The sequence below is a fragment of the Neolamprologus multifasciatus genome, chromosome 2 (genome assembly GCF_963576455.1).
Source record: "Neolamprologus multifasciatus chromosome 2, fNeoMul1.2, whole genome shotgun sequence".
Taxonomy (NCBI): domain Eukaryota; kingdom Metazoa; phylum Chordata; class Actinopteri; order Cichliformes; family Cichlidae; genus Neolamprologus; species Neolamprologus multifasciatus.
This window is the reverse complement of record NC_140440.1, coordinates 9,806,343-9,941,353: the sequence shown is the minus strand read 5'-3', so window position 1 is coordinate 9,941,353 and position 135,011 is coordinate 9,806,343. Positions and strand designations below refer to the sequence as shown.

The following is a 135,011-nucleotide window of genomic DNA, read 5'->3' as shown; positions in this document are numbered from 1 at the left end:
AACCGGTATATCTGGCAGCATAATGATGATTGAGCTCTGCCCCAGAGGGAGGAGAAGGAGCTCAACCGACCCTGGCCCTCGACACAGAAGAGTAACAGACTTCAAGGACATCATAACCAGAAAACTATAACAGTAACTTTATCCATTCTGAAACCAGTTCAGATGTCTGTTTGGGATCATTGTCCTGTTGGACAATTGGACAAGATCCAATATCCAAGTTTCAATGGTCTAGCTCGTGGGCAATCTCAGTCCACGAGGGCCGGTGTCCCTGCAGGTTTTAGATGTGTCCTCAAACCAACACAGCTGATTTAAATGGCTAAATTAGCTCCTCAACATGTCCTGAAGTTCTCCAGAGGCCTGGTAACGAACTAATCATGTGATTCAGGTGTGTTTCCCCAAGGTGAGATCGAAAACCTGCACGGACACCGGCCCTCGTGGACTGAGATTGCCCACCCCTGGTCTAGCTATTGGTTTGAGTTGAATTTGAAAAATTTGGAGCTAGTTTTCTTTTTTCATTATTTCATTCACTTTGCACAATATACCAGAACAACCGGCAACAACCTGTATGTATAATTCTTTAAACTTTGTGGATAAAAAAAACCCTAAAATAAATTGAAACGTGTGCATCCATTTCTGATTTTTAACATTATTAAAGATGTATGGTGTACAATCATTGCCTGTGGTCAGAGTATATACATTTAAACTTACCTTGTGTTTCCAGTCTCATTTGGGCCCTTCACCTTCACTCTTGTCCCTCCTCTGCTATCAGCTGAGCTACAAGATAACAGATGTTAATGGTCAACAGGACCATTGAGCCTAAAACCACTATTTATACTATGGACTTCTCAGATATTCTCTCCGACTCTTAATTTATAGCCATAAATCACAAAAATAGCTATTTGCCTGATTGTAGTGCAATTATCATCTTATCATATTAGGACTCATTGGATATATTTGTTTAAAGAGATCAGACAACCACCGGCGATAATATTATATTAAGCTAATATTTCATTCAATCAGCTGAACAAAAAATCACACTTTGATGGTTTTTTTCATTTCATAATCGTGAATGAAAAAAGAAAACATCACGCTAAAATAATTTACAATTAATTATTTGTTTCTGTTTGCTAGTCTAATCTTCCATCAATTAACAGTCCAAAATCTACTAATTTATTAATGCATAATCCACAGATGAACTTTTAATACACAGTGCAGTTTGATTTATGTGTGCTCATGCATACATTCTCATTTCTTTGTTTTAAAAATACATTTTAAACATATGTGCTGCTATATGGATATGAGATGGCTACCGTATGTTGCCGTATTTAATTTACTTACCAATTCTGCAATTGAATTTAAAAAAAAAGATTCAAAAAATGATACATGATGCTTTATCATTCTGCTGGCAAAATATTCTTTTTTCTTCCACGCAATAGTTTTGACATGTCAGGATAGACAGGGGTCATTTAATCCTGGCTGTTACACTCATATAAATACAGCGTGTTTCTCATAAATTCTTTATTGGATGATTCTAATGTTTAATTGCGTGGGTAGAATCTGCTTCCAGTCATTTCTACAGTGTGATTCGGGTCTTATGTATAAATTATACATCTTAACTTCATAAGAAATTATTTATTTTATGTATCATAACCCTGAAATGTAATAACCACTTAATTAGACCTATGGGAAAAAACTGATCAGACTGTTTTTAACTGGTGATCACATCAAAGATCTCTTCAAAGATCCTCTGAACCAGAAAAGACCTTTTGGAGCCCCTGCACGTTGAAGATTTTGACTCTGCCTTCCACTCTTACTATATGTGGAGTGTTTTGTTTGTTGGAGTGTGGATACATTGTTCTGATTCAAGTAAACTCAACCGCCACATGGCTTTATGTGGGTGTGAGACTTAGAGCGTCCTATTGCAACGATGATATTGCCTGAAAATTGCAGTTGACCCCAAGAAATTGATGTCTGTGTGGCTCATTATAGAAAAATTGGTGTTTTCTCTTGCAGTAAACAATCTGTACCGTTATCTACACCAGATATAAGGATGTGATCGTTTTTGCTATAGAGACAGATTACCAGGTGCTGCTCAAATAAGAATCAAAAGTCTATATCTGTGACACTCTAAGAAGGGAGAGGGACCTCTAATAAACAATACTAAACCTGTGATTACTGTTATTTTCTGGATGGAACCCTCCGTTAGACAAGTTTTTATGCCTGAAGCAGACTGTCAGAACTTTTGCAGAGAAACTTATTTAAAGCTCTCTATCCCAGATTACACTGTGAAGGATGTTCATAAATTCATTGTGCATTACAGTGAGTAAAGGCATACATTGCTATAATAAAAGAACTGTTTTTCCCGCAAGATTCTTTTAAGCTCAAGCTTGTGAAAAGTGTAACCTTTTCACAAGCTTTTTAATCAAACTTTAACAGTGAGGTGCTTCATTCTAAGAGTGAGATGTCATTTCCTTTTACTCAGATTGTCTCTGTTTCATGTATATTATTATTTCTGAAAATAACATTTTCTGTCATTTTAACAGAAAATCACATGTAGGCAGTGTTGGGAAGGTTACTTTTAAAATGTATTCCACTACAGATTACAGAATACATGCCCCAAAATGTATTTTGTAATGTATTCCGTTACGTTACTCAATGAGAGTACTTTGGATTACTTAATATATTATCATGCTGTTTACAACTACGTGAATGTGATTTATTACTGTTACTGAAGGTCCGCGGCTCCGAACCGTAGTAAAGGGACCTCTGGCTAATACGTCAGGTTCCGTGTTAGGCTCGTAGCTGAAAAATAGCTTTACTTTGTTGTCTGGGTCAAGTTTGCTAGCGAGAGACAGAGAGAGGCTCTCTCCTTGCTCCAACAGAACTTATTGTTTCGGAGGAAAACATGAACACGGTGTACAGTCGAGCCTCAATAGCTTACTTACAACTGGGCTGGTCAGGCACTCTTCTTGGCTGCAGTGGTTATTATTATATTTACATGCTTCCAGCTCCCGTTTCTGCTCGATGACAACTCGTAGTTTTCCACTCTCCTTTTTCTCCCTCCTCACTCACAGACACATAACGGGTATAACTTTTCAGACCGGAATCTCACTGAACCTGAAAAGAGAGTATTAGCCAAAGGACTCAATTTTGCCATTTCTCCGCAACAGTTGCCCATAGTGGACCTTATCACAGCCACAGAAACCGCAGAGCAAATCAGGATGAAAGTCTCAGCCACCCTCTCCAGTGCCAAAGTCCCTCCGTCCAACCTCACAATACAAGAAAAGAAGGCCGTTGCTTCCCTGAGCAAAGACCACAACATCACTGTTTTACCAACTGATAAGGGAAGATGCACCGTGGTCCTAAACACTACAGATTACCACACAAAGATCACTACTCTCCTCAGTGACAACAATACCTACGAAGCCTTAAAGCGAGACCCCACAAGCAGCTAAAAAGAAAGTTATAACTTGCCTTCAAGACTTTGAAAAGGACAAAATCATTGACCGCCTTACATATCACCGCCTTTATCCAGGGGATGCCATACCCTGCATTTACGGATTTCCTAAAATCCACAAGGAAGATGTCCCACTCAGACCCATAGTCAGTAGCATAAACCATGCTATTATCCTTGCACCTCTTGTGGGGAACACCCCACACCACATCAAAAACTCCACCAACTTCACCGAAAAGGTCCAGAAACTTACCCTGGATCCAGATGAAACCATGGTGTCCTTTGATGTAGTCTCTCTCTTCACTTGCATACCCACCACGGAGGCAGCGGAGACTGTCAGGAAACGACTACAAGAACACAGCTCCTTGGAGGACAGGACCAACTTCACACCCAATCAGATCTGCACACTGTACCTCTGCCTTACCACAACATACTTCAAATACAACGAAGGTTTCTACAGACAAAAACATGGCTGTGCCATGGGCTCCCCCGTGTCACCTATTGTAGCCAACCTTTACATGGAGGAAGTGGAAAGGAAGGCTTGTTTCATGTGTGACAACTGCAAGGGTCCAGAGTGAGGACAGACTGAGGGACCCACTGCTGCACATCATCTGTGAGGCTTTGCACCCCTGATGATTCATCAGGACAAACTTAGCAGTGTGTGAGGAAGAGGAGGAAGAAGAGCCAGCAGCAGCTGACAGATGGAGAGAATAGACAGACTGTTCCCTGTTTGTGAAGGACTGCTAGGAAAGTGTAAAATAACTAATTATCTGTCCTGAATCAGTCTTATTAGGTAATGTTCAAATAATTTTATCATTCCAGTGTTTGCAGTGTGGGAGAAAGTACTCAGGGCCTTCAAGTTACACACTATGAAAGGCACCAACAAGTTTAATATTCAGAAACCTAAAGTATGTATCAGCAGCAGAATGGAGCTAAAAATAAATGTTTGTTTCAGTTCTATGAAGCTTTGAGTATTTTGGATTAGTAGCACTGCTGTGTTTGTTGCATCATATTGCTGTAATTGTTTATATGCTTTATATATTCTGAGCTAAGTTGATCTATAGTGTTACATCATATTCTATAAGGATGTTATGTGTTTGTATACTTTCCCAGTTTGACCCATTTAGCAGAAGTTAGCCTGTTTAAGGCTCTGATATCTATTCTGTATGACTTAAAGCAGTTATGACATGGTCTGATTTTCTCACCCAATAAAGGAATATTTGATATATCAGTCTACTCGTCATTTTATCAGACACAGTTATCACAGCTCGTGCATTTTCTTTTTATACATATATGTAAGCATTGAGCCAAATTTAGTAATGCCAACATATTAAAAGAACACTATTTGTCTCTTATGATACATCTACATATACACTGTCAAAGATACTTGTCTTTGAGTGAAGATTTAAGGTGATAGGAAATATAAATGACTGCAACTTGAATCTTTACTGAAGCTCAGTGTTAGACACAGAGTTCACTCACATGTGCTGTACCAGTGTACCTGCACATGTGATGTGACAATAGAAGTGATTTGATTTGAGAGTTCAAACTCACTGCTGTAATAACTAATAATGATTAATATAATACCTATAATAGGCCATCTCATATTTACACTGACTTTAGTCTCATGAACAACATTAACTAATTGTTATTTACTAGCTAATCTTAAATGACTGTTCAGTACATTTATGAAGCCCAACAATCATGTTTGACAGCCCTGTCGTCTCAGCCTCAGATACTTATTAAATCACACAAAGCTCGTGTTGAAACAAACAAACGAACAAAATATGTTCTCCTTCATTTCTGTCAACCACACGTTTCCAGCTATCATGGTTGCTAGGCAACCGAGGCTAGACCGTCCCATTTCACAAGCCTCGCACTTCCGGCCTTAGCGGTCTTTGAGTACGCGGCCCTCGAGGACCGTTGAGGCTGCGTAAGGCTGCAGACCCTGAATTGGGAAACAAAACCCAAACAGTCCTGACCCCGTTTCCAATATGAAACAGGAAAATACCGCCGTGTAATCCATTTATTTCAACAAAGTAACTGTATTCTAAATACCACCTTTTTAAAGTTACAGTTACTCATATTTTGTATTTTAAATACGTAACGGCGGTACATGTATTCCGTTACTCCCCAACACTGCATGTAGGCCATTGATTTTCCCTAATAAAACCACTTTGACATACAGCTTCAAAAAGAACATATTATTTGTTATAGAAACATGTGCAGGCTTGAGGTTTGAGGCAGGAGACTAATAGTTAAAGTGGTTGACTTTAACTCCTATTAAATCCCTGGGGAGTCGTTTTTGTCACCGCACAGGATGTTCATATGAAAAAAAAAATGATTAAAGGGTGAAATTTTAAAAAGTAGGATGGTGAAAAATAATAATTTTCTAAAGAAAGAATAAAAATAGTTCATATTTTGAACTTCTAGCAGTATAAAGATGAAATTATAAAATGAGAAAATTACTTTGAAGCAATATTTACATGTAATGGTTGGGAGCTGTTGGAGCCTCATGGAAGGTCACTAGCACAATTTTCTGTATTATATGAGTTAGTTCACATTTATAGATGTGCCAGTTCTCAGACTGTCAGCCTTCGTTTCAGAATTTAACTGGTGCATGCCTGAACTCTATTTCTCTATTATATACAGTTTGTGGCTTGGACTATGCACATTTCCAGTGTGCAGTGCTATAGCAAAGCCTGACTCTGAAATGATCATTTCTCCTCGAACAACCACCTACAAATATTTCATGCATGTCACATATTTTCCTGAAAGGATTCTTCAAGGAAGGGATTAGTAGCTGCATGCACAGCCGAGAGAAGCTTTTTGAGCTGCATCAATGGTCATAAATGTGATCAGCTGTGTCTTGCACTCTGCATTTTGACATATTGTTTGCTGGCTTTGCAAATCATTTGGCATATCAAATTCTCCTTTAAATGAGATCTTTAACTTACTTCGCCCCCTCTCATCTCCTCGAGCTTGTGTCATTTTGAAGCTTCTGAAAACATGCCACCTCATCTCTTGTTTTTGTTTTATTTATTTTTTTTATTAAAACTTTCAAATATAATTTTTAGTACATTTTACTGGTCTGCTGTATTCTTCTACAATGGCTCCTTTAAGAAGTTGTGAGTTCATGTCTGAGGTTCCTAATGTGTCCTCACTCCACTCCCTGGGCAGATGTATAGTCTCGATTTGTTTTTATGTTATAGTTTATGTTTTCTCTTACTGGTTGGCAGATTTCGGAAAACTAGCTATCAGACATTTCTGAGGGATTATGAGCTGTGGAAGGAACAATTTCCATAAATGTGCACATTTCATAGTTGGAATGATCATTTCAAACTCACATATTACATATTTCATATTATTTATTTATTTATTTTTCCAATGAAGGAGGGAAAATCTGGGTGGCTCCAGTGGCTGATCAGATGGGTGCTGTTCAGCTAGTTTTTACAGTATTACAGTTTCTTTGTAAGTATTTTCCAGATTTGGAATGGCTTTCCATTATATATGAATAATATCTCCCTGCTGAAATCAAAAGTGTCATTTGGCTTAGCCTCTTAATGTGTGTCTGTCTGTTCCCAGCTTGTGTTTCTCATTCTTGACTTAATGTATTCATCTTTGCTTTGTGCTTTCTTGTGTGCCTTCCCATCTGGTTTATAGAGTCCTGTCTATCCTGCATTTGTAGCTTTTATTGGCTTTCTTGTGGGAAAACAACATATTCAGGAACAACAAACTGATTTTCTAAGATGGTGAAAAATATTTGTGTGAATGACGCCTGCAACAAGAATAAAAATCTACAGCCTTGTCAACCGTGTCCCATTTATACTGGTCCCAGGAAACTGCGATGTTTCAGACCAGAAAGCAAAACTGTCCTGAACAAATGAAAAATCATGAAACATCCACACGGATGACAAAGTGAAGAAGAAAATCAATACAAAACATCCTTGTAATGGTTAGAAAAGTAGCTGCCAGATTTGTACAATGCTGTGCTGATACAGAAACTGCAATACATATATATATATAAAAAAAAAAAAAAACACCCAGCTCGCCCCTGTGGGTGGTTTATCCTTCAAGCTCGGGTCCTCTACCAGAGGCCTGGGAGCTTGAGGGTCCTGCGCAGTATCTTAGCTGTTCCCAGGACTGCGCTCTTCTGGACAGAGATCTCCGATGTTATTCCTGGGATCTGCTGGAGCCACTCGCCTAGCTTGGGAGTCACCGCACCTAGTGCTCCGAGTACCACGGGGACCACCGATACCTTCACCCTCCATTTCTCCAGCTTCTCTTGTTCCTTCTTCCTGATATTGCTGTCATTCGGAACCGCTACATCGATCACTACAGCTGTCTTTTATATATATATATATATATATATATATATATATATATATATATATATATATATTAGAGATGGCACGATACCACTTTTTTATGTCCGATACCGATACCGATATCATAAATTTGGATATCTGCCGATACCGATATGAATCCGATATAGTGTGTTTTTTAATCAGTAAAACTGTTTTTTTAATATCTTGCTGCTTTTTGTATAAGTTCATACTCAAGTTAAAAAACAACAACAACACTAAAGCTATTCTGTTATACCTGTATGTAAAAAAAACACACTGCACCCAAAATATTTCATAGATCAGCAACACTGATCAATCTAATAAAGTTAAACCTACCCCATCCTCCCTATTCTGGTATTTTAAAGAGTACTTAGCAGAAATATTAAGCAACCTAACTAATAGGGTTGCAAACTCCCAGCAAAAGCAAATAGGGAACCACCCTCTTCCTCATGATGCTTAATCAATGTAATCAACTTTAATTTGATGCAGGGTGAAAAAAATTCACAGAAATAAATTATTTTTCAAGAATAATTAAATAGATTCAACATCTTTCTTCAACAGAATTGCAGACTGCACAGATGGTACCTTCCCAAAGGAAAAAGTACTACTACTAAAAAGTACTAGGGTATATTAGACTTAACAGTTACTATATACAGTAATGGACTTCTATATATTTTACATCAGATTAAAACTTTGGGTGTAAGATTCAGATAATTATTAAATAATTAAAAGCTAGATATTTTAAATGAGAATAAGAAAGAAAAGTATGTCTTTGTGCCCCCTTTTGCCTGTTCATGCCCTATCGGCCCCCCTGGCTAAACTTTGCTAGATCCGCCCCTGCACAGTTACCAGCCGTCAGCTGCATAGAAAAGGATCCTGGTGTAGAAAGTAATATTAAATAAATTCTAACAACAGCTTATCAAGCTTAATAGTGCTGCTGTTGTTCAGCCGCTGGTTTCCTCTTTCTGGTGAGAAGTGGGCCAAAAACAAAGAAGAGAGACGGACTCTCGACAGAAAAGCCGATCAGCTGATCATTAAGCAGTTTCACGATTGAAGTAGCAGCAAGAAGAGAGAGAGAGAGAGAAAGACAGTTGCTCTATATATCGGTTGTTAAGCTTAACGCGGGAATGCTTTACAAACATTCAGAGATGAACTTACACACTTGCTTTACTTCTCTCTGAGATAACTTCCTCGGAGATTAAATGTTTGCTAGCAGGCTACAAATACGCACAGCCGCTCTATCACGTGACCACACTGCTCCGGCTCGCCATGTCGCCAAGTTTTGTGAGGTGCTTTTTTGATATTTAATGGATCGGATTACATTTTTTATTTCTCTCCGATATCCGATCCAGTAATTTAGGTCAGTATCGGACCGATACCGATACGTAATATCGGATCGGTCCATCTCTAATATATATATATATATATATATATATATATATATATATATATATATATTTTCTCATATTACACTGTTATTCAAATATATTGTCCTGTTTTTTAATATTAACCACTGCCATCATGCCACTAAAGCTCTCCTGTAAATACTGAACTGATGGCTATGCCATAGTCTAATTCTCTGCATTTATTACGTCTAGCAAACTGTTTAGATGCTTTATTCAACCATATATTCAAACTGGGCCTTTCACAAAGATGAGATGACCTACTTTGTGGCACTGCACAGCATTTTTATTCCTCAGTCTCATTAATAAAGATGATGTCCCACATTTTAATGGCCATTAGTTTACAAAAGCCCACAGTGGGAGAGATGCACTTTTTAAGGTCTTGCTTTATCCCATTAAACATATGAAAACAGAAAAAAATCACATGGTCCTTTGCAGGTGTTAAAATTAGGTAAATGCAGCCTCAAATCAACAAAATACATGCAATTGTTGGTGTTGGTCAATTAAAGAAGAGCTAATGTGATCATTAACCAAAAATTTGAAGCCATCATTCAACAGTGAGGAAGATTATTCACATGTATCGATCAATTGTCAAGCAAGTGGAGGGCTGATGATTTGGGCTTGTTTTGCAGCAGCAGAACCTGAACACCTTGCCGTCTGGGAGTAAGCCTTGAATTGCCAAAGTATTCTAGTCATTTTGATCATGAATGGATAAGAGAAAATTCAATTTTTTCAAATTCCTTTTTAACACATTAAGTTTTTGCTATAGTTACTTTTTTATTTACCACAAAGTAAAATATGGTGTCCTGTGATGTGACTCCTTGCACTACATTTAGTTTGCTGAGATCTGGTCACCCTACTTTTAATGGTTGTAGCAGATCTACAGGATTCTGTTCACTGTTTTGGTTCTTAAATAGTTGATTATCTACTGTACCAATAAATATAATTTTAAGCCAGTTAATGCAAAGATGTTGAATTTTTGACACGGCACTGTTTCCAAAAATGCTGAAGAATAACATAAACCTCTTGTTTGTTTTTATGACCTCTGTGTGTCTGTTTATGTCTGGCCTATTTCTTTTACAGAGAGCTTGGGGAGCTGCATGCTCCTGATGAAGTGGAAGTGTTACATTATGAATGGGGAGGTAGATAACTTACAATGCAATCACTCAACACAGTGCAAACCTGAGATGTTCTCACATATCCACATAACAAAGCACACATGTGTGATAGCTCTCTGAGCAAAGGGAAAAGGCATTCCATCTTACTTTGTGCTCTGAAACTTTTGAGTGACTCTGTTCTCCAACGATGCCTGTATGTCTGTTTTCTGTTAAAAAAAATAATGAAGATTAATGTAATATTTTTTGAACGTGTATATGATTCAATTTATAAATGAGTGTGAAAAAGATTAATTAATGGTTAAAAATATGCGACTTAACAAAAATATAGCAATAAATATTTATGATGTCACAAGGCTGATAAATCATCTGTCCATCAGAGTTTCTCAAAGTTAAGCTCAATGTGACTTTGTGGCACATTAACAGAAGATGCTGCCTCTGCTTATTCATTTGCATAAGCCGCACACGATAGGTTTTAGTTGCACCTTAATTTGCATATTGCTGAGCAGCGTCCCACTGTTTAACAGCTGGTTATATTGCCATCCCCAGCCCACCTCCCCCACATAGCTCTGCCTGGGAATGGGTGGGAGGGCATCTGGTGGAGCTCGGCACAGGTAACTGAGGTCACCTGTGGCCTCAGGTGATGTGGCACCCACACCGATGTACCGGGTAAAGTAATTGGATCTTGGCCTATAGTCTCCGATTCCATCTGGACCTAGTGAGTGGATAAAGCAGGTAAAAAAAACCAAAAAAAACTCAAACAAACTCAAAGCTTTTATTCACAGCTTTAATAAACTTAAGTACCATAAAAATGTAGTCTATATTCAACTTAAGGCGATTTAATAAATATTATTATATTATACACAAACACAGACAGGCACAAATAATCCGTTTGGTTCAGGTTACAGTGCCATCATGTGTCCAGTTGCAGCTATATTTGCTTGGACATGCACCATTTCCTTGAATATTTAATAATTGATCAACCATGGTGTGCAGTTTAAAGCACAATTACAGGAAACTGGGTTACAGTTATCTGGCAGCAAATACTTTCTTATTAATTCCAACACACTCACACTCATAAAGTATTATAGATATGGCAGTAGAGACATTGCTTCTGCTCTAATTTTAACTTTATAATTTGATCCCCCAGAACTTTAGTGAGTTAAAGAAACTAATAAAAGCATCTTCTCTGCATACATCGGCCTACCTGTAAAAATCATCCTCTGTCCATACTGTGGCTGTCCTGCAGTTGTTTCACTGCTTTGCATCATTTCTCTTCCTGTTATGTTTGGACTAGTTGCAGACTAGATACACCTAGATAATGACCACCCATGGGTGATAACATGAGCCCAGCAGTCTGCTCTGTCCTCAGGGCCATGGCTGGTTGTCATGGAATCATTACTTGTATCCTAGTTACAGCCTAAAAGCAGATTATACTTTAAGTGTTGAACTATGCCCATTCACTCCTTTATTTATATGAAGTATTTATGTATTTATTTATGTCAAGTCCTGTAAAATTAAGTAAAATATATCCTGTAACTGGTTATAAGTAAATTAATTGTTATTTATTAAGTACATTAAAAAGCAGCTTTCCATTTGATGCATAATAAAAACAAAACCTTGTTGATGAATCAATGAAATACAAAATGAAAAGAGAATAGTTATTAAGCACATAGCAACCACGCAAACAGCAGAGATAAACAAACTGCAAATAACAGAGTGAAAAGCCAATTACACAATGAAATGAAATGAATGAATGAATAAATAAATAAATGTATTAATTTATTCAGAAACTCAATGAAACTACCAACCATGAATGCAAAAATAACAGGGTATTAAGGGTGGACTTGAAAAAGTCTTTACAGTTTGATTTAATATGAAAAGAAAAACTGTTTCAGAATCTTTGTAAAGCAAATGAAAAAGTCCACTCCATGTGAGCGGGGAACTGAAAAAGAGCAGATAATAATCTAAGTTACACCAAGGCAGAAAAGTTTTGTAAAGCTTAAATGTTAATGGCTTACTAATCAAGCCAGAATCTTGAAAAAGCTTGACCCCATGTACAAGGAGTTACAGTAATCCAATTGTAAAGCATAAAAACCACTTTCCTCATCATCATCATCATCATCATCGTCATAATTTATTTATTTATATAGCACTTTAAAAACACACCTGGTAGACCAAAGTGCTGTACAATACTAACATGCACATAGTAATAAAACCAGACATAGCAATAAAATAAAATAAAAAAAGCAGACTGTTAACAGAGCGAAGGAACTCTTAAGGAAACTTTTCACAATTCATTGATCAAGGCAGCTAAACATCCTTGTTGGTGAACAAAGACAGTCTGCTGTAAATGAGAGGTAAAACTATGTTTCATCAGCATAACACTGATGACATATTATATTTTTCAAAGATGGATACAAAGGGGAGGAAAATGGAAAATATAAAAGTGGCCCCAACACAGACCCCTGGGGGATAACACATTTAATAGGGTAAGATGTCCCATCTGACACTGGAGTACAACCATAACCTGTAGATCAGCTTTGGCCTGAAATTGACAAAAAAAAAAAGAAGTTTTGTCTTCTGCATTTTGGTCTAAACAAGACTTTAATTTTGAAGGATGTTGGAGTGAATAACCTAGGTAGCAGCTCAGACTGTCTTCAGGGTGTGTGCTAGATTTCTTCAATAAGGGTGGCACAGCTGCTTGTTTAAAACAGGAAGGAAACACTGCATTGATTAAATAGCAATGAATTATACGCCAAGGTTCACGTTTTCGTATTTTCTCACAGCTGTAATCCCTCATTGAGTCACTTGGTGGAGCCAAAGCATAATTTTTGCCACATTACGCCCTCCGTTCCCTTTTTTGTTAAATGGACTCGCCCATGATTAGCCGCCTCCTTGTGACAATAATCTCTGTCAAGTGAAATACAACAACAGCCTGACAGGAAGTGCCACGGTGCTCCCTTCAAAACAGAACAGCATGATTTCTTAACCAAAGCGGACTTGTAGGGAAAATAATAACCTTGAATCAAAAACCTGCACGTTTACAGAAGAAACCAAAATATTTCTCTATAACAGCTTACTATATTGATATAGGTGGACTCGACTGATTGTCTTTCTTTAAAAACAGTCATAAACAAAGGTAATTTTTGCATTGAAGCCTTGCATAAAAGAGGGGAAAATGATGCAAAACACACCCAAGTGCATATTTATTTATGTATATTTCGCCTAAAATTTCCACAGCCTTCATTGTCTTTTTATTAGCATCATTTAGGGGTATTATTTTGAAAGGTTATAAGTAACGTCCACTGGTAACTCCGCTGGTCTTTATGCTCTCAGTATGTCAGTCACCATGGTGGCATACAACAGAGCAGAGCGGCGGCGGCTCTATCTTCACTTTTAGCTCCATCAAAATGCAAACATAGTAGATTTTCTCAGTGAGAGGACGGGAGTCTTCCTCTGATAATGGGCGTGAGCTGGTTGCTGACGGGTTAGCCGCTTGCTATTTCCTCACTTTTTTGTTTGCTGGATCCTTACATGGAATTTCTCCCCCGTCGCTAGCAGAGGAGAATGCTGAAGAGACAAGGAATGGCTTTAATGAACGCTGGCTTGAATAAAGGGACAACACTTTCTACGCTAAGAAAATAACTCTTAAGAGGGGGGGTTTGACCGGCGCTTTTAAAGGAAGTTTCCTCCCCGGTGGGGACCGGTGTTGGCAGCCGGATTCGGCACGGGCAGCAGAAAGACAGACACCCTGAGGAGACTGCTCGGCTGTCTGGCTCCAGTCGTGGCCTGGCTCAGGGCACTCCCAGCTTACCCGCTAGCATCTGAGCACAGGCGACGAGAATAAAGCAAGACAATAGGGGGACTTGTTTTGTATATATCCTGCCCCTGGATAGAGGTAATTTTAAGGATAAGGAATTCCACATCCTCTAGACGGCTTCTTCCAAAACAATGGCGTCTTACGTGGATAACAGCTTTCGGCAGGCTGTGATGAAGAATCCGGCTGAACGGACGCAACAGGTCAGAAGAAATTATTCATTGCATGTTGTTGCTAATTGGATTTTCATGGAAATTAGTAGCCTCCGCCGTTTTTTGTCACTTTGTTGCTACATTTTAGCATTGCAACATTTTAAAGTGTAACAGTTAAACAGTGTTTCTGAGTGCAACTGTTGCCATTCAGCTCGTCTCAGCGGCTACATCCCGCTAAGCCCTCTATCAGCAGAGATAATCAAGGCTACTTAATGTAACAGGAGCTGCGGCCATTGGTGGAACTCTAACCCGCCTGTGGCGTGTAGCATCGCTCTGTGTATTGTGGTTTTACATCTCCGCACGTCGCAAACATCGTCTCTTGCAAAACTGATTTTTTTGCATGCAACAAAATCCAAATAATAAGGGTGGCAGAGATATATGTAAGGGGTTTAAAAGAGAATAACACAAAGGAGACAAAGAAAAGGGCAAGGGAGCCCAGAGGAAATCAGTTTGATCAGAAATGAATAGGATGTAGAATATCTGTGATTGGGCGGAAAGTCAGGCTCGTGGACAGCACACTGCCCTGATGCAGATGGTCCACATGAAAAGTTTAAACAATGTTACAGTAGGGGAAGGAAGTATTCAGACTAAGAACATATGTAAAATGCATAATCCTGTACCGTAATATTACAAAGGTTTAGCCTTAAAATAGTAAATAAAACATGTTTGTGCTGAATCATATACACTTTTTAAATTGATGCATTAATGCGTAAATCACACTAACATTGCAGGTGGAGATGCAGCATTAGTGACTAGCATTACTGCTTGGAAGCTCTATAATAATAATTTAAAAAACACCAACATGGTATAGTAATAGATTTATTTTTTGAAATGAACGAAAAATGCATCCAAAATAACTTACAAATACTTAAGTGAGATGGAAGTACATTGAGGGCCAGTGCCGCCCCATGCCTACTCTCCAGGCACATCCCTGTATGAAAGTCAAGGACAAGAGGCTAATCCACAGATAGCGCGTGGACTATACTGGGCTGTAAATTTGGACATTACCCTGGTTTATGGTAGACGTTGACAGACTAATGCTTCTGATGACTATCCTACAGGTTACTTTTGATACCGCTTCACCGACTAGTAGTAGTGGTCCATTAATGTTTTGTCATACAGTTTCTGTGGTGGGAATGGACAGACATTGGTGCTTTTCTTGTCCTGCAGTTAAAATTGGGAGGAAAAAATCTCCCAAACAGTTCCCTGCTACTTGTGTCTAAAGCTCAGTACTGTTATTTCTTTGTCCTACCTCTGAGAAGTTTGTAGTGCAATCCATATCCTGCCTGAACATGCAAATCCTGTGGGCTGTGGCTGTGACCCTTTAAGCTGCACATGCTTGTACACACCCAGGCTGGTAAGGTATCAGATATAGGACATTATGCTTTGCATTTTTGCAGAGATCAAATATAAATCCAGTTTGGCTGTGAAGCTGAAATCATTTCATTTGAGCCGTCTCCACGGCTCCGGTGCCAAAAGCTTTACACATAATGGACAATCGATAGTCCATCACTTGAACCAGAGAGCTACAGTTAGTGGCACAGCCTCTGCCCATGTCTGTCTGACATTAAGGAAACAATTATGGTGTCATTGGTGTCACATTAACTGCCCTAGGCTCATGGTCTTTACAGCTTTATGCAAGTTGTAATTTGTATGGGTGACAGATGCCAACACAGTGATGGAAACTGGATAAAGAATTTGGCTTGTCTCACTAGCAGCTGTGCTCATCTAAGATTGGTTCGTTACCATTTAATGATAAGCATTTATTATTGATCAGTATATTTTGAAATAACCGTCTTGTCTTTAAAGAAATGCTTCACATTTTTGAGAAGCTTTAATTTAAAAATTTGTGTCAATCTATTTTTTTCTTCTGAAAAATTTCTCAGGAAACGAAAACAAAAACATTTTTCCTATATCTGGCATCCTCTCAAGATCTATGTCTAAAGCATAACCCGCCTCAACTTGCAACCCCACCTGTAAGAATTTACATCAGCGTAGCTTTATGGCCATCTCAAAGGGCTGTTTATGAGGCAGTCCTAACTTGCCAAGAGTATGTGAAAAGATATTAAGCACTTGGAATTTCTTGGCTTGAAAAGTGTCAGATTAAAATACTTCAATAAAATATGACCTTCTGGAAGACTCTGTAAAATGATAATAAAAAAGAAATCAGTGGTATGGCTCTGGTCCTTGATCACTTTGGAGCCACGGTATCAAATCATGCTGTGTAAGTATGCAAACATTTCATCCCAGAGGGCTTTACTGTAGGAAGTCTCTGCGCTTCTGAGTGAGTGAGTGACAGGTTGGAAGGAGGAAAATGCTTCCCAGATCCCATAGGTCATTGCAATGAAGAAAAATGAACAGCAAGGCCGACTAGGGCAATTTTAACAGCGACTGCAATTGAGAATGATGGTGTCATTTGGGACATTGTAACAGGATTTGAATGCATCCGTGTTGTTTTACAGTTACAGAAAAGTCCAAAGGAATAAAAGCTCCTGGAAAGCCTCTGCTTTTTCTGCAGAATCCACTATATGGAAATCATATGACTCTGCAGCTACATTGTCATTGTTTTTCTGTACCAGCACCTTTCCCAAGTGTTCCTTTCAAATGTCTCGGGACTGTGCTGGCTCACGCAGTTTATCCTAATGGTGTTGGCAGGACCTCTCTGTCAGGATTAGCCAACAGTTAGAGGGATCTGTCTTTATCGCTCAGGACTCGCCACACAGTAGGATTTGACCCATAGCATACGGCGGGTTAAATAGCTGACCACTTGACAGGTAGTGTTCTGGCCGGCATTGTTGCTCTCTGTCCTTTGCGCAATTTATTTATCTATTTTTTTGCACTGTAAAGGGAAGGAAGAGGCCTGAGTTTTTGACATTTAAGGTCAAAGAATAATCAAGAGGGAAGGAGATGGAGGACAAGGATGCATTTTTTTCTCTGAAGCACTGCTTTTTTTTTCCAGCAGTGACATAAATTAAGATAATATGACATGGATATGTGATCTGTGATATCTTTTTTTTTTTTTAAATCTGATATCGTTTATATACAAATTCAAACCTATGCTACACAGAGAATTACTTCCCTTCAGTTAAAGCACTGTTGAAACTCGTGTTGTTTTTCTGAGACTTGCTCCCAGTGGCACTGTTGTGTTGTTTCCGTTAGTTGTGTTTGTGTGACGATTTTACCAATTATCAGTTCATAACTTTTCTCCCAATCCAGGCATTTTGATTTAGTTCTGTTGTTGACGGATTTCCTTTACACACTATAAAATGCGGGTTTGTCTGTGGTTTTACTGCTTTAGTTCATGACTGTCTGTTATTTTTTGATCTCTGTACAAATGACAGCGAGCCAGCTTCAGGAGAGATACTGATGTGTAAGTCTTTGAGGACAAAGGCATACATGCTTGGCTAATTAGCTCAATTTTAATATTCCATTCATTATCATTGTGTTATTTAATTTTTTTGCCCAGTGTCACACATTCTAACAAATATGCACACCATCACTCAGTTATTGTAAGACTTTCAAACATTTTATTCTTTAGTTTTATTCCTAAATATTTTGACCTTTAAATAAGAAGCATGAGGTTTTCATTTGTTTATAAAGTTCTGTTATATTTTTGTTTAAAGTGAACAAAATCTTCAAGAGCAAACTTCATTTAAGTGGATTCAGTGTCTCTGTTTGGCCACTTAAAATGGGTTATAAATGCAGTGGAATTAGCTGGGTTGAAGATTTAAAAAGACAGCTTGCACAGACTGAAAATGAATTAATGAGTGATATCACTTCGTTTAGTTTTGCTGGAACCAAAATGTGTACATACTTGTCTTTCTGTGGTGCGCAGTTGTGGCTCTGGTTTATTTTCAGCAAGTAGATGGATGCAGGACGGACATCTCTCCTCTTGTTTAGCCAGGTGGCAAAGCTAAAGGCCACAAACAACAGTCCTCTGCTGTGGTGACCCCGTTTCGCAGTCACATAGCTGGAAGGACACGCTGCCTACTTTGCATTGTTTCCACATATTCTGGATCAGCATAAGAGATCAGAGAAGACCTGCAGTGACCTTCTAAGAGACACTAGGGGGAAGATGGGTGAATGTAATGGCCATTATTTAGCCTCGCAAATTGCAGTTAGTAAGGTAAAGAACCAGTCAATCCAGTCCAAATATCTTCAATGTTTCTGATTGTAAAATAGTCCAGTCACTAGTTTAGAATGTGTTATGATCTTGAATGTGTACATTTATGATTGATTGCTTTGCAAGTACAAACTGTAGTTTTAAAAGATTTTTTTTCTTTTTGATGCAGCAAAGCTTTTACCACTTTAACCAGTTTACCTATGGCTCATTATAAAAGCATTTGCCAGACTGCAAAATGACTAATATGGACAAACCCACCCTGGCGCTCAGCATCCTGCTTAGCGCAGTCAGGAAGAGGAAAGTCGTCAGGATACTTTTAGAGGAGGAAGAATGTCTGAGAACCCCAAAGCTTTGTTTTTATTTTTTTGAAGTGTGGTGTTGTTTTCTAGCTACCTTTCTATTTTTGTAACGATGTCAGAATCATGGAAACATCAATTTAAATCCCAATCACTGGTTGAAAAACAAGGATGAACTTCTGTAGTGTTTTTTTTCCCCTTCTGTTTCTTATATGCAGGAGTTGTAATGGTGCAATCTTCCTAGGCAGCACAAGGTTTCCTAATTCTCCAAACCTCCAGTCTGTCCTGTATATTTAGGTGCTGCTTGCCTTGGCGTTTGCAGGCATTCTGCAGCAGTAACCCTGTAGAAGTGATGTCACATGTTATTCTTGTGTTGAAAGCGGAGACAGCGTACAGACTGAAGTGGTTACACACACCGCGGTCTCAGTGACGTACATTTCCCAGTTTAAATACAGGGGATGATTTCAGGAAGGACGGGGGGGGGGACCTCCCAACATATGATGCATTCAAAGAAGACCGGCACAGTTTCTTACTCACTTATTTAAATCATACATGCACATCTCTTTTTTTTCTTTTTTTTTTTTCTTCCCTCATTCGTTTTTTTTATGATGTTGCGATGGCACTAAAGCATAGCATTGTCTGCTGGTAGGTAGACTCATAAAAGCTATTGAATATATCATAAAATACTTAAATCTCATGACTGTATAGGATGCTGCTGATGAAAAGTTTGATCTTATAACCCATTTTACTGCAAGAAGATGACATTTATAGATGTTATACAGGTCATCGGTCATATAAATGTCTGATATCGTAATTGAGTACAAGGCAGGCATGTTTTACATTCCTGAGGCGGTTTTACTTACTGGAATACACCAGGATGTTTGTATAGCCCTGCGTGCCAGTTACTCCCTAAAATCTAATAACGAAAATGGCAATCCAGAGTAGTTTGTTTAAATGCACCACAAAGGTTGAAGCAAATTAAGCACACAACAGCTTTCACTATTCTATAAAGCATCATGGCTAAAGCTCTTCAGCTTTTGGGTAATAGGGGTGTATTTCTACAATAATGTTATGCGAACATGTAAAATACTGTTAGGGATGTATAAATGAAACCTGTAAGAAATGCTTGACATTAATTAAGGATGATGATTGTATTCCAGCTGTGATAATATGTGAAGTAATTTAAATTTGTGTATTCTCAGCTGGTTTTACACTTGACTGATTTGGCGTTAGGTTTAGGTTTTGTTTTGATTTGTTTTATTTATATTTTGTCTGGATAGTTTTTCCAGCTGAGAAGAATTTGGGAGAAATGATGTACTTTGCTCAGTAGTTGTTTGGAAGTAGATCTGCAAAAATGTGAGTTGTGGCTGCATTGCATTCTGGTTCATTGAGGCTGCAGAGACATGCACATTTTATTTCATTTTGTTTTCTTTTTCTTTCTGTGCTTAAACGGCGATGGTGAATTTGGAGACGAGTTGGTGTTTTTTTTGTTTTTTTTTTTAAAAGAGATTTTGAAATGTTTTTAGGGAAAGTGGTGCATCAATTGTTCTCATTTTCTGGTTTAGCACTAATCATATCAAATATCATTTTAGGTGCTGTTGTGGTGGAGCTTGTTAGCAGCTCGACCCAGTTTTTTCTTTGACCCACGAAAACAAGTGTGGTGATGTAGACTTCATCTTCAGGGGAGGCACTTGAAAAAGTGTTTTATCTCACAGAAGTTGAAAGTATCCTTGATTTCCTTGAGCTAAACTGTGTTCCTTTTACAACAATGGAGTGTGAGAGAAAGTTAATGCAACACAATGGCTGAAATGTTTATCCAGACACCCCTGCTGGCTTCTGAGTTGCTTACTCTGCACTTTGTGGTTGCTAATTTCATTTTCTGCTCTTGGATGCTTTTGCATTGAGGGCTCACTCCAGGTTATCACAGTGGTTGCTTTGATCAGTTGACAGGTACATCTCTTTTTGAACTGCTTTGCAGTACTTACAGAAAAATGCATTGTCTCAAATCATTGCTATCTCACTCTTAGTGCTACTCTTAGTGTTAATTGGAAACTTCAATGATTGTGTGTAGTCCTGGGTTTCTCAGGTTTGCGCTATACATTTGTACCTTAGTGAAAAACCTTGTTTTAGTAATTTATGTGCTTCATTCCATGAGATATTTTTAAAGCAAAGCAATCCAGTCATGGAGTCGAGGCTCCAAGAATTCCATTGGCCTTTATAGCGGAAGGCAGTAGACCTCATGCCACTGAGTGACCACAGTCTTTACATAACTTAGCATGAGAACCACTTGACTGCGATATTTGCGTGACTGCTATTGAATTACACTACTTACTATAGCGCCCATTAAAACCTTCTTTTCTGGGGGAGACTTGGAGGGGAAAAAGTGACGCCTAAATTACAGAGATCATGAGCTGAGAAAAATTTAGTACTCTGAAAGTTTTGCAATTCCTCAAATCTTGGCTAACACAGTTAATCTGATCTTTGCCTTATTGTAACACCGAGTACTTTTGGATATAATCTAAAGCTCTAAATTATGCAACAATTACTTTGTCTGCGATGGTTGTACTATCCTTGTTGTAAACAAGTGCCAGACTACTTTGAGTGAATGTGCTGCTTAGCTTCAGTCACACACAGTACAGGCTCACTTTGCTGTATAATCTGCTGTATAATCCTTCCTCGTGGTGAACTGCTCAGACATGACGTGGATCAGATGGAGAGCTGATTAATTTGTGTGATTAGGGAACTCTAAATCCCACTATACTGGTTCGCCACGTAGCTAATACCTTACACTATTTGTAACAATGGCACAGGGCGGTTCCGGACAGTTCTTATTGCAGCAATGGGTAAAAATCAGGGAAATGTTCTTAGTGGAGCTGCATATGAACAAACCATAGTGCTGTATTTGTTTTTGAATGCTTTGATTTGGAGAGTTTTGTATCAGTTGTAGTGCAACACATGCACTCAGTGAATGTTTTCACCCCTTACGAAAATGCATCTAACTTGTCAGGCTCTATAATAGTATCGCTCAGTGTGTCTGTGTACTTTGTTTTATTAACACGTTGCCTCTGGTGATAGTTCACCTGCCTAAGCTGATGGTTTAAAATATTTATCAGTGAGACACTGCCAGCCTGCTTCACTGCACCAAAAAGCACCGTCGTAGCTGACGTAGAAATTGAGAAGGTGTCTTTGATTTATTTATAGATTTTTTGGTAATTAAAGCTCCTTTTTGTTTTTATGATATAGATTTGTTATTTCGCAGATTTGAGATGGCTTAATTAACATATAAGATTTTTAAAAGGAGTGAAATATACAGACCTCCCTACAGTAGTGACCCCTTTAAACAGGGGAACAGTCGACAGTGGTACCTTCAGTCATCAGAATCAAATGGCGCCTTTAAACCCCGCCAACCCAAGCACAAAAGTGTAAACACACACACTGCAAATTAAATGGAAGTGTGCTGTAATGACATGTTACAGTAGTGATAGTCTTATCACGCACACAATTACTGAGTTTGTGATGCCATGTGAAGTAACATCATGTAATGAGATTCCATAATAATTCTAAACCACTTAGAGCACATAAATGGGGGGAGAAGAAAAAGTGAAATCATCAGGGTTGGATGTTGGTCAGATTGTTGAATGACATAGACAATGCAAAGTAATGCATAGTGATAATGGGAAGTGGCTTGGTGTGAGAGTCATACGCACAAGGCTGTGTGACTGTGTAGTGAGCCTGATGCTGTAATGTTCAGCTGTAACACTTTTTGCTGGATGTGTCTTTGATCCTCATGTGGCCTGTCATGCCTCATGCAAACTGTGGTTTATCAACAGCTGTGCTGGTGGTCGGCAGGTGATTATTTGCCATGTGAGCTAAGAGAAGCGATTCATTACAACACTAGCGTGAGCAAAAACAGCTGTCTGGGTTAATGGATGCTGTTGTCAAAAGTGAAAACTGCTGCAGCAGCAGACCTTGAGTTCTGCCAGCAGGAAGGAGAACTGGACGACCTAAAAACGAAACCTTTTCCCCATTTTTAAATCGGCGATTAGTTATACTGTTGTTCCACTTCCTGTGTGCAGTGGTGGAAACCGGTGTACAATATATGTCTTGTTGCAACCTTATCTTTGTAATTGGTCCCCGAGGGTTTGACTAACCTGTGGTTGGTCACGTTTCCAACTCTGCAGCTCTCCATCCTTCCATTAACCATCAGGGAAAATGTCTGTTTATTACCAAGGCCTCAACGTAATCTGATTCTCACTGGAATGTTTGACAGTTTCTTGCTGCTTCCTGCTTTTGGAAAGAAGGGGCATAATTATCTTTGGCTTGCTTGATCTGAACCTTCAATTACATCCTCTTTCTAACGGCTCCGAGTGAAGATTGCTTGGGTGCCAGTCTGAGATTATCAGTATGCTCTCTCCTGGTCTTCAACTAGACAACTTGTGAGTGTGCTTTGAATTTTTAGGCTCTTTCCTTTGGGAGAAGTTTGTGTAAACACATTTACTGCTGTGATGCAACATTTCCCTTGCAGCGCTGTTGACATTGATTTCACTCTGACATTGTGGCGCCATTTTTTCCCCCCCTCTCCTCACTCTTATAGCAATACCCTCTTTAAATGTTGTGACGTCAGTTATAGCTGAGCATTACTTATTCAGTCATCAGCGTCTCAGACTTTGACCAGGCTAATTGACACTTGACTTGGTTCACCTCAAACGGCAATCCACTGCCAGCCGTTTTCCCATATGGCCCTATAGTTCCTTCACTCTTAAGCCACTCCTGTTGAGGGCAAACACTTTTCATTAATCATCCTTGCCACGATTAGTATGCAGATCTCCTTAGGTGTTGTGTTGCCTCAATGTAACAAAGGCCAAGTATCAAAAATAGGCTTACATAACACCGCACTAGCAGTTCCTTTGAGAGGCTAATGTGTGTGCAATCTTCTTAAAGTGGTATTTGCTTATTTGTGATTGAGTAATCTGGTTACCTCCAATGAGAAAGCAAACAAGGACTGTAAAGGGCCGTACATAACTCTCTAAGAAAGGGAATATTGTTGAGAAAGGGAATATTGTTGAGAAAAGGGGCGTTAGTCTGAACTGTACAGCACAACACAATGAGCACAAGCCAGTGACAGAAACATGATTCTGTCATTGTGACTAGCATGACAGAATCACGATGCTCCTGCTAGTTTATTCATTGTAAAAACCTCAGGCGAGTACATTTTCACTGGTGCTTCGTTTCATCCATACTGTTAATGTGATTCTGTGTCAAGAGTGAAAACTCAAGATAATGAGAAGTGATTCAACCCTAGCATGGGGAGTAGCGGTTGGTGTTAATGTATTTTACCCACTTGGTTAAAAAATGCACATATTTGGGGTGGGAAATAATTCAGACATAGCTGATGTATTGTGGCTTGGCTACAGGGTTTTTATTGCACAGAATAACTTTTGATGTCCCTTAAAGATTTTATGAGTTGTATAAGCAAGCTAGGCTAAACTCTAGGCAAGGACTGACAGATTTACGGAGTCTGCCGTTAGTGGAAATTCAGTTTTACCATCCTTCACCAGGCTATACTGGCCTCTCCAGGTGGTTTTAAATGGTATTTTTTAAATCTCAGTTTTACCACCACATGGAGACTGTTTGTCTTTTGCATTGGTAGAAGCCCCTCCTTCAGCGTCTTTAGAAGGTAGCTGCATAGTAGATGGTGTCCTGAACCTAGTTCACATTACCGCAATTCATTCTTATCCCTCTACAGGAAAAACATTTGTTTCTTATTATTTTATGCAGTAGGCCCAGTACGTGTCATTAACACAATATAAAGGCTTCTCTACAGGGCATTTCTGCAAGTTTTTGCGAGTGCTATGGATCTAAGACTCACTTTACCAATGAGATGCACAATATGTCAGATGTTTATAAGACAACTACTTGGTGAAAAGCACCCTTCAGTTAACCCTAAAGCGATCGTTATGTTAGGTCTCTGTGAGGAAACATTTGATAGATGCATGGGGTGCATGGGGTAGGGATTAATAAGTATGTTATACTTCTTCCTACTCCATTTCAGACCTAATAATTGTCATTTCATGTCATTTAGACTCTGTTTTATTTCATTTATTTTCTTTTTTTGTTTTATCTGAGCACATACGTGTATGTATTTACATATATATTTGTATTTGTAAATGCAAGTATGTGTACTTGTGTATATATTGTTTGTTTTTTTCTGTATATGTCTGAAATAAATAAAGATACAATACAATAGGTGAGGTGACATGATGTGATTCTTATCAACTGGAGGTGACTGGTTAGCATGTTTAAATGTTTTTCGTTAATATTTTTTGCTTTTTAGTAGATCGTGGCCTTGTTTATTTTCATTTACCATCTGTTTAAAGGTGATTTGTGCACTTGTTTAGATTGAATAATTTTATTTAATTTATTTTGTCAAATTCACCCACTTTTATTTTATGGCCATTGTCAGTTGTTGTCAGTCCCATAGATAAGAGCAGCAGGCACCTTCCTGTAACAGCATGTAGTGCAAAAGGTGTGTTATCCTCCATTCTAATTGGGGAAATAGCTGCATAGGTGATCTAGAGGATCTTCAGTGACTGTGTGAATAAAGTGCATGTGAAATCCTTGGAACTTCCTAACTTGTGATTCATGTGTGAAAGGGTTTGTGTGTGTTAACTGTAACCATGATGTAAAAGTAAACACGGAAATCCAAAAGCAAACAGCAGGTCAAAATGAAACTGAAGATGATGAGCCGCAAACACAAGTTTCATCCGGCTGAAGATTGTGTCAATAATGTTGTAATTTGCATCTTCCAGTCACTCCCAGTCTGAAGATCGATCTTAAATTGAGCAATTATGATATGCTTTAGAAGAGCTTTTTAAATGACTCGATACCCTATAAATACTTCTTATAGTTATTTTCCAATAGCCCTACCAGTGTCTAAGTGAAAATGAGTGTGTTTAAAGAGGCAAAAGTTGCAGTGATTTTAATTGATATCAGTGTGTTATTACTTGATGGTGAAAATCTTAATGGTGCTTAATTTTTTAAAGATGTGTTAATTGTACCTTCGGACTAAAGAGCTTGCTAGCCAGTTAAATACTACTTGTGCACAATGACGGGAAAACCCTTCAGCAGTTTTTGTTGTCTTTAGTTTCTATTTACATTGTAAGCTAATAGTTTCCTCACTGAGTCATTAATGGAATATTACAAAGTCTCATATGACTGTTAAGAAAATGGCGTTTGTTCAGTTAGCCAATTTGAGTAACTGTTATTAAAAATTTCACTTCAAAAAATGCTCTTATGTTGTACATAAAAATGTTGTTCATTTAAAATGTGCCACATTCCTGTGGTTTCTTTTACTACTGGTTGTATTGATGTAGAATGTTTGCAACTGTGTTTATACTTGACTAAATGAAAACTGTATGTAATTACATGTTGCATGCTCTGCTATAGGCTTCTGTGCTTTGACTCCACCAGATCCACAAGTATAGTGTAGACACAATGACTCCCTGTTGCAAGCAGCTTGTGCTTGTCAAAAGCGTTTAAAATCACACCAGTCATATTGTCACTACATTGGAAATAGCCACTTTAGTTAAACTGTACCAACTGCAGTTGTGCACATGCCAGGTAGACTGAAAAAAGGGCAATAGGGTTGCAATAAACTCATGGTTTAGGTTAATTTATACAAATAAGAATGTGTGAGCCAATAAAATAAAATAAATAAATATCTTCATTTTTTAAGTGCTACAAACGTGTATATAAGATTTACTTTAGAGATTGAAGCCGTCTTATAAATCCTAATATTGGAAAAAAGAACATCTATAGCCACACAACAAAAGCAATTAAAGCAAATACAGACTGCTATAAGCCAATGTTCCAAGAAGACTCAATGAATTGAAACTGTGAACTGGAAAAAACCAATTAACTGGAGTTTTCTATCCTTCAGCTTTGATTAACTTGAATATGGCAAAGAAAAAGGGTGAAATTCCATCTTGTGACTGAAGTCTTTAAAGATCACAATGGTTTGCCATGTTTCTTTTGTAAAACTTCCTCAGGATATAGCCTGAAATCCCCTTCCGTCTGGAGGGGAGGCCTATTTCAGTATGAAGTGAAAGGCCTTGGGTGGGATCATAAGTCAGTTCTGTAAACAGGAAATTTCCATTCAGGACTTAAGTGGGCTTGTCGTGAACCAATGTGGTGCGTATACCACACACAAGAAAATCGGTTGTTAAGTTGCAAAACATTTGCAAATCCTAAACTGGGCTTCAAGAACTGACACTAATGTACAGCTTAATTGTGAATGGATGCTGATGCCACTATCTTCACACAGGAGACATTGTTGGCTTTGAATGCTTAAGTGTCTCTCTGCTGTTGCTTTGTAGCTGTTGTGACCTAAAGTGGCACCTCAGCAGATACATCATCAGCTCTCATTGACTGAAGTGTTTTATTCCCTCCTGTAGCTTTTATTGGAATGGGGGAGGGGCAGCATTGTTTCTTTGTCTCCTTTGGATTCAGCACCATGGTCACAGCTTTTGAGATAAAAAAGATGAGAAATCACACCTAAAACAGGCAAGCGCTAGACCCTGCTCCATTGTGATGGCAGACGATGAAAGAGCATAGATGACAATGTTGTTAGCTACTAACAAAGGCAATGGCGCTGGCTCACTCCCAGCTCGGAGGGAACTTGCTGTTCATGTGCTGATAATCCTGCAGCCTGAAGACCCTCTGGAAAAGCTCCAAACATGAGAGCACTGACACAGCCAAGGTTGCATTTAAAATCAATTTAGGAATTGAAAGCAAGTGAAGCCAAGTGAAAAAGTAAGTCAATTAAGACATTGATTCTTTTTTATTCTCTTAAAATATCAAACGTGTGTTTCATGTCACCTTGAGTGCTACATGGTGTCAATTTTACTTTAAAGTGCTTCTATACTAAGAAGCACTTTAATAGCTTGGGTTCTTTTTTTTTTCCTGAAGGCTTTCAGTACTGTACTGGGGAGGGGAAGTGTGCGCTTTCTGTTGAGGTCACTATAGTATGCCTAAAAAATCAGGACTGTAAGACTGAAACATGTTTAGTCAGCTATTCTTTTGACAGTTTCTCTTTCTTTTATATGGGTGTGGGCTTTAAATGATATCCACTTAACAGCATCGAAATCCTTCGATGGGATTCTACATGAGATTTCAAACAAACAAACTCCATCATCCTTCTGGTGACTTTAGCGTGTTTGTGGCCTTGGAGAGCTAATATGCGAAATCTTTGTGAAAGCTGTTGTCTTAGAGATTTTCACTGGTTGTTCCCTAGCAACCAGCAGCTATAGTAGCGTTGCAATGTAGGAATTACTTTCTGCAGGAAGCCATAGGAGAAAGCAGCGGAGATAGAAAAGATTGATTATTGAATTCTTTCAAATGCACCAGGGGGGAGGATTGGGATTAATGCTTCTGCGGTTTAGGAATCAACAGCACAGTATTGAGTCCAGGCAGTTGGGGAACCAGTGTTATTCTGCTCCCATTGTCGAAGTCTGGGGGATTTTACTCTCCTCCTGCCTTGGGCTTCTATTTGTGTCAAGTTAATTGGACAGAAGAAGAGGGAAGCTGGAACTAAGTGTTTCTGGATCATTTAGGCCACCAAGCAAGCCATTTGGCTCGGAAAGATTAAAGCCCATCTACACCCTACTTTATCCACCCTATCCTTTTCTTTTCGTTTTTGCTTTGAGCCCTCGGATTGATCTTTATATGGTGTTGCGTAAGTATGTGATGATTGCACTGCACCTCTTTGAGGCCTTTGTTTGAGAGAAATGGGGCAGGTTTCATTTGGCTGGACAGTTGGCTTTGTTCCCGGGTACGGACCTGCTACGATGAGGTTCAGTGACAGAGCAGAGAGATCCCTTTGTATCAAGTATTGGTCAAAGACCCCCATTGAGTCCACACTAAACCATTGTTGTGCTTATTGCTAGCTAAAAGAAGTGTGATGTTTTCACCCAAGACGTTAGGATTATTAATACTGATTATAAATGGATATTTAGATATACTTGAGTTTTTTTGTAGTTGTAAAATAAACAAATGAATATTGTGGATCCTCCATAGTTCAAAGTTGGTTCATATTAATCGGGATAAATATGTCATTGATTAAATTAAGCATAATTTTGTGCCCAATATTATCTTTTATGAAACATATTATCACATTTAAAGACATGCAACGACTTATTTGGCATTTTTGCTCCAAAATGATGCGAGTAATTAGTAGTCAAAAAGTTTAAGGATTAATTGATCAACACTTGAAGTTCCAAATATAAGAAAATGCGCAAACTGCATGTATGTATAATATTATACAGAGACCTCCAGGAGAGCCAGCACGTGTCAGCGCTGTGTTTGGAGTTTGGTACAGTGGTTGCCTCTGAATAAGTCTGTGGTCAGTTACATCACTGTGGTAACAAACTGTGTCAGGAGACCACAGACTGGCTGTTGCTTGCTTATACAGTGTTTGATTCAGTGACGAAGATGGTCCTGATTTTTAAATCTGGCCCTGTGGGCAACCCAGATGGATATCAAGTTTGATATTCATCCAAAGTCATGCTAAGTGAATTGACGCAACTGGAGAAACGGGTTCGAACGTAACACTGTATTTATGAAGATAGAAGTGGATATGACGAGAAAAGAAGCGCAATATCTGAACTTTTCACCTCAGGGTTTAAAATTCTGCCAGTTTGTGACCACTTATACCAGAGCACGTGTTGAATTTTGTTTCAAAGCTTTTAATTGCATTCATTTGTAATCCCACATCCTTGAACTTATTCTTGTGATGCTGTTGATAGCTTTGACTTCCTGCCCTGTGTGGCAGTTCTCTAGTGTTACGGGGGTGCAACTGAGTCAGCAAATAACATTTGGTGCTAATTAGATAGCCCTGGGATCCTGTATCAGTGTGGCTTGTGTGGATAATATTAAGCACTAGCAGACTGCTGCAGGAAAGCGAATTCTCACATAAAGAAGAAATCATGTTGTTGATCACCTCAAGGACAGCAGTGCAGTCTTTTGTCCTTGCAGTGTTTACTGCAGCTTCTGAATAAGTAATCGCTGTGTGTGTGCAAAGCAAGAAATTACCCCTTTCTCACCTTGTGCAACTCTCATCTGATAAATCATACTCCTATTGGTTATTTCATAAGAAATTCTCTCCACTTGTGAACAATGCAGCTATTTCCCAAATGCTGACCATAAGAACTTCTAAAACTATTTGTATACATTATTTAAAGATGAGAAAAAATTTCACCTAGTTGGCACTCTTTAAAGAAAAAAGAAACGGGAAGTTTTTTTTGTGTTCTTTGTGACAACAATTGTGTTAATAATGCATGACTAAATATGTTTTGAATAGCGGTAGATGGTCATCTGTCAAGGATCGTGCACTTTTGTTGGCACGTGTTGTGAAAGGACTAAATCTCAGAATAAACAGTGGTTTGTGTTGTTATCTTTATATCTGCATTTGACTCCTCATGAAATGCTGCTTGTGTGACACCTTGGTAATGAGACACCTTTTTATAAGTTATCAACTGGGACTGAATCAGCTGACATTATTTTTCTTTAATCACTAGAGGTTTTTCTCAATGTGCTTTGAGCAAAAAACAATAAACTTCTTGTTCTTTCTATTTAAAAAAAACTCGGGTGGGTGAGGTATTTATTTTGCAGCATTGTGCTGTCTTGCAGCCATCAGATGAGATGGTGAGATATATTTTAACATGCTGCAGTGATACTCAAGCCCACTCTTTATATAACTTTATCTTTAGAATAGGTTGCTTGAGGTTTGGTGCACAATTCTGTTTGTGGAGGTGCTGGCCAGAATAAATTTGCACACATCCACTGCCAAAACGCGCATCCATGTAGGTAGGCTGTAGTATTGATCAAAGCAGGGTTGGAAAGGTCAGTTACCCTTCATCTGTTGTTTTGACATACTCACCGCTAACAAAGTTTTGCTAGAGTTCAGTGAAGTGGGCACACTTCCTATTTTTGACATCTTGCAACTCGTAACCAAACTTACAGATGTCCCGCTGCTTCTGCACTCCAGCTTGCATCTGATTTGCATGCATCAGGAGACTGAGAGTGTTTCACCTCTTCAGGGTTTTATGCTGGCAGGCAACTCAAGTAGGTGCTGTTAAGCTCATTCACATGCCTCCCTGAGTCCTGTTCCAACCAGTCACCGTGTCCACCAGCTGCCCTGACCACAGTGGGAAATAAACAGCAGCTCCCAAGTGCTTTTAAATTTTCCCTGTGACTGTTGAGTTGTTCTGCTCCACCGGGCCCTTCAACCTCCCACCATCATTCAGTGGTGTAATTCTATTCAATAAATTACATCAAGCTGGTGTAAAAGTGGAAGTGGAGGCCGTGTGGGTGTATTAGATGCCTTCCTGTTGACACAAAAAGACTCCTGTCTTCTTCTCAGGCACATCTGAACAGGTGGAAGTGTAGTTGTTTTGTGCAACACTTAAATCTGCATCAGAAGCAAAGAGGAAGAAGGTATGGACCATGTGCTCTGCTAGCTTAAGTTAACCCCAAGTGCTTAATGTTAGTAAGACTGCTAATTAGCTTTGTGTAACATGTGCCAACTTCATTCTGGTGGCACAAGGTTTTAATATAGTCTCAGTGGTACAACACTGGTAATCTGAGGATTTAGCTCCTCCTTTTGATTCAACGTTTAGCCTTTTGTACAAGCGACCATTTTTCATTAGTCGACAATGTGAAGAAGTACTTGCAAAATTACACTGAGTGCATCTTTCCAGCCTTATCTTCATCTTGATTGTTTTGGTTTTTTTTTCTTTTTTGTCCAAAGTTAGTAATGTAATATTTCTTCTATTCTACTTCTATTCTTACTCTTGCCACATGCAATGTCTTTCCATGAGGGAGGGGGGCAGGCACTCAATCTTTAGCATTTGGCCAAAGCAGTCAGCGATAACGGCATAACGTCACTCGTCACTGTGTGACCTTGTTGTAGCCCACAAAGCCTCCACCTGCTCTCTCACACAGGCTAATGGATAAAAATACCCAGCAGATCCCATACTCTCTGTCAATACAGATTCAAGGACAGCTGCTGACCACCCTGTTAACACAGGGAATGTACAAACAAAGACGAGAGAATACACACATGCACAAACTAACGCAAACAGCATCATACAGCAGCCCTGAGGAGTATGATGAATGTTGTGCACATTTTGGAATGAGCAGTTTTCATTGGTGTTTTGTCTGCCTGTCAGGGGCAGCTTTTCTCAGTCCCAGTTGCCACTGACACAAACGTTTGTGCTGAGCAGACAATATAATGCAATATATTGCCATTAGCAGATAGTGCATTGTAGGCAACATGACCCTCCAACCTTCAGCAGTGGCTGTCTGACTCCCAGTGGCCTCTTTACCTTGTTACACTACTCTAGGCAATTTACCACCTCATTCAGCTGGCCTGTCCACTGCATCATTCTCCAGCACTCAGTGAAAATTGTTATTGCATCTGCAATGCAGACGTATGCTCTTTATCTGACAGCCACACATCGATAAGACTAAGATTTAATTTCATACGACGCCATATTATTGTCCAAAAGAACTGATAAAAGGCACAACAGGATTTGTGCTGCTGTCTCTGTGCTTGTTTTTAATGAAAGTGACATTTAGCTGTTGAGCTTAATACTTTATTAAAATAAGACCTGAAAGACATGACACGGTTTTGAAAATTAGGGCTGTAAATAGAATATTATTTTGAGTTAAACACGTAATTAAAAATAGCAGAAAATAGTAAAAAGAAACTGGATTCCTTTTAAGATTTGGTGTTGTTTTCTGTCCCCTTTACCCAGTCGAATAATGTTATAATGTGATTTATATTGTTAAAATTATGGAGTTTTAATTATTACTCATTTGTTACTTATGGTAGCTTGTCTTTTTGTTATTTTCTTCTTTTTTAAAAGTTCAAGTCTTCTAAAGATTTTCAAAATAATATTTGATTTGCATGTTTTCATGGTTTCAAAAGCCAAAATTTAGCATTTTGTGTCATTTTTGTTTACAATTACACATATAGTAGTATTTAAACGTGAGAAAACTTATTAAGTCAGTTGGTTTGGAGTCATTTAACACATCTAACACGTACTGACATTGCAACTGTTCTGAGTAATCCATTAAATATTTTATTAAAATAAAACTAAACTAAAAATTCTTTAATTCTGCCTTCATGGATGGTTTATGGTTTTGAGTTAACCAGATGGTTCCTGTATGCCATATAGTACCTGCCATAGGTTAGTGAGGAGTAGGGGACGAGGGGCATGACTGAGATGGCCTCTTTGAACCTTGTGTGTGTCTGTGTGGCGTGGTCACTGAGATATCTAGCCAGCGCCATGTGAGGAATGCAAGCCTCACCCTGACCTGACACATAAGACGACCCCTGCAAAGTCTTGGTAACTGATTCTTCTCTCAATGTGGGGGGACACAGCGGGGCAAACCTGGAATGGGTCAAAACTTCCAAGGAATGCTGCGGATCATGATGTGGTATGCGGCTACACAGAACTGATACCTGACTGACTGAATAAGAGCAAGCTTTAGGAAAGATGCTATCTGGTTATATCTAAAATAAATAAAAAAGAAAAAGAAAAAAGTTGTATCACAGTTCGAACAGTTGCGAGTTGCATTCCTGCGTCATCATTATGGTATCCAACCCCGATGGGCTTTTTTTGCATACTAAATCTTTGTTGTCTGCCTCCAACCTTGAAGCGGTCGCAGTAAAGTTCACAGGGTGAAGGTATGGAGAGAGAAGCTCAGCCCATGGTGACAAATGAGCGATTGTTATAAAACTAGGTCGTCCTCTTTCCCAAGTCGTGGGGGATTAATTTGTGCTTTTTGCAGCTATTTTCTGAAACAGAGCAACAACAAATCCTCCCTGCGCAAAGTGCTGTGATTAGGACAGCCTTTGCTTCTCTGGCTGCCAGGGATCAAGATGGTAAGCATCTTAGACAGGGATAGCATAATGGGAGAGAACAGAGCTGCAGCTCGTCGCCTGCACATTTGAAACTGCAGTCTTGATGGTCTGAAGTTGCATTATTTAAAATCTCACATTCAGATTCTTCTGACATTTCACACACTTTGTCAGCACTTTCCAGGGAAAGTTTTCTTTCTTGGTAAGTGAAAAACACATTTACATCGGTTTAGCATATGACGCATCGACAATAAAATTCCACGTCGATGAATTTTTATGGTCGACATCATCGATTATGGTGACTAATCGCAACCGTAATTAAGATGTCGGTGTGCTCGTACAGCTCGATTTGTACTCGGAGCACGGGTTGCTCCTCGAAACCACCACCCAGGACAGAATGAAAGATCAGGATTTGCCAAATTCCACAGCTTGCCAGTGAGATGTTAGTCACTGTGAAAACTTATTCAGACATGTTCTTTACAAGTTGCCTGGCAGTGCTGACAAAAGTACATATGCTCCACAGCAGGTGGCCATTTCTCTCACACTCACTGCGCCTCTGTTTCTCTGTACATTGGCTTGATAACAAGAGCTAAGACGCTGGCTAAGAAGAAACTAAACAAAAACATACCTGTTTGGCATTTTCACAAGTTTGGAGACTAAATTAATAATCCATTAAAATGCTCGTTGATTATAAAGGTGCTTAATCAGTGTACTTTTACTTAAATTTAGGTAAGATGGTCGGTTAGTTTAATTACAGGGTTAGAAAATGACAAAAAATATTTTCAGATATGAGGATTTGTTTCCTTTCTGGTTGATATTGATTTACATTCAACTTGGCATCACAGAAAACACAATTCATGTGTCACGATTCGAGAACAGCTTGTGGTTTTATTTTGGATATTTGGCTTGGTAAAAGATTAACTGATTAATCAAAAAACGGTAATCCTCCGATACCAAATAATAAAAACGAATCAGAGTAGAATAGATGCTTGCTCCATCTGCTATTTGTGTAACAGGGGGAGGGATTAACACGGAAACAATGCTGAAAGTTGAGGAAGAAGGCATGTTCCTGACTGTCAGATATGCACTTTACAAGCAGGGTTTTGCCCCACAGGTAAATAGCAGAAATATGCTGTGGTACCTGAAAGCTATCCTCAGAATGCCAGGGTACATGAATTTTTTTTGTAGTCTGTATTGCTCCACATTTCAGTTTCAGAAATCTCAGTTCTCTCAACTTTTTTTGTATTTAAACAACATATCACAGAACAAAAGCATAAAAACAGAACAAACTGAGGATCAATGCAAAACATTTTTCTTGTCGGGCAGTGAAGACGAGTGCTTGCGGGCACTAAAAGCGACAGCTTGAAGATGTAAAGGTTAACAAAGGCGACTCTATTGATTTACTGTGCTGGGCGACTCAGCGAAGCACTGAACAAGCAATCGTGCGTCTGGTTTTATGGGTTTACAACATTTAATCGGTCATTTGTTTACAATATATCAACATAGTTTGCTATTTGCAAACACAGTTTGCTCACTCTGTTGACACACATAACCAGATTTTTTTTAATCCTGTTATAACGAATGCTTCTATCCATAGAGTTTGAAAGTTTGAATCATCTGCATGTGTTTATGTGTTTATAACCAAAACTCTGATATCATGCAGCTGTGTGAAATCCATTGCTTTGAGAGAAATGAGCTGCCCTTCTAAGCTTCATCTAGGGTGGTTAGATAGTCAGAAAAGTGTCACCTTAAAAGAAGTAACAAAGGGCAGCACCAAGTATAAGATAAGTAAGGATAAAACTGTCATCATAAAATCATGCAATGCTACTCAAGAATATGAATCTGGAAAGACTAGGTTCCCCTTTTAAGAAGGACACTTGGTGTTAACTTGAAAAAACGGGTTCTACATAAACATGAATCTGTTAAAAAAACTATCTGAACATCCATCAGGATACTCGGGCGTCAGAAATGTCCTTTGCTTCCCTACCAGAGCCTCTTTTGTTTACCTCTCCCGCAGTGTCTCGTTGTTTTTGAAATGTTTCAGCCCCTTTCTTTGATGTTTCTCTGCAGCGGGTGATAGATGAATGCAGAGGTCTGCTATCTGCACTCAGCCAGAGCCAGTTGAATAAATGGACTGGGCATTTTTGTCACAGTGAAAGGGCCTGACCAAAGGAGAGCTTCCTGTGTGCTGAACAGACACTGTGGTGTTAAGAGATAAGAAAGGTGGAGGTTTTCCCTAACTGTCGTTTAGGATGCAGAGCTGTTTGAGGCAATCCAAAAGATATTTAAATTGTAGTATTAATCACTTAATCACATTTGACAGCTTAGTCACTAAAATACCCGAGAACATCTTTCACCGAGGTCAATGTACTGATTTTTATTTATTTATTTATTTATTTTTATGGAGTTACCCAGATCCATGTTAAAATGTAATGGGTGCTTCTTTTGTCCATTCTGCACCAATCATATCATTTTAATGAATTGAAGCATCTTTGTTTTTGAGAACAAAAAGCACCAGTGACATGCCTGCTCTTTCAGTCTGACGGAGGAATGAGCTCATTCCTTCACGATGAGGTCATGAGACGGTACCTGATGTGGTAAAACCTGTCAGAAAGGAATTTGTTCTGTCAGACTTGCAAGCGCATAAATTAGTCCTTTAATTAACTTGTTGATTAACAAAAAATAAATAAATGGCGTCTCGACTGTTGTTGCCAAAGACACGAGGTCGATATCAAGGAAACGCTGCACGCACTACCGTCTCGTGCTATGCATAGTTTTCAAGAGTTTTAGGTCTAAAATAAATTGTGTTTTGCTTTCCCGTCACTCGTGTCATGTGTGTTATGCAGCAAAACAATTCTTTTACCCCTCAGGTCACCGATACTGCCGTTTCTCGGAATTATCTTTTTCCTAACGTATTGCATTTGTTTTTACTGCAACCTCCAGTTGTTTCAGGTTATGGGAAACCTCAGTGAAAATAAGGCAGGAAAAACATCACAACTTCCTTGACCTCCCTCTGCACACTGAATGCTTTGCCACTCAACAGGCTGGCAACAGGCCCGACAGTGCACCCTTTCCCTCTGGGGCCTTACATAAGGGGCGGAAAATGGAAGCTGCTTGGTGTGGGTGTGTGTTTGTGTGTGTGTGTGTGTGTTTGTGTGTGTGTGTGTGTGTGTGTGTTTGCAAGCCTAAAACTAGGAAGACAAGGCCTGCTATTGTTTAATTTGTATCCTGGAGAGGAAATGCCTCCACTCGTCTTACTGCATTGCACTGCTACCATCTGTCTTACAAATGACTCTGTAGAGTGATGACATATTGTGTTGCGTCAGGGATATAACTGAGGGACTTCACAAAGAGGTTCAGTGGCAGTATGTAAATAGTATGTGAGGAACGTCGTGGCTAGTTTTGCACAAACAGCTTTGAAGCATCCTCGGGGCTTTATAGAGCACAAACAGCATCTTGGTATGTTTTTCCTCCTGTGGGGGCCACCTGTGTTCTTGGAAGGATTAGTTTTGAAAAGGAAGGGGGAGGGATTAGATGGCGTCACTGGGTGCAGCCTGGGAGTTTGAGCTGCCAGAAGTTTTTGAGTTTGTTTTCTTTTCTTTTTTAAAAAAAAAATGAACAAGCTTTGTCTTTAGACAAACAATGAGGAGAATTTTTGGCTAGACGCAGCCTTCATCAGCATGTCCTAGTTTCTGCTGCCCACTGCTCTTTCCTTCCTGTCTCTGTTCGAGGAGAGAGTGGCTGAGACGAAGGATCAACAGAGCAGTAAAAGAGCATGAAGCAAGCATCACCTAAATGATGAAAGTTATATCAAAGGGCCTTCATTTTGATTTTGAATCTAGGAGAAAGAGTGATAATAAAATCAGCTTTTAAAAGTCTGTGCAAAGGCTTCAAATAGTGAAATAAAACAAATGAATTTTATTAAAAAGCACCGTTTGGTTTGAATTTGATGCCATGGTCCACGCTCTGAAACTTTCATTTATCGTTTTCCTGTGTACTTTGTGGTGATCGTGTTTGGCTCCGTGTAAATAGAGACCAGTATTAGAAAGAAAATCCAACCGGAAAATGTAAGGCTCGGGGAGTGGAAAAGATGGGGTCCATTACATTCTTTCCATACGGTCAATCTAAAATATTTGAGACTAAAGCCACAATTGATGGTTCTGCATATTTCTTTCTGCTAGGCTGTGTTTCAGTGGCGCTGTTTTATTCACGGTCATGTCACTGTGTAAAGGAGGTTTAAGAAAACCCTGCAACCCTGCCATCTAGTGGTGTCTTTTGGTTTGAATTCTGTGTCTATGCTTAAGTTAGAGCAGTTATTATTAGTATTTTATTTTTTATTAACCCAGTATATGCTAAATGTTCCCCAAACCAAGATAATAATGCAAACAATGCAACCAAGTTCCTGCTTGGAGGTATTTGTGGTTCCTCATGATGTTGCTGTTGCGGGGTTTGTGTTTTACCATTGCAAAGCCACCAACATGCATTATAAATATAATGACCTAATGTGTCAGAAGGTCATGCACACACCCAATGTTACAGAATTTGCAACAAAAGGCTGTATAAGAAAACTAGAGTTTTCTTTAACGTAATGTAAAGAAATGTCTTTAGTGTTGCTGCTTTTGTGGTGTGCAGGTAGCGCATAGGATGAGTTTGGCTGACAAGGATTTGCAGTTTGGGAAGATTTGAATTATTTTTTCATAAAAATTAGTTTTGGTTTAGGCCAAATTCAGAAAAGACTTTTATTATCTTCAGTAACTAAGTAAGTGCGGATTTGTGTTATTTGAATGAGGGTGTACCTTTGTGCCCTCGGTGAACCTGGTGAATCAAAGTTGTAGTTCTCCTTCCTGCCAGTAGGTGGCAGTAGACGTCTGATCATTACGCTGGTTGGACCATGACTCCTGTTCATTGTGTTTCTGACCGCAGACACAGTGAACATAAGGATTTGGTTAGTGGGGATATCACAGTGTGATGTAATAGGGCTAGGCAACCCTCGGGGTAAATCGAGTTTCTGTTTGTCTGTTTTATGAAGACCAAACCCACATTTTAAAAACCGTTTGGGGCTGACTTGATACATATGTGGTTTTTCATGAAAGCCTGAATATTTATTGACAGCCCTCGGGAATCACTCTAAGTAAAGATTGCAGGCTTAACCTCACTTTCTCTGAGCTGAGAGTTGGATCTTTCAACTTTTAGCTGCTTAACTTGAAACTTAATAAATGGATTAAAAAGCAAAACATTTTGGCTCATTTTGCTTTTTCTTTTTTAGAGTTTAATTACTCCTTTTCCCCCATTTCTTTTGCTTACCTATGTTTTGTTTTTGTTTTTTTGTGTGTTTTTTTTTTCCATGGCCCCATCCAAGCCCCTCCCATACGGCTGTGTTCCCCCAGAGAAGCTGGAGGAGAGGTGGCTAGGGATAGGGAGGTCTGGGCTTCTTTGCTTAGGCTGCTGGCCCCGGATAAACGGAAGAAGATGGATGGATGTTTTTTTTTTGTTTTTTTTTTATTCCTATACATTTTTTATTTTATTTCTAATTTTTTTTATTTTTGTAAATTTTTGCTCCAACTTAACTCTACCTAGTACCCCAGTTTTGGGCCAAACTACCCTAGTTTCTATATTTTGCTTATAGTTTTGATGATAAAAATGCTAAAATTACTCACTTGAAACAAAAAAAAAGTTTATACAAAGGCTTGTAACACTGAGGCTCCTCTGACACTCCCCTCCTCCTCTGCTGACACATTTTGTGACACCAATTCAGCACAAACTGTGTCATTCAGCATTTGTGACCAGCATTTCATAAAATTTTCAATAAGCTGATCGTTGTTGCTCTCAGAAACATAACCCAGACACAGGGTGTCCATTCTGTGTCGCTTCATGCGCGTGTTTGTGTGTCTGGCCGGGTCTTAACACAGGCTCTCTGTTACCCCGTCACTCTGCTGTCGGCATATCCACCTCCAGTTGCCGCCGACAAAGGCTTCCCAGTGGCTTCGACCAGCAATGCACCACAAACGCACACACAGTCCGTGCCCCAGTGTGTGCCAGTAGACAGTGGAGTAGCTGTGCAGCCTGCCAGCTCTCAGTGAGGGCCACTTTGTTTCACCTCTGGCTTGGACTCATGCCAGACAATCTGAGAGTCAGTCACTGGGTCAATTAATGAAGTAATTGAATTGGGAGTTTATAGTTATTCAGCGGAGCTCTTTTTATCATTTTTTTTTTCCTATGTGAGGTGCTTTATTGCTTTCTATTCCAGTGTTCGCTTATGCAAGTCAATGTCACCGCCCGTGTGAAATGTTGTCTGCCATTCAAGTACCCCGTTTGTCTGCTGTAGCATCAATGATCAGCATTTTAATAGGGTGTCTATGGGCTCTTAAAAAAAGTCTTAAAATGTCTCAAAGTATGCATTTACTAATAAAAGGCCTTAGAAAATTCAAATTCATTTTGGATGAGTCTCAAATGTCTTTAGTCTCACCACTGTGAGATTTTTCCAGCACACAATGCTGTTGTTTTGTCCCTCTGTACACATTTTAGATTGTGCACTGGGAGTGCATCATACAGATCAAAATCCCCTTTTCATGTTCTTTATATGTGTGCAAAAGCAGCTATGACGATTTGTCCTGTGGCCTGCCAGGCTTGTAATATACTGAGAGGAATCCTGTGAATGAGGATGACAAAGGAGGCTTCGCTAGCCTCACTAGCCAATTTACACAACAATAATGTTCTTAAACTTAACCAAACAATGCAATTTTTGTCTTACTTTCCTTAAAAAGGTCTGAATTTACCTTGAAATTTCAACTTGAAAGTGAATAATGGTGAATAATTTTGTTGTATCTAAATCTGTTTCAATTTTATTCTATTAAAAAAATAACTATTGTTGCGGTTGGTTGATTTGAATATTGAGTAAGGGCTTCTTTTTAAGCAACCAGTGTGGCCTGAGCTTTTAAAGCCTTTGTTAAAGAAGGAAATCAATAATTTACAGGTTCCATTGTTTCAATAATCTTTTGGTTTTCTGTGTTTTATACAGTAAAAGTTTCTTTGACTTCTGGATTATTTTCTTGATATAACAGACACAGTTTTGAGCATTTCTCATAATTTTGTAATATTTTACAGACAAAATGGAAAATAGGAAGGGGGGTGGGGTTAATTAAGAAAAGGATGGCTGAATGGACCGATGACAAAGATGAACGACCCTTTTGTGCCATCACTTTGAAGCTAGAGCTGCAACTACTGTTTTATTTTCACATTATTTCACATTTTCATGCATTTCACACTAAATTGTAATTAATCAACTTCCAGAGTGCAAAGAGACATTAAGTCATATTTTATCTGAGCGCTGGTCCAAACCCTGGTCAACTTAGAGTTGAAGTTAGTGGAACTATGAGTAGAAACTGTTTGTTTGGTGTGGCTACTGCCAGTTAATTTTCTATCGATCACTTCTCTGATCAATAAGCTAAAATATGTTTGTTCTTCTTTTTCAGGACCTGGAGATCGTCTACTCTTATCTCCATGGGATGGAGGCCTTATCCAACCTGCGAGAGCACCAGTTGAGGTGAGTCTCTGCACACCTCCCCTGTACTTGATTAACATTTCCTGAAGCTTGATATTCCCATTGCATGAATTTAAAATTCAAATGAATGCGTGGTGACAACTCCTCAGTGTATGCTGCATTGTTGTCAGGGGTGGAAAATTAACATTGAACCACTAGCTATGCTGTATGCTATTGAGCTACTTCTATTTTTTTGTAATCCAGGAGCCAGCGCACCGTCCAACAGCACACTTATTGGAATTTATTTTTTAGACTATAATTTACAATAAGCATCCAAGTGCAGTTATTACTATAATATATGGTCGGTCTCTAGCATCTTAAACCAGCATATTTATTATTCAGTCTTAAGTACTTCTGGACCTTTGAGTCTTTCTTCATAACACAGAAAAACACATGTTCATTCTTCATATATTAACTGGCTTTTTAACAAATGGACATAAATATCACTACATTTTAGTGAGCTTCTCATTTCAGTCAAGAATGTATTTTGTAATATTTCTTTAAAGTTGACCTGCTTTTCTTATTTTCAGTTTTTGACATACAGCTTATTTTATGATGGATCTCGATGGTTTGAGTTGGTGCACCAGCTGAAATGAGCCATTTTGGCTCCTCTGTCTTCTCAAGAGGACAAATAAAAGGACTTTTCTCCTCCAGATAAAAATAAACGATACCTGCCATCAGACTCTTAAATCTTGATTATTACCAGCCTCAATACCACTTATCCATTCCCAGCTTCTAAAGCTGCAGAAGTAATTTTTTCTCTTCCCAGTTGTATAAATCTCTGTTTGAAACTTTAGCCAGCATCTAAAATATCTGCTATGACTAAACTGTAAACTGACTAAAGGACTAAAGCGAAGTTGTTGTTGCATTTTCCCCCTAATAATCTGCACCTATACCCGACCGGGTCCCCGTGAGGCCGTACTCTCTGCTGAAACCTTGAAGTAATGAGCCCTCCCTGCTCTGCTATTCATGCGTCAGTTTGCCTTTGGCTCCTCCATCTTCTCTGCCTGGCACACACTTTCCAAACACTGCATGTCAGAAGTCTGTTCCCAGCATGCCTCGTGTGCATACATGTGGATTATACTAGCAAGGGAACAATGTGGCGGTGCATGACCCGCGAGCTAGAACATTCCACTGTGTGACCCCTCAGAGGCCTCCAGCACTAACCCCTCTCCCTCCTCCTTGTTTTGGATCGTACAGAAAAGGAATGTCCCCGTAGTCCCACAGACCAACCCCTTTTGCCAACTTCAGTTTCAGTAACTTTAAAAAAAAAAAGAAGAAGAAAAAAGCTCCCACCCAGACATCCCACTAACGATGGGATTATATTATACTTCTGTTGTCTGAACATTTTGGGAGGAATGTGTTGTTTTTCTTCTGTGATCCTTTTTCACAGTAACTTGTTTTTCTTGAGCTGGGATTGTTTTTAGGTCTTTGTGTAAAGAGGCTACAACATGCTGTCCACCCGCAGCTGTTTTTGAAAGCGTTTGTGTTTTGATCAGTTACTGTTTGCTACAGTTGTTTGCATGTAATGTTGAAGAGCGTTTGTCTTCTCTATACAGGCATCTGGGGAAAGCCTGACATGAATGGACTTAAAGTGAAAATGTTTCGATTCCAGAATTTAGAACATAAAAAAATGAAATATATATAAAGTTATAAAAGAACTTACTGCACAAAAAGAATACAAGAAGCTGTGAGGCTGGATTTTTAAGGGCAGAGTTATGTTTACAGATTATAATATTATCAAATATATTTTTTTGCCTCTGTACAGGCAACAAGAATGCCAGACTGTCTGTTCTTCCCAGGCCCAGAAGCTGGATATATCAGGAATTCCTTCAGGGAATTCCTTCATATTTGCTACAGACATCCACTTGGACTATAAATCGTGCATAAGACATGCAACCACAGATCATGTTTGACACTGTTAAAAAAAATTAATCAATAAATGTGTAAAAGTACAACTGGGTAAAAATCGAGAAAAAGACCATTTAACCAGTGGTGCAGTGGGACCACATAGTCAATGTGTGCTTTATTTTAGAGGACATATCAATACATACTCACTCTGCTTTTGTTAAGTAAGAAAGTAAATCACTGCATTGGCTTAGCTTAAACGTAGATGTGTAAAACTTACCTCTTTAGAAAGAAATCTTCCAGATGCAAATGCAAATATTTTACTGAATTAAGTTTAAAAGTAACAATTATGTAATTGGTGTTCAATACGTTAAAATACCATAAAGCATACCCAAATAAAAAAATGAGATTTTTAAAGCTTTAATTTTCAGCAAATTTAATGCCCTGACATAAACAAATGTTTCTCTGCAGTTTGAGGATAAAGCTCACCATATTTTATAAGGAACAAGGACTGTAGTCTTTATGTTGTAGATCTGCCTAGAAAAGAAGATTTGTCATACCAGTTATATACCAAGTGTAATTTAACCAAGAAAAATGAGAAAATAATGAGGCAAAAACAACTCACTTCACCTATCAGCAAAAGCCTCGATAGACCATAATGCACTGCAACAACCAGAACCATACGCTGTGAACCAGTTAACATGGACAACCTTGCAACTCTTTATAACTCCCAGCACTCTAAATTTTAATTATAATCAGCAGCAGGTTTTCTGACTGTCAGTGACTGTTGCTAAAGGTGACTCTAGGATATGCTGAAATTTTCTAGTTATAGATTTATAATAACATAACATTTGATAACATTTGATCATAAATTCACTCAAACACAAATATGAGGCCTAACTGTGATTCTTTCTTCCCTCTGTTTCTCCTCTCTCTCTCTGCAGGATCATGTGTGAGACGGTGCGTTATGAGAGACATGAGGCCAATGAAGTGCTATACTAGTAAGTACTGTCTCTGTCTGCTTGGGTATTCATAATATTTGTCCAGAGCCGCATGAACAAAGCAAAAAAAACGATGGGTAGACAATGTAACAGTATTTTCAGTTCTTTGTAATCAAAGCACCCTTTGCTTCAGGATACAAATCGGTGGGAAGAAACATGCCGACTGCATACAGAAGAGTGACCCCGGTGACTTAATAAAAATAAATGTCATTAAAGTGCAGAAGCAGTATGAGGCAGATCACTCTATAGCACAACTGAAGGATAGCGAACATAGACATGATATTCAGTCATATTTCAGTGCGATTCAATAAGTGACTGATCTAAATTGTCAACGAAAGCTGGAATAGCTCTTAAAAGCATTTTCTTCAGTTTGGAGAGAGCCAGCAAGGCACTAGTGGTGATGCTTACATGCTTCCTCCTGTGAGCTATCTGTTTGGAGGGTTAATGTGATCAGAGAGCTGCATTGACAGCTTTCAGAGCGCGTGTGTGTGTGTGTGTGTGTGTGTGTGTGTGTGTGTGTGTGTGTGTGTGTGTGTGTGTGTGTGTGTGTGTGTGTGTGTGTGTGTGTGTGTGTGTGTGTGTGTGTGTGTGTGTGTGTGTGTGTGTGTTGGATCCATTTTGAAAAAGCTGGCACAACTGTGGTAAGCACAAAACACACACAGTGTTTGACTGCTGTCACATATCTAAGTCTTCCAAACACCCAGAGTGAGAATTAAGATAGTTAATTAACTCTGTCAGTGTCTCGGGGGGATACAGAGGGGACAACATCCCTTTTCCTGCCTTCGTATCCCCCGTGTGTGTGTGTTTGTGTGTGTTGATGGATGGTGTGGAAGAGTCAACACCTCATTAGAAGCCCACTTGGCAGTGGGGGAGCTGATTAAACAATAGGAATGCAGACTAAATGGTGGCCACAGTACAGTCCAGCTTCAGCAAGATTCCTTTAGGTGCCCCACACCACTTACTGTACACACACTCAGAAACACTAAGGCTACGTCCACACGTACCCGGGTATTTTTGAAAACGCAGATTTTTCTATGCGTTTGCACCTTTCGTCCACATGTAAACGGCGTTTTTGGTCACTGAAAACGGAGATTTTTTAAAACTCCGGCCAGGGTGGATATTTTTGAAAACTCCGTTTTTGCATTTAAGTGTGGACGAGAAAAACGGAGAAAACGCAGAAAACGGAGCGTCAAAGGTGTGCACATTTTTTGACGTCACACTGTGCGCCACGTTATTGTTTCGGTGAAATGAATTTCTACAATACTGTTACTGTTAATTGTCTCTGCAGTGTTTAAATGCTTACATATACACACACAGTTACTGTCCCTCCACACATACGACTCGGTTCTGCTTCTATGCCCCATCTTTGTTTACTTTTTCCCACCGAGGCTTCTAGACTTCTGATTGGCCAACATTTCTGCACGGTTAGGAGTATATCGCCACCTGTTGCTTTGGCATGTTCCTAGCAGCGTTTTCCTTCATTTCTGCCTTTACGTGTGGACGGGATTATTTTTTAAAACTCCGTTTTCAAAAATACCCGTGTACGTGTGGACGTAACATAAGGCTACGTTCACACTAATGCGTTTTCTCTCAGTTTTGACCTCCCGTCCACACTGAGACGGCGCTTTCCTCAAGACAAAACGCAGCGTTTTAAAAACGCTCTCGAAAACGCATACATTTCAAAACGCAGCTGTCCCGTTGCAGTGTGGACACACGAAAACGCAGACTTTCAAAAAGGATGATGCATTTTAGTCATGTGATGCAGTCATGTGACCAATTAAACAAAGATAGCGGAGTGCATTTTACAGCAGTTGTTTTGTTTGCTCTCCATTTTGACTGCCCTATTAAAGATGAATATCAGTCCGTACATGCTCCTGATAGCTTTTCTTCAAATTCTTTAACTCTCAATCACTTTTGCAACTTTGTACTTTTGTGTTACTCGCAGCAACAACGCCACCTCATTGTTAGTCCATTTAAAAAAACTCTGCTTTTGCTTTTCCTCAAGATTTTGCCGCGACGTTTCAAAGAGCTGGAAAGTAAATAAATGGCAGACGGAAATGAGGCAGGTCAAATCGTCTTGCGTTTCACGCATGCGCATCACTGGAACGTTTTCGGCCGTTTCAATGTGGACGCACAACTCTGTGAAAACGACTGAAAACGATGAAAACGCAACTTTCATATTTATCCAGGCTAGTGTGGATGTAGCCTAAGTATAATATATGTAACTTGATATTGATATAAGCATTAGCTCGTTCACTTTTAATTTGTTAAAATGTATTTTTAATGTCATCATAGCCTCTTACAGTAACTGTTTGCAAAGTCATCATTAATAAATGTTAAACCTGACTGCTTTTTATTGCTTCAGAAAAACCAAATTATTATTATTACTACTAATGTGTGGTTAACACATTCTCTGACTGGACTGACAGTATAGAGGTTGCAGTAGTGCTAATGCTATTTAAATAGCAATAATGGTCTAAAATAGTTTGAAGTGTTGCTGAAAATGAAATGTCTGGTACATTTTGCTTCCTTACTTTTGTCTTTGTGTAGGCCTTTGCAGGTAACTGTACTGTTATGTGCTTTGTTGGTTGTGAGGCTATGTTAAAAACTGTTAACATAAAACTGTTAACATAACATAAATCTGCGGTTGAGTATGAGTAGGCACTTTAAGTGGTGGTGACATAAATGACAAAATTTGTGTCCTTATTTACTGAATGTGTTTACTTTCACTAGTGTGTTAGTACCAAGGCTACTTACCTACACTGGCAAAAGATCGAGGTTTTGTTTAAAGTTTGCTCTTTGATTGAATCAACCCTGAATATCCATACCTGGCAAATTAAAAATAAAGGTCCACAAATCAGACCTCCTTATTTGACGCTTGAAAGCTGTGGATGAGGAAACTTCTGACACAAACAACCAGCAAATAAACACTGTGAAAGGATTTTAAAGTCTACTGAATGTTGTCAGATAGGACCTTTAAAGTACATTAATACAGTGTTTTCTCACTGAACTGGGAAAGAAGCTCGAGCTGCTGTCTTTCTCTAGGGTTTCAGTGTTGTCAAACATCTTTAAATGATGAAAAAAAAAGTGGATAAAATTTCACATGAAACGGTCATTTTCAGCACTGGCTCCTTGGTGTGGTCACAAACAAAGCGGAGAGCATAACTGCAGGTAGCGTGCTAATTTACCCCTGAGCTAAAGCACAGAAGCGCAGCGTGCTATTTTGTTTTTGGGAAATTGCCTCATTTGATTTGCACAACTGTGCACGCTTACGCCAGTGTTTCTGGTTGTGTCTGTGTACAGCTGTGTGTTTGCATGTATTTGTATATGCGTGCCAAGCTGTATTAACCTATAAAAAAATGGTCAAGGCTCTCCCTTATAAGAGCTGCGTATTAAACAGCAGACGATCAGACTGAGCTTTCGCTGCAGGGTTTTAATCAGCCTGCTATACTGAAAACACAAGCTTTTACCAGTCTCTTCATCTCCTCATCTGTTTATAACAGTGGCAATAAAATGCTGCAAAATAAGGGCTCTAAAAGTTAATGGGGGAATTAAATTTCGATAGTATCAATATTAAGTTGTATCCCAGAAAACCACATATAGTGTAAAGCATTACAATACTAAAGAAATTAGTTTTTTAAAAAATGTAAACCACATTTAAAGTTGGTCTACAGTGACAATTAATCAAATGTCAGAATAATTTCCAAGACATTTAAGAGAGAAGATTTTATTTATTTATTTATTTATTTATTTATTTATTTATTTTCTTTTTTTAGTTGGAGCTAAAGTTGACTGCTTCAAAAGGACATTTTACATAGAACTGAATCCCAGCTGTCTATTTGTATATTTCTTTCTGTTCAGCAAACATGCAGTCCTGCTGAAGTGACCTTTGTAATGACTTCCACGCTTATAACTTTGCAGGTCCTGCATGGCTGTTGGCAGGCCTGCAGTAACGATTGGATGATAAGGGTGATAGTTTTAAAAAGTACTGCCTTGGGCTGCACACTCATAAAGACAGATTCGGTATCACATGAAAAAATCGCATTCTGCATCCTGCAAGTCTGAACCTCTCTGGATTTACCATCCGAAGATTAAAGTGCTAAACCCTCGATGGTGGCTGACCTGGCACATTGGCTGGTGAAGAGGGTTAGCATCATCTGGCTGGTCTTTAACCTCTTCCATGTCAGCTCTATAAATAAAACCCTTGACTTTTGACCCTCTGCTGAGTGAAAAATCCAACCGTATGCATTTGCAGGGCATTGTGCATTGCAGACCACAGGGAGCTATCTGCAGAGAGCGTTGGTTGCCTGATAGAGGCAGTGACTAAAGAGCAGCTGGTTTATGGGCTACTTTGGTTGTGCTGTTGTCGGTCCTTTAGCCACTGTGGAGAAGAGCAGAGTTATAACATGCAAAGAGCTGAAGTTCAGGTTTTTTCTGTGTGTGTGTGTGTGTGTGTGTGTGTGTGTGTGTGTGTGTGTGTGTGTGTGTGTGTGTGTGTGTGTGTGTGTGTGTGTGTGTGTGTGTGTGTGTGTGTGTGTGTGTGTGTGTGTGTGTGTGTGTGTGTGTGTGTGTGTGTGTGAGATACCTCTCCTGTTACAAGTCACCACTGCTGTCACTCCCTTCCCCGGTCTGACCCACTTGCCAACCAGGCAGCATTCGAGCGGTATAGTTGAGTTATGCGCTGGTAGGTTTTTTGGAGAACTACAATGGTGAACATAGTCTAGGTTGAAATCTCCCCTCTGTAGGCAATTACCTACACAAATTAACACAACTACAGTACCATTAAAAACAAGCATTATATATATATATATATATATATATATATATATATATATATATATATATATATATATATATATATATATATATATATATATATATATATATATATATATATATATATATATATATATATATATATATTTGAAGCCATTAACTTCTGATCCTGTGCAATTTCTGCGTTTTGTTTTGTTTTTGGTTGGACAAATTAAAATTGCCCTGGGACTTTGAATGGACAGTAATTGTAAAAGAGCAGATAATGTTTGTCATAATGAACTGAGGACAGACGACTGAAAATAATTGTTGGCTTTTTCTTTTTTTGTAAATCAATGAATTATTTTTTTGTTTTAATTAATGTTTTTAAAAATGATTTGCTGAAGCCACTCATTTCTGTCGAGGAGAAAACACATTTTATCCAATATATTCCGACAATATTAAAGAAGAACACTTAACAGACTGTGATATTTTAACCCCTGGCTAAGGTTCAGAGGGAGCAGCTGTCGGAAAGTTGCCCTCGCAGGCAGCTCCTGTTCCATGTGACAGCGTGAAGCTGCTTTCCTTCATAAACGGCGTCATGGGAAGGTGGATGAAGGAAAACTCTGGGAGAAAGAGCTGAAAAACTCATCACAGCGACCAGTCAGCTTATATAATTATTCATCCCAGTAAATTCTGTTCAGCTTGTGTGGCAGTGACATGGCGACGTTAGTCATTTGCTAAGTATCTGGTAGAGCTGCTTTTTAATGACAGGAAAATGACAGATGGACGTTTATTTTTAGAATAAGATTTTTTCTTTTTTTTTTTTTTTGTTATATTCTGTCATGAAAGGAAATATTTTGGAGTTATGCAAAAAAAAGGTAGTTTGGTCAGAAGTTTTAAGCGCTGGACATTAACCAGTAGACTCTGTCGTCTCCTGACCTTTTTTTCTTCTTCTTCTTTTTTTTTTTTTTAAATTTTGTGTTTGTTGGACAGTTGAAAACTTTGAATGCTTTATTTCAAAACATCAACACAACATTGTGAGACTGCCAGTCTCCTGAGTCCATGGTGAAAGTAGCAAGACAAGTTAAAATAGTCAGAGTTGCTTATATGTCCCTCAATGCGAGTGTAGAAACACTTCTAGTGTTTTGAAAGTCCTGATTGTTTGTTTGTGTGTGTGTTGTAATAATATGTGCAATAATATATATAGAAAATTGGCCTTTTTTATGTATTTATTTTACAATATTCTGTTGCATAGAAAGACTTGCATTCGCACCTAATTTAATGAAAGTCAAAAACTACACTTGCAGAAATGTAAAGACTCTTTTTGGGTTATAAAGACACAAATCTTGACAATGGCAATAATGACAATCCGTATTATATAACACTATATATGGTCTCTGACATCTAGACTTGTACCATACATGAAGCAGACTGTTGAAACTGTGACTGCTGTCTTAGTCTTAGAAGTCATTACTGAAATGTTGGTGTGGACTTTGGGCTTATTAACTCTTTTATAAAAAATCTGTAGCACAACAGGAAAACGGGAAACCCCCCAAACCATAACGTTCAGAACAGTTAAACTGTGAATTTTTAAGCCTGTAAAATATTTTTTCTAAGAGCCAACTATGATTCCCTTTACTATTTTCAAAAGGCAATTATTCTTGAATGAAACAGTTTGTAAAAGTCAAACCTAATTTTGTGAAAGTCTTTGTCATAAAATTGTCCCCATTTTCCCCCTGCTGCTGCCTCCATGGCGATCAACCAGATCCCCCACTGTTAAAGGTTTCCCTGTGAGGGTTTTGGTGGATGATGCTTAGCATTTGACTAGCGCTTCCAGTACTCATGACCCAGTTCAGTCAAGCTGTCGCTCCACATAAGAGTCTTCTATCTCCTACTTTTTTGGTCTTGTATCTTCTCCTCCTACTCCTCAGCCATGTGAGGTGCTTCCCTCGCTTCCCTCTCTACATGCCGGCAATTAATAATTGAACATTTCATTTCGTGTCGTATCCAAATCCAAAGAACCATATAAAGGACTGAACGAGTCTGCAGGGAACCAGATGGAGATCAGTGGAGAAAAGGGGGAAAAAGAGAAGGGATGATTGTGGAGGGAGAATTTGCTGTGTGTCAGTAGGGTGTGCTGTCTGCAGCCTCATTAGTTGTGCAAGGAAAATGTGGAGAGGAGGAAGGAGGGGGAAGACTTTGTTCCCTTTGATTAAAAGGGGAAAAAACTCAGTCAGCACAGTGTTGGTGGGTGTGGATATACGTTTCTGTGAAGAACAAGATGTATAATAAGGGCACCCATCTTTTACCTTTCTGTTAGTAAAAACCAGTCCCACCTTGCAGATGTGACTGGTTATTTCCATTATCTTGCCAATTAAAACGTCTTACTTGAACCAGGTTTATGCTCAGAAATAATAACTCAAGCTGATGTCTTATTAACACCAGAGAAACTTCAAGTACAAGATTTGATTTCTGCAGACGTTCAGCTTCTGTGAGACGGTGGAGGCAGGCGTCATATAGAGAAGCATTTATTTTAGCCTGCTGTTAAGATCATTTTGTGCATTCATAGCAAAGAGAATTAAGTTTTTTGCCTTTTGATGAAGCATAAACTCCAGTGTCACTTAAACTTGTGCTCATATGGGATTATTAGGTTTCTTAAAATGTTATTTGATAAACTGCACAAAATGCAAGAGGTAGATCTTAAACTCTACAGGCCACAGTTAATATGTTAAAGTTCATGACAACCCAGCTAGGAAAAAGACTGAACAAGTAGGGCTTCTAGCACAAGCAGCAATAAACCTATCAAGTTTATTGTAGTAAATTGGATGAAAAACTAGAACAACTCTGATGTCTACATTAAATGTGAAGCTGCTGCCAGCAGCCTGTGGGCTTTCTTTGCATAATTTCACCTGCTAAGAGCTGGAAAAATGTATCATATTTCGTATTTGTTCCAGTTTTGTTTCTAAGCAGATATAACACATTAACTGTACTTTAAATGCAGTGCTACACTACATGGCTTAACATGCAAAACCTTAACTAGTCATAAATAGTTGGAATTGCTTTTGGGGGGGGGTTCAACCAGCTTTAAATTGTGTAATTTTCAGCTCAATTTGGAAACATTAACTAACATCCATCCATCTTCTTCCGCTTTATCCGGGGCGCGGGGGCAGCAGCCTACGCAGAGAAGCCAGACCTCTCCCCAGCCATCTCCTCCAGCTTATCCGGGGCAACACTAAGGCGTTCCCAGGCCAGCCGAGAGATATTAACTTACAAAGTGACCATAACTGCTATGGTGACATTAAGTTATGGTAGCATAAATTACAGCAGTTTACAAGTACTGGGGCGATCGTGGCTCAAGAGTTGGGCGTTCGTCTTGTAATCGGAAGGTTGCCGGTTTGAGCCCCGGCTCCGACAGTCTCGGTCGTTGTGTCCTTGGACAAGACACTTCACCCGTTGCCTACTGGTGGTGGTCAGAGGGCCCGGTGGCGCCAGTGTCTGGCAGCCTCGCCTCTGTCAGTGCGCCCCAGGGTGGCTGTGGCTACAATGTAGCTTGCCATCACCAGTGTGTGAATGTGTGTGTGAATGGGTGGATGATTGTAGCGCTTTGGGGTCCTTAGGACCAAGTAAAGCGCTATACAAATACAGACCATTTACCATTTACTGGCATGTTTATTTTTGCCCATAACTGCTAGGACTTCATGATTCATGTCAGATTTCCCATACTGCTGAAGGTTGGTATCAGTGTTACATGTGACGGGAATATTTCCTTCTTCTTTACTGTCAGAGGTGCGTTTCCCAACACGTCTGATTGACAAGGCCGTCAGCGATGGCTTTTTTTTAGGACTCGCAAAGCAGTCGAAAATTTCACTGATCACTGTTGTAATTACCTGAGAAATGCAGCACAGTGTCTCCAGTATAATCTGTTTTGATATAAGCTTATACTTAACTAAATCCAGTAACACATAACTCACAATTTATGCTGGTACAGCAGCATTTTGCTTCCTTATACTTGATCTCATCAGCACAGCAGTTATATATGTTGACTCCACTTGAAGCGCTCTGCATTGAATTGATTGCGTATAGATGAAAGCAAGCATTATTATTATTTATCATTATTGTTCTTTCTTTCTTTGTTTACATTCTCATTAGGTTAATATGTATGTCTCTTTGATAATCCTGCATGTACCACTGATAGAGGTTCAGCCTTTTGAGATTATCTCAGCGCAATCCCTGCGGTATCTGTGAAGACCCAAGGATAAGCGAGATGATTACAGAGACAAAACTGATGAATTTTAAAATCTGAGGATAGCAGCATAGTTTATTAACACATACGTACCGAATGTGATTTCTGAAAATTATATTTAGTGAGTTGTTTATCTGTAGGCAAATTCTCCTCAGTGGAGTCTTCTGATGTTCCTTAATAAGGCCTGTGGTTCACATGAACTGCCACACAATCCTTAAAGCTGAAAAAAGAGCCCAGTCTTGATGTTTAGTGTTGTTGTTTTGTTTTTTTTTACCCGTCATTTTCGCTGGAAAATGACTTGACAACCAGCTGCATCATCCAGAGGTCAGTGTGAGTTTATTTCAGAGGCCCATTTTCCTGTTTGTGTGGGGACAGAATGAGTCTTCGGTTCATTCACAGTTCTCTCTCTCCCTTCCTTTCAGCTTTTTTACATGTTTTGTAATTTATTAATCATTTGGCGCAGCGAGCAGTCTTGCATCACTGATGCATTAAGCCACAGTACCTGCACAGAAAATGGTGATAAGTAAACTGACACAGCAAATAATCTCCATCATTATATTGATTTGTACATAAACATTTTCAATTTTCTGTTGTAGAGGGTAAAAGCAGGGAGTGTTCTGCCTTGTGGGCATTCACAAAGATAGCTGCAGACTCCACAGATGACTACTTGTTCTTATTATACTACTTTGTAGTCTACCTGGAGGATCTTTGTGCTTTTGGTGGCCTTGTAGTGTAGTTGTTGTGCATACAAGTCTGCAGAGAGCCTTGTACACCCACTGATGATGAAATCCATGCCCCACGGTGACCCTTTCATGTAGTGGCATAGATTAAGCGGGGACCCCTTTTGGGAATTTCTGTCAAGAATTGTTTTTTCTTTTTATTATCCACAGCAACAAATCAAATGAAATATTTGACCTTACTTGCAAATCTGTTTTTAATAGCCAGAATAGCTGTGATGCATTAGGATGCCTGGTGGTGTCTTACGATGCCAGTAGGATGTTGATTTGCTGACCCTTTGGATCCTGTTGGTTTTACGCATCCTGCAAATAACAGATTGAGACCCAGAGCACTTTGGGGTTTTTTTTGTTTTTTTTCATCAGTTATAGGCTCATCTATCCAAATCTATTTTGTTCATCATCCTTTATTATATTTTTGGCTGCTTCGTGTCATAATATCACCATTAATACATTCTGAACTACTGTATCTCTTTCTGTCTTTCAGCCCTGATGACATAGGAAGCTGCTGGTACATCCTGTTGTCTGGCTCAGTTTTCATCAAAGAATCCATGTTCCTGCCCAGAAGCAGGTAAGATCATCGGCCATTTTGAATGCTGTTTGAAGGCGTGATTTTTGGCAGTAACATGCAAGCATCCGCTTCCCTTCCAAGCCAGTTTAAAATGAAGAGACGAATGTCTCTCTCACCAAGATTTGTTTCCTGTCTTATCAGCTTCTTGTTAACTTTTATTAAAATTGGCTTGAAAAAATGTTGCACAGCAGCAAATGTTTGCATGCAGTTATGTGATTTCACTAAAGAAAATTGTAACTTTATCAGTTTCTTTGGTTTCAAAAACAGATTTTGTTTTTGGCATAACTGTTTAATTTTAATTTATATCTTTTTTTTAAATCAGTTATTTAATACAGATAGTCATTTTAACATTTACCTATGCAAATTGGTTAATTCTCATGTACAAGAATGTTGCTGGGATATCAACATGACTTCTCTGCAGTTCAAGAGAAATACATTAGGTCAGCGGTCCCCAACCTTTTTTGCGCCACAGACCGGTTTATGCCCGGCAATATTTTCACGGCCTTTAAGGTGTCGCGGATAAATACAACAAAATAAAACTAGTACCGGTACCGAAAAAAATAAGATTTATTCATAACACACGTGAAAAGACCCAGGAAAACCGAGTTAACGATAAAAACGATAACAAAATAACGCTGAAAACCGATAAAAACCCTGAAAACCATACATTTCACACCTGAGCCTCAACTCTCGCGGCCCGGTACCAAACGACTCACGGACCGGTACTGGTCCGGGGGTTGGGGACTGCTGCTTTAGGTGACTAAGTCGAGAATAAAATACATGTCGTCATTAAAAATTATAAACAGTTTTTATTAAAATACATTTTTACACTCTGAAATTCTCAAACTATATCACCAACACTGCAAAAAGGTGAATGTACATCTATCCATTCCTAATACACTTATCCAATTAAGGGTTACATAGAGGGAAGCGAGAGCCTATCCCAGCTGTCATAGGGTAAAAAGCGGGATACATAGGCATGGTTTGAAGCTGTGTAAAACCACATTATAGTAGCTGTAACACTTGTACTTTGCAAGTAGAGACACCTTGACTAAATTGTATGAATTCCTCATCATAATTAAAAGATTAGCATAAGTCATGTCCTTTTAAAGCTTTTGACCTGTATCACAGTAGGCTCAGTAACCTTGGGTAGAAAGCATTCTCGTCATCACCATTTTAGCATAGTTGAAAAGCTCAAGTAACACGAACCATTTCATTAGTCTATCTCTTGGATAATTCCTGCTTTTTCTGATTTAACCATATTGCATATTATTTTAGTTTTTGAGTGAGGCTTGAAAATAATTATTTATGGCACCTTCAGAGGACTTAAGACTCATGTTCCCCTCTCACAGCAGTGTTCACCACCTCTGAAGCCAAGACTCAAATGTTAAAAAGCTGCGATTTCACAAGTGGATCTGTTACATGAGATATCCCTGTAGGCGTCCTGAAAACAATGATCTTTTTATCCATTAGGCTTGCATAACACACCTACGGCCACTCTGATCTCGAGGCCGTCACTTTAGGCCGTGGAGCAGAACTGTTCCGGCTGTACAGCGGGAGTCCACTGAGGTCGTTCTTTGGGTTTGTACGAACGTGGGAGGCATTTAAAGCGGAAGAGCTGATCGGATATGTGCCAAAAAGCTAGCCCCCTCTTAAATATAACCTTTTCAGTTTTACGAAGGTGAAAGTGTGTGTGTGTGTGTGTGTGTGTGTGTGTGGGGGGGGGGGGGGGGGGGGAATGCCAAAGGGGGATCTGAAGGTACTGGCAGATTAAAGTTAATGCTTGACCACAGTCACAGGGGAGAAGAAGGCCCTGAAAGTGTTTACTAAGCATATGTTGCAAAGGAGCTTGTGGAGGGTGGATCCGCTGTGCTGTGTCAGACTGTATGGGGTTGATAATTAGCTCAGATGTTCAGAATAAAGCCAACTGCTTTATTCAGGACTGTCACATTTATGTTTTCTCTGCTAAATTATGCATATGAAGCACCAACTGCACGTTGAGCGGTTTTAGTTTCTGCGAGAACGTGCTTCAGTGCCACTAGCTGAGATTCATGTGAGCAACTAGATGAAAAGAAGGCAATCTGGCAATAGTCATATGGGAATATTACATTGTACAGAGCACGCAACATGCAGATGTTCATTCACCACAGCGCTGACTTTTGTAGACATGCTGGGTGTGTAGAATGCAAAAGTCTGAATTAGTTGGATCAAACTTGACGAGCTTTTTAGAACGAAGTCTTTGTGATGTCTGATTGAGCTTATGTAACAATAGAGCAGGTAAATGTCTGTGAGCTTCTTTTATCATTTTACCCTCCACACTCGTCCAAGTTTAATCCAAGGGTAACATTTCCATCGGTGAGAAAGCAGAATGATCCCTAGTGTTTTGTTGGTCAACAGCATATTAAACGTGGCAAAAGGTAGGCTCAGGCTACTTTAAACAAAAACTTTCAGATGCTGGTTTCTCTTTCCTCTATACAAATATGGATATCGTAAGGCCTCACTCACACGGTCCTAGAGACTGGCCAGCAATCTCCTAGCAAACACAGGTACCTAAGTTTCTACAGTTTGCCTGGATGATGTTGACTTGTTATCTAATAACAAAAAATACACTCCAACTATTCGCCAACTGACTGTAAAACTAAGAAATCACAAGCTGTGGTCATCAGCCTTCAAACTAAAAGTAGCTGCTTTTGAAACTGATATTTTGCAGGAGTAATGTGACGCTTTAATTCTGAAAGCAAACATTCTACTTTTCTGCTTTTTGCACTTTTTCCAAGTTTTGCTGTTGGAAGTCAATGTCTTCCATGTAACTGCAGCAATCCACTAACCCAGCGGTCTCCAACATTTTTTGCGCCACGGACCGGTTTATGCCCGACAATATTTTTCACGGACCGGCCTTTTAATGTGTTGCGGATAAATACAACAAAATAAAACCAGTACCGGTATCGAAAAAAAGAAGATTTATTCATAATACATGTGAAAAGATCCAGGAAAACAGAGTTAACGATAAAAACGATAACAAAATAACGCTGAAAACCGATAAAAACTCTGAAAACCATACATTTCACACCTGAGCCTCAACTCTCGCGGCCCGGTACCAAACGACTCATGGACCGGTACCGGTCCGAGGCCCGGGGGTTGTGGCCCGCTGCACTAACCAACAGAACGCTGACAAAGAGGTTTTTGATGCAGTATTCTCTTTGCAACAACAACAGCAACTTCACCAGCAACCACTCACCACTAGTCAGGAAATACATCTTTCGCTAATGACTGGTGGTTACCAGGAAGGCAGCAACCAATCTGTAGGCCTGACTGAGGCTTAATGTGTTTCTCTGGGACACAGTTCTGGATGCGGCACCCAATCAAAATAAAATGTTTAAAGGGATTGCAGCTGAGACCATTTGTTTCAGATAGTGGGCCTACATCAAGACCCAGAGTTAGACAAACATGAATTATATAAAGTTACCTACCTGACTAACACAGCTTTGTTAATCTTAGTGAAACGGCACATACACTGTGTTGAAAACAGTTATACAAAAGGAGCCAGTTCATGCCAACAATGAAGTAGAGAAAAATACGCATTGTTAAATTTACCATGGTAATTTACTATTGCACTGGCTGATTAGATTATAGCCAACTGTCATTGGTTGTTGTAGTTTTTTAATATTCATACACTAATTTCATTAATGAAATTGTTGTATTAGCCCCTTAGTATATTGTAAGCCACTTGGCTCTATTTAAAAAGAACAAAAAAAGGTGTTTTGGGGGAAATGAAGCAGAACCTATTTCCTCAGTGACAATCAGACATTTTCAAAATGACACATTCAATGGCACATTCTAAGTCAACGTTTCAAGGACTCCTGGGTCATGAAACTCACTCAGGTTTTGAATGACAGTCTGCATTTTCAGTTCAAGAATGAAAAGGAGAAGAATAAAACTTTTTCTTGACAGCGGCGTTGTGGCTGTATTCCTGTAACAGTGCTAGAGAAACTCTGTACAATCATTTAATGTGATGCAAAGCTGTAAACCTAACTGAAATCTTCCTGTTTTCCTGGTAGAAAGCGTGACTGTCATAGTTTCTGTATTAAAGCATTTGTTTGTCTTATCATCTTATTATGAACATTTCTGTTGTTTCTTTTCTTTTCTTTTCTTTTCTTTTCTTTTACATGGATTGTTCTTATTAACCGTTTCCTATAGGGGCAAAACGCTGGGTGGTAGGAAAAGACACACTGCCTCACCTAGTCTATAAAGAGGACAAATGGTGAAGGTAAAATGGCTTGGAGGGGAAATTGGTTGTGGCACGAGTAACTGAATGGAGTCCAGTGGGACTTCCTGAAGCTTTTAAAGATGTGGTGGAATTGGGTTTCAGACAGGCCCTACCCAGAAATGGCTGTTCATATCTACACTAGCAGCAAGGTTGAAAACCTGATACGTCTCCATCATTCTCTCAGTGCTTCTCTCGCTCTCTTACTGCCAGTAGCTGTAGTGACATCTGATCCAGGGGGGAGATGAATGGCTCAGTCATTAATTGTAGAAGCTGGAACTGTATGCCGTAAACCCAAAATCAAATATCACCTAAATAGATACATGTTTAGTCACGGTACGCTAAGGCTAACTTTAGCATACCGTGACCAAAGTGCACTACTGGTGATTTAGTCAGTTTTAAAAGTGACAGTCAGCTTTGTATAATTTGTTATGATTCTGCAGAGATTGTAACTCTTATTTCATAAAAAAAAAATGTATTGGCATTTATAGAGTACTTCTTGAGCCTTGGTGACCACACGGAGCTTTAAACTGAGTGCAGTTTGTGTTATGTTCAGTGTTTCTATCGTAGAAACTCGCATAATGCATTGAGGCAGTTTGGGATACAGTATCCTCCGGCCTAAGGAGGTTTTAGACCACCAACTTTCCAATTAATGGACATCCTCAAAAACAGGACAGAGGAAAAAGCAGCATTTATAATTCAAGCGTGTGCTCAGGGGGTGATCTGCTAAAACTTGGCTTGTATCTACCAATATAGTGTTTTTACATGATGTAAGACGGTTATACAAATAGCACTCATGTACAAAATGTTAGTATGTTATTGTGTTACTATTTTTAGCATCTTTTTACTAAATTCAGAACACAGAGTGGTCATTATAAGTTAACACCCAGGTAGACTGCTTCCTCCGACTTCAAGCAGGCTGAGTAGTGAGGACTGGTCTTGCTGAGATTAAATCTAGGGAATGCTTCCTTTTTAAAATTGCAGAGTAAGTCCTGACAAAGAGACAGGAAGGCGTTTCAGTTTAACTGACTGTTTACTTGTTTACTTTCATTTTTAGTTGCCACTTATTTCTTTTTTACACACCGTCTGTTTAAGTCAAGATACCAAAGCTACTTGGCTCGGGTTATAAGATAATGGTTTGATTAGAAATCTACACTTTCACGTTGTTAGCCACATGCAGGCTACCAGGGTGATGACTACATTGCAGATTTAAAATGTGCTTTCAGCGCATGACTGATGAGATCGGATGATAAGTGCCTACCGAGCATGTTAGCAGCCACAGGATGGTGCTTCCTAGTGAGATCTATGGAAGTGATTACAACTGATAATGACCATTTAATGGGATGAAAACATTTGGAACGGGTGATTTGTTGTGACAGTTGTCTACCACTATATCACTCTGCACAGAATAACACTTTTTTTTTTTTGTAGCTGCCATTTTTCAGATGTTACACATCTATTGGTCGGGCCATTATTGAGATGGTTGTGTTTTAAGCGAGTGTCTTTAAGAGCTTTTCGAGAGCTTTTCAACTACTGAGCTGTTAATGGTTTCAGGGATGAATTTTCCTTCAGAAGATTTTCCAGTGTAGGTGTGTTCCTTAAATTAGATGTGCCAAATCTGCAACTTTCAAATGTTAACAACAGGCTAAAGATGAGGATATGCACAATCATTATTTTCACATGTACTCTGCATTCAACACTAAACTATTTTTAGCCATAGTTTCTAGTAACTGCATGGAACTGTGGACTTCCACCCTGAAACACCCTTTAGTAAACCCAGACTGATTTTACTTCCCTTCCTCCACGGTGCTGTGTGCATTCATTTTCAACATACTGCTATCAAGCTTCTTTCGTTCATCCACTTCTAAACTGTTTTCTCATCATCAGTCACTCCTTACACTGGGTAAACCAAAACCACAACTCTTAACATAATCATCCCATATGGGAAAATTGCATTTTTTGGTAACGGAGGAATGTTTGCATCATCACATCTTGTGAACTGCTGGGAAAAAAAGGCCAGTACCGATAAGACTGTTTCGTGACAGGCAGACTCATCTGTGACTGTAGATGACAAAATAATCCAGTGATGATTTATTCTCTTGTTGCACAATACAGATGTTTCTCAACACCTCTGATGTTCATTTCCATTCTGTGGAACAGTTGTTGGCTGAACAGGAGATTTTTTTTGTTTGTTTTTTAATTTTAATTGAAATATTAGGTGCTCATCCATCTGGTACGATTTTAATGGTGGTTGTTGTTGACAACCGAGTAAGTCTTGTTTTCTCATTTTAGAGCAATAGTATGTTTAAAATAAACATTTCTAGGTCCTGCCAGCGACAGGCCACAGACTGTGAAACAGTACTGTTGGTTTGTTTTGACATGAAATTTTGACTTTGTGCTGAATATTTTTTGTACTCAGTTTTTTCTTTTCTTTTTCTCACGAGTTGTTCTTAGATACAACTCGCACAGTCATGTGAACAGGACTACTCCACAAAATAACACTTATCATATCATTGGGGTTATCTTGCCTTTGGCTTGGAGGTTTTATTTTTCATTATTTTATTTTATTTTTTTGTTCAAATTGAAAGTCTGCTCTGAATCCAGGGACATGTAGTCTGACTATTAACCTGGCATCAATCATGCAATAAATAAATAAAACCCCATCAAGCTGCACCATGGAAGGTTTAGATCTATAAATTGAAAACATCTCCTCATATCCTGGGTCCTCTTTTTCCTCAAATTTCTAAGCTGCATTTAAAAAAGAAAAAAAAAAGAAAAAAAAAAAGTTGGGTTGAGTAAACGTCATTTCCTGCTGGAAATGACGTTTACTCAACAACCCTCAGGTTAAACATTGATCACTTGCTATGAAGTCTGTTTGTGCTACCAGAATGTTTGTTATTATCTTGCTTGTGTGTGTGTGTGTGTGTGTGTGTGTGTGTGTGTGTGTGTGTGTGTGTGTGTGTGTGTGTGTGTGCGTGTGTGTGCGTGTGTGTGTGTATTTCTAGCATATTGATACTACAGAACACTCAAGGTTAGAGATGGGTATTGATAAGAATTAGAAATTCCAATTCCATTATCAATATCACTTAACAATTCAATTCCCTTATTGATTCACATTAGCTCCACTTTGAGAGTCACCACCATCTCTAAGCAGCATATGAAAGCCATTACATTCATGTAAATTCATTTCATGCTGAGTTGTCACATGTTTGTGCATGTTGGAGGTATTTCCCCTCTTTGTTGTGATCACCGTTGGGGTCATTACTGAAAAAAGTCATTATTACACATATTACAGAGAACACTTTTCTTAAAAGTAACGCAGTACGTTACTTAAATGTCTTTCTCCCGGGTGTAATTGTTACACTACTCGTTAAGTTACTTTGATGTTACGGTCTCATAATTACCAGTTAAGAATATAAACCTCCAGCCCCACACACCAACACAAATCCCTATTCTAATGAAGACACATGCGATCTATCTCTTAGTATTTATGTATGAAGACAAAGCCGACAACACAAATAAAAGATGGAAATCAGCACAAAGAGACTTTAAAGTGGTCGTCACGATGATTCTAATGTAGAAACATGAAAAGATAGAAACTCAGACGACAGCCTGACTGCTCATCAGTTTGATACCTGTTGAAGTTCAGCAGCGGCTTCACCGCAAATGACTGCTCACTTTATCACGGTACCGGGCTGGGGTCAGCATTTACTCAAATTCAACACCACTCTGGGCTCTTGGCTAGCTTAGCGTTAGCATTATGTCTGTGCAGGTGCTTGCAAAGAGCCTAAGTCGCGTTAACAGTATGATGCAGTTGTTTCGTCCTGGAGCAGTATCCATCGTGCTCCCAATCTTTGTGCAGTAAAATAAAAGTAATGTCCATATCCACGCTGTAAACTGCACCACTGTTTTTCTCCTCCGATCCAGCTGATCGTAGCGAGAGTGCATGAACTGATGAACGGGATCGATAGGCAGACTGACCAAGCAACTGGACTACTCTGAACTGGTTCTTCCCATCCCTAACCAGGGTTAATCCAGAATTCATCTGAATAAGATTAAATCTTTTTTTTATAGTAGTCTCAGGTCCTGTGATTTTAAACCAGGACCATATCATCAGACCTCCTCCTCCATGCTCAACAGTTGGTGTGAGTTGTTTGTCCTGCCACATTTAGTTTTTGCCATACATGGCGCTTTATATTATGACCAAACATCTCCGCTTTAGTCTCATCTATCCAGTCGACCAAACCTAAGCTCTGCTACTTTTTTAAGAGGGACAAATATTTCTCCTGCCCTTCCATATATACCATATAAGCCATCGTAATGTTTTTTTGTTGTGGTTGGTTGGTTGGTTTGGTTGGTTGGTTTGGTTTGTCATGTCATGGATTTTAACATGCTAACACAGAGCTGTAGTTTGAGATGTAATTCTTGGGTCTTTTGTGTATTCTCTGAGCATTGCATGGTCTTGCCTCGGGATGAGCTCTGGACTTATTGCAGGTTATATGTGAGCTAAGGAAAATTTAAATTGCATGACACTGAACATATTTCCAGTTCTTTGTTGGAAATGCCAGCTTTAGGTGTTTAAAATTTTAAATGCGATGATGCCACTTATCTGAAAATGCAGTAAAATGATCATTCCAGCTTAAAGCTGAGGAAAAATGTTAAAAATAATGTTTAGAAGCTAGCAATCAAGCTTTTGAACCACAGGACACAACTAGACATTGAGGCAACTTGTGAGTTGGTCTTATATTTTTCATGTCTAAAATAAATCTAACCACTGTAATTAGAATATTTGAGTTCAGTTGACTTACTTCATTGAGTAACTTCTACAAGCGGTGTACTTTGCGCTGTTTACACATGCACATGGGAACATACAGTCCAGCCTCTCACTCACTCGGGGAACAGGAAGTGAGTCGTACGCTGGAATGCGGCCGTATTCAGCTCACCACATTACACAGAGCGAGAGAGAGAGAGAGACAGAGAGAGAAAGGGGGCAGGGCCATTGGACAGAAGCTGATCTACACTTTGAGCCACACGCTCCCATTCTCATACACAAATCTCCGACAGCAGTGCCGGTTTGTGTACAGGACAATATGCCGCAGTTACACCGAAGTCTCGGGACTTGGAACATGTTTGCTTGGCTTACTCTGAACTAACAAGAAGGGATATTTCAGAAGGAGGGGTTCATCTTATCAGGTGGCTGTGTCACTCTAGGAGCAGATTGGCGTGTCGGGGGTGAGTCATCAAAGTACAGCTGCATGGAACTCTTACCTAGAAACACACGAGCGTACGGCTTACTGAAGTTCTGCCTAGAAACGCCTTTGTTTTTGGTTGTAATTTAAAAATCTGACTCGTCTCCAAGCCGGGAGCTGGTTGCAGTAAAACCTTCAAGTCTGGAATGTGAAGTATGACTTTGATGTTATTTTGGATTTGTCAGTGTGAGGAGTGTGCTGCCAGCAAAAGGGGTGTGTGCTCTTTTGGGGTATATAGAGGAGGGGGTTAGACACAACTTTTGGCAACTTTGAAACCAAAACAAAGATGGAGCCCCCGCTGTGGTGAGAACATGTTAGAAATGAGTGATAGATGCAGTGATGACTGATGAATGTGTTTGGAAAAGTTGCAAGCGGCTAGCGTAGTCGCTCTTTCTCTACACTCGTGTCTCCAGTGCCCTTTTCTCTTTGCCTTTTACAATGTCAGTGAAGCTGTATTTTGGGAAGCAAAAGTCACGAGTCAGTTAGACATTCTTGGATGCGTTGTCAGCGCCTATTTCAGATGTGCCGGGGCAAAGGTTTGGAATATGCATGTGGTGTGGACCACACTGTTACTCCAAGGAATTCTGTTTATCTTTGCTAGGTGAGGTTGGATCATCAAACTCGGCTCTGACAGGATGTTGGTAAAGGCTTCAAAGCCTGGATGCGGTTTTCATTCACTTTAGCAGTTGTAGCCAAAGATCCATCTGACCTCCCACTCCCTCCTTCACTGTGCTGGCTCAGAAGTCTTGCATATCTGAGGAGTTTAATCTTTGTCCTTCTCAAGGGTCTGGTGGGTTAAAAAAGCCAGTGTGCCCTCTTACCACTTACTCAGTTAAACAGCTTAAAAGAGGAGAGGAGACCCCCCCCCCCCCCCTCCATCCCTCACTCCCTTCAGCTCAGACCAGGGGTACAGATTAAGGGTTGCATTGGTTCACACAGGCAGCAGAGTGGATCCGAGGCTAAGGCGGTGGGCTGCCGGGCTGGTAGAATGAGAAGCTGGTGATGCATGTGGAATGACATTCCAGACGCCCAGGCTTGTTGTATAACGGAGGGGAATGCAAGGCTGCCGAGACAGGGGAGATGTCAGACAGTCGACTGAGAGCTTCAGGGTTTAATTTGAAGTTGAGATGTTGGCTGCCTGTCAAATGACAGCATAGAAGCAAAAATGGGGATGTTCTCTTCACCATCAATTTCTTTTTCTTTGTTTTGTTTTAGACTTCAGTTGTAGTAAAATTCTTGGCTGATGTGATTTTGAGATAACAATATTTGCTTTTGCTTGTATGGTTTTCATCATTCCTTCTTTTGGGCAATGATTTTTTAACTTGAACTTTACATGAACTTATCTCTCAGGTATTTTAAAACCCACCAAGGGTGTTTATTTTTTGTACTGGAAGGTTGACCGCGGATGGCTTCGGTATCACTCAGCTCTCCACACTCACTGTCTTCATTAAAAATAAATGACTAAACTATTTCGAAGTCTATTAGGAGGTAATCTCTTGCTTATTTAAGAAGCTTTATGCTTTGTGAGAATGTAAATGACTGAATTTCAATATGTGTTATTAATCTTATGTGTCACAAAATAGGACATCATTTGCTATAGATGCATTCTCACACTTATTTGCTATGAATTCACTGTGAGACACATTTGGACTGCACACAGACATTGTTCTAGGAAGTTGGTTTAAAGACCCCTTGATGTCTTATCCAATGGGCATTTGTTGGCTTCACCTCTGTTGGGTCTAAAGAAGTTGAGAACTGCAGTGCAGCATAAAGATGGGCCATGGTAAGCTCTGAAAAGACAGAACAGGTTCAGACCTTTGTTACATGAGATGGATGGAAGCAAATGAGAGCGATTGCTTTCATTTGAGCAGTAAGTGTATTTTTGCAGAGCTTGCCTGAGGATTAAAGTACTGTTAATGTGGCACTTGATTAAATATGTTTTTTTGTTTTTAATTTGAATGGCATACTTTGAGTGACATGAGTGGTTTGAAATTACTTTTTTCAAGTTAAAAACAAAATATGTAAGCTGCCAAATTAACAAAAAAAGGGGGAAACAGCAACATTTTCAACTGTTCAAAAACAAAATAAATGCATTGTCTTTATTTCACAGCTTAACTTGAATTTTTTCTTAAAGAAACAATAAATTCAAGCAAAATAAAAAGGTGACGGAAATATAAAAGGTTACAGATTTACACAGTAAGTGTAGCAATATTTTGGTACTTTTACCAGTGATCATCTTTTCTTTGTGCTGTGCTCTTGAATACTTGCTCAAGCATCTGGCACCTTTCCTATCTTTTTTCCTTCCCTTTTTTAATTCCTTTATCTGGTTTTGTAGGTTCATCAGCCAACACACACACACTGTAGTTCTCTTGATTGAAAAAAACAACCTCACGTTAACTTGTGACCCTGAATTCCTCGTTGATGAATAATTCATACCAAGTAGTGTTTGCCTAGACCTCTGCCTCTTTAGTTATAACTAATAAAAATTGAATATTTGCATGGGTAGGCTTTGCAGAGTGTGCTGTGTGGCAGTGTTGATTGCTGGAGAGTTGCTTACATCCCAGTCCACCTAAGCATTAGCTAAGACAATCAGTGTTTGCTCTGAATGCATTATTTGTTTTCTAATTTACATTACCCTCTTGGCAGGCCCTCTACTTAATATTTGCTCAGCACTAGTCATAGTGCACTGGAGGCTTTAATCCACAAACAAGACACTTTTGTTAGAAAACACACTCCTACCCCCACACACTCAACTTCTATAATCCCTTCTTTAATATTGCACACTGCCAGTGGCCCTCGCCTCCTGCAAAATGGAGGAATGGATTACTAAAGTCAGGAATGCAACGGAGGAACATGATTCAACATGTCATGTTCCCGTTTGTATTCTGGTGGCCTAACGTGTTTTGTGATGCTCATTGGGTGGATTCGCTATCTCTTTTCCACTGTAGCAGGAGGCTGAACAGGATCATAGCTGGCACCAACGCAAACGTCCCTAAAACCAGATCAAAAGCACTTGTTCGTTTCTCTGAAGCCGCTGCCCAGCTGACAAATCATCTTTGGTGGAAGGAAGTTCCAAAAAAAAAAAAATCACAGCATTTGTCTTGCGAGAACACGAGTGAAAATACTGAGTAAGCTGTCCTTACAGTGGCTCTGTTTGGCCCTGCGGTGGAATTCAGGCTTGTGTATTTCAGGGATACGAGCAGAGTTAGTAGGCATTAAACAGAAGCTCAGGCAAAGCAAACAGTGACAATCAGCATTAACCCCCTCGCTGCCTTTGCTCACCAAGCCTGTGCGGCCCAGCCAGTCACTCATGCTGCCTTTGATTTCAGTTTGTGCTTCTTAGCAAAACTTTACTGTGGACTTGTGTGAATTATAAAGTCGACAAATAGCTCAAGTAAAATTTGCAGCTCCGGCAGAGAAACAACAGAACGGCTGACAGGAGGAAAAAAACACAAAGAAAAGAGAAAAAAGTCAACAAAAGGAAGTAGAAAGAGAAAAGCAAAGCCAGCTAAATCAACTCGTAGAAAACAAAAGCATCACAAAAATCATTACTCGCTCTCTGCCAAACTGACAGGTAGAGGATCACCAGGTTTTTCTTGGCTGGTGTTTATTCCCGACTTGACCAAGCTACACCCACAACATGAAGCCACAAGACCAAAGCTCTAAAGCATTTAGGCCACGCTGCGCTGGAGGTCTGCACCTGTCGGGAATGATTGATGCAGGCTGGCACGTCCATAGGCTCACACTTCATCTGTGGGTGCTGAGGAGAACTCGAACACCTGGAATTACTCCGTTTGTGTCAGTCGCAGAGTGAGGTTTGAGTAGATAGCAGGTTGCCCGAACAGAGCAAGTCACATTGACTACCACTGTTATTAATTAACCTGCCCAGAGATTTCTTTTTTCTTTTTTCCAAGAAATAGTTTAGACATTGAAATATTAAGAACTTGTAAAAACTTCCCAGAGCCTAACAGTGGGCTTAAATTATTTAATCAACAGTCTGAAACCACATGCATTTGAATCACTGTCAGTTATAGAAGCAATAAGCAGCGTATCCTCATACACTTTATGATTAGCAAAATGACCTCAGATATTTGCAGGAGTTTGAAAATGGTGTAAAATGCCCAGTGTGTTGGGTTTAGGAGGTTTTCACATTTTTACAACAGCTGACTTATTGAAACCACTGAAATTGTAATTCCAATTTTTCTATCTGAATTTGTCCTGTAACGTGTATAAACATGCACACACCAAAGGTTTTGTGTTTTTATAAATCATTTGTCCTTAAAAAAAAAAACCCACTGTGGTCAGGTCGACAGCGCGCTGATTAGTTTTTCCTGATGTTTCTAAAGAAGGAAACTGAGAATTTGAGTTCATTCAATTCTCACGAGAAGGCAGCAGCAGGGAGAATTTCATGGTTTGATCCAGGAGCTGAAGATGTATCGCGGCTGCTTTTTTGCACATATTTCAGGATGTCAGTGGAGCAGAATGAGAACATCTGAGGAGACAGAATAATCATTTCAGAAACCGAATAACCCAGAGCAGCATTTGGCTGTTTGTCAGCGGGAAGATGGTGTTATTTTATATCACTGTGTATTCAGCGCTGAGGTGCGTTTTGAGCTTCAACGGCCAAATTTAGTGAAAAGATCAAACTTGGTTTGAAAAAACATAAATGCCGTAAGTTCGTCCAGCGTAATGATCTCGGTGCTCGGTGTGAACGGCTACAGCGTGAATCAGAAAAATATTTTTGAAGCACAGATTATTTTCATGGCTTTTGTGTCCAGTGTTTAAAGGCATTAAGAAAACAAAGTCACATGTAAGATTTGTTTAAAAAATAAAACAATGAATTGACAATTAGAACTTGTTTCGGATTGAATTTTCTATGGACTGTTTGCTCCATTTACCATTTCCAAACCTACCTAGAAATGCATTTCATGCTACAAAACCTCATCTCCTAAAGCTCAGCAGTGCAAAACAGGTCAAACCTGGCACATAAACTCAACGTGCAATCTTTTTATTTGGAGTCACTTGAGTTTATCTTAAAACACAGTGATGTGGATCACGTTCAGAACCAAGAGATGTTTAAAAATAACAAACAAGGGAGCCCTTGTCTCTACGTTGAGGTCTGATTCTGGACAAAGGCGGCATTCTTTCCCAAAGCCACAACTTGGATCTCTTCATGCTCAGTTTCCACTGCAGCTCGTCGTCTTCGAGACCTTTTAGTCTCTGCTGAACCCCCCCTCCTGTTCCCCCTCATTAGGAGGGAAGCATACTGTACAAATTGTGACGTAGCGAGAGTGGACTTTTCCAGAGGTGGGTGGTTCCCTTCTGATGGGTCACGGCTGAAAAGAAGTGTTCATTCATTGCTGCTCAATCCAACATTATATAGGGATATTCCATACTGCATATTTAAAATGCTGCACAAGGAGCTACCTGTAGGTTAGGACTTATATTTAAGAGTTTTCAGCTGCCTATGTGCAGCTTGAATAAGACTGAGTTCAGCTGGCTTTAGATAAAGATTTAATATTTCTCTTTCCCTCCTTTCTCTAGTTTTGGGAAGCGATCAGCTGGCAGCCTTCGACGTGGATGTGAGTGCATCGTCCTGGAACCATCAGAGATGATTGTGGTGAGTTTTATTTCTCAGACTTTTAGCACACTCGTGTCAAAAGCATTACTTGCATCCACACCAACACACCAGCTAGCAAGCACAAATTGGAAGTAGCAATTATGACTTTTTGTCTTTGTAAGAAATGCATAACAATGCATAGAAATTGAGAAAAATAACACATACCAACAGAGAGAACTGACAAATGATAATTTTGTATACTTAACAAGCTGAAACCAACATCCGACTTGTAGTTTTTTAAACCTACAAAATATTAAAATCGCCACCGTTTAGTTACTGCCTTTAAGGTCAGACTTTGGTCGTTTTCTAATCCATCCACTTGTCATTTCTGATGTAATGTAAGTTACTCAAACATCAATACAAAGGGGGAACAAACAGGTGGGGTTTTTCTTTAGTTCACCTTAATGTATAGGATACAAAAAGAAACATTATGATAATCATTGATTTTGTCTATTTTATCTGTGAAACAGCTGGACTCCATGTCGATCACCAAAAATCTACAGCAGAGTGTCGCTGATTTAGTTTATTTATTAATTTTTTATCGGGTTGTTTTAAGTGCCTTTTATTGACATTTCTCTACAGCTGTCTGTGACGGAGCTGTATATGCAGTATATTACGTGTGATTAGCATGTGGTGCTAATTTTCAAAACTGTTGCAAGGCTCCATGATTTGCCATTGCTGTAAAATATTTTTTTAAACAAACAAACAAACAAAAAAAGCCACATGCAACCTCAGACCCGTCTTACATCTTCAACTGGATTGATGCCAGGTCTCTCTTGGATATGAGATTTAAATCTCAATGAGATTTTTACCTAGATATATAAAAGATTAATACAAAAACTGAGCATGCTGCCTGTACTGTGGTTCAATGCGGGGCGTATTTAAGAGCACGTGTAATAAGGACATGGATATCAGTTATATGCTAGTTGTAGCCTTATGTTAAAGCAAAGGAAAAAATAGGTAGCATGACTATCTTCAACAGATAAGAACACCAGTGTGCTTTGCTTTCACAAAATTTGGAAATGACTGGTCCACATAATGCAGAGAAACAGAAAGTTTGTGACCTGCTTTAATAATCAAGTAAACACATTTTTTTCATTTGTTTTGAAAGAGGAACACGTGGGGAAAAGGAACGGAAGCTAGAGAAATAAATCAGAGGGCACATGTAAAACATGGTTAATGCTATCAAGATATTAGTCAAATTGAGTGTTGTGTTGAGGGGTAAGGAACAGTGCAGTGCAGCTAATTTGCCTGCCTGTGGCAATTCTAACATAATGTTCATCCACTAAAATGATTGGTTGCTTCATGGCACCGTTTGCCCCACCTTATAATAACACAGAAACACACCCTCAACTGCCATTTCTAGCAGCGCATATCCACCCTATTCTATCATCGCTGTAAAATAAAAAAAAAACACAACACACATAATAACAGCCGGTTTGCACTGCTGTAGTCACAGCACTGTTCATTCACTGTAATTGCCTCTTCTCTGTGAGTGTGCTGTGTAGATGGGTGGGTGGAGGGGGCTTGTGATAACTGAGCTTCTATCAGATAAACACACACTCCTTAATAATACCTCCCTCTGTTCTGCTCGCCGCAGACACTTTGTAGCCTTTTGCCTCTTATGCTGCTACAGTTGCTAGCTTGCCCTGTAATTACTGAACAGGGGCTCTTATGCTGCCGGGGAAGCGATGCACGCGGACGAACCTCGCTGCTACATGTTAAGAGTGCACGGAGATATGCAGGCGTGCCGTTATAAACATAAGCAAAGCTGCTCACGTGTTTGTGCCGTACACGCGTTCACGCCGAGATTTGCAATTAGACACACAATCACACTTACGCTCTCGCTCGCACACAGCTCCGTTGCCGTTGTCATGGCAGCAGTTGGTAAGGCAGAGAGAGATTTTAGTGGTGTAATCCCAAAGGCTGAGCGCTGTGAAATGTGAAGCCGCAGTGAAAGTAGCGAGCGAGAATGGGCCAAAAATGTAAAGTCAGATATGTCATTCCATCCTGGCACAAAGCCGTGTGGCACCAGAGCACAGTTTAAGTAGTCCAAAACCAAAAAAGCGTCACAAAATTGTACCGCTTGACTATAGCGATGGCTTAGTTAAAGTGCCATATTGTGCCAGTTTCCACATGGAAAATGTTTTTCTTCCTCCCAGTTCATTAAAAATGGAAACATGGATTTTTATCTTTTCTGAACTTGTAATTTCATTGTGGTTAATATGTCTAGCAGAGACGGAGAGAGTTGAGCATCTCTATTTCCACTCTGCCAGGCTCCATCTCTGTTTATCTCTACCTGTCAATCAGTTTACTCCCCATCGCTTTTCACTCCTTAGCTCACTCCTTCCATCCAGATTCCTCGCTCAGCCCTCTGTTTCTTTCTCTCCGTCTCTCCTTTTGTTTTGTGAGCACCCTTTTGACGTAGGTGTGCATCGTACAGCCCACACACGCTTCTATTTTTACGCAATGAGCGGGGCGGTAGGAAGGGAGGTGGGGGATTCGGGAGGGGGTGTGAATGAAGACGAAGACTGTCACTCCCCTCATCGCCATCTCCCTCCCTTTCTATCATTTCCAGGTGGACTATATGGATGAAAATGAGGAGTACTTTCAGCGACAAGCCTCGCACAGACAGTCCCGTCGGCGCTTTCGGAAGATCAACCAGAAAGGGGAGAGACAAACAATCATCGACACCGTGGATCCGTACCCTACAGGAAAGCCACCCATAGCCCGTGGGTACCACACGGTGAGTTGCATCCTGCGCTACAGTTTTGTTGTTGTTTACCCTCGCTGTGGCAGATCGCTGCTCGCTTCGGAGGTGGTATCAGCGTTGCTCTATCACTGTGTTCTGCTCTGTTTGTGTGTCGAGCTCCTTCTTCCAAACCTGTTGTGTTTCTGCTTCGGATACTAGCTGAAAATGAGTGTGTTCACTCTGTTTGGTGCCCTTTGCTGACCCTTGGTTGTAGCTGGGTGTACTGTGCTGTCTTATTTCCTGGAGAAGGTTGCTCTTGTCTTCATTGAGTGCACTTCAAGCTTGTTTTTTAGTCTCCCTCTACTCCTTGTAGAGTTCAATTATTTTAACCTTTCTTGGTAAAATAGAATAGAGTGGCTGCAATGTTTTGTGTGATGTTTACAGCTCTTGCTGGCTTTTCTGTTCCTCAGTCCTCTCTTGATAAACGCTTCTGTAGTTTGGTTTTTTTGAGCATCACAGTTTATCTGTGCTGTACCTGTCGTCTTCAGACTGTTTGCCTGTGCTGTCACACATCATATATTTTGTGCACATTGATAACTTATAAAAGGTTTGGTTTCCAGGTAAAATCCACATTTTACATCAATAATTTTAAGTTGTCATGTTTGCTGGTGAATCTAAGCATCGTTATAGTTTGTAAAGCATCATGAGCTGTTTTTGACCTTGTTGAAACAAGCTGAACAAAAAACACTGGAGATACTTTACTGAAGAGGGAACTAAATGAGTTTTACATTTTGAGGCTACAGTTTGGAATTTAAAAAATTTAAATTAGAGGTAAACTAGCAGTTCAAGGTTAACTGCTACAAGCATAAAACACCTGAATCTCAGAGCAAGCATTAGCGGTTGAGTCAGTGGCTATGCCTTTGTTACACTCTCACTATGGAAAAGAGTGGCTGGAGACTTTAAAACACCGATGTGATACAATGTTGTTTGCGAGATGGACACCAGGTCTGCTACTGCTCACAATTGGTGACCGTCCTCAAAGCGACTTTGGTCCATCAAGATACGGATAAGATCCCATCAGCCTGCTTGTCAGTCTATCAGTTTGTGATTGCAAAGGGTAAAGCTGGCAATTCCAGTCTGTTTATGATAATATGGCAATAAACTGTGTGACAAACTGGTAAAGATCACAAATCTGTTGCTTATTGCATAGACTATACAAGCAATAGTACTAGGCCGCCTACACAATATAGCCGCAGGAGCTGCTTTATCATGAAGACCGACTCCATGAAGCACACTGATGTTAATGCCAGAGAAGGTTTGAAGCTCTGCAGGTTAAGAGGTGCGGTCCAATACTTTTGTTAGGCAGTGTGCTGGGATATGTTTCTACCCTTCATCAATCAATTTTGCTTCCTGTGACCTGCATGAAGTTTCAAACGTTACCATTTAGCATTGTACTCGCCCTTTAATATTTTTCCACACAATATAAATTTCCCAGCACATTTGGTGGTGCACAGAACGGCTGTTCGTGATAAAAACATTGAGATCGTTTTCTTAGTTATTGCACTGCACATGGAGAGAAAATGGAAGGCTACATGCTAAACAGAAGGGCTTGTTTCAAACTACACATTTTCTTCCATTGCTAATTGCTTGAAGGAGAAATGTTGTTTGCAACGCTGACTTTTTGAAGAAGTCTGATCTAATTACTGTACCATATAGTATTGAATTTACCCATCTGAGGGGATTTGACAGCAGAGGACTAAGTTTGCCCATTGTGTTGCACCATGCCTTCTCCCCTTCATGCTTTCTTTCCCTGGGAATAGGAAGTGAAGCATTTTCACACTAATGATGCAAATACCCAGCATGCAGTTGCTGCACACAGTTTTTCCTGTTCTGCACAATTTCACTGCATTCCCTTCATTCCTGACACTCCCCCGGGCGTTCTGTCAGTGTACCAGTTTTGTTTTTGTTTTTTTTTTAACTTGTATTGCTGTGAAACAATCGAGCTCCAAATGGGAAAATGCGGCAAAGTAGTCTTCTTCCTGCCTCCATCCAGCCCCACCCAGTATCCTAAATATAGACGCGCAGTGTTTTTGATTCAAAAGACTGCACTGAACTTTCTCATGGCCCGACGTCTCCTGTCACATACCCAACTCTCCTCACTCTAGTACCGCTCCTGTGGGAAGGATGGACCGGGTGCTATGGCAACCAGCAGTCCCAGATGGGCTGTGCTCGAGTGCACTTAGAAGTACAGTAGGGAAGGGAGCTAAGTTAACAAGAGTGCAGCATGCTGCCGCCGCTGCTGCTGCTGACAGAGGGGTGGAGGGGTGTGGAGTGACAGAGAAGCTGAATCTGGGCGGATGCTAAGCTGACATAGCAAGCTAATCTCCAGAATTTAGAATGCCAGACACCGCTCAGATTTTCCTCTCTCCTTCCCCGAGGCGCTTTTAAGAGGTGAGAAATGCACTGAGGAAAAACTTGGGATTGAAGACAGGATATCGCTCCAGCAGGCAAGGCTTTTTTTTTTTTTTCTTCATTCAGCTTAGTCACTGCTATGAAGGCAAATATGGAACCATCAGAAGGTAAACTGCTTCTAGGAGAAGAATGAAAACTAATCTGTTGATTGCTGAGCTGATTCTGCTTATACTTGATAAGTTAACTGACTTATTTTTCTGTAGGTTTGTTCATAAATTGTAAAACTGAAGGTAGCCTAATGTGGCTTTAAACTACCCGTTTGTCTCACCACCAGTTCATAAACTAAGTTGTGAAACAGCCAAGTCGATTAGTCCTTTACATTTGAACATTGGTGATTAGCCATTTTTCACAGTATTTGACTTTGTAAACTCTTATCTTTAAAGCTTTAATGATTTGTCAAACAAGAAATGACCTTAATTGGGATGTTTTGATAACTCATGAGTCGCTTATTCTGTTCTTATGCAATGGTTCCAAACATTGTTAGTCATAGCTTTTCCAGTGTGAAGACGATGATTACGAGCTGCCCATCAGTCTACGCCTTCACAATTCACAAGAATCGCTCCTTGTCCTAGGGTATTGGTCAGATTTTAGTGAAACGAGATTAATACATGTTTGTATGAATGTTTGAGCCTCTCTGACTTCTCAGTGGATTTTAATTCTCATTAGTTTGTGCAATACAACCAACCAATAACAACAAAAATTATGACTTTCTTTCTGTTTTTCACACATTACAATTATATGTGAACAGTGATGGATCGTGGGCCAGATGAGCTGCTATGTCATTGATGTGCTGCATTTGTGGGGTTTTTGTTTTTTTGGAAGTACTTGAAAATGTCATCTTGAGAGTTGAGGAATTTTTAGTATTTGATAAAATAGTTTTGGTTCATTGGCAAAAAATGATCAGAAGGAACAAATTTAGAAGTCCGTTCACATTGCCCGTTCACTCTCCTCACATCATTTGTGTTTTGTAAACTTCATCATTAATCTTTATTTTCGTATTTCAACGTGCATGATGAGATGTCCTGTGCCAATCCCAGCCACTCTCCTTGGTGCTGCATTAGATCCTGGAATAGCTAATACTTTCCCAGTAGGATAAGTATCCTTCGTTATTAGTGACAGATTGGCTCGTTCCCAGTCTTTACACTGACAAATGAAGGTGTGTTCCCGCTGAAGTGTCAAATCATCTAGTCTATGAAAAATCAGGCATTCTGGCCCATGTTTGTACATTTTTCCCAATGTTGGACAGTGTTCGACAGAATGAAGTGGATTTCATAGTCCTGTTCAAGCCCAGAGGGAAAAGGATAACTATGGCAGGAGCAGCCGGTCCTAACATTCAGTTTCTATGAAATCTGGAGAATTTTTATTTTTAATTATCAACCCATTAAACCTTTGCTTAAGTTTTTTTTCTATGATCAAGGAAACGCCACATATGCTGCAAAGTGGTAACTGATTCCTGTATTTATGTTACATGAGCCCCTGCATCCTCTTGCTTCAGCCATTTACCTGGTAAATTGATTAAATCTGTGAGCGTTTAGTGCTCAGGCCTCAGAATGATGAGTAGGATCTGGCCACAGGTCACACAGCGTCTGCAGACAGAGTCTGTGTGAGCTTCTCTGACCCCTCTACAACAACCTGGACATTCCACTGTAAGTTGCTCTTCAGAGTGCCGGCTTCATAGCTAAAATATAAAAGTAATGCTAACCCTGTAGTGGAACTCCCAGTGGGAGAGCTGACACTTCCATGCAGACCCCACTCTCCCCCACAGTCTGAAGTAGAGCTGTCACCTGTATGAAGAGTAGATTATTTGATTTTCTGAGTTCAAAGAAAGTACAAATCCTTGATTAAGGAGATCTAGTTTCAGAACACTTTAAATTAATGGCTTCATTTGGACCTGTTTGGACCCCATTTATCATTTGGATGACTTATTTGGAATTGACATGCTGTGGAAGATATGCAACTGCTCCTTTAAATGATCTCATTACCTGGTTTGTTTGCTACACTTTATACAGTTCCACACAGCGTGCTTTGGAATTAAATGGAAATACAAAGCTGTACAGCATGCATTTAAAATAAAAAACAGAATTGTTTAATTTACTGTTGGGGAAGTGAACTTGTATGTCTTGTTTCAGAGAGCACAGATGACTAGAGCTGCTGTTTTAGTCTGTGCAAAGAATAAGTGTTAGACTAAAAGGGGTCAGTTTAAAATGAATCACTTAAATAGATGAATCATCAGAATAAGTGCCATCTTTTTTTCTCATCTGCATATATTTGCGACTCAGAAGCTGTTAAATGCTAGACATTAATCGGGGAAATATGTGCATTTAGGATTGGTCATATCTATAAGTTGATGTAAAGCAGCCCATATGATATTAATCTTGTGTTTTTGTGGCCAGATTTCACACATAATTGGCTTGGCTCTGGCAAAGGAAGATCTTAATTTGAAATCTGCCTGCACAGCTTTATTTGGCTCTATTATTTTTACAACCTGGAAAATTGTTTCTAATAATGCTTGATGGTGTAGGTGGAAAATACGCCACACTATTACAGAGCTTGTACAGCTGTGCTTGTTTTAATCTTAACAAGACAACAGTTTAAAAAAAAAAATGGCAACGTGAAAGCGAAATGTTTGCTTGGTTGAACTGCCAGCATCATGCATCGTTTGTTTGTTATCGTCCGCTGATGCCATAAAAGACGGCAGTCAGCAACAGACAATGAACGATGGAAGTCGTGATTAGTCGGGGCACTGTGTATTCTGCAGGCATGAACAGACGTGATTTCACGAGTCTCTAATTGCTTAATCTGACACAGTGATGTTCATAACAGGTATAAATATCTGTTATGAACATTTCTTGTGTAGTCTTGAGTCTGACATGAGAAGTTGTCGATGATATTTTTATGAGCACTACACCAAACACCTTTGGAGTTCTAAAACCACATTTCAAACTTGCATTGCTTCAATGCAGATGCCGTGTGTCGGCTGGCATTAGTAATTCATCTTCCTGCAGGTAGAGAAATGGACTGACCTTTGCAGTATTTCTATGGTGAAAGATGGCAGTTTGGGCTTCCTTTCTAAAGTACTGTTCTGATTTACTGTCAGACTTATTGACCACATTTTTTTCTTCTGCAGGGTACCTTTAAAAGCTTTTGATTAAAGGTATGATGTAAGGCTACATATCAAAACGGAGTCATGCTCTCATTCCTGTAGATTGGTACGGGAAATTTAAAGTTATATGCAGTCAGTGTTCTCATCTGAAAAGCTCCTCTGAAAATTCAAGTTTCCATCATTAGACACTCTGCAGACAGTTCTGTTATTTAAATCGATGGAGGCAGATATATAAAAACACATTTCTGCTTCTAGAGATGAATCGGGGCAGTGAAAGAGGGCCGTGTTTAGGATTCAACACATGCCTCCTGCGTGCTCAGAGCAGTGAGTTGACACTTGTGTGCCTTGTTCAGAATGAAAGCACACACACATATATATACACGCACACGCCTGATCTTTATATATTCTCTGTAGCAAATGCTCATAATCTCCATTTCTGTCGCTCTCCATTTTGCACTTAATCTCACACGCTCCATCTCTTCCGCTAATATCAACAGCCATTTTTGCTGTCGACCTGACGCACACACATACCGACATGCACACACAGATTGTGTCTCTGATCTCTCGCTCAAGCACTTGCTAGAGGTCTTTGTACAGATTCTGCCACTCACTCTGAAATGAAATGTCAATGTGGCTCCTGTTAAGGCTTTGTGTTTACCACGCTGCCGATTTTATCCATTACAGATTTTTAACATATTCCCATCTGTCCCCCCCCTTCCAATATAACTCCTCAGACCCCCTGTAGACACCCCAAACTCTCTGTGTGGATGAATAATATTCCTTCCTCTGGGTTTACTCGGTGTCCAGCAGGACATCCAAGGCCCCAAACAGATGTTCTATAATTACACAAGCAGCAGGAGGCAGGCAATCAATACTCCTTTTACTCCTTTCCTCCACCAAGGAGGCCTGGTGGCTAGCAAGGCCGCCCTATAATCAGAAGGTCGCAGGTTTAATCCCAAACAGCCGATGTGTCCATCAGCAATCATGTGCTCTGTTGGAGTGTCCTTGACAGTGACATTGCTCACTCATCCACTGACCGCTTTAAGATGTACAGTGAGGCCCAGGAATATTTAGGCAGTGACGCAGTTTTCACATTTTCCGCACCACAGCAGACGTGAAGTGAGAAATTCGCATTGCAGTTGAAGGGCAGACGGCTCTCAGCTTTAATTTAAGGTGTTGAACAAAAATATTGCATTACACACTGAGGAAGTTTGTGCGAGGATGTTATCAGTTTCTCTGAGATGTATTGATCTTCAGAAGCACTTCAGAAAATGATATATGGGCGATTCTACAGACGGCCCTTATATCATTGGTGCAATTTGTGGATGGCAGGTTTAAAAAAGAAACAATAAAAGCTTTTTTGATGTGACTTTATATTTTTTTTTCTTTCGAGGCTTCTTCATAGGTCATACTATTGTATTTTGGTGACTTTGGTGTACAGACTTGTGCCTCTACAATATTTAAGAGGCTGGACCAAGCTAGCAGTTAGCTTAGCTTAGCCTAGCTTAGCTTAGCCTAGCATAGTTTAGCGTAAACACTGGCAACAAGAGAAACTGCTAGCACTGTTCAAATGTAATAAGTCCTCCTACCACCACTTCTAAAGCTCATCCATTATTGCATCACATCTTGTTGTTTAATCCTTACAATAACCCAAGTGTGTGGACAACAATGTGTAGCTTTACTGCACCAGGTTACCCTTATCCTTGTTTCCGGTCTTTATACTAAAGCTGTTCTAAATCCAGGTAATCAGCTGGAGAGCTTGATATTATTGAACAAACATGAGTGTGTTATCAACCTCTCCTAACTCTGTGTGAGAGAGTGAAAGCCTGTATTGGTTTTTGAAAAATGTGGTCCTATTCCTGCCTGTGCTAAGCTTCACAGATAAGCTGCTGTACTGAGTGCTGAATGGTTAGCAAATGCAATTTTTAAAGAAAACCCAGTGAGTCTTATTGTCTGCTTAGAGATCCAAATTAGCCTGCAGTGGTAAGGAAAAAGCACAGCAGTTGGAAGTGATCTGTTCAGTAGTCTACAGGCATGCTGAGGTATGTGTGTGCAAGGCAGAATAATGATGCAAGTGAATGTGTGTTCTTTATAACAGTCCTTGTCTAAGAGTACAGAGAAAGTTATATTTTCACCTTGAAGATGAATTAGGCTGTCGAGTCCTAAGATTTTGAAAGATTTTGCCATGTAGGTCGATATCATCTTTGTTTTCAGAGGAGATACACTTTGGCTGAAGTTATCTGCCTTAACATGGGAACTCTTGTCATAATAGAATTTAATCATATAGAAAAACTGTCAAGTAACAGAACAATAGAAACTTGAAAATGGTTGATTTATAGATAGCCGTGGAGCTTTTACCGACTTTTTTCTCACTCGACTGGCAAGTGGCATGTTTGATAACTTTGATCTTTTCTCCTTTTTCCACGGCGCTCTCCTTAACCCGGCTTCCAGGAATGCAATAAACCCCAGGTACCGTATCTGTTAACAGTGTTATGTCTTGTTTTCCTAGTGTGGGTGTGTTTCTTCTTCTGTCTGTGTGTTGTAGATGTCTGTGTTTGTGCTTCTCCTGGTGGTTTTATCTGCGTCTCTTCCCTCATATCTGTAGGTAGTAGTAGACTTCCTTAATAAATACATCCACTTCCTGGCATGAAGGCTGATAAAGGGTGAAGTCTGCACCACACACACTCCAATTGAATTATCACAACATCAGCATGATCAAATTTTGGATTATTATTCCTGCTGTGTGGGTGTGGTTCTGGTTGGTCTTGCCATTGCTGCAGGATTGCTCGATCATGATGGCTTTGAAAAGTGTAAATCAGCTATTTCGAGACCTATCGAACCTCTAAAAGAGCAGTTTATGCAGCGCAAAGTGTACAAACATAGCATTACCAATAGGTGAGGAAGGGTATATATCATATCTCAGTATTTCATCACAGAGTCCTGCAGTGTTTAAGCAGAAATGGATTATGACAAAGAGGTTGAAAAGATCAGGGCTCAAAGTGTTGAGCAGTCAGACTTGCTGATAAATGCAGAGAGAACAAAACCTGCCACTTTCGGCCGCAGAAAAGCCGAGCTTCTATTTTTAGAGCTGTCCTTTGTGACAACCTGCTCCGCTTCAGCTGCGCAGGGACACAAAAGCCCCGGTGTCAAAATAGGCGTTGTATAGGCACTACACCAAGGAAGAGAGAAACGGTTTCCTACACTTTCTTATCTCCTGCCTGACTTAATTATGTTCTTTATCAATTATTGATTCATTCATCATTTGGGCCATAAAATATACAGATCAGTCATAATATTTAAATGGTGTTGTCAGATTTTAAAAAATGTAGACAGATAATGTTATGAGTTATATAATAAACTTGCTACACTAGCAAATAATTGTTTTAACCTGAAACAAATAATAAATCCTCGTTTCCAGTTTATTCTCTGAGCAGCTGATTAATCGGCACACCGCTTCAGCCCCAAAGGTTCTGCTTATTTTAAAGTAATTAAAATCTCAACAGTCTCTTGATTATGGTCATTGCTGAATGAAATGATCATCCCTTTTATTTTCTGTAGTGTTATATATGCATATATGTAATGTAATAAATATGCATTTTCATTTGCAGCTGCAGCTTAAGTTTCCTTTGTTTCTCTGAAATGAAACACCCACGCCTCTTTTCCCAGCATGGACTACAGAGACACAATCAGTGTTTGTAGTTATTAATAGCAAAATATCAAACATTATGCTTTGATGGAAATAGAGCAGATATTTTGGGAGAGTTCAGACCTGATAATACAGCTGAAACGCTGCCTCGTGCAAGCGAACAAAATCAGGTATTCATTTACAGGCTGCGCCTCATTTCTCAAGCAGTGTGCTAGAACACGCTTGCTGACATTTGATGTGCTTTTCATGTCAGTTTTGACATTCAAAGACCTTTTTTGAAAGTTGAGTATTTTCAAATGGCTTGACAGATGACATTTATTTCAATGGTAATGAGCCTGCACGGCGATGATAACATGGTGCTCTGGGCGTCTTTTTAATGGTGTTTATCACTTAAATTTGATCAAAATCTCTCCAAACAATTAGAAACAAATGTTAGATTTGTTTACTGTAGTGACCGGGTAAATAAGGGGTGAAATGACAACTATCTCACCAACTCATTTCTCAAAGTTCCCTAAAGCTGTCCAAAAGCTGAGAAAGTGGGAATGTGATGATTGTGGTTTAGTGTTATTTTTCTTGGCTCTGTTTGAAATGACAGACCTGCATACAGACATGAAATCAGCCTTTTATTAAACCTCCTCATATTGAAATGTCAGTGACACTGAATTGATACTGATGTGAACCATGATCCGTCAATAAAATTGAAGAATAGGACTTGCTTAAGGTAATATCTTCTTATGTAAATTTGTAAAAGGCAATGAAGTGTTGAAATCTAAAAGGTAATTCAGAAGGTGCATTAAATTCCATACGAACAATTAATCCATTTGTATCTGGCTCTGCACACTTTGAAGCAATTTAAAGTATGAAGCCGGTTTTAAATCCTGACATAATGACCATGTGTCTCATTAAGGTTCTATTAACTAGTCATTGTGCACTCTTCCCTCTAACTCAACAGATTGAAATTGTTAGAATAGTTTTCACAGTGAAGGTAATTGTACTAATGGGATTTGTATCATCTGCTATGGTTTGCAGGTCTACTGAAGATCTCACGGTAAATTCTCAGCCCAGTTAACGTCAGTGTCAGCCAGATTGTTTGTCCATCATATTGGTATAGACTGAAATATCTTAACTGCTCTTGGATGGATTGTTTTGGAAGAATGTGCAAACGTTGATGGTCTCCATAGAAGGAATATTGATAGTCTTTTTTTTTTATGACTAAATACTTCAGTAGCTAATCGGATTCCTGTCAGCTTCATCTTTGTTTGGCCAGTGCCAGTCACCACATTTTGCAGGGATGTTTGATAAGATAGTGGGAGTTTAACAGCCCCGTGCCAACACCTTGGTCTTGGTCATGTTGCTTCTACTCATTTCTAAACCGTGTTTGTGGTGTGGCAGAATTCAATGTCCCTCTGGGGAGAAACAAGTTTGACTTCATTGCCATCAGGGTGTGAGCTTGGTCTGCAAAGGCTTTATGATGTTATAGACTGTCAAGTTAATATCCACATGAAAGCCAGTCCATCCATCTGATCCATCCTATCCAGGTGAACACTGATTGATTTGAATATTTTTGCTAATTGGTACATAAAGACCCTATGAATATCTTGAATTTAGCTGATCCTAATAGCGTTGTATGCTACATTTGGGATTTTACTGATAATGAGTTGATAGTGTCCATCAGTTGTTAATTGTATAGTTTCAGCTTTTCAGGTACATTTGAACTTTTGTGTTAAAGATTTCCTTTCTTTCACTGATTAGAATGAGTCGACACATGCAGTTGTAACTGTGACACTAAAACCACATCAATCGGCTCGCTCCCACAGCATTCAGGCTACGACTTCAGTTCATACACTTCTACAGTCAGTCGTTAACTTGATCCGGAAACCTCTAGTCATGATCAACCTGTCACTTTGTTGCTTATTCTCTGAAAGCATGTCTTTTGATTCACTTTTCCTGTTTATGCACCTTGTAGCAGGTGCACGGGACAACAGATGTGATGCCCCGTGAACCTACAAGTGTAATCTTTCAGAGTGCCTGGTTGCCTGAGTTTCTGTCAAATTATTTCAGAGCACGTGGAGGTGATAACAGCTTGAAAAATGAAATGATCCCTCGGGCTGTAGCAAGTATGAAAATGGAGTCTCTTTATTAGATCATCTTTTGCGTTCTAACAAAGTTATTTAGAGCCAGCGTAATGGGACTGGCATCAAGGATTAATGCGCTGTGTTCTCTCTACACGTGGGGTTACAAATTCACCGAACAAGGTTAGAGACAGATCAATAAATCAAAGTATGTTGAGTTTGATCCTCTAATGGCCACTGTGTGTCTTCCACAAAGTGCTGATGTACAAGGTGGCTGATGGATCCTATGGAATTTTTTTTTTTAGTCATCTTATGAGCATAACAGCAAGTCGTTGTTTTTTTTGTTTGGTTTTTTTTTTTTGCTTTTTTAATTCAAATAAATCAATTAAGACAAAAAGACAAGTATACATTAACAGGTGTAGTACTTAAGTAAGATGTCTGTTTCAGATTTTTCTAGAGCTTCAAGGGTGTCCTAAAGACAATGCATCATACACACAGTCATCTGTTTTGAAGAAAAAAAAGAATATAACTCCTGTCATATTTATTGTTTTGATTTTCTTTTCTGATAAAAAAAATATAAGTTTGTTGTGCATTAAGGAGGTTAGTGGTCTGTGGTGACAACCTTCAATTCACTGTGTCAGTAAATCAGGTTAATAAAGTTTTGTTTTGTTTTTTTAAACGTCTTGGGTGGGCAACTCCTCCACAACTAGGATTTACTGTGGGATTAGCTGAGTGGACAGAAATGTCTGTGAAATCCTCCATTGCTCAGTCATCTGCAATACCAGTGATGTTGTTTTAACCACGTGTCTTCCAACAATCTGCTTTTAACTATCCCAAAAGAAAGATCATGAGGTGATGACATTAAAGTTTGAGTAACTACACCTCAGTCATGCAGTGTTGGTTGGTTTGATTTTGTGCATGTATGTCTGGGATTTGGCAAAGAAAGGCATTTTTCTCTTGCATAATTGTTTTCTTAAATGTTGCTGTAATACTGAACAATTGATTCTGCTTTGCTGGTGCCAAGAAAATGCTTGATTTCTGAGTGCCTTATGCTGTTATCGCCATTGAAATACTTGGCTGTGCATGTGTGTCATGTCTATGCAGGGGTGTTTGATCCAGCAGTGTAATGGGTTTTTTATTGCCCTAATGCCACATATCAGCAGGCACACCACAATCACATGGCCTTTCCCTATAAATGCATGGAACAATTGAAGCCTGACTGGGTTCACAGGCGGTTTACAAATGGCAGATGAGGCCCCTCACCCACACTCGTCGCATTTAGCACACACTGCAATTGAGATCAAGTTCATTACTGGTGTTTCAAGTAGCATTTTTCATGTCACTCTGACAATCTCACAAGATCGATGCTCACCTGCCTCTTTCCCTTTACCTTGAGCTTGTGATTAGTCACAAAAAAATGATTCATTGGCTTGTTTGTTCCTTTAAATGAGCTTGCTATGAAAGCTTTAAACAAGGGGGGCTGGGCAGGAGGGTCTGATATTCCCCAGACGCAACCACGTTGCCGAGGTGATGTAATGATGCCCTGGTCCTCCCCCCGCCGGCAATTGTTGGAGACATTAATGACTGGGCTGCACAGCCAAGCACCTGAGCTTTTTGGTTGTTTTGATACATTACATCATGGCTCCGGGGCAGGAGAGGTGATGTCATACCGGGTCTCCAGCTTCCCTCCCCCTCTCCGCCTCCCACTCACATCCCCATTGCTTTGACTGGAGCAGCTCCAAAACCAGCGTGTAGTACGCTGCTTTCTAAGCATTGTCTGAAGCGGGGCAGCTAGACTCTTTACTAAAAGGCTACAGCATCAGCTGTCTGCATACATGAAAAAATAATGTGTCAGTGGTTTTATTGGATTAGTTATTGTTTCATTTTCAAATGTTCATCAGTCTTTGTCAGAAATTAGGTTTATATTGCACGGGCTTTACAAATGGTTGTTTGCACCATTTAGATCCATCTTAAGTATGAGGCTCTAAAATCATATTGTGATTCCTGCTTATGGGTGTGAATTATATAGAGCTGCAGCAAAGCACTGCTTCATTTTTGATTCATTTGTGATGCTGTGAAATGCCAAAGATACTGCCTGTCACAGCTTCTGCTTCATACCTCCAGGTTATGTTTTGTGTTTTATCCACAGTCCAGAACCAAAAAAATACACATTATATTAAAGTGAAGTTAAAAAAAAAGCGCAAAAAAAGTTTAGTTTTAGTTAATGGCCTAAAATAAATTTTTAGTAATATTTCTCGTTTCATGTTGTGTAACAAAGTGATGCATTGATGCCGAAAGGGAACCGATTCATCCTCCTCCAGCAGTTTTGCAAATGCTAAAAAAACAGACAGCGGGTGACAAAATGACTGAGACCTGCAACAATGCAGGGAAATGATAACTGAACAATGACCAAAAGAATAAATGATAATAAATGGTATATCTACTATTCGAGATTCTGTGTGATTTTATAGTTTAATCTGCTGTTGAGTATAGATAACGTGTAAACAGACACGACTCTTCTTTTAATGTTTTGTGCTCTGCGTGTTGTTTCTAAGCTTAATTCCTGTTGTTTTGTGGAGAGTAGGTAAGGCTGCCCTGTTGTTTGTTGCCTTTGGTTTGCTGTCTAAATCCTCAATGTTCCCTGTGGTGCAGTTTCTGTCATTGTGTAGTCCTCCTCATATCTCAGTCTGTCAGCACACCTTTATATATATATATATATATATATATATAGAGAGAGAGAGAGAGAGCCTTCTATTTATCCAGTATCTAGAGTCTCCACAGGCATGGCCTCCCACCTGAACACACACATATAAGAAGTACTTTTCTTCCTCTCAGAAAGCAAAATGTAATGCTGTGTGTTTGATTGGTGATGCTGCTGCTCGCTGTAGTACAGCTGAGTGAAGTGAAGAGTCTATTGCCACTTTTCTATTTATGCACTCTCTCCCCTCCCTGCCTCCATTTCAGCATGTCTTGCTGCTCCGTCGCCACAGCAACTGAAGGCCCTAGAGGGTGTGTAGCGGGCTGGATGGGTAGATGAGTGGGTGGGTGCAGGGGGCTCGTGCTCCCCAGTTGCTATGGCTATTCCAGCTGAGTGACAGTGTGACATCATCGCTGCCAGTCTGTGTTCCTGCAGTGAGCCCCCCTGTGAATGCTTTCGCCTCTCCGGAGAAGCAATGCTACTGTTTCCTCTCTTTCCATATTTTACTCTCACACTCAGGAGGAAGTGCTGCCGTCTCTCCACCCAGGAAATGGCTTTCCTTTTTCCGTTCTATGCAACAAGCTCCAGCCATGGTCTGGTGCTGAAGTGGGATAATGGCATTATTCCACTGTGCTCTTCTCTACCAACCAATTCTTCATCCCTCTGTTTCCCTCTACCTCTTTTTACCTTTTGGATTTATCACCTTCCTCCCACTTCTCAGCTGTGTATCACCTTCTATCTCTCCTTTGACATTGCTTTTCATCCATCTTCCTCATTTTTATTTAATCATCCACCCTCTTCTATCTCTCTAGTCAGAGCTGGGTGTTGTAAGTCCTCAGATGAGCACAGCCATAGTGGCTGCTCTGACAGCATCACTCTCAGGCAGGAGGAGGTCCTTATCCCCCCCACCCCCGTCCTCTTCTTCCTCCACCACCGGGACCACTCCCTCCCCCTCCTCCACCACCACTGGACACACATACACACATCCCCCTGCTCCCGTTACAAACAAAACCAGGCTGGGTTTAAGTACAAGTACCTCGGCGGAGGCTGCAGGCGTCTCGGTCTTCAAATAATGCTAATGGTGCATAAAGGCGTGCGTGTGTGGTTTTCGCGTGTGTCGCTTTACTTTCGCGAGAGGGAGGGAGAAGGAGATAGAGAGGGAAGGAAAGCGAGGGAGCAAACGTGAGTGAAAGTGTTGTCAGCCATTTTCTCATCTTTTTCCCCTGTTTTCTGCTTTCTTATCGCGCGCCGCTGCTCTCCGGTTGGAGATGTGATTGGCAAGTGCGCGGAGAGAAGACGCTGGCTGTTTTTCTTCGCTTGGATAAAGGATGTTTTCCCCTGCGTCCTCCTCCTTCTTTTCGGTGATTTTAAGATATTTCTGTGGAAGAAGCGGGGTGGCTGAATAAACGCAGACAGGTGGTGTCGGTTTGGAGTGTCAAATCAGACCAAGGAACAGCGGATACTCCCAAAACTGACAAGCCGCCGCCGCCTCCTTCCAGGGAGACGGCGCAGCTGAGGGAGGGGAAAGGGCAGGTCGCTTTGGATGAAAATGAGGGTCTATGCTGTAGCATAGAGCAGGTCCGGGATGTTAGATTTTAGCCCGGTGAACATTTTTTCATTATGAAACCATTAGCAGCATCAGACAGCATGGAGTCCCGAGCCAGCAAGATAAACCCCGGTAAGTAGCCTATCGACTTGCAGCGTTTTTTCTCTCCATCTTTTTTTCTGTCTCTCGCCCTCATTTATGACCCCGTAGATATGATTACCGGCCGTATAATGGATGTGCATCAGATTTCTATCGAGCCTGCACAAGATGAATGAACGCAGGGCAGACCAAGGACGCATCAGAAACCCGAATCACAAGCTGATTATTGCCCCGTCGAGCCTCCGATGTGTGTCAGTGTGTTGTACTAGAAACGGCCGCCATGTGCTTGCTGTCACTGACGCGCGCAGACACGCGCACAACTGCGTGAATCTTACATTATCGATCTCCCAGGACATTAGAATAAAATATTCTAAAAATAAAAAATCAGAGCGAGGTCAGTAATGGTTCCGTGCCACGTTGCACCCACGAAGGCCCCTTGAACAGTAGCCCTTATTTTCCTGTGGTCAAACGCGAACACATCGTTGCAGATGTAGCCTGTGTCTGTGTTTTAATGACCGACACATCTTTCTCATCACGTTTAACGACGCAGTGAACGTGAAGAATAATCGTAAGTCGCTAAAGTGAAATGAGCTTTGCCAGGTATTATTTGCATCGGAGATGCAAGCAGTGAATCCTGAATCCCGGGTGTATTTTTTTCCTTTTCTGGGAGATGATGTCATGTGTTCAGAGAGCTCCCCTAAATTCAGTTAGCCCACCCTTTAGGCTCCAGGAGCTGTTAAAGCGGGGTCGCATTACAGAAACTGATGCACGATGAGTTATTTTAAAGCATAAAATGGTTAATTCAGCCCGAGAACACACAGAAAGGATGTTGGGTGTTTTTAATTGCCTCCCCCCGTCTCTCTCCCTCCCTTATTACCTCGCTAAAGTTGCTTCTAGTTTGAACCACCGGCTTCTTGCTGGTGGCGCTGTCCGTGGTGCTGGAAGCAGCCGGCAGCTCCAGCAGACACTGGAGGCCTGAGCAGATAGATCGACTGTCAGCGTCAGACTGGCATCACTCACACATCGCGACCACACACATCCATTCACACACATACATAGACAGGGCCGTAAATCACACTGATGGACGCTTTCCTGGTTTGCAGAGCACAGATGCTTAACGAAAAATCACCTTAATATTCCTATAATAGACATGGACATGTCACCATAGATGAGATGGCTCATCTTCTTCCCTCTCAGTTTATGCTGCTTCCCTCAGGGACGCCTGTAGGTGACCAAGGCCCTAACAATACTCATATGAAGTTGTTTATACAAATGTGGGCAAAATCGCGCCCCCCCCCCCCCCCCCAAAAAAAAATGTGGCATATTAAACATCTTCTTTTTTTTCCCCCAATTGCAACTATCCATCTGCAGATCTTTAAAGCTTATGTCATTTTGAAGTCTTACCTATAGCTACACTGTCATTTTAATAGGATATAAGCCATTGCAATGCATACACAGTATAGCACCTTATGGCTGCTGTGCCTTTTAGCACTTTTCCATATTTTAATGATTGGCCCATATATTTAGGCCTATACTCTTCTTTTTTTAAATCTCTCCAAATAAACATGTTCATTGTCACTTCAGTCATTGCATATAAATTAATTTTGAGAGAATAAATTGACTAATTTCCCAGAAATCTAGCAAACACCACAGAGCAGAAAAAGAGTGCTTTACACACTTATGATCTTAAATCATTTATTATAAGATTGCTGTAATCACTGTTAATGAGGAAGGGGCCAAACAGCTGTCAAGTAGCACATAATTCTAATTAAAGCGTCGTTGCTGGCAGGATAGAAGAATTTCAAGTGCCAAAACATGTTTAGAGTCTGGAGTGCATCGCACTTGTCTAACCGAAAAGTTAGACAAATTATACAGACAATTAAGTAAATTAACAAAAGGGCAAGAATGGTAAATTACAGAAAGTAGAATGCAGTAATCGTGATCATCTTCATCATCTATATCTTACTCTTTTTCTTCCAATTTTCAGACTAATTGTTGTTAATTTAATTGTATTCCTTTTCACAAGCTCTGTAAAGATCTTCAGCTTTGGTATCAAACTTGCCCTTATCTCTTCTTACTGTCTTACCCCCTTCATTTGACTTTTGTTTTCTTATGTTCTTAGCATACAAATGAAGGCTTGTGTAAATAGTCCCTTATCCCAGCAGGAAACCCACCATGGGTAGAGTCAATAAAAGCCACTAGATCTTATTACAGCACTATCATCACCATTGCTTATCTTTCCCGTGAAAACGTATGGTTTCATTTATCTTTATTGCAACAAGTTACTTGCTAACTAATAGTTCATGTTGAATTCTTGCGCTTTGAAGAGGCTTTATGACTGGATCTTTTGGTGATGGAAGAACAGCATTTCTCATTCACAAAATTTGAGAGAAAAAATTGATTTCCACAGATTGAAGAGCAATATCCAAACGTTTTGTCAGATAATACGTTGTGCCTTTATTCATCTTGAATGTCAATAAAAAAAAGCTTGGGGTCTTTTTTTTGTTTTTTACTTTTCGTAAAGAAAAACATTTTATTTTTTATTTATTTATTTTTTTTAGAAGTGTAATATTGCACTTCGGCAGAAAAACCTTTCAGTGTTTGACATTTGGTAAAAAAATGATTCCAATGACAATATAGTGGATTGCCTCATTGTAGGTAATATTTTCTCCCTATCTAACTGCTGACTTGTGTGTTACTGACTGGTGGAGCTGTATCTGGGGAAGGGAAAGCCCAGAGAGCATATCAAACCCATTTAATCGGACACCCTGCCCAAAGGATTTTAATCTCTTGATCCGCGAGGCTCAGGAAAGCGAGAAGCTGCCACTATGGTCAGGGAAAACTCTGGGATGTGCCTGTTGCCTCTTAGGCATCCAGGTTGTCTAATCTTCCATTTTGTAACAAGCAGAGAAAGTTTTAAACCCCATGTGAAATGTATAAAGGAGCAGCACAGCTTCAAGCTATTTCACCAGCAGAAAATCAGAAATGAATCTTAAAAAAAATCCCTCTGTTTTGTTTTTTTTGGTTTGTTTGGGTGTTTTTGTCCAAAATTTAAACCCAACCACTAAAATTTGTTTTCAGTGGAAGTTAAAAGCTGCATTTTCCATTGTGGCAGACTTGTGACCCTCTAGAACGGAAGTCTAGTGTAGCAGCAGAGATTCACTCCCAGCATATAAAGGCAGTAAAGAGATTGAGAGCCAGCCAGGGTTTCCACCCAGCAATCTAGGTCATTAGGTCTGCAGTGTAATTTAAGGAGCACCACATCTGCTCACATGTAGGCAGAGTTCGGTGTTGTGGCTCGAGCATTAGAGCGACGCTTAATCCTCCTGTGACAGCTGATTGTACGTATTTTCGGCTCGCGCTTCTGCAGAGTTCACTTCATTTGTTTGCCAGAGAACAGTGAATGTGGAGCACAGAAAGCCCTATATACACTAAGGTAGGAGAATAGAAACACATTCACACTGTGGCAGATGTTTATTGTCACCAATATACACCAATTTAATAAACTATGTTTTACTATGGATTGTGCATACCCGTTGGGGTTAACAACCCATGTATGTACAATACCGTATCATCATGCTGCTAATTGAAAATACTTAATGAGTCAGAGTCATTATTGTTGCTCTGTCATCCATCTTGGCCCAGTCTCGTGGATGCCATTGGGTCAAATAAGTCGATGGATAACATGCTTATGGACTGCATGGACCCTGGGTTATTGACTGACAGACGGCTGACCTAAATGAGTGTAGAGAAAGGATTAAGTGTTTATTATCCTTTCCCTTTATCCTGCTTTCTGGTCCTCCCTTTATCTCTGGGTCTTTCCAGGGGAGGGGCTTGTTGTGCTCCCCTTTTTAAAGTGTATTATTATTATTTATTTATTTATTTATTTTTAATTCTGTTATTATTTATTTTTGGAGGAGGAGGGGGGACTTTTTTGCCTGGTTGTGGAAATCAGTTGGGATAATATCGACAAATCTTACATGGTCATTTTTGTTTGTACTCGCAGAAATGACAATAATCACTTAACCTCTGTGCACTCTCCCTAACTATATGATAAAAATATTTCCAGTTGCAGATTTTTTGTTATCTTTTAATAATCTGTATTTGTAAAGAATAGGGTTTTTGATTTTTCTGTGTTTCCGTTACTGTAACAAAACCCAGAATGCATCAGAGCCCTTCCCACTAGTTTCTCATTTGTCTGTGGTGCTCAGCCCTAAGTTTTGTTTTGTTTTTTTCCTGCAAATTGTCTTTAGACATTTTAAAGCCTTTTTTTTGCCCTAAAAAAACTTGTTCATATTTCAGGGACTGTTTTCAGGTGCAGAGTTATCTGCATTTCAGTGCTCCCAGAAATCAACTCAAAATAAAATGCAGTGCTGCTTTGTTAATGATAATGGAGCATGCAAGAGCAACAATGTACCTCACTGGTGTGTATTTGAGGCCAAGCTTTCCTCGCTTCCAGCTTCGCTGTAATCCCAGAGTACAAATTTCCTTTGGGATAAACGTGACGTTGATGGCAGGCCTCAAGGCTACATCACTCTAGCGAAAAATGTCTAAGCTTAAATATAAATTGCTAAAGCTCCAATATAACCTTATTTCTGAAACTTGTATTGCAACGAGTCACGTATTACGCCATAAAAGTCATCAAAAGGAAATGTGAAGAGGCTTCATCATTACAGATACAAACAGACAAAAGAGATTCATCAGATAATATTTGTTCAGTAATATTGTGGAAGTCAGCTGGAGGCACTCAGGGTGAAGTCAACCAGATGAGGGAGTGAAAAAAAGCAGCCCGAGGCGGGATAGAGAGCGACTAGGCCCTCCGGTCGACCATTTTGGTTGGTGCAGCCAGCCAGATAATTAATCGTGATGGCAATCTTTGACACAGTGTAATCACATCACACCTCGGTGCCACAGGAGCAGCACTGTCTGGCTCTTGGTCTCTTGTCACTGACACATGAAGGCGCTTTGTGAATTGATATGTCTCAGGTTAAACTTTTTCACTCACAAAGGTCTCCAAATAACTTCCAAATCATTTCAGTGCTCCAACATATTCAAGCCCTTCAGTTTATTGTGACTCTGCCTCATGAATGTTAAGAAGTCTTTTAGTCAAAACTAGTTTCTTCTATCTATCACACAACGATCGTTCTGGCAGCAAAACACTTCCATTCTCAAAAACTATTTCATTAAGCCGTAATGCAGATGAGCACTTCAGGAGCTGTGACGATGGATGTTTTCATTGAGTACATTCAAGAGCAGCTGATGGCTCAGACCTATTTACTTGCAAATGAAGATCCCGAGATGCATTTCTATCCAATCTATTCCATTTGTCATCCAAGTGGGACTTCAAGGCTGGTTTCCAAAATAATCTGAGGCAGAGATGTTATTTGCATCCCAAATTGGTGGATGATGTTGATACCCAGACTTCTGAATTTCAGAGAAGAGTTAACCTTTCATAGCTTAGAAATGAAGAGCTGAAAGCGTTGCTGGTCACCTCTACGTCAGGATCTGTTAAAGGAAAGTTGTTGTTTTTTTTTTCTTTAAAATTTCAAAGTCTCACCCTAATTCATCACCATTTATCAAAGCTGAGTAAAAATGTTTTTACTGTCAAGTGAGGAAACATTTGGGGAAAAAATCACTGAACATAAAAAATAAAAAATCTTGTTTACTATCAAAGTTTAAAACTCCAAACCCAATCTCAAGATGTTTAGATTTGGCTGATTTCCTGAGTGGAGCAGACTAGTTAAATTGGCCCACTTTGACTTTTCAGTTTAAAAATCTAATATTAATGCTCTGCCACAGCAAGAAGTGGAACTGAAGCATGCCCCAGAGCTAACAGTCTCCCTGCAGAGTATCCGATGTATATTGGTAAATAAAACATTTAGCCATCAAATAGTCAAGTCTAGAGACACCATGAACCAATTTATGCTGTTTGATTAAATCCATAATTCACCACTCTGACATTCTAGTGTGTGCTTGACATCTACAGATGTCAAGCCACAAATGTTAGCTATGTTCTATGGGCTTCAGGTGGTCTATAATCAATGAGTATATCATACATTTTAACAACTGATCCATCAGGTTGGATTTTAAATGCATAGGACAGCAGTTGAACACTAATTATGTCAGTGTAATAATAATTTTCTGAGCTAATACCTGAATTATTTTATCTATAGAATTACAGAAACTTGCAGAAAAACTTTCAATAAATGGATCAAGATTCCAAAGTCCCAGGACATTAAATTGATAAGTTTAGGCCTTAAATCATTACCAATTATGGAAATTTGTGCTGCTGTGTTTGCTGTCGACTGTCTCCACTCTAACGCCACACATACAGAAACCATAGAGCATCTGCGGACTTCAAATAAACCTTTGAAGTTGTAGCAGTTGTTGTAGCAGTTCTAACTGCTTCTTATTTTTAATTCATCTTCCTCCTAAAACTTGAGCAGTGGGAGGATTTCTGATGTATTTTGCATTTTGGGGTCATTTCCATGGAGAAGCGGGTTGGCTCATTTACAATGTGGCTAATTACGGCTGGGCTTTCTAGCACTTTATACCGCATGAATTACTCAGAGGGGTTTCCCCCATTACTGCCCAGTATTCATTTAGTTTACTCAAGTTCGTAGTACCTTAATGAGGGTGTTTTCTTGATGTATGCAGGGCTTGTTTGTTTTTTGCTGGTCTCAGGAAAGAAGCTCCTTTGCTGTATTTAAAACAATGATTATCTTATTGTTTAATCCCGAGTTTCTACTCCCTTTCAGTTTTGTAACCCATTTTCTTACATGCGTTTGTCTAATAGCTGTAGTATTCTTCTAAAGTAAACCAAAGGATTTCGAAAATGAGACAAACTTTAAAACTAAATATTTTTGACACATTCTGTAAATGTTGGGTTATTTAATTAAAATCTTTTTGGCTCTGTATTGCTTTAATAATACAAAATGTATTATTAAAGCAAAGTTGAGCTCTTGTTGAGACCTCAAAGTTGAGACCTTGTTTAAGGTCTGATTAATATTTTTCTTGTGAAATAACTGCTTTGTTCCCATTAATGAATAAAAAGGGGTTTATCATCTTCTTCGTAGCAAATTGAATGTTTTTCAGACTGCCTTCCAATTAAAATTAAAGTGGATACGTTATTGTTTTACAGCAGAAAGTCTGTCTTTGCTTATTATCAAATGAAGTGAGGAAACATAATTAAAAAATGAAGAAATAGAATAAAAGCTAAACCGCCTATTTTTAGACACACATGCTGCTAAGTCTGCATCCAATGTTTGCCAGTCAGCACGAGTGCTGGTGTGAATGACCAATAGCGGTTGCTGGGCTGGCTGATACTGACCATCTGTGTGTATGTTGTGTGTGTATGTGCAGCTCCCCGCAGACTTCAGCAGACTTCACCTGGCCGACGGCTTACACCCACAGGTGACCCACGTCTCCTCAAGCCACTCAGGATGTAGTATCACCAGCGACTCTGGAAGCAGCAGCCTGTCAGACATTTACCAGGTAAGTCCTCCCATCCCTGGTGCTGGATCCCCAGCTTGGACTCCTTTGGATAGCTAAGCAGCTGCATGGTAGTTTAACTAGTTAATGCAGCCATAGCTGAGCAAGAGGAAATCATAAAGATGCTAAAACATTTATCAGTCTAGCTAGGGCCTTTTTGGAATTACTGACAAAAGTTAGATAAGAAGAGCAATACCACTCATGAGCATGCCATAAATATGAAGCTACAGCCAGTTAGCTTACCTGACTGCAGCCACATAGACTTAATAAATAAGATGGATGAAATTTCCATGTCTCAAAAGTGGACAAGTTTAATATTTGCCTTCTTTACAAAGATCAGCTGGGGGTGATGACTGTTGCAAAGAGAAATCTGATTATATAGAAGTCTTTTCACTTTATTTATGGCTTAGGTTAGCATTTTGTTAATCAGATAAAATTCTCAGTCTCCAGTTTCAAATCATATTTAATACAGTATCATGTTCATTTTGTGGATTACTTTACATCTAAAGTAAACAATAAATCAAGCTGGACATACCTGTGATTGGCAAACCACTACCGTAGAAACATGTCGTTTTATTGTGTGTGGTTTCTCAGTCACTGATGTGAACATAAATAGCAATGATCAAAATTTTCACTTTGAGACTTCACATCATCACAGTGGAAAGGTCCATCTTTTATATTCAGTCTGTGTGGTAATAATAAACCAAATGTATAATGCATCAACTGTTATTATTATTAAGCATTAAAAGCGTAGCTGTTCCCCTCTGATCGGGACTGAGTTTGTTTCCTCTCCTTTGCAGTGTTTGTATTAACCTGACTAGTTTTCTGTTCACCTCATTAGACGAGGCAGACTTATCGGGTGTTTTCCTGCAGTTTCCATTAACAAATACTCGTTGAGCTGGTTTGTTTCGACATAACCTTGTGATGAATTGTAAATAATGAGAAAAAACATTGATTTGCATGATTTGGGGTGTGTATATATATGCTTCAGTGATCTAACATGTAACATAGCATTTAAAATCTGTGATATAGAACAAACTTTGACCTCATCTGAGACCAAGTCTGTATGGAAAAGATGTTGAAAAAAACATGCTTTTTGTGAAATGATGACTATACCTCTGGGAATGTGCATTAGTCTAATTAAGGAGGACTAATTTTCTTTGGAAGAATTTAAAGCCTTTTATGCCAGACATGTTATAAGACACTAATGGGAGACTTTTGCTACGCAGCAGGGGATGAGCAGACAGGCTGGTGGCTGCAAGCAGGTGGTCCAGCCTACATCCTGACTCCAGCTCTGCCTTTCATCACCTCAGAGCAGAAGTACAGGACTCCCACAAAGCTGTGATATACAGTCTTGTGTAATGAGGGCACTTGATGAGCATTTTTGTGCTAAAATATTAGCACGTGTAGGCGTCACATAATTTGTTTTGTGGTGTTGAGATATGTATAACTGCTAAATTAAGCATTGGCCTTGATGAAGGATGGGCTGAGGGAGCCCATCCTTCATCAAGGCCAATGCTTAATTTAGCAGTTTATAAATAACGTTATCAAGATCTGCACCAAAAAAGTGATTGGTTTGCTTGCAATCCAACCCCCATCCACCCACCCTCACCAAGCCTTTTCAATTCTGCTGGTGCAGTTATGAAAACATAATCAAAGTTAAACATTTGAACCCTTAAAACCCAATTCAAGTATGTGCACTCAACTGATTGTGGACGTGCCCCAAACTCTGCAACTAATCCGCTTAGCATAGCACACCCACCCCACTGGCTCCTAATTCTGTCACCTGCTGTGTGTCTGTAAATGTGTGTTATGTTTGTAAGCAGGATTGTGGCTGTGCTGTTTGCTTCGACTGACTGTGGTTGGTGTGCATCAGGGCACTCATTCAGTATGCTGAATACAAACCGTCTAATTGCATATGAGGGGTGTGTTATTGTGGAGCTCTGTGTGTGTATGTGTATATGTTTTAACCATGCTGTGGCTGGCTGGGGCAGGTTGAACAGGCTCTACTGTCCCCAGTCTGTGATCCTGGTCTTAGCACCATCTGCTAGCAGCTCTTTGGCGGCCTCTTGATTTTTTTTTTTCCCTCTCCGTCTCTTTCTCCTCTCACTGAATCACAGACACTCTTCTGTTTTCTCTTGTTTTGTTTTTTATTCAGCCTCTATAATGTTTGGTTTAACTTCTACTCTGCTGTTTGTAACTTTGGCTCAGAATACTGTATTTAAATTCCTTAGCTTCGATGACAAACCTCTTATATGCTTCATATGTGCTTCCTCTGTTTTAACCGTTTCAACAATCAAAATGCTTCAGATACCTTCGAGTCAAAGTTTGGCTCTATTCTGTATTTCACTGTTATATTTGGACTGTTAGTTGGACACATCGGGCTATTTAAACCTGTCTCTTTTGGCTTAAGAAACTTGTATTTTCTGGCACTTTACAGGCAGAAGGTTTAATCAATCAATCAGTCAATCAAGAGGATAATCATGAGATTACTCACTTCTGAATTTCTGGGATGTCTGTCAATCAGGCTTGAACAGTCACATTCTATGGATGCTCCATCAGATTGTGATTTGGGAAGCTGTGGTTTGGAAGCTCTTTTGAAGCTTTTGGATTTTTCTTTTTGTCTGCTTCTGTTGAAGTTCTTGAGGACTCTATGCTCTCTATCTTCTCCTAATCATTTCCAGGCTTAAGTGGAAATTGTTATATAAAGCAGGTGTTGGGCTTTTTTTTGCTATCCAGTCTACAAGATTCTCCTCATTTTTATCACAAACCTTTAGAAAATTAACACCATGCAGACATGCCTTTAATGTGGACAGAAAACATTGAAATTCTAACCATGAGTGCAGAGCATGATTCCTAAGACTGTTGGTTTATGCAACATTGCTTTTTTATTGTTAGATAAAGTTACACCCTGCATGTTTCAGAATAAAAAAAAAAAAAACATTTTAAATGTGCAGAACATCAGAAACGAGGAATGTTTGCAGTGCTCGCTGGGGCTGGTGTTGAATAAACGGATCAGAGGATCTTCATAATTTACACTTGAGATCATGTGAAGTTGATGTTGGTGAAATATGCTTGTGTTAAACATTATTTTTACTGTACACATTTTTGCTGAGCATACCGGAGTCTAGATTGTGGATGGAGCACTGAATAGTCGAACCACCAGGCTATTCCACTGCTATCGCCACGTAATTCCCACGTCACTGCCGACATGGCGCACTGTTTGTATCTGAATAAATCATGAAATTGGTCCTTCAGAAGGACTTTGAAAAGCATTGATCCAAGAATAGCCCTAATGAAATATTAACAACACCTGACTTGCCCACTGATTCTGAATGCTTTCTGCACATCTATGGATTTCTGATACATGCATGGCATGAAAAAAGGGCCGTGCATGAGCACAGAGGAAGCCGGGCCCTCTGTATTTAAATGCAATATGAAAGCATACAAACATGTTTGACAGCTGGCTATGAACTGATTGTTGTATATAACCTTGACTTTCTAATGCTGTATTATGTGGGTTGTTAAGTGTTGTTAACCAGTCTAGTGTTTTTAAAGTAGACTGGTCACATGATCCTCTGTAGTTTTATGCAAGACGTTTCATTGTCAGTTACGAGTTTACATTCATTTTATTTAGGTTTTTTTTCCTCTATACTGTGTTCTGCTCCATACCTAATCTGTGACTCTTCACTTTCATCGTGTTTGCAGGCTCCACCCACCAGGGTGTGGACCGGTGATGCCCAAACGGCCATTCAGACACTGAATCATTAAAGAGCCCTTTGCACATGGCGTTTGAGGAGAAATGACATAGGGTTTGTGAGAGAGACCAAGCACAGGGAGACTGAGCGTTAAAAAATTAGAAGCAGACAGTCTGGGAGATGAAGATGCGTCTATCGCTGGGATTTTGCGGACAGTTTGCAAAGGCAACCTATTCTTCTCTTTCTGTTAAGAGGTTTGAGATTGAGAACCGTATTTGGGTAAGAGGGTTCACTGTTGCGAGGTAGCAGAGCCGATGTTGTGTTGCCTTTTTTGCGACTGCTTTGACTTGCTCTTTAAATGGTTTTCATGTTGTGTGAGTGTGAACCAGGCAATCTGGCCCCTCTGTCATTTCTAGAAATACTTTCTTTGATGATAGCAGAAGAACTCCGCTGGTATCGCTCAGGCACAAGTAATTGCATTACGCCTGCTTCTCATCTTAGTTCATTTTCACGGCTTCGCACATATTTCATCTTGCGCTTTCAAAGAACAGGATCTGGCTGCGAGGCAGGCTGTGGCGTTTGCTGTGGGGGAGAAAAGAGGGGAGGAAAGTTGAGAGTTAATTAGCTTGTTACTATGCATAGCAGACTGTTTTGTATGCAGTGTTGACGCCTGTCTTTCTCCTACTGTACTGATTACCTCTTATCGGTTTCAAGAAATGGGTCAAATGTGCACAAAGGAATTTGTTTTTTGTGTCACAGCTGATTTTTTTTTTCTTACTGTAAAATGACTTGCAATGTGTGTTTGTTGAATGCGCTGCTTAAAATGAAAAAATATTTCACTGGCAATATGTTTACTCTGTCCCAGTTTGGACAGCTGACATGGGTGGGGATTTATTTTTCAAGCTTTTATCTGATAATTCAAAGCTTTCCCTGTAACGAGCACGGAGGTTGGTCCTTCAGTGTCTCGCTAGTAGACTAAACTCGAACAAGGAGCTGGATAGATGAACGCGTTTGGCCTCGTGGTGGCGGGATTGCTGACGTTGCACCGAGCCGCAGAGTCCCTGCTCGTGTTTATCATCGACTCATGGCTTACCTGTTGTTTCTTTCTAGGCCACAGAAAACGAACCAGGTGACATGGACCTGAGTGGCCTGCCAGAGACCGCTGTGGACTCTGAGGAGGACGACGATGAAGAGGACATCGAGCGAGCGTCCGACCCCCTCATGAGCCGGGACATTGTGCGGGACTGTCTGGAGAAGGACCCCATGGACAGGACCGACGACGACATAGGTGAGCACCCAACTAGGGATTGAATTTACTTGGCTCTTCATGACTGTTCTGATCAATAGCACTAGTGTAAATATTCAACCGTGCAGTGTTTATTGTGGAAAAAATATCCTGCCTATTCTTGTGCATGCCTGAGAGTTCTATATTTGAAGACGTCTTTAGAGAACGGTGTGAAAAATACCAATTTAAACAGAAGCCCCATTGTCCCAATTTTAGATTAATTTATGCTTTATAAAAAGCCACTCCCTGCTTTCTTATTTAAATCGTCGCCATAAATTTACATTTATCTCAAGTCTGCTTCTCTCGTGATCGAGGCTTTCGAGTAATTCTCAAAGCCTCATCAGGCTCGCAGTATCATAACTCTTAAGGCTACGATTCATCTCAAATGAAAATGATAGGCATTGTTTAAAAAAAAAGTGTGCACACTCAGCTTAGCGGCAGATGTGGACTTGGGGAGGATGATACATTGGTGGACTGCGAGAGAGTAAGAACAAGTGCCAGCCCCTCCCCCACTTCACTTATCTCCCTGCTGTACCCCCTCCCCTTGCCAGCAGGCTTTTCTAGGTCACGCTGGCACATCCTCTCGCCTCACCTCTCCCTGCGCATTAAACTTTTAGTGCTTCCGCAGCTTCTCACACGACGCTGTTGCCATGCCAAGCCCAGGTCAACCAGTACACCACACTGCTGCTGGTTGGTAGATGGCGTATAGAGGGGTGTTTTCTTTCTGTGAGCATCAATGTAGGCGTGCTGCAGAAAGTCCTGCACCTTGTATTAAACCTAGCATGGGCATCTAGCACTTGCATCCAATCACATATTCAATAATGAGAAACTATACATTTGCACCAAATTCAGAATTCATTGTTTTCATCATAAAATGTAGAGTTTTTTGGTCTACAGTAGTGAGAAACATTTTCAAAGGTCTGTATAGAGTCCAGGAAAAAAAGGTGTAATTAGCAGCCAGGTGCTGCTAATCAGAGGCACTTGATTGACTGATCATCAGCAAGTGTGAGCACCTCTGGAAAAGCAGAAATTTGGGTCGTTTGGTGGTCTGGAGGACACCGACCAACACAATTTTCCAAGGAATGAACGTCTCTGCAAATTCACCCGAAGGTCAGAATGTGCTAAGTGAAACTTTGAAGAATTATAAATGAATCCCAAGCACTGCATCTCAGACTATACAGGCCACAGTTAACATAAGAAAACTTGTGATAAGGAAAATACAAAAAGACTTAACAAGTTTGGTTTGTTTGTTACGAGGGGAAAACCTCTCGTTGCAACAAAAGCATGGCAGCACATCTTAGGTTAGGCTACAAGAGCGGTGCATAAACAGAAGCCAACAAACCTCGATGAACTAAAGAAATAGTGTAAAGAAGAGTGGGCCAAAATTCCTCCACAATGTCTTGAGAGACTGGTAGTCATGCAGAAAAGGATGACTTCAAGTTACTGCTGCTGAAAGCACTTCTACAAGCTACTGACTCATGGGGTGTGCTTAGTTTTTCACAGGCCTGCATGGAGTCATGGGAAAATGGTTTGTTTTTGTTTTTCTCCCACATGATTCTATATCACATCCTCTTTCATCTGTTGTTTCATAATGCCAGTCATACTAGCCGTCATATGACATTTGGAACCTGTTTTTGTTTATGCATATAGATGTGGGAGGGGGGTTTCTGCCCGGTTATATTGTAAGAACCACAAAACTAAGTTAATTAAAACCTTTGCAAATGTTAAGGTTGAAAACATTGAATATTAGAAGACAAATTTAATTGATTACTTTATGCTAACAATAAAATATTCACATAAAGATCTGTTAAAAGCACATTGTGAAGGATGTACATCTCTGTCATGGCTGGATGGAGATGTGTGAGGACATTTGGCTGTAAGCCTGATCCTCCCTGACAGCACACCCACTATGATTTCACTTCTGGTTCATTGTCTCCAGTAACTCCCTTAAGTCGCACAGAGGTCATTGAGTGAACTGTCAGCAGTTTTCCTTGCTTGCCTTAAAGTTTTTATCAATAGAATTGATATTTGGCTTTGTCTTGTCCACGTAATGATTTCTCCGTTGGCTTGATATAATTGTGGTGATGATCCATTTTGATGCTGGATTGAGGGCAGTGCAGACCTGCCAGGTGCACGCTACGCTGCCCGCCCTCTTTCTCTCCTCCAAGTGTCTCTTTGATGCCTTTCCTAAACTCCTCTGCTGTCTCTCCTTTGTTCCTCTCGCAGAGCAATTACTGGAGTTCATGCATCAACTGCCAGCATTTGCCAACATGACCATGTCAGTGAGGAGGGAACTCTGCGCTGTCATGGTTTTCGCTGTGGTCGAACGCGCCGGCACCATCGTTCTCAATGATGGAGAAGAGGTGTGTGTTGGTGCATACTCGTGCACACGTAAATCCTGTCTTGTGATTGTTAAATTTAATTCATATATGTGTGCGTGCGTGCGTGTGTGTGGGTACTGAACCTTAGTCTCACCTCTTCACACCAATGAATCTTTCTTCGTCCATTTGATATTGTTTTCTGCTCTATTAAACTTGAATAGTGGGCATTGCTTATCGGCGGGTCTTTCTAGGATCCTTTAGGCGCCCAAAGCAGGCCTCAGTTATTTCATCTCTCTGTTCAGGACGCTGTTTCAGTGGCAGTTTGCTCTTTTCGCCGTAATACATCCATACAATAGGATGCCTTTAAGGCCTAGCCACATTAGTAAATGTCCAGTCATAAATAATTCAAGGTTCATTGAGTGCATTGTTGCTGTCAGGGTTAAGGAAACCACAATGGCAGCTTTTCAGAAAATCCTGAAAATCTTCTTCTTGTTATTGTTATTAAACCTAAATGTGGCCCTACTAATAATACTTTGAAACTCCTTTTTTCTTAAGTCTTGTTTTTTTCCTGGGCAGCACCAACAGCCTCTTGCTTTTGCTGTATTCCTCTGAGGAAAATAAGAAACCATCTGTTAGTGCAACAGTCCCCTTGTAGTCGCTACATATGGTTCTTTTTGATAAATAACTTTGACTCATTAAAGGACACCAGCTGTTGGGAATGTTACTATACTGAAGTTAATCTGATGTGTGAAGCTGTTAGTGTATTAGTTTTGTTTTCTTTCTTTTTCTTTATTTATTTTTGGTCTGACCTCTGTGATTGTGTTTTATGGCTCCAGCTGGACTCATGGTCGGTGATCCTGAACGGTTCGGTGGAGGTGACGTACCCGGACAGCCGGACAGAAATCCTGTGCATGGGAAATAGTTTTGGGGTGTCACCAACCATGGAGAAAGAATACATGAAAGGTGTAATGAAGACCAAAGTAGACGACTGCCAGGTAAGAGCCTCGCTTTAAGTACTCCTGCTCGAGGTGTTGGTCCAATGTATTGCCTGGGTTTACAGGTCAGTTTCTTCTGCATCATTTCCATGTGACAAACATGGGTACAAACCCTGCCATGTTCAGTTTTTAAATCCCACTGTGACCCACTTGTGCTGAAAGTGTTTGCACTCGTGACACCTAAAGTTGCTGCAGGCAATAGCATCCTTTTAAACGTGTGGAGCAGCTATTATGAAAGAAAATAGGCCAGCTCATGAAAAGAGGAAGATCATAAGGTTTTCTTCTAACTCTGAGCTAAAGTCGGTGGCTGGGGTGTAAAAAATTGTTCCCATTATCTTATTTTTATGTATTCATTTGGTTGCTATGTGTTCAGATGTTATAGGTTATATTACTTTAACACTTTATCTTCCAGTTATTGCGTTTGAATACTATTAAGCACATATTCAGTTCAGTTCATTTTCATTTCAAACATGTGCCTTCACAATCATTACAAAATACCATTCAATTATTTGTTTGAAAAGGAGTAGGCAGAAGTATTTACTTATTTGTCCCTACCCCCTCAAGTTTTACCTCTCATTCATTTAATTTTTTTTAGTCTTAAATTAAACAAACAACATATGAAATAAAAGCAAAACAAAACAAAACATACATAAACCAAAAACAAGAAATTAGCAAGCCCCACCACAGTATAGTTTCTTTCATATGAAAAATACAGAAGGTGTATATTTGCAGATACACAAGTTATGGAAAAACAAACAAACCAAAACAAAAACCCCCAAAAAAGAACCACAACCCCATTACCAGCCACATTACCGTCCTGGGTTAACCCCGTTTTCTTAATTCTTATACTTATTTAAAATTAGGTTTTTATATTTTACTTTAAACTGTTTTATGTTTCTACTGTCTTTTATTTCTTCTGTTAGACTGTTCCATAATTTAACTCCTTCAATTGAGATAGACATAGTTCTTAAAGTTGTTCTAGCACTTTGTATATAATTAATGTAAATTTACAAGTTTCTTTCAGTCACCCACTAATTTGAGTTTCTCTGTTGTGTCCAGTTTGTGTGTATAGCCCAGCAGGACTACTGCTGCATCCTCAACCAGGTGGAGAAGAACATGCAGAAGGTTGAGGAGGAAGGAGAAATTGTTATGGTGAAGGAACACCGTGAACTCGACCGCACCGGCACCAGGAAAGGGCACATTGTCATCAAGGTAACCTTTAAAAATCAATTAATCTACGCTTCTTTAAACCCCATAATCTCAAAAAAAGAAGTCCATTAGAAGATGGCCTTATTTCACACTTGATTTATGACCTGAGTAAACACAGCGAGCCGTATGTACTTGATGCTAGTTTTAAGGCTTTTTAATAAAGCAGGAGTTCCATCTAGTACATGGTTCCATGTAGAGTAAAGCAGGCTAGCATTTCAGTTGCAGTTGCAGTCATCTTAAGGATCTGCCACTCACTTGTAATGTCTTTCTGTTAAACATCAGGGCACACCGGAGCGTCTCACCATGCACCTCGTAGAGGAGCACTCAGTGGTGGACCCTACATACATCGAGGACTTCCTGTTGACCTACAGGACCTTCCTCTCAAGCCCCATGGTCGTGGGCAAGAAGCTCCTGGAGTGGTTCCACGACCCAAGTCTCAGGGACAAGGTATGATCAGCAGGACTCTGGTATATCTGTTCAGATACACTTTAGGCAGCCAGACTTTGTCCATTTACTCAGACGTGGTGTAAATTCATCTTGTTTCACAGAATTCTGAAAGACTTGAATGTTCTTCAGACATGTTGGATTCACATACATAAAATCCTCAGACATACTTGACTTTTGAACTTGTATGTAATTAGTTGTCAGTAGGTTTAGAGTATAAACAGTTCTACACTCATTCCTCATGAAATCTTTGGACATGACTGAGTGTGTGCATGTCGATCATGTGATCTCTCCAGGTTACACGGGTAGTCTTGCTGTGGGTAAACAATCACTTCAATGACTTTGAAGGTGACCCTGCCATGACTCGCTTTCTGGAAGAGTTTGAAAACAATCTGGAAAAAGAAGTAAGTGTGAAATATAAAGAAATGTGGAAAAACTGTTTAATTCAGATTTCTAATTCATTTTCCTCATTGTGTCTCTTTAAGAAAATGTGTGGGCACCTAAGACTGTTAAACATAGCATGTGCTGCTAAAGCCAAGCCACGGCTGGTGACACTAACCAAGCCGTCCAGGGACTCTCCACTGGCATTCAGCCTTCTCGGAGGTCAGGAGAAAGGTTTCCGCATCTTCATCGATGCTGTGGAGCCTGGAAGCAAAGCGGCAGAAGCTGGCCTTAAGCGTGGAGATCAAGTGAGTTGGTTCTCTCCCTCTTCTAACGTCACCAACATCATACACTTTAAATTTTGAGCAGAATGTTTCCTGGTGGTGCCGTTTTTATTCAAAGCTCATTTAGCTGCAGAACACTTTTTCTCTGTAGGCTACAGCTGTGCAGACTAACACTTCAATTTTCCTGTTGAAGTAAATTTTTGTTGTGAAATTGGTTTTACATTTTGCTCTAACTAGCATTAAAAGGCCTCTTTTGAAAGTCTCAAATTGAACTTGCCAGTAGCTGTGGGCACCCTGTGTTGGCTTTTTTTCCTCACAACTTGACTGCTCAACTATTTTCACACTCTGCAGTCCTTAGGGCATTAAGCAAAGTCCCTTAATCCTTGAAACCATCTTGAGAGCGTCTGGATGTGAGTTAAGCCCTCTTGACTCCAAACATCCCCTGCAGCTGTTTCCTCAAAAGGAAGCAGAGAAACTGACATCCATAAGGAAACATTCTCTCTCTCTCATATTCTTCATACTTTCTTTTTTTATACAGCTGTAGTTAATGTCATCATTCACCCAGTACCTGCTCTTTCAGAGCTTTAGTATTAATCTCATTGGTTTTTATCATCTTCTCAGTAGTGAACTCGCTAATCACTCCTGATCCTAAAAGAGTAGTTTGACTAAAGTAAGCATTTACTGGCCTCACAAAAGCAGATAATGGCCTGTATGCCCATTACGGTTAAAGGTGACTTCCTCTTCTGCCAAAGAGGAAGTGGCAGCTCAGTTAGATGATCGCATTTAAATGCAAATATCCGGCACCTGTACAATGGTCAGGTTATGAAGACAAAGACAGGGCTCTTTGGAAATGAAAAGGAAGAGTCCTGTTAATGTCAAAACCATATGTTGATGATATTTATATCCTGTAGAACATGCATGAGCTTGGGAGTTTAGGGCCTCTTTATTATCTAGTTAAACTGCATAGTTCAGAGATTAATATTTGCAGTGATAAAACGCGACCTGCAGATTGGCCTGATGTGGTGATAACAGATGAGTTTTAGTACTTCCTGTGCTGGAGTTCTGCCAGAATTTAAAAGGCACTCTGTGGTCAAATGATGTTCTTGTGTTTTAAATCCATGGTCCAGATATGATCATCAAACACACCAGGAGGTTGCATTTTTAATAATTATGCATAAGGTGCTAATTTAGACATGATTCTTTTTCTAACAAGGAGCTGGCAGCGTTGTCTTCTTGTTGTTAACAAAAGAATGCAAAATGTCAAGGTCCCAGTTTTGGAGCCACAATGTAATTTTTGTGTTTCTTTATGGGTTAGAAAAACAGGACGCTACTGACATCATCAGCTCTATTGTTTTTCCTCAGTCTGTTCTCGATAAGATGTGTAACCCTTTAGTACAGTAAGTTGCTTAAAATTGTGCTGATGGCTTTCTCTGTCTTCCCTGCAGATCTTGGAGGTCAATGGACAGAATTTTGAGAATGTCCAGCTCAGCAAAGCCAATGAGATTCTGAAGAACAACACCCATTTGTCCATAACTGTGAAGACAAACCTTTTAGGTAAAGCTTATTATAAGTTATGATAACTTGTCAACATCCACCAAATCACTGGTGATCCTATGACGGTTAGAGAGAGTTATAGTTATGTCAACAGCAATCACTTTTTTTTTGTTGACTTGTCCAAATGTTAAAGCTTATTACTGAACAAAAAGCATGTGGATAAACGAATAAAAAGGTTAAGATCTGAGAGTAGATGTAGGAATACTACAGTGTCTTTAATGACTCTTCTTCTTTTACATTACACACCTGTCTAGTGTTTAAAGAGCTGCTAACAAGGCCAGAACACGACCATGATTTGGAGTGTGAGGAGGAACATGATCGAAAGAACGGGGCGCCCCACCTTCCAAAGATTGGGGACATTAAGAAGGCCAGTCGCTACTCGATCCCCGACCTGGCGGTGGATGTGGAGCAGGTGATGAGTCTGGAAAAGGTCAGCAAGAAAGCAAAGACCAACACAGTGGGAGGACGCAACAAGCTGAAGAAAATCTTCGATAAGACGCTCACCAGCATCCTGCCCCCTAAACCATACAAGTAAGACCTCATTACTTTTAACTGTCACGACTTAATTACCAATAAAAGCAGCTTTGCATGTCTAGATTTCAGTGAGAAATAAATATTTAGTGCAGCATTTATATTCAGTAGACTCTGAACTCTGTGATTTTAATATCAATAGGAAATCAAAGCCTCCTGATTGGAGCTGATTAGATGCAGAAACTTCGTTTCTGATTTTTCCTGACACTTTGACATGTTGCTCTGAACGATTATGCAACTTGCACCTGTATTTTTATCAGTCTGCCAATCAAATGCAAGGCTGAATCAGAATTACTTTGAAATGCCGCAGATAAACTGGGAGTAAACGCTGCAGGGGAAAGAAAAGGTATTTGTTCATATAAATTTAGTTCCTAATGAGAGCAGATGTCCATTTCCCACAGGGTACCATTGAAAACGTCTTTTAGCTGAGTCATATATAACCTTTGCTTTCACTGCTGTGAAACTCCAGGATAATTAACATGGAATACATCATATGGACTGCACAAATGTGTTTCCATCCTCCTTCTCTTCCAAACACAAATATCGCCCTCTGCCTGTTATTGACAGAACTGCTATCTATAACAACTCCCCTCTGCTCGCCCTCTCGTTTCCATAGCGACGTTTGCGTGGGCCAATCACAGGATGACAGCATAGTGGGAATGAAGCAGTCCAAACAGATCCCACCAGCTCTGCCAGTCAGCGGAAACCTCTCGTCGTCAAACCCAGACCTCCTGCAGTCACACCACCGCATCCTCGACTTCAACAACCAGCCTGGTGTGTATTTAACCGCTACATGCAGCTCGGGAAGTTTGTGGCATCAACACATTTAGAATGTTTAACAATACTCTGCCATTATGTCATTTGTGGGGAACAAACAAAGAACCGCTCACTCAAATAGCGTCAGATGACTAAACATAATAAAATAGCTACCTAAACAGTTGTTCCTCCACTGCTCACCCATAGCACAAAATAAACAAGAAAAGTACAGTAAGATGGTCTTTATATTAACTTCTGTCCATTATGTTGTTTATATCCTTTCAGTCCCATTGATAATGAGTAAGTATCGTCTCTCCTTGTGATTCTGCTTCTCCTGGAAAAAGCATATCTTTGGCAGTGCTTTCAACCTTTATGTCAGACTTATAGACATTAATCTGTTAGAGTGCAGTCGCTTAATCTGGAGTCATAGTAGTAAAAAGCTAATTCAGTAAAACAGCAGTGCAATTTTATATTTCCTCTGGGCTCATATGTTTTCATGGAGATTTATCTGATCTGCAAGATGCTGGTGTGGCTTTTGCGGGCGTGGGATTGGTGATAAGCTCTTGATAAAGCTTGACAGTCAATCAGTTAATCAATCACTGTTTCTTAATCGGATTCAAGCTGTTTCAGGAGAATGATGGTAACATACCATTGTTTGTCTCTCCCAGATATGTCAGACCAGGTGTTGCGAGTCTTCAAGGCGGACCAGCAGTCTCGGTATATTATGATCGGCAAGGACACAACCGCTAAAGAAGTGGTGGCCCAGGCTATCAGGGAGTTCGCCCTGACTGCTGCACCGGAGGCTTATTCGCTGTGCGAGGTGTCTGTCACACCTGAGGGCGTCATCAAGCAGAGACGGTTACCGGATCAGCTTTCTAAGCTAGCCGACAGGATTCAGCTGAGCGGCAGGTGATGACTTCTTTATCTTGATGTTCAAACTGCAACATTAAAAGTACATAAAGAGTAGGAATAAAGACGGGTTTGAAAAGGCCAGTTCCACCATTCCTTGCTTGTCTCCTTTACATGGATGGTGATGTGCAGTATAGTTTTTATTGCCGTTTAAGTAGGACAAAACATCTTAAATCCAAGAAACCATCCTTATTAACCCTTTAAAACCGGTCGGAGCGGGCACGCTCCGTTTTGCGTAACTATTTTTAAATCCCTGTAGCTCTGCAACCACATAAGCTAGCGCAATAATTTTTTTTTGCACATGAAACCGGAGGAGTTGTACTTACATCTTATGCCATCAGCTTGTCCTCGGTCACAGTTTCCTTCCACATATAGCTTTGCAAAAACTGCATAAAAAGCGCTTGCAGGAACAAAAACATAATATTCCAGAAACACGCTTTGCCGATCCGATCAGCTGTTTGTAACACTTCCTACGTCCATCAGCACGAACTATCGCATGTCCTCCATGACCTGCCCGAAACCGGAAGTGACATAATTTTGCGGAAATGTAGTTTTTTACCATCAGGGCCTTATGAGCCTATACTGGTGTTTTTAAAAGTTATGTTTGACTTTATGACTTTCTGTGTCGTTTCTGGGATGTTTAGGACTCATATTGCACTGCTAGAAATAGTTTATTTTGATCCATATGCTGTTTTTTTTGCAAATTTGCATTATAATATTTATTTTCGTTTTTCCTGCAGTATATAAAAATTGGTGTATTTCAAAAATAAAACTATGAAGACACTCAAAATAAATTTCCTGTGGTGGGAAACTATTTTGTGCAACTTTTTTGTATTTACAGTTTTGAGGGATAAGCCTCTTAAATTTCTCTAACTAGAAATATATGTTAAAAAAACAAAAACGATTTTCAATTTTTTTGTAGTTTATTGCACTTTTTTGCAATTTATGTAATTACTATGCACTTAATGCAGACATATTATTAAAATTTAGGCTGTAATGGTTGTATTGATGTATAGCAACTTGAAATGCTCCCAAAAATGGCTCCACAGCATGTAAAAATATAATATAAGCTCTGGCGAACTTGGTTCTATGGTAGGTCTTAAAGGGTTAAAGAAAGGATAAATAAGAATGAATTGGGATGGAGTGATTGACCTCAGTTCATCTTTTCAAGATCCCAGTGGATTAAAACTCATTGTTTTATCAACAGCATTAAAAAAATCCTAAGCTTTTTACAGTCCTAGCAGAAAATTCTCATAGATACAGAGAGAAGAAATGGCAAATGTTTAACCAGTATTTTGCAATCCATCTTCCTCCATCAGATACTACTTAAAGAGCAACATGGAGACAGAGACGTTATGTTCCGATGAGGATGCCCAGGACCTCCTTCGAGAAGGACAGATTTCTTTGTTACAGCTCAGCACCGTGGAGGTGGCCACGCAACTCTCCATGCGGGCCTTTGAACTTTTCTGCGCCATCGAGCCCACCGAATACATCGATGACCTTTTCAAGCTGCGCTCAAAGACCGGCTCCGTCAGCCTCAAGCGCTTCGAGGAGGCAATTAACCACGAGACCTTCTGGGTGGCCACTGAGGTTACGCGGGAACCGAACCAGCTAAAACGCATGAAGATCATCAAGCACTTCATCAAGATAGCCCTGCACTGTCGCGAGTGCAAGAACTTTAGCTCCATGTTCGCAATCATCAGGTGAGACAATGAATGTGCAATAAACTGACTTCTTTTACGTCATATTTTTAAGTCAAATTAATATAGAGAAGTTCTGTGTTGTGATGTCGGTACAAATTGTTGTACTGATTATATATTCACTGCCACGGCTTTCCCTATAGTGGTCTGAACCTGGCTCCAGTCTCCAGACTAAGAGGCACATGGGAGAAGTTGCCAAGCAAATATGAGAAACTGTTCGGGGACCTGCAGGACCTCTTCGACCCTTCAAGAAACATGGCCAAGTACAGGAATGTCCTCAGCAATCAAAACCTCCAGCCACCAATCATCCCCCTGTTCCCTGTCATCAAGAAGGACCTCACCTTTCTACATGAAGGTAAAACAAAATGAAACGACAGACTTTATAAAATAATTATGGATTCCCTCAAAAGTTCTTGTGTGGCAGATTTACTCTAGTGTTTTTACATGATTTTATATCCGTTTAGCTCAGATCTTTCACTCTGTAAACATTACTATGTTAGACACTACACAACACACACAGCTGCAGATTCTGCACAATTTTTCTGAGAGGAGTCAGTGTTGCCAGATACTGCTGATCGTTTCCAGCTCAAAATCTATTCAAAAACTGCCAATATGCACACAGGCCCACAGAGTTTAATCACCACTGCATTGCATCAGATTCAAGAGCAGTGCACACTAACGCTCAATCATACACAAAACAAAAAACTGTTCTTACTATCAGTTTGCAGGCAAACACTTTTGCATTATCACCTGTCATTTAAAAGCAACCTAAATAACAATCCATTTTGCAAAGTCGAACACCCAGGCATGCACACACACACATATAACCCATTTATACACTATATATATTTCTAATCTTAAAAAGTGTGTATTGTTATTGAAATACAGGACAACTGGCTGTTTTTCATGTAAGCTTTTCTCAATGTGAAAGCCAACTATAAGTAGGTAACTGCTTCTTGGTTTCAGTCTGGATCTTTTAATTTTGCAGTTAGCTTTCCTATCATCTGCTATACATGGAATTATCCATAACTTTAAGTTTACCTCTCTGACCAACTTCTTTATGTACAGAGAACCAGTAACCTCAAAACAAATTGTGTTGATTTGCTGTATAAATGCAGTAACCACAAACAGAAAGGGGTAAAAATGCTTCACGGTTAGCCATATTTATCTCCGTAGTCCTCTGTCTCTTGCTGTAGTTTTTAAACTCTCTAATTGATCTTTTTTTTCTTTGGCTTTTTCAGGCAATGACTCTAAAGTGGACGGCCTGGTGAACTTTGAAAAGCTGCGGATGATTGCCAAAGAAATTCGCCATGTTGGTCGCATGGCGTCTGTCAACATGGACCCAGCCCTTATGTTCCGAACAAGGTAAGATATTTAGGAAACGAAGTCAGATCTTTAGATTCTTAAGGACCCTTCACTGTCCCTGTAGGACCAGCCGGCACTACGCTGACTAACCAGCTCTGTGGGGTTAGCCGGTTCACGTAGATCGAGTCCAATTCCTGCCTCACGCTTTTCCTTTAAGCAGCTGTTCTCTTTGGCAACTGCTTCGTCTAGCAACTGTTTCCTTGTACACATTGTTGGCATAAGATGTGCTCAGTGCTTCTGTGAAAGTCTCTTTGTCTAATGATGTCTCCTCTTAGTCGAGTGTTACCATTTGATTTCCTTTCTGCTGACTTTCATGTGGGTCTGTTGGTGAAATTGCTTCTCTTTGGTGATCTTGGTGGTCTTTCCTGTCCTAAGCTTTGTCTCCTCTCTCTCTTTCAACTCATCCACCCTTTGCCCTCCATGCTTCTCTGCTCATGGCACACACCCTCTAGGAAGAAGAAATGGAGAAGTTTAGGGTAAGTTTGGTGACCCTACAACCTTTGCCCTCTCTGCACCATGCACCCTTTTTTTTCCTGCAGATTTGCGTGCTTCCCCTCTGAAACCTTGCTTTCATTAACCGCTTTGAGTTAAATCCTTCTAACTCTGCTTGACGCTAACCTATGGATATTCAGTGGAACAAAGGTCACATATGCCAACATGAGGTTATATGAATTATTTGAGAATCAGTAAATAATGGGAATAATTGGAATACTGTTTACGACATGAGATAAACACATGCGTGACAAATAAAGGGATTATATCCAGCTTCCAAGTAGCAAATGCGACCTTTTTCTGATATGTTGTTTCCCAACATAATGCATGCAGCTTCTGTTTCAAAGGTTTGCCTGTCTTTGATGGTCGATCTGCTTCTCAAAGCTCCAAACAGCCAGAGATTCTGGAACTGAAATACTCTGCAACATGCTTTACATTCTTGTGGTCAAATGGGACACCATTGTGCACAGCCAACATTTAATGGGAAACATGCAGATTTACATTTCATTCACTCAAAAACAAAAGAAAGCAATTTGACATCTGCAGCTCACGATTAGCACCTTAATCTCGTAAATGCAACATCCATGCCTTGCAGCTGTGAGATTGTTGTCTCGTAATAATATCTCTGAAATGTGGTTCGTTGTTGTTATAAGGTACTACTTGAAAATGTTTTATTGAAACGTGATAAATTTAAATCCACCATCGAGAACAAATGTGGCTTCTCATTGACTAACACCACAGGCGACTGCCAGGGTGCTGTTTGGCTGAGACCATGTGCAAAACAAACATGCTTTTACTACTACTACTACTACTACTACTACTACTACTACCAGCTCTGACTCAAACCACAGAAATGTAAACTATGACTGCACTACACTAGCCCCTCTTTCTACTGCCCTGTTGTTTGACTGCAGCCGTCATCGCTCAACCTCTCCCTCTGCCGTCTGGAATGTCTGGAATGTTTTGGAGTTGGGAGAAATGACTAAAGCTGGTCTCTGCATGTTCGAGTTTTAAATACCACGCTCCCTATGTAGCCTTATAGTGTCAAATATACAGTTTTACTTCAAAATCGAGTCATTTACAGTCTGAAGCCACACCTTTTTTTTGTCTTCTTCTTTGTGCGTCTGTTCCTCTCTATGTTCATGTGCACAAGCAGGTCGCTAAGTCAGGGTAGCGCCAACGCCGCCGTGCTTGACGTCACACAGACAGGTGGGCACAAGAAGCGGGTGCGACGCAGTTCCTTCCTAAACGCCAAAAAGCTTTACGAGGACGCCCAGATGGCTAGGAAGGTCAAACAGTACCTGTCCAACCTCAGCCTGGAAACGAATGAGGAGAGTCTTCAGACACTGTCCCTACAGTGTGAACCCTCCATTAGCACATGTGAGTTTGTTGCAGTTTGTCTTCTTTCTTTCAGTTTTTGGGGTTTAATAGGGAAAAATATGAAGTTATAAAAGATCGAAGCTTGAGCGCAGTTCTCCTGAGACATACTCATACCCTCACACATACTTCACTGCTCAGAAGCAGCTCCTCAAGGACTCACTGGCATGAAATAAAAATCTGAGTTACTTAGCCAGTTTCCTCATTGTTGATGCCAAACCTCCTTTGTTGTCATTGCACTGGGGAGTAGTGGTCAGAGAGACTCTGTGAGGCGTGCAGCTCAGTTTTGATCAATACAAAAGTCTTAAGAGCAAATTTCTTCTAAGCCCTTTTTAACACATTTAGCTATTAAATGTAACTTGAAGTGTATCTATACAGAATACTTACTTATTTCCCACTACTCAGTGCCCAAAAATGCAGGTGGGAAACGACCAGACACTTCTCCAGTTGTGCCCAGAGCTGCGAGTCAACAAAGGGGTCAGCTGGCCAAAGGAAACCAGGCTCTCCAGGTCCCCGCTGTGGCCCTTTACCCATCTCGAAAGAAAGTGCAAGTCAAGGATCTGCCACCATTCGGTAAGATGAAGATTACACATAACCGTCAGTATTCAAGTATCATTTGAGTTTAATGGTATTTTCGCCTCCCATCATTGAGAGAATAGGATACGTGTTATTCTAGAATAAAGCTTTATGATTGAGAACATTCATTGGATAGTTATGAAGGTAAAATTCTTGGGATTTGAATCTTTTTATTTTTTAATTGGTTTAGCTTTCCATACAGGTGGATACAGTAACGCTGCATGATTGCATGAACAGCATTCTGTATAGATCTCCTGTTCCCTTGTCCTTGTACATGCTCCTATTACCTTGTCCTCCTCATCTTTTTATTTGCAGACAACGGCTGATTCAGCTTCTTTGTGACAGTGCTGCCACCAAGAGGCTGGCTGGCAATAAGCAAATGCAAAAAAAAAATCCCAGACAATGCTGCTTAGCGTCCCAGCACCCTTGGGGACTGGCAGTGTTCCTCATGTTAATTCTGCTCATCTTTTTGCAAATGTCCACAGGCACCAGTTCCCCGCAGTCTCTGAAGAAGATCCTCGCTCTTTCAGAGGAGGGGAACGAAAGACACCGGAGGCAGCCAGAGGACACCATGTCCAATGCCTCCTCCCAGCTCTCCTCCCCTCCCACCTCCCCCCAGAGCTCGCCCAAGAAGGGTAAGCCAATAATCCTCCCTCCCTCTGACACCACTCTCCAGACTGCAGTCATGGTGAGCTACAATTGCCACCTAGTGGCTACTGCTATGTACTGCATGATGGCTCTCATTGTTCAGAGTGTGAGAGACCAATATGATATTAAAGTTGACAGATGATACGTGAATAAGAGTTGATTTATGCTATAAAACAGATCCTGTATGGATTTAATTTAGTCAGCCAGGTTTAAGTTGTGTAAAAACAGAGATAAGCACTTAGAGTTTGAATGCTTTTCTCATAATCACGCGCTACTTTTACCAATGACTATGAATTAAAAACTGTAAATTCTGATCTACTGCGAGTGCATAAATGTATCGTCTTCCACTTCTTCCTCGCTCCTCCAGGTTACAACAGGATGGGAGACACCTACTCAGACTCTGGTCACAGTGAGATCTCCTCTCGCTCCAGTCTCGTTAGTAACTCCTCTTTCGACATGGCCCAGGAGGAGAGGAGACTTCGTCACTCCGGAGTAGTCGGGGATTCTCACATTGGAGGATCAAGGGTGGAACGAAGAGCCACAACTGACCCCGATCAGTACAGTCTTGGGTAGGATTACTGAGAACTTGATAAGTGAATCATTGTTTTGTTTCCTTCTGAGGTGAAGCGTCGTCATCTTTTATTCTTCTTTTAAACATCATATCCTAGGTCATATTCATCAATGCAGGACTGTCGGGGCATTTATGCTGGCGGCCATACAGTACTCTCCTCACCCAGTTCAGAGGAACTGACTCAGGATCAAGGAGACCGTGTTTCCCTTGATGCTGCAGACAGCGGCCGCGGCTCTTGGACGTCCTGTTCCTCTGGCTCCCACGACAATATCCAGACGATGCAGCAAGGACGTAGTTGGGAAACTTTGGCCTTTGGCGGCGGTGGAAGTGGAGGCGGCATTGGAGGGCTCCCTCCCGGCGGGCCAGATGCCATATTAGGGGGATCAGCTGCACTGTGGGCGGCGCAGGCAAGGGGGAGCTGGGCATCTGCCAGCTCCTCCTCGTCCTCAGCAGCATACTGGGGGGAGGACTCCGAGGGGGATACCGGCACCATAAAGAGGAGAGGAGGAAAGGACGTCAGCACCGACCCAGAAACAAGTAGCATCACATCCACCGGGTCAGAGGAGGCAAAGCAGCTCGGCCGACCATCTCCATCACCCATCACTGTCGGAAATAAAGGCGGCCTTTGTGAGTAACTGCTAAGTTTTTTTGTTTGTTTTTTTTATGCACCATTACGACTCGGACTGTTTACTGACTTGATTGCAGTGACTTTCTAAAGTCTTTGTTACCTCACAGTCATGAGTTTGTGCACCTCACAAAGAAACCTACACGTACCTGCTATATAACACATTTTAGACCTAAAATAAAGTACAGATTCCAGTCGTGCTGAATTTTTTCCGGGCGTGTCCTAATATAAATATTAAACATTCATCCTGCAGCAGCTCAGTGTCTCATTATTGCGGCCTGCCCCACAGTTTGAGAAACATTGGATTAAACAAACAAATGTCTTTGTGGCTTTAGTTTGTAATCCAGCTGCTTTTAACCAGTGATGTTTGGGCAGGCTGTGGTTGTCCCTGCAAAGACCAAGAGGGAAATGTATCTGGAAACCATCAGCTAGCATTTTGCTTTTCACACTTTTGTTGTTCATTCCTGAACAGTGACTCGGGTCCAGAATTTTGGCCGCGATGTCCACTGGCTGCGCCGAATGGGGCCCAAATATCAGTCAACCCACAGGCCAAATCATTATGGATAGCTGTTGGGTTCCCAGATTGCTTCTCATTAAACTCTTGGCAAAAAAAAAAAGAATGAAATGGGCATAGATCCAAAATCCTATGGAAGGATTGTTTTTCTTCTGTGCAGCAGAGCAGTCCAGATTTGAGATGGTAACATTTAATGACAGCGTCTTTAAATGTTGCATGTCATCCTCTTTTTCCCTTCATTTTTGATTTCTGTCATCTTCTGCTGTCGCTGCCAAAAAAGCTTCATAAAACACATCGTCACGAGTCTCTCTTTTGTATCCCCTCAGCCCGAAAAGAGGGCCGTTACCGCGAGCCTCCCCCGACTCCCCCCGGCTACACTGCCTTGACCATCTCCGACCTCGCTGAGGGACAGCACTCAGCCCAGTCTGTTCCCATGTCCACAGCGACCTACTCAGGCCGGCGGCCACCAGACTACACTACGGCTCTGCAGCGCTCGCGCATGGTCACCCAGTCGCCCGACTCCCACCAGGCCCACCAGGGGGCCAAGCACCGGGCAGGCGGCCTCCACCGCACTCGCTCACCCGCCGAGGAGCAAGAGCCTGAAGAGGAAGAGGAGGGTGAGTCCTTGTCTTCCAAACTAGTCGCTCTGAGGAAGCCAGTGGCACAGCATACACCAGAGACTCCCAGACCATGACAGTGTGTGTACGGGGGTTAACAGGCAGGGCCCGACTCCCCAAGGCAGGTAAAAACTAATTTATCAGGTTGCCCCCTCCACACCAGTGAACCTGCATGTCAGCAGAGATGCATACAACCCCCACAGCACTAGTAGCACCGGTCCCACTCCAAATTCCAAAAGTCAGTGGAAATTAAATTTGATCTGGAAAGTCTTGATTTGGAGTGGGACCCTCACCTCTTACCCGCAATATGTCATCATGCATGAGTCATACTTACTGGATTAGACTCACTACTTCTCTGCCACCACGCATTCTGCTCTTCTTCTCTCACTTTCTCACACACCGTGTCCAAACAGCATTCATCAGCAGACACGGTGTTAGGATCCTCTCACCCATGCAGTCAGTGCCTGAAAACATGCACCTCCATTCACCTGCACCAGCACACCCCTGACTCGCCTGCAGTGACTCTGAATATACTGTGTGTCGTTGTAGTGGTCTGGTGTAGCGAAGAAAGATCAAAATGTGGATAGATGTGCACTTGTTAAGTAATAAATGTATAGACTAACATGAAAGGCTAGTTTAAAGAAAGGCTGATGTGCAAGCTTGAAAAAAGGTTTTAGTTTAGGTAGTTCAGTATGCCTGCCTAATAAACAGCTGTTTGTTTACACACTAAAAGCAGCCACAAAAAGAAATTTGACATGCAACATGAAAATATTTTACCAAAATTGACATTTTAGAACCTTTTTCCACCCACAAGCTGCCTGTCCTTGATTTCATCCATGATTTGATGCTAACTGAAACAGACCAGAACTACAAACATTTTTCCGACTTTTTGAGAGTGATGACTCGAAGAAGAGGAGGGGCAGCACGGTAGCACGGTGGTTAGCACTGTTGCCGCACAGCAAGAAGGTCCTGAGTTCAATTCCAACATCAGGCCGGGGTCTTTCTGTGTGGAGTTTGCATGTTCTCCCCGTGTTTGCGTGGGTTCTCTCCGGGTACTCCGGCTTCCTCCCACCGTCCAAAGACATGCAGCTTGTGGGGATAGGTTAATTGGAAAATCCAAATTGCCATTAGGTGTGACTGTGCGAGTGAATGTGAGTGCGAATGGTTGTCTGTCCCTGTGTGTTGGCCCTGCGACAGACTGGCGACCTGTCCAGGGTGTACCCCGCCTCTCGCCCTATGACAGCTGGGATAGGCTCCAGCGCCCCCCGCGACCCTGAAAAGGATAAGTGGAAGCGAATGGATGGATGGATGGATGGACTCAAAGAAGGCCATTGGAAGGAAAACAGTGAGAGAAACAGTAAAAAAAATTTCCTGCCGCTAATATACACAAAAAATCCCGATGTCAACAAATCATCTCAAACCTGTTAAAAATACATACTGCAGTGCATTTCCAGTGGAGGACATTTCCAACTGGAAGCTTAAATAAAGCACATGGTTCAAGCTGTTTTTTGGCTTCGTATGTCAGAGGTTTCAGGAAGACAGCAAAGTGAAGTGTTGGAGTAGTGAACGTATCTGTGACATCTGCCATGCAATCTAACATGGCTCCATGGCAGAGTTGGCATCAACAAGTTGTTAATTATCTGGGCAGTATCTCAGGCAAAACTATCCGAGCCATGCCAAATGCGCTTGGAGAAAATGCTTTGAAAATCCTTTATTGCTTTATATTTCGAAAACGCCACAGTCTGCCTTCAGATGACTGAGCAGCACTGTTGTACTGCGGTGTTTGTGTCCAATCAAACAAGTTTAGTCAAGCTTTAAAACTTCCCTCGAAAACTTCAGCTTGATGTGAGTTAAAGCTGATCAGAAAAATGATGGAATTCTTTGGTAATATTGTTGGCATTACATTAAGTAAAAGCTTCCTGAGCGGTGTCTCAGGCAGGTTTTCATTCTACACATTGCCACTGCTGACCTCATTAACTCTTCAACTTTATTACATTCTAGCTCATGCATTCATTCGAGGTAACCGATGCCCATCTTTGCTTCTCTCTCCACAGAGGATGAACAGGTGTCAGCGGTTTGAGGGACAACAGTGGACATCTTTTTGCAGTAACTTGAAGTGCCCCTTGTTCAGGGTGGGCAGGATTAAAGAGACAGGCAAACAGACTCATCCGTGACATAACGTGCCTGCCTCCTCCACTTGATTCTCCCTCCTTATTGGTGGATTCCTCTGCTCATCTCCCTCCTCCGCCTTAAAGCATCATGGAGGGTTGAATGACCCTGCATGCAAAAAAGAAAAAAAAAAAGATAAAAATACTGTGAAGAAGAGATGGAGAGAAGGTCAAAGACGATTTTAAAAAATGCCTGGCACTTTGGAAAAAAATGAGACTGCAGAACCCTGACTGGCACTGGGTTTTGGGGGGGCTTCACCCTAGCCACAGACACACAAAACCACATAAATATTACTGTTACAAACAGGACTGACTTCTTAAGACTGCCCACCACCACCACCACCGCCGCCGCTGCCACCAATAACAAAATCCCAGACCTTGCTGTTGACACCACAGCATCATGACGTGTTGAGCTTCATCTGCACTTTCTCATTTTCTACTTTCTAAAAAAAAAACAAAAAAAAAAACAGCAAAAAAAAAAACCAACCCAAGAACAAATAAAACTACAAAACAGACTAATGCTGAAGACAGAGAGAAACGACGGTTGACTTGACTCTTAATTTTCAACTTCCCGCTAGATTTTTTTTTTGTTTGTTTGAGTTTTGTTTCTTTGATTTAACTCTGGGGGACCGAAAAGAGAAATCAAGTCAGCCCATAATTTCTCTGCCTGGACTGAAATGACCCATCTGTTGCTGAGGGTTTGAACTCTGAATCCAGTATTATCTCATGTCACATATGAAAGCTAATCACTTGTTGGTTTAAATCAAAGAGCTAGGAGGAGGACTCAGGTGGGAGAACCAACGTGCACACATACACAAACAGACAGAGACACACACACACAATACATTTTGCATAAACAAAATCACAGTTTAATTCAAAAGCTAGCACTTTCAGCACAATATCAGATTTTACCAGATGCTTGCTGCCACCCCCCTACACCCCCGGATACCAGGGTATGAGTGAAGCATATCAGCAGAGTGTGTCTGGTTATATCTCAGTCTTTGTATCATCTAGTTGCTTTGTTTTACACTGAGACTTTTGATGGCGATTATAGGAAAAAGCACAGAGATGACCCACTGGGAATCACATGAGGCTTAACGGTGTTGGTCTCTACGGTGCATCAGAGGCACACAAGCGAGCTAAATCGAGAAATCTAAGAATCATAGTACAAACTGTGAGCAGCAATCGAGCACTAATATTAGAAAAGTTGCCTTTCATTCCGTTATTTTTACTGATGAAAGGATCACAGACCAGCAGCAGGGCTGATTTTGTTTCAAACGCTGCCAGTGTGAATCTACCTTTGCAACATGATCTTGTAATAGTCTTAATATACACCCATTTTCCCTTCCAAATGAAAATATCCACTAATTCAGATTTGGCTTCTTCCCGACACAAACACACGCCACATCTCATGAATGTCCAAGCGCCTTATGATGCCATGATTGCAAACATTTCATTCGGCGGTTGTCCCCAATGTGAATCACCTTGTTTCAAGAGCAAGCCTTGAATCAAGCAATAGTGGAATGAAATGCCTTATTCAAGATACTTCCCCTGGCTTTTTTTGTTGTTGTTGTTTTATTTTGTGTGTGTGTGTTTTGTTTTGTTTTTTAATATATATATATATACATATATATAAGGACTCAGTAGGACCAGGAAGTCGGGCATTTTTTTTTGGTTTTGTTTGTGGCTTCAGGTGGTTTTACCAGACCGTGTTACAGTATAGTAGATCTTTTTGTCTCGGCATAGAGCGACCCTGCCTCCCTCCCTCTGTTGTCGTGCTACCAGATACATCCTCAGAAACTCTCCTCATCTGTTACAGACATCAGCTCAGTGGATGCTGTGTGTATATCGCTAATGCCTGCGTCCAGTTTTACATCATATCTCGGCATCAATGGAAGCGACTGAAAGTTTTGATCTTTTTTTTTTCTTTGACTCCGGTGAGGTAGTTGACAAATGAAGTACTTTTTTTTTTTTGTTTTTAATCCAAGGCTGCCAATTTAAACGATTAAGAATCCACTTGTGAAACGTAAACTTTTTGTTGTTCTTCAGAGTGGCACTGATCACATTGATCAGTCTTTGAATGAGTGCAGTGTTTTCCACTGTGTTCTGTGACTTCGCTCTAATCATTTTTTTTTCCTAGGGTTTCTTTTGTTATTGTATTTTTTTTTCTTTTTTTTGTAATGGTTGCAGATGGATTGTTAATAATTTGTTTGTAATACAGTGGTGACATGCATCATTCACTTTCATTCGACTCTGAAGATAATGTGCATATTAGCGGGCCGAGTCCTAGTTCGAAAAACAAAGCGTTGCACAACAATGTACAAGCGTAAAGATAAGTGTAGTAGGTAGAACTGCTACTCCGTTTGATGTGTGATGTCAGTGAGAAATGTACATTTAGCTGGTGATGATCTTCTTTTCTTCATTCTTTCTTGTACTACTTTGACCTGTATGTCTTTTAAAAAGACAATTGGTGGAGTACGTATCGGTTGTTTTTTGTATTTTTAATACAATAATTGTAAATATTGGTTATATTTTTGTTCAAATGTACTATGTTTATGCCTCAACATCCAGTTTATATGAAGCTGGGAATCAATAAAACTGCATAAAGAATCAACACCTAGGTTTAAATTCACTTATTCATTTCTTCTGCATTTAGATGTCTTTCTTTTCATTTTTCTTTCTAAGGATTTTTGTCCCTTTTTGTCTCCAGATGCCGTCTAGTGTTTGCACAAGTCATGGAAGCAACTTGAAAAGTGTAACGCTCATCCTTTTCTATCTGACCACAGAGTGTCAGAGTTAATAAAAGAGATATTGAAGTCTCCTCTTGCTTTTATGTACTTGTTTTCTGTTATCTTGATACTCTGAGAATAGTGCAAGTCCCCACTCTAATTTTCCTCTCGGTGTTCTAATTTACTTGATTCCTCGTTCGTTTCTTCAATTAGCCGTTTCATTTTCTAATAAAGTTCTACAGTTCCCATAATAAGAGAAGTAAATTGATGCCAATACATCTGACCAGTGTTGTGGAAATGATGCGTTGTTTTTTTTTTTTTTATTTCTCTTGAAACTAAGACATTTAATTCATCCCTTCGTTGTTCGTGATAACTGCTGAGATTTATATTTTTCCTGATTTGGGAAAAATGGAAAGATGAAATGCATGCAGCAACACAACAATGGCAGGCAGCGTTATATAAAATGAGTTATTTTCCAAGGGGACTGGAAGGGACTCTGGTGGTTCAGAAGTTTGAAAATGTTAGCTGTGCGTCCTGTTTTATCTTCAGTCTTATTTTTGTTGTTTTCAGTTTAGTTTGAAAGAGTGACTTTGTTCATTCCTTATGCATTCTTCAGTGATATTAAGTTACTTTTAAGTTTAGTTTTCATGAAATGATGGCAAGATAAGAATTAGAAATATGGATAGGATTGTCAGAATTTACACTCAGAGGCTATATACACACTTTATTAGCTACAGCTGTTCAACTGCGCACATTTAATCAGCCACATGGCAGCAACTCATTTAGGCATCTCTGGTAAGTGGCAGTTCTGAGTAAAAATATTGATGCAATGCAAGAGAGCAGAGGAGAATTGCCAGATTGTTTTGACCCGATAGGAATGCAACTGTGACTAAAATAACTTTGTAACAACCAAGCTGTGAAGAAGAGCATCTGTGAGTGCCAGACACATTGAACTTTAAAGGAGACTGGCTATAGTGGTGGAGGACCACACTGTGTGCCACTCCAGGGATCAATAAATCTGGACAATAGAAAATTGGAAAAACATTGCCTGTTCCGATGAGGCTTGATTTCTGTTGTGACATTTGAATGGTAAGATCAGCATGAAGGCATGGATCCATCCAGCTGTGTCATGCATCAGAAGATGGGTTTTGGTGGTGTTTTTTGTTTTTTAACAAAACACTACTCAAATGAGTCACCAGACCTCAACCCAAAAGAGAACATTTTGCATGTGGTGGAATGGGAGATCAAACCTGCAGCAACTGTGCGATGCTATCGTGACACTAAATCTAAGAAATGTTTCCAGCACCTTGTTTAATCTGAGCCACAAAAAATTAAAATAGTTCTGAAGGCCAAAGCGGATCCAACCGAGTAATAGCAATGTACCTAATGGCCACAAGAGGGCACTCTAACAGTTAAGATCTGAACTCTGCAGTTTGCTCAGACGTTAAAGTGAGTGTTGTAATGCATAGAAAATATGTTTAATTGATTGTAATTGCTCAGATTTTGAAATGAAGAATGATTTTATTAGAAACCCAGTTTAAAAGAAAGCCCTTTTGTTGTGGGGAAAATCAAACTTAAATGTAACCAACACGTGTCGTCATAGCCAATAGCGTCTTTTTTTCTTTCTTTTTCTTCCCCCCCCCAGAGCTTGGGTTCAGGTGGGGAGACTCCCTGTGCTCATGCAGTCTGAGATTATTCCGGCTGTTGCGGTGCTAGTCGGCACCATATCACAGCTCGACATTTCCAGTCCTCATGAATAATGCAAGCTCAATGGTCCTGGTTCCTGCTATCATGGAGCCGAGGGCCCCAATTTGTCACACTATCCAAAATATGATGCACATCCCCAACACGAGAGTCGAGAAGCTGCCTTCACATCCACACACATGTACAGACTGGTAAATAAAGGTATATTTATCTGTTTCCCTGCTCCAGTTCTGTGTCTATTCTCAGCCTCTCATAGATAAAGAGAAACAAGAGGATAGGGGAGATGCAACTTTTTTCTTTTTTCTTTTTTTTTGCCAAATTCCAATACTGAGCTATTTTCAAATTGGTTCAAATTAAACGGTCAAAATGGCTACAAAGATGCTTAAGTTGCCTGTGGTATTTTGGTTAGTTACCATATTTCTCAAGGGTATCAAAGGCTCTGTGGCAGCGTTTAGCTGACAGTACTGAAAGAAGTTAATACACAGGTTTTATTAACTGCTGCCGATTTCTGTTATCTCGTGTGTTATAGAACCAGTTAGTGACAGAAAGCACTGGTCTCTTCCCAGCAGAAAAAAATGCATTAAAGCCATGGCCTTGATGCATGTCTGTTTGACTCTCCGAGGAAAGAGATGTGGACCAGAGGACTCGAGTACGATAGACTGCATGGCGTTGAGCTCTCGTTATTCATGAGGTGTGGTGTCACATAACAACTGCAGTGTAAGCGACACAAAAAGTGCCTATATGTATATATTTTTTCCTAATTGCCATCATACAGAGGCACAGCTCTAATGCTGACAAGTCATGTTTTCATTGTGATAAAATGAAGTTAAAATATTCTCACTGCAGTCGCCTGCATTGGAAAGATAACTGTGACTGACACGGGAATCGATGTGGAACCACACATACCCAAAAAGAAAAAAAAACAAAAAACAAGCACTGCTGCTGCATGAAATTACAGAAGAAACGCTGCTGTAATCTGTGTCCGACAGTACCACCACCCCCGAATACTGTTAAAGGCCATATGTTTACTACTGGCTTGGCTCTGGAAGTGTGCAGCATGCTCAGAGGCACCAGGGGGCACTATTTCCTGTAAAATGCCGCCAGATAGACGTGTCCACTCTTTCCCTGGGCAATGGGCCTTATCATTGGGTAGCAGGCAGCCATTGGTCCTCTGTAGATAGCCGGGCTGGTTATGTGTGTAAAGCCTGGGCCCAGAGTGTCGACCGTGTTCAATCGAGGCAGCCGTGGGTCATATTATGGGACTGTCTGGATTCCTTTCATGGTAAATTGGATGAAGGCTACAGCACTAGAGCTGAAGGGAGTGGAGATGTCACAGTGTTCAGCAGGCTATGTCTGGACTCCACAAGGCTACATAGGCCTGAGCAAACTATTCACTTAAAAGCTGTCGGAGTCAAAGAATTGAGAAAAAGAAAGATTAATAAAAGCTGTATACGCTCCTCTGCCCAGGTGCTTTCCTCTGCAATTTGCCGTGGTAAAATCCAGTGAAGGTTGTGGGTCTGAAGGGAGGGGTTGAAGAGCACTTTAAAGCGCATTCATTCTTTTTTTGTTTTGATTGAGAAGAATGTTCTCATCGCACACGGTTCATAAAGGGACTCGTGCTGTTCCCTTCACTCCCAGAGCCTCTTGTAGAGAGCCGGTAATTCAATATCAGCGTGAGGTTCTTTAATTACTGTCGGTGCATGTACCTGGGCTTATTACATTTTGTGATTTTCTCAGATATTTCATACATAATTGGAAACAATAAGTGTTATATCACAGTTATCTCTGAAAGATGTCTAACGGTGATATGGGGTTAGATATAAACCCACCATTTCTCTATTAAAAAAATAGATAGTGTACATTCCCTAGCGGTTTCAGCTTTTCAAACTTCACTCCAAGAGGCAATTGCCACTGTCAAAACCGTACATTTTGAGGTGCATCAATACATTTTGATATTTTATGATGAAAAAATGTCAATACAACAAATCAGAACAACAGAAACCGTGTTTTCTTTTTAGATAAGCGGCCCCAGAACTACTCAGATCTGTTATTATCTTGCATCGATCGTTTGGTTATTTGCCAGAGAAGAGCGGCTTTTTTGTGTTGTGCCAGTGGTGCTGCTGTGCCCTCAACTCTGCTGCTCTGGCTCTCGAGTTGCCACTGTGGTAGATTAGTAGATACTGAGATCCGCCTCTGACAGAGCACCTGCAAATGTGCAGAGATAAGAAGAGGGAGCCACCCTATAAACAGAGTAGAAAACCAGCAGTGCACACTTAAGCAAAACTCTCAGGACTGACAATAATTCAGCTGTGTTGAATTTTTTAAGTCATTCATAGTTTGGAATTTTTGTCAAGTATCTATCTATCTATCTATCTATGCAAGCTCTTTCACTTCTGCCTCACACACTATTCCCATAAATAAATCTGTGACTTTATGCTCCCTGTTGCCTTGCAGAAGTGATTCGGTGGAACCTGACGCCTCATGCAGTAATGACTCTCTTGTCATTCATGGCATTGGCAGAAGAAATCACAGAGTGAGAAAATATCTTCTCACTATCTGCTGTGGAGGAGTATAAAGGTCTGTAGTCATTATGGAGGAGGCCCAATAAAAATTGTTCAGATTCAATGGCCTTAGTCCAAGAAAACAAAGAAAACACAGCAATCTTTCATGCAATGCTTAGTGGGAGAACAAACTCAATTCTAGATGCCATTTTCAAGTCCTAAGGTATAATTGGCAGACGGTTAGCTTAGCTTAACATGCAGACTGGAAGCTTTCTCTGTAAAAAATTTCTGCATGCATTTATATGTCACTGTTGCATGCCATTAGCACTGTGTCTTTTCTCTTCTTTCATGGTCTGTTCCTTGCCCTCGGTCTCCCAGTAGCTTCTTGCAGGTGTGAGTCTCTCTGGGGCTGCATGTCTGCAGTTACCTGAGCCAAGAATTCTATTGTGTGTTGTATTCTTTCCCGTTTCCTTTTCTCATCTTTTCTCTCCAGTTTTTTCTCTGAACCCCAACTGGTTGCAGCAGATGGCTGCCCTCCTTGAGCTTGGTTATGCTGATTTTTTTTTAAAGGGAGTTTTCTGCTTCTTTCTCCCCAGTGTTGCCAAGTGCTTGGTCATAGCAGGTTCTTAAATTATTGGGTTTCTAATATTGTAAATTTACTATTGTGCCTAACAATATACAACACCTATTGATCAGTCACGACTGAACAGACTTTAGTTGCATGCAGGTAAACGGTCAATATGGGGAAACAAAAACGGATAGCATCTGCCAAAATTTGATCTCGAAGCCATTGGCTATTAGGCTTTTGTTAGCTTTCCCCACCTTAATTAATACTTCTTTAAACAGCAGTGCAGAAAACAAGAAATTGATCAGATATCCAGAAATCCTGAGTATAATTAAGCCGTGAAAAGTTGCCCATTCGCCCAAAGACCAAGTCAGCACAACAGACAATGTGTTCCCAAATGGTTGAGTGAGGCCAGTGTCAGTTGTTCAAGAGTCATCATGCAATGAAGGATCTACAGGGTGGGCTATTTATATGGATACACCGTAATAACATGGGAATGGTTGGTGATATTAAAGTCCTGTTTGTGGCACATTAGTATATGTGAGGGAGCAAACTCCTCAAGATGGGTGGTGACCATGGTGGGCATTTAGAAGTCGGCCATCTTGGATACAACTTTTGTTTTTTCAATAGGAAGAGGGTCATGTGACACATCAAACTTATTGGTAATGTCACAAGAAAAACAATGGTGTGCTTGGTTTCAACGTAACTTTATTCTTTCATGAGTTATTTACAAGTTTCTGACCACTTATAACATGCGTTCAATGTGCTGCCCATTGTGTTGGATTGGCAATGCAACCCTCTTCTCCCACTCTTCACACACTGATAGCAACACCGCAGGAGAAATGCCAGCACAGGCATCCAGTATCTGTAGTTAGATCGGGAGACCTTGGGGGCCATTCAACTGGCCCACAACGACCAATCCACTTTCCAGGAAACTGTTCATCTAGGAATGCTCGGACCTGGCACCCATAATGTGGTGGTGCACCATCTTGCTGGAAAAACTCAGGGAACGTGCCAGCTTCAGTGGATAAAGAGGGAAACACTTCATCATGTAGCAATTTCAAATATCCAGTGGCCTTGAGGTTTCCATTGATGAAGAATGGACCCACTATCGTTGTACCCCATATACCACACCAAACCATCACTTCTGTTGTTCCAACAGTCTTGGAGGGATCCATCCAATGTGGGTTATTGGCAGACCAATAGCAGTGGTTTTGTTTGTTTCACCATTCACATAAAAGTTTGCTTCATCACTGAACAAAATCTTCTGCGTGAACTGAGGGTCCTGTTCCAATTTTTGTTTTGCCCATTCTGCAAATTCTGTGCGCCAATCTGCGCCATCTCGTTGAGATGCTGCAGTAGCTGGAGTTTGTAAGGGTCCCATTTGTGAGTAGCTAATATCCGCCGAAGGGATTTTCAACTAATGCCACTCTCCAGTGACATGCGGCGAGTGCTATGCTGTGGGCTCTTGCTGAATGAAGCTAGGACAGCCACTAATGTTTCTTCATTAGTGACGGTTTTCTTGCGTCCACATTTTGGCAAATCCAACACTGAACCAGTTTCACAAAACTTAGCAAGCAGTTTGCTAACTGTAGCATGGGAGATGGGTGGTCTCGTAGGGTGTCTTGCATTGAAATCTGCTGCAATGACCCGGTTACTGCGTTCACCAGATATCAATACAATTTTGATCCGCTCCTCACATGTTAACCTCTTCGACATGTCAATGGCTGTGAACAAAGAGAAACTTGTAAATAACTCATGAAAGAATAAAGTTATGTTGAAACCAAGCACACCATTGTTTTTCTTGTGACATTACCAATAAGTTTGATGTGTCACATGGCCCTCTTCCTATTTAAAAAACAAAAGTTGTATCCAAGATGGCCGACTTCTAAATGGCCACCATGGTCACCACCCATCTTGAGGAGTTCGCCCCCTCACATATACTAATGTGCAACAAACAGGAGTTTAATGTCACCAACCATTCCCATGTTATTACGGTGTATCCATATAAATGGCCCACACTGTACAACTAAATACAAGCCACTCCTAAACCAGAGTCAATTTTAGAATAATCTTGCCTGGACTAAGGAGAAAAAGAACAGGGATTACTTAGTGGTACAAAGTCCTCTTTTTATATGAAAGTACATATGGAAATCAGAATCCTTGAGGCACAGATTTCAAGGTGTTTAAAGTCATCTTCCCCAAACTGAGAAATACCCGACACTCACTCAGATCATGACCTACTTTGATTTGGAATGTTTGCTATGCTAAGCTAACACACAGCTAGCTTGTATAGCATTTCTTCAGTTGACTCTTGGCAAGAAATCAAATAAAATGCTCTCAGAAACACATCCACCAATTATTTCATTTTTCTTCTTGTAACTTGAATTAAAGCCTCACATATGCAAACAACATTCACTCAGCGGCCACTTTGTCAGTCACATCTCACTACTATCATCCTGGAGTCTCTGGCCTTTAGAAATGGTTCATTTCAAGGTTAAAATACACCAAGCAAAATAAGCAGAACCTATCTGGAAAAAATACAGAAATACTTCTTTCATGACTTTATTATTAGGAGAGGAAAGCTGACTTGTTGACTTGTAGAAAACTGTATATAGATTAGACTCAAGAAGCAATGAAAAAAATAGATTCCTTTCACTCGAGCCAGATGTAAAGTTTTTCTTCAAAACTAAAATACGCATTCTTGCTGTTGTACAGTCACTAAACTGCATACTGAACATTTTCCACATCAACGCGAAGCTTTACATTTAACCCAAAAACGTAATGCTGTCAACAAATTCTGATATATTTTGTAACAGAAAATGTGTAGGTAGCATGAAACTCAATAAGTGACTCATTCCCTCATATGTTTTCACATGCTGTTTTCTTCTCCTTTTTATTGAACCCAAAGGATCCCATTTGATCGCTATCCAAGCTGTAAATATAGCTGAGGGCCACGCTTTGAGATGCTTTGAATTCAAATGGATCTTTTAAGGGAACAACCACCCATGGATTCACTTACAAACCTGACTCACAATAAGCTAGTTGGCATGCTGAAGGGGAGAGTCTGGCCCTCCATTTCAATGGACTGCATTGCCGGAGTGTGATTAAAAGGCCTCGCCCTACTGAGAGGTGATATTTCTAACAACAGAGAAATGGTTTAAGAAGTCCATTATAAGGCAATAAGCCATGGCTTACTAGCCTACAAGACACACAGTCTACGTAGTCATGTGAATTTCACGTGTTTTGTATTGAATCTATGAATAATGCAATGATACCTGGGGATTGCTGCTGAAAATGTCAAAAGTAAAACCGTTAATGTGGCTAATATCCACTTTCTCCATGGGGATCATTAATGTTCTATTAATCTCCTTTTTTATGTTTCTGCAGTGTAAGCAGATATCTTTCTTTTAATATTTATAACTTCAGTGATAATCCACAGTGACATTTACAGCTAACACCCATGTTACAGATGGGGATTGCAGTTTTGGGGTTCTGTGATCATTTTGTTTGTTATCTAATGTTTTTCAGAGCAGGTGAGAAACTGCTATTGTACTATTGAATTGTTCACTCTTTTACAGCATTTATGGGCGAATGAGCCATTCAGAATTTATATATAGCTGCAAGCAAACAAAACAGTACTTTAAGAGAACTCGCTAACATTAAGTATCACCCGCTGATGCATAATAGGCGGCTCCGGAAATTACTCGGTAGACATCAATTTGTGGCACTGGAGGAGACAATGGGTAGACTAATTAAGTGAGGGATATGGATATGTATGCCTTAACATGACATCAAGAAGCTATTTCAGCCTACTGACCAACCTACACTTAATTCCCAACCGTGAGCATGGTTAATAATCAGCCACAGTAATACAGAAATAACTGGACTGCCACAGTACAGAATGTACAAATGTTCGTTTACACTGTCCACATGCTACAAACACATGTAAACGAATCAGTGGTGTTGTTAACTGCGAAACGGTGGCACAATGTAGCAAAAATACAGCAAAAAAACCCAAACTCCTTCTTGATAAAAAGTCACTGGATGCTAGCCTAGCCTCAATCAATATAAAATCAGTCAAAATTTCAAGCCATCTTCGTGGACTATAATGCATGTTTAATATCCGTTATCTTGTAAGCTGACGTGTTTTATTTTGTGCACCAAAGGAAACCTATGACAGGGAACAGCTGGGCTCTGTGTTCCTGAAATATAAAGCTGGTGCTGGCATTTCATTCTCTGTCTCGCTCACCAAGTTACTATCATGTCATCCATCATCTTTAGTTTCTATGCGGTGTTTTATGCACTAACACTTTGGTATTTAAAATACTTAAACTTGTTTAATGAATTACTTTGTTAAACTGCCAAATCAGTGTGTTCACTGTTTTTCTGATGGCCTTGTGTATTTTTAGGACTGGGTTGGACCCCCCCTTTTTGCCTTCAGAACTGACTTACCTTTTATTTGCATAGATTCAGAGATTTTCATCTATATATTAACTTTGTTGTTAATTTTGTTAATAACTTTGTTAATCCTCCAGGAAACTGCTTTGTCCTCTGCATTTAACCCATTCACTCAGTGAAGCAGTGGGCAGCTACCAATCCGGCACCCAGGGAGCAGTGTGTAGAGACAGTACCTTGCTGAAAGGTATCGCAAAGTAGCCATTCGGTGGATTTGAACCCCGCCCTTCCGATCATGGGGCAAACACTCTTTACAAAGATAAATGGGTAGGACTCAAACCCACGCCGCCTGCTCTCAGAATGCATTTTTAGCTCAGTGAGCTAAACCACAGCTCACCAACATCATATAGGTGCTGCCGATTTGTCATGATGCAAATCCCCCATTTCACCACATCCCGATGCTGCTCTGTTGGATTGAGATTTGCTGACTCTGGTAGCCATTTGAGTGTTGTGAACTTGCTTTCATGCTCAAGAAATCCGGATGATTTGAGCTTTGAGACATGGCACATTACCCTGTGGGAAGCAGCCATCAGTACAGGGGTTTACTGTGGTCATAATGATATACAACAATATTCAGGTCAGCTGTGACACTTAAATGATGCTCAGTCTGTTCTAAAGAACCAAAATGTTGTTATCATTTCATTTTCAAGTAACGCTGACCCCACCATCCAAATAAAGAAATTACGATTCATCCAACCAGGCAGCGTGTTTCCAGTTTTCGATTTTCAGCCTCAGTTTCCTGTTATCAACTCAAAGGATTAGAACAAGCTTTGGTTTGGGGAGTCCTCATGAGATCAGAATTCAGAATAGCTCGTCTGGCATAGATGTTTTGATTTAATTGTTGTAAAATCATGTGCATCAGTGGTGTGTGTCCTGCCATGAATCTTTATCACACCAATCTGCATGAATTATCCGAATGCTACCAGTTAAATTCTATGTAAGAAAAAGAAAAGTATAAGTGTCAGTGGGATGATTAATGGAAAGTGGAATGGCTCTCTTAGACTGGCTCTGGCGGAGCTGAAAGCAGGCGCTATAACTGAACTTTAATGTTCTTCCACCAGGCCAAGGTGCTGTATTATCCAGCTGGTGTGACAGTCCTCAAAACAATGAGCTGACATTCACCTCCCTTCTGAACCACTAATTGGCTATTAGGCCTAACTTGGTTTGAAGGGCCATAAACATTTCCCTCTCACATCACGTCTGACCTCTGATAGGTCGGCTCACCCCCACACTGTCTTGCTCCTCTGGCGATAAGGGCAGTCAGTCATGCCGGTCAGTATATGCTATATAAGTCATTTGGGAATAAGTGGGAAAACCTGCTAAACATCAGGTGCCTTTTTGTTTTCCTGCTTCTCTGTGGCTCTTTGATTCATTAGCTGCTCGACAGAAAACCTTGACAACAGATGCATCGTTTAAGATGCTGCAGCAACATCTCAGTTGGGAAAATTTAATGCTTATTTGCATTCCAGAGGGTTTTTAACCAATTATTAGGTGTCCAGACATATTTTGCAGCATTATATTATTTATAATGTTGTGAAAATGACTTGCCGTTATATTTTTATTATTATTTTCCAAGCCAGCCATTTCAATATGCAATGGTACAGATGTGTTTTTTCATATGACAACTTAAAGTTGGTTGCAGTTGCTGTCAGGTCCCATTTATTTCTAACCCACTTTTAACAAATGCATTTTCACATGGTGCTTCACAGAAAACAAAGGTCACAGATAGAGATCCAAACATGAGAAAATCAAACACTGGACAGACAGTGATGGAGAGTCAGTACAATACTGTTTTCATGGTCGGATTCACTGAAAGCCCACATCTAAAACACCACAAAGTCACAGGTCAGAACATCAGACGACTCTTTTATGTTAGTCACTGCTTAGAGATAGAATTTGGTCCACACCGAGGGACTGTCCTGACTGTCACTGCTTCTTAGTAAAACCAGCCATATTAATCTGGAGCTCTTTCTGCGCAACATAAAGATGGCATTAGTTCTGCTACTATTTCTGTTTCCCTCCACGGACAAGCAACACCACTGCAGCCAGGTTTAATTACAGGCTTATTATCTGAGTGGTCCTTTGAGCTTCAAAGTGGTATGCTGGGACAAATAGATGTATGCGAGCTAATGAGTAAAATTATGAATGACTTCACATAAAAGATACCTGAGATATAGATGGATAGATAAACATTAGGTCATCGTGAAAAGAAAGTGCATCCAGTACCATTTCTAAGGTTTTACAGATCAGGACATAATAAAAAAAACAACTAACTGTTAGCAAGTCTTAAACTTGGGTAAATGTAACCAGAGATTTACAATAATATTGCATATTACATCATTGACAAAAACTAAGCAAACTGCCTGAAGTGATATGTGAAAAATTAAGTACACCTCATTGTTCACTATCTTGTAGATCCACCTTTAGCAGCGATGACTTAAATAGAAGTGAAGTAACTTTGTATAATCATTTTCTGTATGACTATATCAGTCTCTCATATGATCGTGGAGAGACTTCGACCCAATTTTCTGTTCAACATTGCAGATATTCGTGTTTGCAGTTCTCTTAAGGTCCTCCCACGGCATTTCAGCCAGGTTCAAGTCTGGACTATTGCGACACCTTGATTTCTTTCATTTTTAAGTCATTCTGTTGTAGATATTCTGCTGTGCTTGACATCATTGTCCTGTTTCATGCTATG

At 40.2% G+C, this 135,011-nt stretch overlaps 2 protein-coding genes and 1 long non-coding RNA gene across 17 annotated transcripts; 2 read left to right on the top strand and 1 right to left on the bottom strand.

The window, feature by feature from the left end:
* Positions 1–10,156: 10,156 nt before the first annotated feature.
* On the bottom strand, positions 10,157–11,848 carry spmip2 (sperm microtubule inner protein 2). Its single transcript, XM_085178505.1, has 3 exons — positions 11,526–11,848; positions 10,804–11,033; positions 10,157–10,527 (listed from the first exon to the last, which is right to left on the bottom strand). Exons 1-3 carry the CDS (start codon positions 11,587–11,589, stop codon positions 10,465–10,467), a joined length of 357 nt encoding a protein of 118 aa, XP_085034631.1. The 5' UTR covers positions 11,590–11,848; the 3' UTR covers positions 10,157–10,464.
* Positions 11,849–13,639: 1,791 nt separating this feature from the next.
* On the top strand, positions 13,640–120,703 carry rapgef2b (Rap guanine nucleotide exchange factor 2b). 15 transcript variants are annotated; one of them, XM_085178092.1, is made up of 30 exons: positions 13,641–14,341; positions 41,165–41,235; positions 44,025–44,081; positions 54,301–54,384; positions 69,442–69,517; positions 72,096–72,263; positions 80,236–80,253; positions 95,208–95,339; positions 100,145–100,322; positions 102,546–102,682; positions 103,477–103,635; positions 104,695–104,847; positions 105,127–105,291; positions 105,585–105,692; positions 105,774–105,977; positions 107,399–107,507; positions 107,762–108,038; positions 108,655–108,812; positions 109,463–109,703; positions 111,023–111,406; positions 111,547–111,758; positions 112,645–112,768; positions 113,221–113,244; positions 114,417–114,640; positions 115,043–115,210; positions 115,699–115,848; positions 116,229–116,430; positions 116,530–117,059; positions 117,898–118,188; positions 120,243–120,703. In XM_085178092.1, the coding sequence occupies exons 1-30, from the start codon at positions 14,273–14,275 to the stop codon at positions 120,266–120,268; spliced, it is 4,899 nt and encodes a 1,632-aa protein (XP_085034218.1). In that variant the 5' UTR covers positions 13,641–14,272; the 3' UTR covers positions 120,269–120,703. The 15 variants fall into 15 exon arrangements, with proteins under 15 accessions (XP_085034228.1, XP_085034218.1, XP_085034209.1 ...); XM_085178083.1 differs by having other exon boundaries at positions 114,414–114,640; XM_085178041.1 differs by having other exon boundaries at positions 114,414–114,640; positions 117,898–118,309.
* LOC146523970 (uncharacterized) lies at positions 44,088–48,665 on the top strand. Its single transcript, XR_014877023.1, has 2 exons — positions 44,088–45,687; positions 45,819–48,665. It is a non-coding gene; the product is annotated as an uncharacterized LOC146523970 (long non-coding RNA).
* Positions 120,704–135,011: the final 14,308 nt, after the last annotated feature.

Coding starts and splice junctions, on each gene's coding strand:
- rapgef2b (XM_085178041.1), top strand. CDS start 14,273: ATGGCGTCTTACGTGGATAACAGCTTTCGGCAGGCTGTGATGAAGAAT. Junction 95,340..100,144: donor GCCTGTCAGACATTTACCAG/GTAAGTCCTCCC, acceptor GTTTCTTTCTAG/GCCACAGAAAACGAACCAGG. Junction 105,978..107,398: donor GCCTTAAGCGTGGAGATCAA/GTGAGTTGGTTC, acceptor TCTTCCCTGCAG/ATCTTGGAGGTCAATGGACA.
- spmip2 (XM_085178505.1), bottom strand. CDS start 11,589: ATGATGCAAAGCAGTGAAACAACTGCAGGACAGCCACAGTATGGACAG. Junction 11,034..11,525: donor ACAGAGGATGATTTTTACAG/GTAGGCCGATGT, acceptor TCCACTCACTAG/GTCCAGATGGAATCGGAGAC. Junction 10,528..10,803: donor TCAGCAATATGCAAATTAAG/GTGCAACTAAAA, acceptor TTTTTTTAACAG/AAAACAGACATACAGGCATC.